General features: G+C 47.2%; 4 protein-coding genes across 17 annotated transcripts; 2 read left to right on the top strand and 2 right to left on the bottom strand.

Annotated features, from left to right (window-relative positions):
* The first annotated feature begins 3,910 nt into the window (after positions 1 to 3,910).
* Positions 3,911 to 10,908, top strand: COMMD4 (COMM domain containing 4). Of its 3 annotated transcripts, XM_026478553.4 has the most exons (8): positions 3,911 to 3,983; positions 7,382 to 7,453; positions 7,679 to 7,744; positions 7,891 to 7,930; positions 8,214 to 8,333; positions 8,458 to 8,538; positions 8,860 to 9,036; positions 9,124 to 10,908. In XM_026478553.4, exons 1-8 carry the CDS (start codon positions 3,981 to 3,983, stop codon positions 9,162 to 9,164), a joined length of 600 nt encoding a protein of 199 aa, XP_026334338.1. In that variant the 5' UTR covers positions 3,911 to 3,980; the 3' UTR covers positions 9,165 to 10,908. The 3 variants fall into 3 exon arrangements, with proteins under 3 accessions (XP_026334338.1, XP_026334340.1, XP_057159569.1); XM_026478555.4 differs by lacking the exon at positions 7,679 to 7,744; XM_057303586.1 differs by lacking the exons at positions 7,382 to 7,453; positions 7,679 to 7,744 and having other exon boundaries at positions 3,925 to 3,983.
* Positions 10,909 to 14,050: 3,142 nt separating this feature from the next.
* Positions 14,051 to 20,779, top strand: NEIL1 (nei like DNA glycosylase 1). 8 transcript variants are annotated; one of them, XM_057303585.1, is made up of 10 exons: positions 14,051 to 14,132; positions 15,335 to 15,790; positions 18,326 to 18,445; positions 18,532 to 18,595; positions 18,800 to 18,899; positions 19,255 to 19,382; positions 19,751 to 19,778; positions 19,954 to 20,015; positions 20,159 to 20,393; positions 20,487 to 20,779. In XM_057303585.1, exons 2-10 carry the CDS (start codon positions 15,357 to 15,359, stop codon positions 20,555 to 20,557), a joined length of 1,242 nt encoding a protein of 413 aa, XP_057159568.1. In that variant the 5' UTR covers positions 14,051 to 14,132; positions 15,335 to 15,356; the 3' UTR covers positions 20,558 to 20,779. The 8 variants fall into 8 exon arrangements, with proteins under 8 accessions (XP_057159568.1, XP_044247890.2, XP_044247887.2 ...); XM_044391955.3 differs by having other exon boundaries at positions 14,053 to 14,132; positions 20,159 to 20,324; XM_044391952.3 differs by having other exon boundaries at positions 14,092 to 14,348; positions 20,159 to 20,324.
* Positions 20,780 to 21,266: 487 nt separating this feature from the next.
* On the bottom strand, positions 21,267 to 32,573 carry MAN2C1 (mannosidase alpha class 2C member 1). Its single transcript, XM_026478557.4, has 26 exons — positions 32,265 to 32,573; positions 31,863 to 31,988; positions 31,296 to 31,419; positions 29,889 to 29,959; positions 28,676 to 28,853; positions 28,176 to 28,365; positions 26,782 to 26,888; positions 26,518 to 26,628; positions 26,085 to 26,177; positions 25,837 to 25,953; positions 25,656 to 25,751; positions 25,422 to 25,567; positions 24,922 to 25,045; positions 24,521 to 24,642; positions 24,338 to 24,423; positions 24,057 to 24,212; positions 23,766 to 23,863; positions 23,502 to 23,596; positions 23,146 to 23,250; positions 22,908 to 23,064; positions 22,674 to 22,817; positions 22,226 to 22,335; positions 22,022 to 22,101; positions 21,765 to 21,913; positions 21,577 to 21,686; positions 21,267 to 21,504 (listed from the first exon to the last, which is right to left on the bottom strand). Exons 1-26 carry the CDS (start codon positions 32,363 to 32,365, stop codon positions 21,378 to 21,380), a joined length of 3,123 nt encoding a protein of 1,040 aa, XP_026334342.2. The 5' UTR covers positions 32,366 to 32,573; the 3' UTR covers positions 21,267 to 21,377.
* Positions 32,574 to 34,723: 2,150 nt separating this feature from the next.
* Positions 34,724 to 104,875, bottom strand: SIN3A (SIN3 transcription regulator family member A). Of its 5 annotated transcripts, none has more exons than XM_044392019.3 (21): positions 104,840 to 104,875; positions 84,155 to 84,376; positions 80,282 to 80,458; positions 74,997 to 75,103; positions 74,005 to 74,287; positions 72,704 to 72,955; positions 71,876 to 72,028; positions 71,576 to 71,734; positions 69,712 to 69,801; positions 67,115 to 67,233; positions 66,338 to 66,548; positions 65,916 to 66,032; positions 62,681 to 62,919; positions 60,433 to 60,616; positions 58,886 to 59,459; positions 56,406 to 56,575; positions 52,042 to 52,215; positions 46,153 to 46,245; positions 45,155 to 45,249; positions 37,968 to 38,175; positions 34,724 to 35,816 (listed from the first exon to the last, which is right to left on the bottom strand). In XM_044392019.3, the coding sequence occupies exons 2-21, from the start codon at positions 84,341 to 84,343 to the stop codon at positions 35,586 to 35,588; spliced, it is 3,825 nt and encodes a 1,274-aa protein (XP_044247954.1). In that variant the 5' UTR covers positions 84,344 to 84,376; positions 104,840 to 104,875; the 3' UTR covers positions 34,724 to 35,585. The 5 variants fall into 5 exon arrangements, with proteins under 5 accessions (XP_044247954.1, XP_044247953.1, XP_044247952.1 ...); XM_044392018.3 differs by lacking the exon at positions 104,840 to 104,875 and adding an exon at positions 102,492 to 103,275; XM_044392017.3 differs by lacking the exon at positions 104,840 to 104,875 and adding an exon at positions 102,245 to 103,275.
* Positions 104,876 to 108,541: the final 3,666 nt, after the last annotated feature.

The following is a 108,541-nucleotide window of genomic DNA, read 5'->3' on the forward strand; positions in this document are numbered from 1 at the left end:
CTTATCGGATGAAGCAAAAGTGGTGCTAAGGGGGAATTTTTAGTTATAAATACTTACACTCAACAATAAGAAAGATCTCAAATCAACAACCTAATAATAAACAAATGAACTAAGCCCAAAACTAGTACAAGGGAGAAGGAATAAAGATTAGATAGCTAAGAAAAATGAAATGGAGAATAGAAAACAGAAAAATTAATGAAACCAAAAGGTGGTTCTTCATAAAAATCAAGAAAGTTGAAGGACGCCTGGGTTGCGCAGTTGGTTAAGTGTCTGACTCTTGATTTTGGCTCAGGTTGTGATCTCAGGGTTGTGAGACTGAGCCTTGCATTGGGCTCTATGCTCAGCAGGGAGTCTGCTTCTCCCCCTCTCCCTCTGCTCCTCCCCCCACTCACATGTGTGTGTACGCACGCTCTCTCTCTCTCAAATAAATAAACAGTTCTTTTTTAAAAAGTTGACAAACTTTAACTTGATACACTAAGAAAAAAGAAATAAGACTCAAGTTACTAAAATCAGAAATGTAAATGGTCAGGGAGACGCCTGGGTGGCTAAGTGGGTTAAGCATCTGCCTTTGGCTCAGGTCATGATCTCATTGTCTTGGGATCCAGCCCCATGTCAGGCTCCCTGCTCAGCAGGGAGTTTGCTTCTCCCTCTCCCCGTTCCTCCCCCAACTCGTGCTCTCTCCCCTCTCGCTCAAATAAATAAATAATCTTAAAAAAAAAAAAGAAATGTAAATGGGGGACATTACTACCAATTCTACAGAAATAAAGGGGTTTGTAAGAGTGTGGTGAACAATTGTATGCTAACGAATTGGATAACCTTGATGAAATGGAAGCATTCCTAGAAACACAAAACTTGCCAAGACTACCGAAGAAATAGAAAATCTGAACAGACCTCTAAATAGTAAGGACATTGAATCAAGAGTCAAAAATCTCACATCGAAGAAAAGTCCCAGACCTGATGGTTTCACTGGTGAATTCAACCAAAACCTTAAATAAGAACTAATATCAATCCTTCTCAAACATTTCCTAAAAATTTGAAAAGGAGAGATACTTCCTAATTCATTCTATGAGGCCAGCATAACCCTGGCACTAAAGCCAGACAAAGACACTGCAAGAAAACTACAGACCAACATCCCTTACAAACATTGATGCAAAAATCCTTAGCAAAATACTAACAAGAAGAATTCAGCAGCATGGTAAAATGATATACCCCCAAGACCAAGTGGGATTTATTCCTGGAATTTGCAAGCATGGTTCCATACGTGAAAATGGATCAATATGCCACATCGACAAAATGAAGGGGAAAAACACATGATTGTTTCAATTGATGCAGAAAAGGCATTTGAGAAAATGCAGCACATTTTCATTATAAAAAACACTCAACAAAATAGGAATTAAAGGAAATTACCTCTACATAATAAAAGCCATATATTAAAAACCCACAGCAAACATAGTACTCAATGGTGAGAGACTAACAGCTTTTCCTAAGATCAGGAACAAGACAAGTATTTCCACTTTCACCACTTCTATTCAACATAGTACTGGAAAGTCCTAGCCACAGCAATCAGACAAGAAAAAGGCATCCAAACTGAAAAGGAAGGTTGAAAAGCCCTAAAGATTCCATGAACAAAAAAGACCTGTTAGAATAAATATATTTAGCAAAATAGCAGGACACAAAATCAGCACAGAAAGTCAGCTGTATTTCTATACACAATGAACAATCTAAAAAGGAAATTACAAAAGTGATTTCATTTAAAATAATATCAAAAAGAATAAAATAATTAGGAATTGATTTAACAAAGGAGATGAAAGATTTGTACAATGAAAACTACAAAACATTGCAGAAAGAACTAAAGAAGACATAGATAAATGGCAACACGTCCCATGATCATGGGTTAAAAGACTTAATACTATAATGGGGCGCCTGGGTGGCGCAGTTGTCAAGCGTCTGCCTTCGGCTCAGGGCATGATCCCGGCGTTATGGGATCGAGCCCCACATCAGGCTCCTCCGCTAGGAGCCTGCTTCTTCCTCTCCCACTCCCCCTGCTTGTGTTCCCTCTCTCGCTGGCTGCCTCTCTGTCAAATAAATAAATAATCTTTAAAAAAAAAGTTTAATTTGCAAAAAGTAAAAAACATGACTGTCATACAAATAATGAAAGAATGTGTGTCAAATATTTAATCAATGAGGGAATCAGTAAGATGGTAAGGCAAGTTTAAATAACATTTTGAGAAGAAGCATTTCTAGTGTGTGTGGAATTAGAAAACCTGTTGATCTTACAGAGCGATAAAACTGTTATCTTTGGGGTTATCTTTTCTACTAGACAGAAATCTATCAGTTAACATATAACTTTTCAGGTACATTTTCCTACATTAGTGATTTTCACAGTATAGTCCTCAAAGCGGAAGCATCAGCATCGCCTGGGAACCTGAGGGAATTGCACATTTTCGTTTCCTGTCCCAGGCCTATTTAACTAGAAATTTTGAGGACGAGAAGCACCTCCGTCTCCCCAAACCCCTCGGGTGATTCTGATGCACTGTAAACTCTGAGAACCACTGCTCTCCATAGTCAAACAATCTCTGTTTGTGAAACAAACCTGTGAGACAATGCTCCAGCATGACATTAAAAGGACACACCACCCACCTTTTTGCCTTGTTTCCAGATTTAAATACATTGTCTGATGTTAAGTCTCATATTTGCTCTTTCATTTTTCAAATACTCTATCAGCTTAAGGCAGTTTCCACCTATTTCCAATTTTTCTTTTTTCTCCTTTTGAATCAAAAATGGTTTTCCAAGCCGATCAACTGTTTTCTTCTTTAACCTATTAATACGATGAAACAGAAGTTGAACCGGTCTTATAATTCTTAAGATGAAATTTTTCTTTGACATAGTGTCGTATTTTAATACATTGTTGACTTCAACATGCTGACGTTTATGATTTTTAAAAAGCTCTTTATAAATGAGATCGATTATAGTGCAAATTGGGAAGCTTTTCATCTTTTTCTATTTATGGAGCAGTTTAATTGCGATGGGTTCTGTCCTTTGAAAGCTTGAAAGGCTGCAACAATAAAACCATCTGGGCCTGGTTTATGGGGGGTGGCATATGTAATCAAAAAGAGATCTCAAATTGTTCAATTTCTTCTTTGGTTATTAGTGTATTCTCCAGGATATTTTTGGTGCTGTTCCTGTTTTGTTTTTTGCTTTTACCTCTTTTAGTGAATATTGGAAACTTAGTTTTCCTAGTCCACCCTTTGCTCAAATTCACCAGTAAGCAGACTAATGCAGCTTAAAACAACCTATTTTTCTCCCATTCGACTGAGAAAAACTAAGATAAACATCTAATGTTGGTGAAGCCACAGGGAGAGTTCTGAGCATGTAAATTGTTACAGCCAGTTGTAACTAAGGAAACTAAGGGGAGTTCATCAGAATGAAATAAAATACTCAGGCACTCGGAGGAGCTATGCGGGTTACTGGGTAATGTTTCCTTATTTGGGTGCTGGGGACGTGGGCTATACAGTTTATGAAAATTCATTTAAGCTTTATACTTACAATAGTACAATTTTCTCTACGTGTATCATAATTCAGTAACATTTTTAAAATTTTGGTTTTTGCCACAGCCCATAGCTATCTGGCGGGAAACAGGGAACGACCTGAACCCCCCTTCGCGAGGGAATCATTCCAAGTGCCAGAAAGGGCTCCCGGACTCCGGCACCCTTAAGCTGAACACATTCAATGGCTCCTACTCCCTCTTTTCTAGCTAAACCGTTCGGAGCGGGGGTGGCGCCGGTCACTTCCGGGAAGGGGTTCTGGGGAGACAGCAAGTTCATCTTTCTTCCCGGTAAGCTCCCAGCACCGCCATCGGCGATCGCTCCCGCCCCGCCCCGCCCCGCCCTGCCCGTGGAGGCCCCGCCCACACCACGTGACCGCCGCGTCAGCTGACCGGGCGCGCGGGGAGGAAAAAGGCCAGGCGGCTTCCTGGCGCGATGGTGAGAGCTGCGGGGTGACGGGAGGCGTGGCCCCGGGGCGGCCAGCGAGGCCCCTGATTCTCGCCTATGCCGCCGCGGGCGAGCGGGCGCCGGCGCGGGTGGTGGAGGCAGCCCCGGCCCGTCGGCAGACACCTGGGTGCGGTCGTGAGGGCCGAGCGTCTGCGGGCTTGGAGTCCCGGTGCTTCCTCGGCGGGAAGGAAGGGCCCGCACCCCTCAGGGCAGGAAGTGGAGCTTGCCCGGAGCGGGCGCGCTTCCAGGCCTTCCTCGACCCCGGACGACCTCCCGGAGGTGCCCTCTTCGGGCCCTCCTGCGCGACCTGGAGGAGAACTTGCATAGAATTAGGCTCAGTCTTCCGTCCTGTTCGGAAGTCCTTTCATCCTTCCCAGAGCCAGAAAGGAGTAGACGTGGGATTGGAGCTTCTCAAGTCCTCCATCCATTCATTGCTTCAGCTGAGGGCCTGCTCTGCACCGTGCAGTGTGCCAGGCCCTGGGGCTTAAGCTGCAGGAGGCTTGAATTGGCAGTCATAGTTAAGACTGGAGGGGAAGGGACCTAACTGTGCCTCGTGTGTAGCTTTAGGAAGGCTTCCTGACGGTGACAGCCACCGGAGGGCGTGGGGGCAGGGAAGAAAACTGGCTGGCTGCAGTGCAGTTTGTGTGCCAGGGGTTAGGAGGCTTGGGGAGGGGCGCTCTATCTTCAGACAGAGAACAGCATGTTCAGAGGCTTCAGGTGAGAGAGCATGGCTCCCTAGCAATGGATGCATTTCACTATTGACGGGTGAAGCTGGAAAGGTATCAGCTGGAGGTTAGCGAAACATGAGGCTCAACAGGTAGCAAAGGGCAAATCCTGCTGGGTCTTGAGAGCACGGAAAGGAGTTTAGACTTTAAGAAGAGGCCCTGGGTAGCTAGGAAAATCCTTTTGGCTGACTTGTGGAGCGAGCACGAGGGGAGCAGAGAAGCCACGCCGGGGCGGCAGACCTCCGGGGGATGGTGGTGACCTGAGTTAGGGTGGAGAAGGTGGAGAAAGAAGTGGGGGAATGCATGAGGAGAAAGGGAGAGCCGGGTGTTTGGGCTTGGCTCCCAGGTGAGCTTGGCTCAGTGCGGTGGGAGGCACAGGAGGAGGCGCAGGTTTCAGTGCAAACAGCAAAAGTTAACGTTGATAGGTGGCGCTGTGTGGGGTTTCTGCGAGCCAGCAGGTGCAGCTGGCTAGAAGACAGTCTAGATTTAAGGGTCTGAGGCTCAGAAGAGAAACTACAGTGCAGTTATAAATTGGGGACCCATCAGCACAAAGACGATCATTGTAAGCCTAAAAACATGTAACATCTCAGCGATGTGAGTTGGGAAGAGACGACCTACGGCAAAACCTAGAGAAATGTCAGCATTTTAAGAAATTACACAAGGAACACACTGTAAAAAATGTAAATAATACAGAGAGGGTAGAAGACTTCTGTGGGTAGAAGTCCAGGGCCCGTGAACTTAGGAAAAATCTCCATCTTAATTTTCACTAATTTCAAACTGAATTTTAGGATTTCCTTCAATTATGAATGTTGGCAACCAACCCCAGTATTAACAGCACTTCTGACTTTGTCACCGATAGAAATTAGAGATATTTTCGTATCATATTATAGCTGGTGACATTGTTCACGTATTTATGCAGATCGTTTTTAAGTTATGGGTATTAGACTTGAAACATAACATCACCAATTTGTTTGACTATTTTGATAACTTAGTGTCCTTTGCAGTCCTGTGTATTTTATGCATTTAAAAACATGGTTTTAGAAAGGCCTATAGGCTTTACCAGATGCCAGATGAAGCTATGGCAGAAAAAGGTTAAAAACTCCTGGAATAGACAGAAGTGCAAGACTGTCCTTAATACCCCATAATCTCACCGGTTGTCCCAGGCCCCTGTCCCAGAGTAATGATGCAGGCAATGTGCGGATCACCATTTGGGGGTTGGGAGAAGGAGGGTGAGCCAGCAAATGAGACCGAGGCCAGGACAGGGAGAAATCCAGGAGAGTACGGGTTCATGTGGGAGGCTGCTGAGGAGTTGGGGAAGAGGAAGCAGATTTAGTGACTGTCATTTGTGACCATGGCTTGAGGACTTCATGGGAGACCCACATAGAAGCACCAGTGCTGTGGGGTCAGGTGAAAAAGAGCAAGAGGGTTGGTGGTTGAAGGGTCGTGGAGCAGGTCTGAAGTGGCTGAGACGGTGACCGGTAGCACCGAGGGCCCAGCAGGATCAGGAGAACGTGGGTGGGAGGTGTCCTCAGTTTGCAGAGTTTTGATCCCAGCATCTGTAAGCAGCCCACATGTGAGAGGTGTGGAAAGCTGGACACGTATCTTGCTGTGACAGAGAGCGTTGCTAGGCAGACAGGGCAAAGGACAGCTGATCCAGGGAATGGAGGATATTGAGAAGATGTGGCCGACAGGGTGGGTTTGCATTCTAACAGGAGACAGACCTCGAATAAATAATAAGTGTGACGTCTGCTGTGGAGATCAAGAAAGAAGGATAGGGGCTAGAGCGTGATAGAGAGGAGCTATTTTATTTTTTAACAGCTTTACTGAGATAAAATCAGTAATAACACACATATAAACGTACAGTTCAGTAAGTTCTGAAATGTGTATGTTCCCTCGATCAAGATAATGAACATACCCTCTGAAACTTCCTTGTGCAAGGAGCTGTTTTAGAAAGTATGGTCAGGGCGCCTGGATGGCGTAGTTGGTAAGTGTCCGACTCTTGGTTTCAGCTGAGGTCGTGATCTTTAGGGTCCTGGGACCAAGCCCTGGGTCAGGCTCTGCGCTCAGTGCAGAGTCCGCTTGAGATTCTCTCTCCCTCTCCCTCTGCCCCTCCCGCTCCTGTTCTCGCGCTCTCTCTCGAATAAGTAAATCTTTAAAAAAAAAGAAGAAGAAGAAGAAGAAAGAAAGCAAGTATGGTCAGAGAAGGCCCATTTGAGCAGAGACCAGAATGAAGTGAGAGAACAAGGTGTGCGGAGGGGGTAGCAAGGACAAGGTGGGAGAGTGCCTGGTGTAACAGGAGTAGCAGGGAGGCCAGTGTGGCTGGAGCTGGGGAGGGGAAGGAGGAGGAAGTGAGAGGTCACTGACGTCATGACAAAGACATGGTTCTGTGCTGTACCCGCAGCATTTAGAGTGGGGTCCGCCACAGAGAAGTTTGCCACAATGTTTGCTGAGCCCATGAATGCCTAGGATAGGCAACAGAGCAAGGTTTGGTGGCAGGTGGGACCATGAGAGGGTTCTCGAAACAGCCTGGTAATAGGAGAGAACAAGTGGTCAGAGGGCATCCATCTTGGACAGGGAGCAGGGATCCCTGAAGAGCAATAATACGGGAGATACCTGGCTACGCCTCAGCCCCCCATCCTGACCGCCTGCCTCACTCCTGTGCAGAGGTTCCGGTTCTGTGGTGATCTGGACTGTCCTGACTGGGTCCTGGCGGAGATCAGCACGCTGGCCAAGATTGTTGAGTGCACGGGGTCTGCTAGGGTGGGAGGAGGCAGGGATTGGGGTTGGGGGCTTTGGGGATGGAGGGTGGTGAGGTCACCCTGAGGTTGGGGCCTCAGTGCCCTCAGCGTGTCCTAGCCTGCTGTGTGACTCTGATCATGTGGCCAGCCCCCTCCGAGGCAGCCCCCCAGCATGGAGGGGTGGGGTGGGCCGGTTTGGCTCATGCAAGGCCTTCCCCTCCAGTCCTCCGTGAAGCTGAGGCTGCTGTGTAGCCAGGTGCTGAAGGAACTTCTGGGACAGGGGATTGATGTGAGTGCAGGGCCTGCCACCCCACTGTCCCATGACCCTGTGAGCCCTACTGCCCTGAAGGTGCACAGGACCCAGGGGGTGGGCAATCAGGCTGCTGCTGGGGTGCCAGGGGCCCGGCACCCCCTGAGGGCCTCCTCTCCCCACAGTACGAGAAGATCCTGAAGCTCACCGCTGATGCCAGGTTTGGTGAGTACCCCACTGAGTCCGCAGACCTCGGCCCCCTGGGTACTTAGCCTGGGGCTTAGCGCCGACGCCCTCCCAGCAGCCTGTCCTGCCACACTTGCCTCAGCAGGGGAGCAGCAGGGGAAGAACGGTGTTGCCAGTCCCGCCCTCTGCCGCTTCCGCTGAGGCAGTAGCAGTGCTCATGGCTCAAGGGGGCCTGGGTTCTGTGAGCTGAAGATAGTGGGGCAAGAAGAAGGTGGCTGAGGCCACAGCGACACCCCCTTACCCCACCCACGGGTCCCCCCAGAGTCGGGCGATGTCAAGGCCACGGTGGCAGTGCTTAGTTTCATCCTCTCCAGTGCGGCCAAGCATAGCGTGGATGGCGAGTCCTTGTCCAGTGAACTGCAGCAGCTGGGGCTCCCCAAAGGTAGGGTATGCAGGCAGGCAGGTGGGTAACCTGGGCAGCAGGCCAGGGCAAGTGCCTGAGACCCGCCCTGTGAGCAGTCTGAGCCCCGACCTGCTATGTCAGGGGACCTCCATTCTGTCCGCAGAGCACGCAGCCAGCCTGTGTCGCTGTTATGAGGAGAAGCAAAGCCCCCTGCAAGAGCACCTGCGGGCCTGCAGCCTGCGTGGTGAGTGTGGGAGGGGCCGGGATGGGGTTCGGGTTCCATTCCAGAAGGTGCATGCTGCATGGGAGGTGCTTGTCCTCAGAAAGGAGTCCCATTTCAAGCAGTCATGGAACCAGGACTCCTGCCTCCAGCCCAGGTTTCTTTCCTCTGAGATCTGCTGTGGATAATCTTGCTTCTGATTATTGCGCACCTTCCCTGGGTCAGAGGGATGAGAGGTTCTCAAAGGTCACACAGCCTTGAAGGGTTGAGAGCCGTGCCAGGTGTGGGCTGAGGGCCGTGTGGCTTACCAGGCTGCGATCCTGAGAGCCCCACGCCATTTCACAGTGAATAGGCTGGCAGGTGTGGGCTGGCGGGTGGACTACACCCTGAGCTCCAGCCTGCTTCGGTCCGTGGAAGAGCCCGTGGTGCACCTGAGGCTGGAGGTGGCAGCTGCCTCGGGTGCCCCAGTCCAGCCGGTGGCCATGTCCCTCTCAGCAGACAAGTTCCAGGTCCTCCTGGCAGGTGAGACTCAGCTGTAGCTGGAGGGGGAAGGAGCCCTCCCAGATCCCACCTGACTGCCACCCGCCTGCTCACCTCTTCTCTCTGCAGAACTGAAGCAGGCCCAGACCCTGATGAGCTCCCTGGGCTGAGGAGAAGGGTGCTTGGGGCCCGTGTTGAGTCGCTGCCCTCCGAACTCCTCTTCGTGGGTGGCCCCAGCTCCAGGACCCTGGAGGCCTGGCCTTCCAGATCTCTGGCTTGCTAGGTTCCCACTTGAGAATTCAGCATAAGGATTCTGAGGACTTTTCCAGCATTGCCTTCCCCCCTGAAAGGCACTTGTCAACAGTTTTCACGAGCAGGAAGAATAAAAGAAGTGTAAAGGAGTGTGTGTACAGGTTTCCTTTTGGGTTCAGATGAAAGGTTTTTGTCAGAGAAACCAAGTGACATACATCCCTGACCCATTATTCATTTTCTTTTTTCAGCTGCTGATTGAGGCAGGTCAGGGGTGAGGCAGAAGGAGGACCGAAATGAAACAGCTTGTCTGTAGATAGGAAAATCAGGCTTCTCGCTCCCAGTCCTATGATGTCCATGGCTTTGCCTCCTGTGGTGGCCTTGTCTGCAGGCTGGCAGCAGGCATGTGGCCCCAGTGCCAGATGCTCCAAGTAGAGAAAGGAGACAGCCCTGCTCTTCCTGCCAAAGATGGGGCTTTGGAGAGTAAGTAGGTTTTGATGAGGTCATGAGAGTGGGACCTTCATGAAGGGATTAGTGCCCTTATAAGAAGAGAAAGACGGTATCCACAAACGTGTACCAAGGAAAGGCCACATGAGAACAGCAAAGCAGGAGAAGGCCCTTACTAAGAACCAGATCTGCCAGCTCCTTGATCGTGGACTTCCCGGCCTCTGGAACTATGAGAAATAAACGTCTGTTGTTTAAGCCACCCAGCCGATGGTATTTTGTGACAGCGCCCTGAGCTGACTAAGACAAGTGGCCTAGAACATCTTGGGGTGCAGGGAAGCTACCAAACAATAATGAGGGCTGTCAAGAGGAGCCAGCTTGTCCCACTGGCCAAGGATGCAATAATTGTAAGCATCAAAAAGTAAAGGACTGACTGTAGTCCTGACCTTTGCTTCTGGAAAAATGGAGCAGATGCACTTTCCCCTCTTCCTCCAAGTACAGTGGAAAACCTCGGACATTACATATGAAACAGAAGACTCTCAAAGGTGAGGAGAAGACAGACTCGCTGAGATCCTCAGGGACTGAAGAACAACAGAGCAGAGCAGTCCTTAGGGGTTCTTTTTGCTCCACGTGTCCTGGGCTGCGTGCTGGAGACTGGCACCTGAGAAACACCGGCACACAGCTCCAACAAAAGCACGCTCTCTTGAGCCAGGGGACCAGGAGAGGGGCCATCTGGCGACACAGGAGACTTACAGATGGTAACTGCTGTCCTCCAGTCACACCACAGAGAAACTGCAGCCCCTCTTCCACCCCCTTGGCACATATATAAATATAAATTTTTTTTTTCTTTCTTTTTTTTTTAGCGTGCGAGCAGGGGAGGGGGAGAGGGAGACAGAGAATCTTAAGCAGGCTCCATGCTCAGTGCAGAGTCCTGACATGGGGCTTGATCTCACGACCCTGAGATCATGACCTGGGTCGAAATGAAGACTCGGATGTTTAATTAATTGAGCCACGCAAGCGCTCTAAGAAGATTTACATAAGATCCAGAGTCTCAATACCCTAAATGTCCAGATTAAAAAACAAAACAAGAGAAACCTGAGAGCTAAGAAATTCTCAACTTGAATGAGAAAACACAACAGATGCCAACACTAAGATAACTCTGACTTGGATAGGAGGATTTTAAAGTAGCCATCATAAAAATGCCTCGACTCAACAAAGAAATAGAAGCTACAAAGAACGAGATAGAAGTTTTAGAACTGAAATCTGCGATAAAAGTGAACTAGACTGAACAGAAGAAAGAACCCATAAATTTGAAGATAATCATAGAAATTACCGAATCTGAACAACAGAAAATAGATTGGAAAATAAATACAGAAAACAATAAAACACAGCCTTGGAGCCTGCGGGACTGTAACGTCATCAGAGTCTCAGAAGGTGAGGAGAAAGAGAGTGGAACAGGAAAAGCATGCCAAGAAATGATGGCTGCGATTTCCCCCATATGGCAAAAGACCTCAGCCTACGGAGTCAAGAAGCTGAATGAATCCCATACAGGTTAAACCCAAAGAAATCCAGGCCAAGGTACATCATACAACAAATGTCTGAAAACTAAAGAAAAAAGTCTTGAAAGCAGCAAGAGCGAAATGACACCTTCCTTTATGGGGGGGAAACAAATGAGTGGATTTCTTGTCAGAAACCATGGAGGCCAAAAGGAAGCAGCACATCTTTCAGGTCTGAAAGAAAAGTGTCAACTGCAAATTCTATATTCAGCGAAAATCACCTCAAGAGTAAAGAGGGAAATCAAGATATTCTCAGATGAAGGATAACTAATATAGTTTGTCACCAGCTGACCTAACCTAAAAGTAAAGAGGCGAAAGGAGGATCTCTGAACAGAAAGGAAATGATAAGACATCTTGCAACATCAGGAAGGAAGAACAATGGAAGATGTGACGTTATGGATACAGTTAGACTCTCCTTACGCATTTTTAAGTATGTAGAGGAAATACGTAAGGTTATTATAAACAGGAACGGGTGAAGGGGGTAAGGTTTCTACACTCAGAGTGTGAACACCAGTGAGCTAAGTACGTGTGTATAATATCTAGAACGATTACTTCAGAGGCTGGGCAGCATGCTGCAGTCAAAGCCAACACTGCCAAGGCAAACTGGAGTTCCGAAAATTCAGGGAGCCCACAGGAGGGCAAGAAGAAGGCAAAAGAGAAGTGGAATAAACAAAAATAAAGTTGCAGACAAAAAGTCACAGGAAATTCTAGGTCTCCTCAAACGTTTCACGTTAGCTCGGTTTCCCAGGCTGCATCCCTCCTGCGGGGTCCCACAATCCCCCAGGCGCGCTCATGGCTGCTGGAATACGGCAGTGTAATTTTGTGTTTACTGTTTGCCTCTTTTACGCTTCTGAATTTCTTAGGAATGGAATTGTGTTCCTGTGTGTGTGTAGTCCCGGTGCCTGATGAGTACCCCTTCAGTAAATGGGGGAGAAGATAAAGACGCCAATGGATTTACTGGTGTTGAATGTTAAAAACAAACCATGAATCCGTAATAGAAAAGAGTCTATAAAGACAAAGTCCCTCCCCCTGCCAAAAAAACCCCCCAGTGAGTCCTAATTTGCACCATTGGATGTTACTGTACCAAATTCTTAGTCTGAGAATTCATCATTAAAGGGAAGGAATTCAGAATTTATCCTGTCTTTTTAACATTTCCGGACAACCAAGAATTCCAGCTAGGGTGCCAGGAATGAGAGAAAACCACCATTTTGTAATTCCCAATTAAATACTTGGTTGAGGCAAGGAACTTCGAGGATGACAGAGGCAGTAGGTGAAAAGTTTATGTGATGTGGAACGATATTTGCGTGGTGCCAACGAATCCCCTCACACAAACAGTCCCGCGTCCCTCAGCTGGTAACTGGATAAATGCGGTGGCTCGGCTGCACGGGGGACTACTACTCAGCAAAAGAAAACCGCTAATAAGCATAACAACGTGGGTGGATCTCAATGCAATATTCTTAGAAGCCAGGCTGAGAAGGCTGCGCACTGGAGATTCCATTCATGTGGTATTCTGGAGAAGGCCAAAAGGATAGGGACAGAAAGCAGATCAGCGGTTGCCAGCAGGTGGGGTGGAAGTGGTGACTACGGGGTGCGTAGGCGGATTGCGGGGTGGGGGTGGGGAGGTGATGGGAATTATTATCTTCTGATTGTGGCCATAGTTATGTGAGTATATATTTGTCAAAACTCACACTCTACAAATGGCGAATTTTACTGTATATAAATTATACCTTAATTTAAACAAAACAGAAAGAGACCAACCAACAAAGAAATCACCCCATCGATTACTTAGTGGTCACAAGGTGACACAGACAAATCCAGAATGCGATGGGGCATCTCAAAATTAACAACTGGCTTGGACTCCAGAAAGGTCAGTATTACAAAGACCAAAAAAAGGGGGGGGGATGGGTTGAGTGGGAGATGGAGAGGGTGGTTCCATCTAAATCAAAAATGGTTAAAGAGACCTATAACCCTTGATTGGACTCCACTTTGAACAGACCAGCTATAAAAGACATCTGGGGACAATTAGGGAAATCTGTGGACTAGGTATTAGATGGTATTAATTTTATTAGGTATGATAAAGGTGGCTTTGTAGGATATTGCTTTTTAGAGATGCATATCGAAGTATCAGGGATGAAATGCCATAGTTTGCCTAGTTTACTTCAGAATACTTCCGCTCAAACAAGCGAGGAGGAAGCAGAAGTACTACGAAGGGGCAGGTGCAGGCTATGGGTCAGGCACCTGTGCCCACTACACTCAAGATGGAATGCAAGCTCCTTACAGAGGCCTCATTAGACCAGGCCTGACCGTCTGAAGTGGGTTCTGCTTCTCCGCCTGTTTTTTGGTGCTTGGCTGCCCTTGCCACCCGGCAGGTGGTGATGGTGCTTCTGTTTATGTGTTCCGTCTGACTGTGCCTGGATTCTTAGGGGCCACCATCGGGTCCCCAGGGCCTGCGTTTATCACGCACCTGCGCGCCCGGCGCACAGCTGCAGGCGCCTCGGCCTCGGGACCTTGCTGCTGTTTCCTGCTGCGAGTGCCGACCCTGTCCGGGGCTAGCCGGGGGACTTCCCCTCCCAGCCACGCAGACAGCTGCAACCCGGGACCTCAGACCTAGCCCAGAGCCCGCCGGCGCCGAGCAGCGGGAAGCCAGGTTCCTCCGCCACCTCCCGGCCAGGTGACTGCCCCAAAGCCTTTCCCACACCCGGGGCCCCCTGCCTACCCCGGCCAACCTCTGCCTCCTGCCGGAGAAACTACACTTCCCGGCAGGCGCCGGAGCGGCGACCTCAGCTCCCAGCGTGCTCTTAGGCGCGGCCCGGCCCCCGCGTTAACCCCTCAGTGGCTGCAGGCTGGCGGGGAGCTGCGCGGGGAGCAGGTTATCCGGGATCGGCGGTGGTGCGGAGCTGAGGAGGGGATGGGGTTCGGGGACCTCGGGGAGGCAGGGACCTGGGGTTAGCCAAAGACGGGCAGTAGCGGGGCGGGGTGGTGAAGGGGGGGCGAGCACTGGGGTGCCCGCCCTGCGGAAGTTAGGAATCTGGACTTTCACCTTTTCCCGAAAGAGGAACCCTTTTGGGTGCCAGACCCTGGACGACGCTGAGGAGGGGGACAGGGGTAAGGGAGTCTCCCCTCCCTGGCTGAATGCCCCCCCCCCCAAAACCTAGCCTTGGTCTGGGTAGGTCCCGGGAAAAGGAGAGTGGAAACTCCCCTCCCCTGGTCAGGTGTGGTGGGTGGGGATGGAGTTTGCTTCCCACTCCGGGCGCTGGTGTGGACGAGTTTCCTATGCACCCCTGGACCTTGGCCTGGAGCTCCGGAGCCCTTCCTGTCACCCCGTCTCCCTCCCTCAGAGTCGTGGGCACCCGGTTCCAGCGCAGATGCTCCTGGAGACACCTGCCTTCCCTCGTCCTTGTCCTCGCTCTGGTCCTGGGCAGTGGGTGGTGGCAGGCTGGCCCTTGCTGGTGGCAGAGTCTCCCAGTTGTCATTCCCCAGGCGGGGTCAGGTTCAGTCCCTCAGTTGTTGCGGACCAGGTGCAGGCGGGGTCCTAAGAAGTGGAGTCATGAGCAAGCAGAGCTTGCGCTCTGGGGTGGGAGTGGAGGTAGGGGCAGACAACAAACAAGATAATTCCAGATTGGGGGGTGCCGTGAAGAAAAGAAAACTCGTGGTGTTTGGGGGGGTGGTAATGCTGCCTCGGAGAGGGTGGTCACGGAGGGCCTCTCAAGTGTCCCAGACTGAAGGGACATCAGGGGCAAAGACATGGGGATGGGGAGACTGTGCTTGGAGCCAGTGAGTGAGGGGAATTGTGGGAGGAAATGAGAGGACAGTGTGGGCCCAGGAAGGATCTGGATTTTATTCTAAAAGCAGTGGGGGCAGCCCCGTGGAAAGCGTCAAATACGGCAGAGTCTCGCTTCCCCAGCCTGAGCTCCATAGCGCTGTCGGCTTTCTCCGCACTTTCAAGGGGGATCAGGACACTTGCGAGGCCAGTTGACTTGGCTGGGAGTGGCCCCCTCTGACCCTCGGAGTTCTCCTTTATAAAATGGGGTGATAATTTCTACCTCCCCAGGTGACACTTGGCCCAACCCGCTGTCCAACCCTCCCCACAGGGCCCAGCCCCCCTCCCACAGCATGCCGGAGGGCCCCGAGCTGCATCTGGCCAGCCGCTTCGTGAACGAGGCGTGCAGGGGGCTGGTGTTCGGCGGGTGTGTGGAGAAGTCACCCATCAGCCGCAACCCTGAGGTGCCCTTTGAGAGCAGTGCGTACTGCATCTCATCCTCGGCCCGTGGCAAGGAGCTGCGCCTGACCCTGAGCCCGCTGCCCGGGGCCCAGCCCCCACGGGGGCCCCTGGCCCTGGTCTTCCGATTCGGCATGTCCGGCTCCTTCCAGCTGGCGGCCCAGGACGCGCTGCCGGCCCACGCCCACCTGCGCTTTTACACGGCTCCCCCCGGCCCCCGACTCGCCCTCTGCTTCGTGGACATCCGCCGCTTCGGCCGCTGGGACCTGGGGGGCGAGTGGCAGCCTGGCCGCGGGCCTTGCGTCTTGCTGGAGTATGAGCGGTTCAGGTAGGCCCAGCGCCAGGCATGACGACACAGTCTGGGGCTCCGGGCCGGCTCTGTGAGTGCCTCACTGGCCAGGGAGGGGCAGCTCTCCTCCCCTCTGACCCGCAGTCCCTTCGCGTGTCGACCAAGACAGTGTCCTTTCCCAGGGACAGCTCCCTGAGCTAATGGATGTGGAACCCCAAAACTCATGGGGTTGGGCAAGAGGAGGATGGGCAGGCCTGCCCTGAGGACACATGGCCGGTTCGTGTCAGAGCTGGGGATCAGCATCCCGCTCTGCTTGGCTAAGAAGAAAGGTGAAGGGGCTTTAACAACCCGGTAAGAAGGGCGGCTGAACAGGAAGGAATTGCCTCAAGGCGGTGGGCAGGGGACTGCCTCGTGACACGGTTTCTTTTTTTTTTTTTAAGATTTTATTTTTATTTTTTTGAAGAGTTAGAGACAGCCAGAGAGAGAGGGAACACAAGCAGGGGGAGTGGAAGAGGAAGAAGCAGGCTCCTAGCGGAGGAGCCTGATGTGGGGCTCGATCCCATAATGCCGGGATCACGCCCTGAGCCGAAGGCAGACGCTTAACGACTGCGCTACTCAGGCGCCCCCATGACACGGTTTCTGAACTGGGTTTGTGGTCTCCCACATTCTCCCTGCCCACTGGTCTGTGACAGTCCCATGGTTTCCTCGGCCGGAGGGGTCACCGCCCCACCTGGGAGGTGATGCATGTCACAGAGGATGGCACGGTGCCAGCCACTTCCCTTCCTCTAAAGGTGAAACGTGTATGGGTTTCGATTTTGTGCCAAGCCCTCTTCCCAGTGCAGGGGGTACCGCAGTGAGCAAGACGGGTGTGGTCCGTCTCCCACAGAGCTGAAGTTCAGATAGGGCAGGGGAGCAAGGACACAAAGTAGATGAGGTCAGATAGACACGTGCCTGAAGACAAATCCAAGAAGTAGATAATGACTCTTGGCCAGGGGCTTGGGGGGGGGGGGGCATTAGGAAAAGCCCACTCTAGGGGACATTTGAGCCAAGGCCTGCCTGATAAGAAGGAGCCAGCCTTTGCAAAGCCCCCGAGGAAAAGCACCCTTTACGAGAATCACAGACTCCAGGCCTGCAGCGGTCTTGGCCGTCCTCCCTTCCTTGGGGCTGGCCTGCTTTCCGTTGCCCCTTAGACTTCGTTGCCCGTCGGGGTGGGTCAGGGCGTCTTGAGCTCCTGGCCTTCCCAGGCACGATCCTGAGTGCACCCCAGGGACATGTCTGTCCTGGTCCTGGATTCCTCGCATCTTAGCTTTCCTGGGAAGTCACGGCACAAGGTAACCCTCTGCCAGCTGGCCCTGAAGTTTCTCACATGAGATTTCGGCTGTTCTCTTGGTCTCACAGCTGGGGAGCCTGCAGGGGTCTGCTCCCCTTAGTGCTCTGACCACCTAGGCCAACGTTCCACACTTACCTTTACCCCAAACTCTGTCTTCTGGCCCCTACTTCATATGCTTCTGCTGCCCATTACTGAGTCAGTCTCGCCAGGATCCTTTCCCACAAAGAAACAGGGTACATTTCCTCTTTGTGGGGGTGAGGAGGGATCCAGGACTCCCGGAGATGGGGTGGGGGCTGTTGGGACACTCGCTAGCCAGAACTTGTCACCACACACCTGCTACACAGAGCCAGTACCAGCTGCCTCGAAGATCTTCAGGGTCTTGAGAACAGTTGACCCCACCAGTGTCAGATCTTCGTATCTCGCCGATCAGAAGTTCCAGACGGGGAGCTCAACACTGCAGGCACACCTGAGCTCCTGGGGTCACCCTGTGCTCCAAAAAGTCTTGAAGTCTTAAATCAGGGTCTTTGGTGATATACACACAACATCTACAGACTTGTGTGTTTCCTTGAACACACTGCTTTTTTTTTTTTATGACTTTATTTATTTGAGAGAGAGTGAGTGAGCACAAGCAGTGGGAGCAGCAGAGGGAGAGGGAGAAGCAGGCTCCCCGCTGAGCAGGGAGTGTCAGAGACCACGAGGGGCTCGATCCCAGGACCCCAGGATCGTGACATGAGCTGAAAGCAGATGCTTAACCAACTAAGCCATCCAGGGGTCCCAAACACATTGCTTTTGATTGGTATTTTTCACCTTTCATAATGAATTCAAATCTCATATTGGTGTTCCCAATTAACAGGAAAATGGAGGGGCGCCTGGGTGGCTCAGATGGTTGCGCGGCTGTCTTTGGCTCAGGTCATGATCTCCCAGTCCTGGGATCGAGCCTCATGCAGGCTTCCAGCTCAGCAGGGAGTCTGCTTCTTCCTCTTCCTCTTCTTTCTCTGTCTCTCTCAAATGAATAAACAAAATCCTTAAAAAAAAAAAAAAAAGGAAAATGGTGGTTCCCGCTGCCAAAATAGCACTGAGGCTGGGAAGCAGGGAACAGGGACTCCCACGGTCCCTCCCCTTGCACCCAGGCACAGGTACCCCCGGCCCCTCTCCCCTATCCTGCAGCAAGGCCTCAGGGATAGGGCAGAGAAGGGGGTCTCCTGTGCCAGGGCCCTCCCACCCCAATGTCAGTGTTCCCCCAGGGAGAACGTGTTACGAAACCTAGCGGACAAGGTCTTTGACCAGCCCATCTGCGAGGCCCTCTTGGACCAGAGGTTCTTCAATGGCATTGGCAACTATCTCCGGGCAGAGATCCTATACCGGTCAGCAGGCGGGCATGAGGACTAGGGAGGGCTGGGTGCACCCACGTTCTCCACTGCTAAGCACGGCTCTCTCCACCCTGCCGCAGGCTGAGGATACCCCCCTTCGAGAAGGCCCGCAAGGTTCTGGAGGCGCTGCAGCAGCGCCGGCCGGTGAGGGTGCAGGGAGGGATGCGGCAGACCCATCGGAGCGGGCCAGCAGTGACGCGTCTCCAGCTTTGGGCCCGTTTCCCTTTCTCTGCAGGGTCGGGGGTGGGGGGCAGATGGATTGTCTCTTGAGTCCTGCCAAGCTCTTGGAGTTCTCCTCCCCGGGGCTCAGCTGCCTTCACAGTGGCCTTGCCTCTGCCCCTTCTCCAGAGCCCAGAGCTGACCCTGAGCCAGAAGATCAGGGCTAAGCTGCGGAACCCAGACCTGCTGGAGCTGTGTCACTCTGTGCCCAAGGAAGTGGTCCAGCTCGGTGAGGCCCCTGCTTCAGCACCCTGTGCAAACCCACGGCTGCTCCCGCCCCACCTGGGGTAATCTAGTTGTTATACATGGACCAAGCCTCCTCACTTGGGAGGTGTCTATGTCCTCTGAGCAGCTCAGGAGACAGGCAGGACAAGGATTAATCACCCTACCCCAGGATGGGAAAGCCATAGCCCAGAGTGGGGAAGCCACCAGCCTGAGGGCGCACAGCTGGAGGAGGGAGAGCCTCAGCCCCCTGACTCAGTCCATCAGCTATGTAGCTGAGGTCTGGGCCAGGTCGACCAGGCTCCCCCTCCTCTCAGCCTGAGTCCACCCTCCGACTTCCACCTCGTTCCTCTGTCCCACAGGGGGCAAAGGTTACGGGCCGGAGAGCGGGGAGGAGGACTTTGCTGCCTTTCGAGCGTGGCTGCGGTGCTATGGCATGCCGGGCATGAGCTCCCTGCGGGACCGGCGGGGCCGGACCATCTGGTTTCAGGTTTGGGCCCTAATCTCACATAGGCAAATGGAGATCCCAAGGAAGCTAGTGGGGTGGACAGACCGCCTGGGGTCACAGCAGGGCAGGAGCTGGGGCCTCCCAGGACCTGCTTGGGGGTCACACCGTTCCTGCTGGTCTAAGCCTTCCCCACGCTTTACCCCTCCTCTCCTCAGCTCCAGGGCCCCAGCCAGTAGAGCAGCCCAAGACAGGGTGGCCTTGTTGACGTGGGGGGGACGGGGTGGTCAGAGGGGCTTCTTAGGGGAGAAGCTCCATCGATATGGAAGGACAGTTGTGAACTCTGCCTCTCCAAGGAAAACTACCCCTGCCCTAGCCAGGTTGATTCCTGAATTCTCCTCATTCCATTTTAGGGGGATCCTGGCCCCCTGGCCCCCAAAGGTAAGCTACTCTTAATAAGCTCGGAGGGCAGGAAGGACTAGTTGCTTGCCAGAGCTTCATCACCCTTCTCCATCCCAGTCCCCACTCCACCCCCGGGAGTCATCCCAGAGCGGGAGTCTGCAGAAAGGGGGCTGAGGGCACAGGACCCTCCCACCCCAGTGTCAGTGTCCTGCAGGGGGCAAGTCCCACAAGAAGAAATCCAAGGGAGCACGGCAGGGGCCTGAGCACAGGATGGAGGTATGGCTCCTCCCTGCATTCTCCCCTGCCCGGGCCACACCGCCCAGGTGCCCTCCTTGACAATGGGGGGGGGGGCAACGGTGGGTCCTCACCAACCCCTGAACTCACGGAGCCCCTTGGGGACCTATATCACCTCTGCTCAGGACCCTCTGCTTCCAAGCACGGCCCCTTCCAGGACACGTGGGGCACGGAGAGGCCCTCCAGAGCAAAGTAAAGCCCAGCAGCCTGAGGGGACCAGCCTCCAACAGGACCCAGAGGTCCCCCCAGTCCCCAAGAAGGGAAAAAGGAGGCGGCGACCAGCAACCTCAGGTGGGCCTTGCTCAGCGTGCTGCTCTGGGGAGAGAAGGCTCTGCAGGAGAGGAAGGGGTGGTAGCGCGGGTAGGAGGACTGCGGACAGAGGTTGTGGGGGAGGCCGTAGGCGCAGTCCTCAGCCTGGGGTCTGAGCTGTCACCTCACCTGTCCTCCTCCCAGGCCACCGCAGACCCCGAAGGATCAAGGCTGACACCCCATCCTTGGAGAATGAGGGGATGGCAGCCTCTTAGCGGGAGGGCCTCCTTGTTCGTGTCCACCCTCTTCCTCTGCCATGCCCTGGGTCCCGGGGCCTGGGCGGCTCACTGGAAGCAGCTTGGAGCTGCTGGGGGCTGGGTACCCCTGGCTCTGTGGCTGTTCCTTGCACAGCTGTGTTTTTAATTGTACCCCACCTTCCCCATTTTTTAAGCCCGCGTGAAAAATGCTGTCATTTTTAATAAACTAATACACTTGAATTTCTTGGCACTTCTTGGGCTGGCTGCAGGTCTGGGAAGGCCAAGTGGGGAGGCATGCTGCCTGACCTTGGAGATAGGAGAGCCCCCGGGGCAAGGCCTACCGAACCCCATCCCAGTCCACCAGGCCCTGGCTCTCAGAGGACAGCCTGCCTCTGCAGGTGCAGCCTCCCAGAGGTGGTGTAGGGACCCTGATCCCAGGCAGCCTGGGCCCCACGGCCCCTTCCGTCCAGAATTCCCAGCACTGCCACCTGCCAGTGCTCCTCTCCCGGTGGGCGGCCAGCGGGAATCCACCCTCTTGGCTTCCTCCCCACGGGAGGAGCTTCTTATCCCTGGGTCTCTTAGCCAGCTTGTGGTCACTGATATCCCAAATCTCAGGGGGTCTGCAACCCAGACCCTGCACACACAGAGAAGCTCGGGTCTTGCCCCTGTCCCCAAATGCCTGAGGACAGGCCCCGAGGGGAGTGACCAGGGACTACTGCTAGCAGGGTTCCTGAGTCAAGGGTTTATTCAAGAGGTGACTGATCCTTGCTTCAGGCGGGGGAGGCAGAAGTGAGGAGCCCCCCAAGCCTTCCACACATAAAACCCCACCGTCAGCGGCTCAGTTTGGAGGGGGCTGCAGCACCAGTAACAGGGACCGCACTTGGAAGGGAGAAAAGGTGAGCTTAAGACGGGAGTCCCGAAGGGGCAGGTGGCCGGCCGGGTCTCGCTGCTCCAAGAGGTCGCAGCTGGAAAACAGGAGGGGTCATGAGGGCCCTGCGGGGGCAGGACTCCCAACCCCACCCCGCGCCCCCACTCACAGGACGGCCTCCTGAACCGGGAGCGACGTGTGCAGCCAGCAGTCGACGTGGCTGCCGTGGGCCTCGTACAGCCTGAGGACCAGCGTGCGGCCCTGGGGGCTGGTCTCCGCCTGCGGAGGAAGGTGGGTGGTGGGCGGGGCCTGGGCGGACCCAGCTGGGGCTCCGCCCCCTACCGCCCCGCCCCTTGCCTGCTTGACCGTCTCCAACACGACCGCGGGCGAGGACACCGAGAAGGCGCTCCAGGAGGCAGCGGGTGCCGGGCCCGGGGCAGGCAGTGCCAACAGGGGGAAGTTGAGGCTGTAGGCAGCGCGGATAACGCCAGCGTCCTGGAAAGAGCCTGGAAATGGGGGTGGGGGCGTGGGCGTGCTGGCATTTTCCCCAGGGGGGCTGGGAAACACCGAGGCTCAGGGAAGGGCAGAGAGGCGTCCCGGGCCGCGGCACTCACCCTGGTGCGGCATCAGCGCGTAGGTGAACTCGTGGCGGCCCATGTCAGCAGTGGCGTCGGGGGCCTTCGGCGCCCGCAAGCTGTGGTGGGGAGGGTGGGGATGGGCCGGGCTGGAACTGCGGAGGCTCCGCCCCCGGAGGACCCGCGCACCCATGCCAGCCCCGCCCCCCGCCCCGCCCCGGGCCGGGCGGGCCCTCCACTCACAGCGAGAGGCTGAGGACGTTGCCTCGGACTGACCCGCCGTACTTGCAGTCGTTGAGCAGAGCCAGCCCAAAGCCGTGCTCTGATAGGTCCATCCAGCGGTGGGCCCACACCTGGAGGGCAGATCCCAGATGGGTGGCGCCGCCCCCTCCCCGGGCTCCCGAGCATGTCACTACTGTCACTACCGTGAGGGCCAGCTCTCACCACAGGAGGCCCCGCGCACACCAGCCAACCCGTCTAGGCCTTAGTTCCTCATCTGTGAAATGGGGATCACAGAAGTCACCCCACCAAATGGGCCTGAGTGTCAAACTCAACACAGCATTTAGCACAAGGCCTAGCACATAGGAGCCCGCAGGTACGGATCGGCGTCCTCCTCCTGACCCCACACCCTACGAGTCTCTTCCCAGCCGGGCAGGATCCAAACCCCACCCCGCCCCACCCCATGGCAGACCTCAAATCGAGCCCAGTCCCAAGAGGTGTTGTGGTGCGTGGGCCGCTGCAGATGCCCGAACTGGACCTCATAGGTGGCCTGGGCACTGCGCACGCGGGCGGGGAACTCCACCTTCAGGAACTTGTGGGCCTCGTGCCAGTGCACCTGAGGTGGAAGGGCAGACACGCAGGCCTGGCGGCTCCCTCCTCCCCAGCCACGCCCGGGGAAGACGCCCACCACCCTGCTCTCTGCTACCTCGGTGTGGAAGCGGACGTAGGGGCAGCCGGCGTCCAGCACGACCTCCTGGCTGAGCCGACTGTTGGGGCTGATCTGCAGCAGGAACCAGGCGCTGCCCCGCATGCCGCCCTCAGTGCCCACTGCTAACGTCCCTGCCTGGCCCGGCACTGGCTTCCTGCGGGATGGGGTGGTGGAGCTGAGCCCGGGCACGCTAATGGAGGGGGCCCGCCGCCACCCCGTCCTGCCCACACCGGACCGTGTCTCCAAGTGGTAGTCCATGACGTCCCATGCGTCCCAGTACAGAGGGACATCATCGAACAGCACAAACTGGTTCCCCACGGCGCCCTCAGCAATGGCCTCCCTGGAAGGATGCAGAGATTGGTGCTTTAGAACTTTATGACCTTGGTCTCTCCAGCTGCCTGAGGTGGGGTGGGGGCAGGGAGAGTAGGCCTGGGGGACAAGGGGATTCCTTCCTAGCCCAGTCTGCCCTGCCCTGCGTGGGTCCAGAGCCCCTGATGGGCTGCCATGGGCACTGCTGGGGCCAGGGACAGAGGGAATGGGGCCTGGGATCCACCTGCTAGGTACTGGAAGAGGGCAGTGAGGAGTTGGCACCTGCCAGAGGCCACCAGCACCAGCGACGTCAGGCAGCCAGTTGGGTCCAGCCTCACCCGGATGATGCCGTTGTCCAGAGTCACAGAACCGTCGGTCTTGGTGGGAGGGGTCCTTGAAGCTGAGTGTGCAGGGACTGCACACCACCACCAGCACCCCCGGCCCAGCCCCACCTCACTACCTGCTCCAGCCGGGGAGCTCAGAATCCCCAAGTTGTTAGGGATGGCCCAGGAGGGGCTCCGCACACCAGGACGTGCCTAAACTCACCTCTTGCACCACAAACACAGGTTGCTGGGTCTGCGGGGGCTGCAGGGAGGTGGGGGCCGGGGCAGAAGCATAGCCCATGCTGGGCACTGTCACCAGGGCTGGGGAGGAAGCCTGGGCATCAGCGCGGCCTCCCAGAGCCCTGCCTGAGGGATGGGCTGGGCGGGTGGCTCCTCCGCCTACCGCGCTGTGGCTCGGGGCACCTCAGGGCGGCCACCCCGGGGCAGTGTCCCCACCACAGCGCATGGCCTTGGTCCCCCCTACCGCAGCAGCAGCCTTTCTCCCAGCTCCTACCTAGGCTGTGAGCCCCCCCAGGCCGGGGCAGGGCCAGCACTTCAGTGCGCGTCCAAGGCAGTGTGTTGACGATGAGGAGGCCCTCAGGCCCCGGCTCCCCGGCGCACAGGGCTGCGGCTGCGGCGCTGAGCAGCGTGCTGCCGTGGGAACGGATATCTGAGGAGAGACGGGCTGCTCACGGGTGGGCAGGGGGTTTGGGATGACCCCGAGGACCCCACAGGACACGCTCTGGGCTCCGCCCCGGACGTCGGGGACAGCAGCAGGCAGGGCATCCACCTCACCTTCGTAGTGGCACATGGCCTCCTCTGCCACCAGCTGGATGCAGCTTCCGGTCACCACGTCATGGAACTGGTTCAGGAGCAGGAGCCTGCAGGAGCCCAGGGTGAGGGGAAGGCTGGAGGGGCACCCGCAGAGCTGGCCGGGGTGAGGCCAGGGCGGTGGCGGGGGGCAGAGGCCGGGCTGACCTCCAGAGGTCCTGCAGCTGGGCGGCCGGGTACAGGAACTGGGCGCTGCGGGCCACGGCCAGGCTGCTGAGCAGCTCCACGTCGTGCAGGATCCGCTCGCACTCCCGGTTCCCCTTCTTGATCTGAGCAGGGTTGGGGGGATCTGTCCCAGGCTGCCTTCCAAAGCCCTCCCGTGCTCCCCAGGGCCTCAGATAAAGCCTCTGGCGGCTGACCTGTCCCACCCCGGTCTGCGGTCCGCCTTCTTCAGGGACACTCAGCCCTGCCTCCTCCAGGCCCCTGGCCCACCCGGCTCTCCGTGCCTCCCTGGGACACAAGCCTCTCCCCCCAGGCCTGGAGGGGACTCTGTCCCCTGCAGACCCAGGCCACACGCTCCCTGCTGGGCTCAGGGACCAGCTCCTGACCTGGGCATGGGTGGTGTAGGTGCCATTGTGCAGCTCCAGGAAGAGCTCCCCAACCCACGCGCACAGCTGCCCTGAGTCGCTCTCCAGCGCGGAGAAGAGTCGCCCCGGAGAAGACAGCTGCACCCTGAGGGAGACCACAGCCTGGGTCACCCAGGCTTGCGGGTACCATGTGGCTCACCCTTCCTCCATGCCAGAGCGGACTCTCGAGAGATCCAGCCCCGACAGAAAGGAGCCCCCCCCCCCCAGAATGCTCCCTGTCCACGCAAAACCTATTCAAGACACACGGGGAGACCCCCGTCTCTGGCAGATTTAAGCCTCTTCCCACGGGCAGCTCTGCACCTCCCCCCCCCCCCCCCCACTGGAAGCTGGGAAGAGCCAACAGCCCGGGACTGGAGTAGGACAAGGTCCAGTTGAGGAGCTGGACTGAATGTCTGAGCGGAAAGTGGGGCTGCAGGCCAGGGCCAAGTGAGCTCCGAGGGCTGCTGGAGGGCCAGGGGGACCTGGGCAGCCCGTCTGTATTGTGCAGCCGCTTCAGGCGGTCCACCATGGTCTGGGTGGGGCCCCCGCCCCCGTCCCCAAAGCCGAAGAGGAAGGCGCTGTGGTTGGTCCGCCCCTTGTCCCGGTTTTTGACCACGGTCTTCAGCACCTGGACAGGCAGGGCAGGGCAACCGGGTCAGCCTAGGACCAGACGCCCAGCCCTCTCCCACCACCTCAGCCACCGGGTGCCCCCTCACCTCCTCCACACTGCCCTGCATCCCGTATGAGTCGCCAGGTGGGAAGTGGGCCAGCACACGGGAGCCATCCAGCCCCTCCCAAAAAAAAGTATGGTGCTGCAGGTAAGGAGAGGGAGAGCGGCCAGAGTGAGGGCTGAGACCAGGTCCCGGGGGGGACCCGGGCCCCCCGAGGTCTGCTCACCGGGAAGGAGTTCACCAAGTTCCAGCTCAGTTTTTGGGTCAGGAAGTGCCGGATGCCGCAGCTGCGCATGATCTGGGGGAGCTGTGCTGAGTAGCCGAATGTGTCTGGGAGCCAGAACTGTGGGGAAAGGGCCTCTGGGACACGGCAAGTGGGGCTCCGGGTGAAGCAGCCCCCGCCTCTCAGCCTCTCCTGGCTCAAGGTCAAGCTCCAGTCCCATCTGCCCGCAGGCGCAGCAGCTTCCAGCCTACCTCCGAGCACATTTTCCCGAACTCCTGCCGGAAGAAGTTCTGGCCCTGCAGGAACTGCCTCACCATGGCCTCTCCGCTGGGAAGGTTCCCGTCCTGGCAGTGAGTGAAGATGGAGGCAGCCGCCATCAGCATGGAGGGGAGCCAGGCAGGAGCTCGGGCCACCCCCCCACCCCACCCCGCAGGAGAGGTGTCCATCTCTTCGCTTCGGGCCCAGCTGTCTACCTGCTGGAGGGGAGGGTTCCCGGGGCGGGGTTGGGCACACAGCCTGCCCCCCTGCTTGAGACCCTCCTCCCCCTGGGGTCCCGGGCCTTGGAATTCCAGCCCCCCACAGAAGGGGGACGAAGGGCCTGCGGAGAATCACCCACTGGCAAAGCCAAGGAGGGGAGGCCGTAACAGCGTGGCCGGAGGCTGAGCGGGTGCAGACAGCACTTACCATCTCCACCCAGGTGCCCCCCACAGGCACGAACTGCCCTCGACAGGCGAACTCCTGGAGCCTAGCGTGCAGGCCAGGGTAGTGGCTCTTCACCCACTCGAGCTGCTGCGCCTGCGGGAAAGAGGGGCCCGGGCTGGGGCAGGAGCGACAAGGACCCCACCCGGGCCTGAGCAGCTGCAGCCAGTGGACGGCTGAGGGTGGGGAAGAGCCCTCCTCCTCAGGCGTGAGAAGCCCTCAGGTGCCCCACACAGCTGTCCCTCTGACCTGGGAGCAGACAAAGATGAAGTCCGGGTTCTGCTCCATGAGCTGCACGGCTGTCGCCCAGCTCCGGGCACATTTTCGCACAGTCTCCTTGAAGGGCCAAAGCCAGGCTGGATGGGAGGGGTTGGAGGTGGAGGGAAAGCAGCAAGGTCCCCGGCTCCCCACAGATCTCCAGTCTCACCCCTGCCCCCCAGCACCCTGCCTGCCCAGCCTGGGCCTCCAGAAGGCTGTCCTCCCCCCATCCCAGGCCCCTTTCCCTGCAACACCCTTTGGCATCCCTCCTGAGCTTTCACTTCAAGACACTCTCTCAAGGTGGGAGAGGGGTGGGGAAAGGAAGCTGTCAGTTTTACAGGTCAGGAGATGGAGGCCCCACGCCCTGGAAGAGTCTCACTCTGAGGCTGAGACTGCCCCTCGCCCCCGCCCCTGCAAGGATCCTGTAAAAGGTGGCAGGGGTTCACACATTGCTGGATACCGCAGAAGAGGGGGCACGGCACCCCGAGAAGGATCTGCCTGGGCCAGCCATCCTGTATGAGGCACTACAGCCTCCCCTGACCTCAAGGCCCCGGCTCCCTCTTCACCAGCCCAGGACCCCCACACTCCACTGCAAGCCGTGGCACAACAGGCGCAACACGGAACGCCTTGCTCCGTGCTTCCTAAGTGCTGGCTGCGTCAGAGTCAGTACCTGGGGAGCTGGTAAAACATGCGGATTTTCCGGGGCATCTGGGTGCTTCGGTCAGTTAAATGTCTGCCTTTAACTTGGGTCATGATCCCAGGGTCCCAGGATCCAGCCCATGTGGGGCTCCCTGCTCAGCAGGGGCTCTGCTTCTACCTCTCCCTCTGCCCCTCCTCCCGCTTGTGCTCTCTCTCTCTCAAATAATAATCTTTTTTAAAAAACACAGATTTCCCATAAGCCTCACAGATGCTGCAAACTCATCAAGTTCCAAGCTGAACTCATGATCCCCCCCCGGAAACCAGGCCCTGTGCGGGAGCCCCTATCTCTGTTACTTCTCCATCACTCCTCTCTGAGGAGTGGGACACCCTTGTCAAACTCTTACTCATTCTCACTTGGTTCAAAGGTCACCTCCTCCATGAAGCCTCCGAGTCCTCCTGACCGACCAGGGTTAAGTGCCTCCATCGTGGCCCCAACTCTGTCTGCCTATTTCAGCTATCAGACTCTATAAGCCTACCTCCCAGTATCTAGCAAGGGCCACATGGGGCCTCAGATTTTGTTGAGAGAATAAATGAAGCCACACCTAGCGAAGCCCATTTTACAAATGGGGAAACTGACAATCCAGAGGGGCAAGAGCTTGCTGGGGACGACAGTGCTTCCAGGGCACAGCCAGGGCTTCAAGGGCACTCCTGCCTTGCCCAGCCAACCCGGCCAGCTGCTGCCCTACCTGTATCAATGTGGCAGTGCCCCATGGCATGGATGGTATGTTGACTTTCTCCTCCACGTTGGCCAAAAAACCTGGAGGCCAGGGCCTGGGCCACCGGGAAGGTCTCGGGCTGGGCAGGGTCACACACGTTCACCATCTGGTTGGCTGTGTACAGGGCCTGGAAGCTGCGCTGGTTGTCTTCCCCAAGGCCCTGCAGCAGGATTCTGCCCCTTAATCCCCGTCTGCAGCAAGGGGAGTCTCCAGAACTTGGCCCCAGCTGACCTCTCAATGGTTCTCAGCAGAGGTCCTCCCTACCTCCTCCTGGTTCCCCTGCTTAGTACTGTCTCCCTCCTCCCCTTTACAGAGGGAAATCCTTTCAATACTCAAGCAGGCAGAAACACTCTCCCTCTTCTGGATTCCCAGACTCCCAACTCTCCGACCCGAAACACAACCCCTGGCAGGGTGTGGGGGGTGCTGAGAAGGGCTCTAGAGCAAGCAGGTGGGGTAGGGGTGTCGATTACCTTGGCTATGCCCAGCAGCAGCTCCAGATCCACCAGGAGTCTGTGAACATCCCGGCAGAACACAGCCAGCTCAGCCCGGCTCACCCGGAACATCTTCTCTGGGTCAGGCGCTGCAATCATGGTTCCCTTCCCGGCCCCCAGGAGCCCGTTGCAGGCTACTTCCACATAGATGGTCAGGCTACAAATGTGGGGAGGCAGCCTCAGGCCAGTGGACTGGCAGAAGACCCTGGGGAGGCTTAGGGAGGGAGGACCAAGGAGGCACCCACTGACCCATCCCTGTTTGCCTCCAGGGTCCACCCCCCAGAAGATCCCACGGTATGTCAGGGGTCCGTGAGAGAGGGTCCTGTTGTGTCGATGAGCATTCTGCCTTGGGCACGGACAGTAAGCAGCCAAGCTGGGAACTGTGTGAGTTATGCTGCTGCTCAGCCTTTGACTTCCATTTCCACAACTGTCTTTACAAAGCACCGCCTTGGTCTCAGAACCCTTTTGCATATTAAAAACGTGTTTGGATCCCCCAGGTCCAATCTTTCAGAGCAAAGATCCAGCAGCGAGCATGGGCGGGCCATTCTCTGGAGCAGCATGGTAGCCTGTGGTGCTGTCCTACTCAGTCTTCGGAGAGCAAACGTGACTTCCTTGGAGAAGCCTTCCCTGACCCTCCGGCCACCCCTCTCCTAAGTCTAGGACAGCCTTCCATACTGAGCTCCTGGTGTTTGCTTTCAGAGCCCCCATGGGTTTTACAATTATATAAGCAGCTGTGAGTCCCCCTTGCTGTCCAGGGCCACATTACTCACTATCACAGTGCTAGTATCTGGAAGCATCAGTACAATGCTCAATAAATATTAGAAAATATAATAATACTATGTCTGAGTTCTGAATGGTGTCGTAAGATGCCCATGTTATAACACGGGACGAAAAGAACTATGCCTGAATGAATTCCTGAGGTGAGTGCTGAAATGTTAATAATGGTCATCTCTAGGTGATGGGTAATGGGAGGCATTTACATCTTTGTGCTTTCCTGTATTTACCACAAGAAGACAGACAGCATCTTTCTAGTCAGGGAAAAAACCCTATTCTTAAAAAACAAACTGTGAGATTTGAGGATGCCTGTGTTGAAGGTGGGGGTTTCGGGTCACTGTGGACCTCAGCTCCTCCTCACCCACTGCCCCCCCCTCCCCTCCCAGCACAGTCAACCAGGGCATGGGGACTGCCTCACCTCCGGGGGTCTCCTTCCTCCAGCCTGTCAGTCAGGACATAGCTGGTCTTCTCCCCCTCTATGGTCAAACCCTGGTGGGGAGCAGAATGAAAGAGATAGGGCCTGAGCATTTTAGACAGTTCAGGTGAAATACAAGCTGAGGGAGGCCAGGCCTCTCCGCCTAGTCCCCAGCTGTGGCTCCTCTCTCCTTCACAAGGCCAAGATCGGCAAATCAGGGACCCCTGGTAGCCGGTGCCCAATCCCCATGGCAGCCCGAGTGCCATGATCACCCAACAGCACCTGCTTGCCAGCTTTCAAAAAACCCCCTGGTCTTTTGGGAAGGGTCCTGGCAAGTATCAGGAAGCCTGGGTATGGCTTCTGGTGGCCTCTGTACCACTGAACTCTATGAAGTCAGATGCAGGGCTTCCTCATTCCTTGCTATATCCCCAGTGCTTAGCATAGGGCCTGGCCCAGAGAGGGCACTCAGGAGACATCTGCTGAGCCAATGCAAGGAGACAGAGAGGGAGAGGTTTGCCAGCTTTCCATACAAAAGGAACAACAGTCTTAACCTGAGACGGGAAGTTAGTCTAACTGGAACGGAAGCTGAGCAAGTGAACTAACCTCTGTACATTTTAGTTTCTTCATCTGTAAACAGGCAGAAAGACCCACTGCATATGATTATAAAGTTTAAACCTGATATGGTGGCTCCATGAACAAGACATTTCACTGTTGTTGTGTCTGGGGAACTGGGGATGCTGTGACAGGGACAGATCCATTACTGCAGGAAGAGGACTTGAATTTTTACTTTATACCATCCAAAACTGTTTGAAAGTTTTCCCCCATAAGTATATGCTACATATAATAAAAACTGGTTTATTAAAGACTAAAAATAGGGGTGCCTGGGTGGTTCAGTCACTTAAGCATCCCACTCTTGATTTCAGCTCAGGTCATGATCTCAGGGTTGAGATCAAGCCCCACGTTGGACTCCATGCTCAGTGTGGATTCTGCTTGAGATTCTTTCTCTTCTTCTCCCTCTACCCCTCCCCCCTCTAAAAAACAAAACAAAACAAAACAACAACAACAAAAACCAACTAAAAATATAAAGTGATATGGTCTGCAAAGCCACTAGTCTGGCACCTAGTAGAGGGTTAATAAATGGATCTGCTGTATCTATTATTATTGTACTCAATTAGCAACTATTTTCAGGTCAGAATGAGGAAGTGGCCAGTCAGTGGCAGGGTTGGTTTAGCACTAATTATATTAGGACCCAAAAGCCATCCATTCAACTTCCCAATATTAAAGTTCCCAAGTGGCAACTTCCCCTGTCCTGAACTTCCGATACCCTGCAGGCAGAGCCACTAAGCTGTGACTTCTTCAGAGACCAGGCTGAAATGGGGCCAAACCTATCCCTAGGGCAGGGCTACTCACCTGGACAGGTTCTCCATCTCGCCACACCAGGCCTTCTCCATCACTTTCCCAGCGAAGGTGAACTTCCTGACCCACCCATGCCTCCGGGATGACCAGCTCTACCCGAAACCAGCAGGTCCACCACCTGCGAGAGAGCCAATGGGATGGGCCTAGGGATCGAAGCCCTGTCCTTTGCCAGACTTCCTTGGCTTAAGGGTCAGGCAGGGACTTGAGACTTTCTCCAAGCATCGTCAGCATCACAAGGTATTCAGCTTGGACGCACAATAAAGGAGCAACAAGGTGTGCAGCAAGGTGAAAGGGAAAGGCAGACAAATCAGGGGTCTGTGATCTGTCCTAGGGCGTCCTCCTGAGGGGAGTCTAGATACTGGGAGAAAGCAGGGGAGGGGAAGGAGTATGAAACGCTCCCATGAAAACTGCGGGACGAGGGAGCTGCTTCCAGCAGAGGGCGCTCCTCCGCCCCGAGTGGCTGTGTAGAACCAGGAGGTGGTGAGGTGTGGCCCTTCGGGCCCGTGCGCGACGAAGGGGGCTGCCAGCGGGCCGCGTCCTACCCGCCCCGGCCATACGCACGTGGGTCCGAAGCTGTCGCCGATCTGCGCGGGGAGGAACTCCTGCTGCACCGCCTCCAGGTAGGGAAGCCTCTTGGGTGTCTGGAAGCTGGAGAGCGCGGCCACCGGGCAGCTGTCCCCGAAGAGCCTGGGTGGGAGGAGTCGGTGGGCGCGCGCTCGAGGCCGCCCCCGTTCCGCCCGCGGGCCAGTCGTTGGATGGGGACGCGCGTTCCCTGGATCCACCGCCGAGAAGGCTGCCCCACAGCACAGCCTCTCCCGACCCCTCCTCCCGGGCCCCTGCCCTGTCCGCGGCGGGCACTTAGTCCCTCGGCCCGGAGGGCCGCGGCTTGGGTTTCCCCCCGGAAGGGAAGGCTGGGGCGCGTGGCCGCGGCCGGCCGGCGCCCTGGGCGGGGGGGCCCCCCACCTGCCGCGGAGGTTACAGTCGGTAAAGTAGAGCGGCGACACGAATTTCTCCACCCGCTCCAGCGTAGTGCGCCAGTGCTTCAGGGCCGGCGCCGCCGCCATCGCCGCGCGCCCGCTCCTCTCCCCGGAAGGCCCCTGCCGCTGCCGGCGCGGCCCACGGCCGGGAACCAAAGGTTCCGGCGTCCGAAGGGCGCCTTCCAGCCCCGGGCAGCTTTTCTCGGAACACTGGCGGCTCTCGGAAGCCGCGCCGCGCTGAACTTTGAGCGGGCCGCTGAGAGTCCAGAGCGCGGCTCCCGAGGCTCTCCTCTAGCTCTTCCGAACTGGCTGGCCACTGGGCAAACCCCTAAATAGAACGGCAAGTGCGACGCTTTGATTCTCCGAAAGTCCCGACACAGAGACCGGGGATTTTAGGCACGACGGGCGGAGCCCCGGCTGCTGCACACGCAGGTCACCGGGCTCAGAAGCCACAAGCGGGAACCGGCTAGCCCTCCAAGGCCCCCCAGACCTCCGGTGCTATCTAGAAAACCTGCTGAACGCGGGAAGAGCCAGACGCCAGGGCCTGTGCTTTGAAGCTGATCGGCAGACATGTGTTAAATAGGGAGGGGTTTGCACCCCAATAACCGGAGCTTCCTCCTACATATTTTGTATTTATAGCTGTCATTTATCGCCAGAAACCCTGGGAATATTTTGATGTGATGGCAGATCACAGTCACAGCATTCAAGATCCCACTTGAATAATGTATTTCACCACACAGGACTGGAGAGTTCAGAAAAGCCACAATGCCAGAAACACCTCCAATTTCATCCTTACCCTAGTAGTCCATTGGCAGTTTTTTTCCCCCTTCTAGGATTGCCAGGCTTGTCTATAAATCGTTACTAAGAAAAATATATACACATTAGCCCTGATATTTTAATGGAAATACTGACCAAGTACACATTTCAAGTGCAAATCACAGGGAAGGGTGACTAAGTACAGAATACCAAACGTGATTTAAACTAAAGATAAGTAACTCGCTGCTATAACACAGGCTGGGTTTAGAGCTTGGAGTTCAGTTTTCAGAAGGCAGTTGGGATAAAGGTGGTGCTTGTGAAAACCCTGGCTGTAGATGAAGCTCCCTCTTCTTTTGGTTGCCCTGATGCGTTGCATTTTCTCCTGAACTCGGCCCTGAAACCAGATCCTGACCTGCAGGCAGGTAGGTCTGGAGGTAACAGTGTGAGGGCAGCCAGCAGCTGGGGCTGCCCCTGATCAGACCCCATCAATTTCTCCCATAATTCCAAGTAAACATGACCTTTCTTGAATGAGCAGAGGGGGATAGGTGAACTATTGCTGGAAAAACTTGAAGATCTTTCCCCTCAATCAATAATGTATCACTCCAAGTCAGGCACTGTCCAGCTTCAACCCTATAGTCTCCTCCCACAAGGCTCTTTTACCACCCCCTACACTTTGGGGCTCAGAGTCTCCTGTTCCCCCTGCAACAAAAAAGTCCAAAACTGGAGAAGGCTGTACCATGTGTTTTTAAAGTTCAGAAGCCCCCAAATTTGTAGTCTTTGGTGGTAGTGTTGGGGTTTTTTAAGCAAACAAAACCACACAAAACACTGTTTGTTGCTTTACAACTGACACTAGGGTAATGGCTGATGGAGAATGAATCTACCAGAGTACTCGGAGCAGTTCAGTTGGTCTTTGTTCAGAAACTCCAGGCTGAAGACACAGAAAAATCCTAATCACTCAGTTTAAATGTCTGGTCTGCCAGTCTAAGTTTATGTAATAAAAAAATATATATTCCATTTGCAGTTGCTAAGAAGGTAGCAAATCTTCTCTCTCCCAACCCATTTATACCACACGCCTTGTACACATTTCTTTCAAATACTGGTTTGGTATTTAAGTTGTTCACCCCCATTTCCAATTAAGGATAAGAAAAACAACACAGAGAAATGCAAACTAAATAGCCGGACAACTACCCAAATAGAAAATATTTCCAAACAGTTGAAATAAGGGGAAAAACATGTACTAAAAGAATCAAGTATTCTATTTTAAAAATTTGGAATATTTTGATTTGGGACAAGTGCAATGAACTATTTAAAGCAAATTCTTGTTTGTGCCGAGGATAAGGAATTGAAGCCCAAATCCCTGCTCCACAATAGTTCTCTGGTGAGGACAAGGGACTTGGGTTGAGAAGTCATTCCTTAAGTAAGAACCAAGCTTTATTTATTTACAAAAAAAAAAAAAAAAAAAGAAAAGAAAAGAAAAGAAAAAAAAGGGAAAAAAAGGAAAGAAAGAAAAGAAAGGAAAATAAGAAAAAAAAAAAACAGTTGGGGCAAGGGGGAAGACAAGTTTTACACAAAAGTACTACAACAGTAACTCCCTTTGGTAAAAAGTGTAATAAATGTCTTGTACATCTGTTCATAGGTACTAAATCTGAGCCACAGAGAACTATGGTACACAAGAAGCTAGAGCAGTTATGCTAGCACATCAAAGCATATTTCTTTTAATAAAAAATCGACAGTATGTACATTATTTACAAAAAAAAAAAAGAAAAAGAAAAACGAAGTTAAAATTGTGTGTGTGTGTGTGTGTGTGTGTGTGTCAGAGAGTAAAGCTGGTGGATGGCACTAGGGTAGACTAGTAAAGAAGCAGGTACAAAACAGTTCCACGGGAGCTAAAAAGGACGACGGATTTGAACTTGCTGAGGTTGAGAACCAGAGGAGAGTGTAAAGGGTGGGCAGCGAGGGATTCGTCAGGAAAAACCCACAAGATGATCAACCCCAAAGCCAAACTGCAGGTCCCAGATAAAACCTAATGGGTGATCTAGATGTGCTCGAGTGACCGGGAAAAAAAAAAAAAATCAAATCCAGTTTTTTTTCCTTTTGGGGGGAGAGGAGAGGAGCAGTGACCATCAGAGTTACAATCCATCCGAGCGGTGAGTCCTTCCCCAGTCTGTCAGTGCACGCCCATCCAGTCAAGGTGTGAACAGCATCTGGCTCCTTCATCGAAGGTCAGGCCCCAGGAGACTCCAGTCTTAGCTCTGCTGGTGTGTGTAAGCAAGCTGCATGTCTCTGTGCTTGCACGGATCTCCTTCCCTCCAGGGCAGGCTAATCCCCACACCCCTTGGGAAAAGTTCCAGCTCCAGCTTTGTAAGGTGTCCACGTTCCTTTTATGTAGCCCACTTGGTGCCAGGTTGCACCAGCCACACACTGATCAGGTGGCCATGTCCCAGAGAGGCCCAGTGAGGCTTGAAAGGCATCTTCCTTGTTTCTTCAGTGTGCGTGAGTGCACGCGCTCCCCACACACACCCCCCTCAAGTTATCTGCTCTGGCTCTGCAGTTACGGGGCTTTGAACACTGTGCCGTATTTGACACGGTACTTGTTAATGCTCACAAAGTGCAGGGTCTCCGTGTCACAGGTGGTGGTACAGGGCACCAGGCCCTCCAGCCCCTCCCCCATGAGCCACTTGCTGGTCTCTGCTGCCATTTCACGGGGCACATGCTCCTTGGTCCATTTATCTACCCAGGCCTGGAACCGCTGATGTAGCCGCTTGCTTACACGCTCGTGGGACTGCAAAACAGAACACGAAAAAAACCCCATGAACTAAGACAAAACAAACCAAAAAACACCTCTTCAAATACAAAGCCTAATTTTCTCCTAAAGTAGCAGAGGAAAAGAGGTGGGGTGGAGCCTTTGATACTACTGATTAGTAAGGAGTCTCTGTTTAAAGAAGGAAATTGAAAAGAGACGAAGAACATAGAGCATGTAAAGAGTTGGCACTCATAAAGCCCCTAAAGAAATACCAACACGGGGTCTTGAGCAGAATGAGCTCAATAGTTCTCATTTTTAGCATTCATTAGTATCAACTAGGGAACCTGATAAAAATACAGATTTCCTCATTTTCATCAATCTGCATTTTTAAACTAGCAGCCCAGCTGCTTCTAATGTACCCGAATGAGACACAATGAGTTGCAGCTATTAGGTCATTCTGTCAGCATGGCAATCCACTCCTAAGTAAGACAGTGCAAGGCAAAGGGCTTAACACCCACCTTCCCTTCACTGCATTACTCCGCCCTGCCCAGCAGATCTTCAGAGGAAGTTTACGCTCCTACCTACCCAACTGGTAAATATTTATTGGTGCCTATGTGCGAGGCAGAGTAGGGGGTACAAAGATGAATTAGGTGTTACCTAGTTCCCCTAATAATTTGCATCAGACATACAACGCACAGCATCATGAGAAGTCTATCAAACCACCCATCCCACATCTCCCACTTGAATGACCTCTAGTCCTCTCAAACTTCACCAGTTCAAAACACAGTGCTTGATGTGTCCCCAACCCCCTTCCATCAACAGAGTAACCCCTAAACTGCCCATGTACTCAAGCAGAAACAGACAAAACCAAAAACCCAAAACGACCAGGCATCTTCCTTGATGTTCTTTCTCTTACCTACTCGTAGCCGATCATTACCGCATCCTGATAACCCTATCTCCAGACGGTACCTCTGATCTAATTCTTACAATTCCACTGCCACCCTCGTAGCCTGGGTCACCGTCACATCGCACTTGGACAGAGCAGTCTTTTAAGCGTTCTCTGCCTTTCCAACTTCACACCCCAAATCATCCCCACTTGGACAGCAGTCCAAGCCACCCTGTCGACAATGTCCCCATGTACTGCAAACAAAATCCAAATGTCTCTGTAATGTAATCTAGTATTGCTGTCTCTGCCCGCCCTTTAACTCCAAGCAGGCCTCTCTCCCTCTGGCTCAAGCCTCACTGATGCTTCTAGTTTCTCAAACATGCCGAGTCCTTTCCTCCCTTCCGACACTGCATTTGCTGGTTTCCTTCATCCACAAAGCGCCAACCCTCACCTCCTCACCTGGCTGGATCCTTGGTCACTGTTCCAACCTCAAGAGTCACCTCCTAGGGGAGGTCTCCCCCGCCACACAAATGGACTGCACGCCAGCTACCCACGAGCACTTCATCTGGTTTCTCTCCTTGATAGTGCATATCACACTATTTTATACGATCTACTTCATGGTTGTGCCCCAGGGTCTGGCACAATCCTGCTACAAAACTGCACCAGGAAGCTTTCACAGTTGAGACAGCACGTGAGAACAGACAGAATTCATAAGCAATACCACTTGTAACGCAAAAGCTGGGAGTAGCTTTGCTGAGATGTCTGAAGTACTCCCCCCAGTACCGCAGAACGTGACCTAACTCAGAAATAAAGTTGTTGCAGATGTAATCAGTTAAGATGCTGTCGGACTACAGCTGGGTGGACCTCGAGTCCGGTATGGCCAGCCCCCTTTAAAAGGGGGACACTGGACACAGGCACGCAGGGAAAACGCTACGTGAAGAAGATGAAGGCGGAGACCGGCACACCAAGGAAGGCCGAAGACTGCCAGCAAAACACCAGGGCGAGGAGAGGTATGGAAAAGATTCTCCCTCACAGCCCTGGTTCAAACCAACTCTGCCACACTTCAATTTTTGACTTTTAGTCTCCAGAATTGTAGGACAATAAATTTCTATTGTTTAAGGCACGCAGTCTGTGGACCTTTATTCTGACATCTTCAATAGACTAATATACCTGCCTACTCAACAATTCTCAAATCCAAGAGGTGGGTCTCATAAAGGGAGAGAAACAATCAGAAACCTCTGCAGTAGGCCTGGGCCTGGCTGGGGCGGGAGAGGTATGGAGAAATGCCAGTGACTGGGTCTTACCTGGTGAGCCCGGAGCAAGGCAGTCCTCCGGTACATGTAGTCCTCTGACTTGATCACGTACACCATCTTGTAGGAATTCAACTTGAATCTACACTCCAGTTTATCCAGGCTATCCACATTCTCCATGGTCTTCTTGCTGTTTCCTTCCTTCCCTTCCTTTTCCTGCTGTTCTCGACCACGCTGACATTTCCGGATCCGCCTCAGATTCCTACAAAGCAAGAAGCCGTGCAGGATCAGAGTTCATCCAGATGCAGATTCCTATGAGTCCCCTCAAAGGGGTTCTCCTTATTGTATGCCTCCATGGCAGTTATCACAATTTTAGTTATATATATTGCCAATGGTTTCGTTGTTTAAAAAAAAAAAAGCTTCAAATGCAAAGATACATAAAATAAAACGTAGAAATTTTTAACCACCTCCTACCCCGGATTCTCCGAGTCCCACATGCCTTGGCAGAGACAGCACTGAGAGCAGTTTTGATTTTAAACCTTCTAGGCCTCTCGGAATTCACATACGTAATCGCTCACTATAGTTCTGCTTTGGGATGTTTTTAAAGACAAAATAGGATCATACTATAAGTATTTTATTATTCTCCACTTTTCACTTAATGTGAAGATTTCTTTCATTTCACCAAAGACTTCACATTCTTTTGAATTGCTGGAGACTAACATGCCTTGATTGAACCATTCCTTAACGGGAATCAGTCAGGGCTCCTCACCTGAACCACAGAGCAAAGATGATTATCTGAACGCCTATTTTTTCAATTCCCCCCAAAGATGGTACTAATTCCTGTTTTCTACACACACAGTTAAAAAGACAATTCCCATCAATGGATGCCCTGGCAGGTATTTAGAGCTGAATTCTCTCCAAAAGCAAGCAGAAGAAAGCTTGTCAGCCAATTATATTGTTTCTAATACTTTGCTATGAAAAAACATTGCTTCAGTGAATATCTCTGTATATATGTATTCCTGTAGGACAGCAGTTCTTTGGTTCAAGGACCCTTGGGGGCCCCGAAGACCCTTTTTAGGAGATCTATGAGATCAAAACTATTTTCACAATAATACTAAAACATAATAATACTGAAACATATATAGAAAACTTTTTTTCCTTGGTTAACATTTACACGGCCAGTGCAAAAGTAATGGTGAATAAAAATGCTGGTGGCACCAAACTGTCCTTAGAAACCTTTATATTCTTCTCTGGCCACGCTCTGGCAATTAAAAGAGGAAAGCTGGGGTCCTGGGTGGCTCAGTCAGTTAAGCGTCTGCCTTTGGCTCAGGTCATGATTCCGGGGTCCTGAGACAGAGGCCCAAGTCAGGCTCCTGGCTCACTGGGGAGTCTGCTTCTCTCTCTGCCCCTCCCCCTGCTCATGCTCTCTCTCTCTCAAATAAATAAGTAAAATCTTTAAGAAGAAAATAAGGAAAGCTGGTTTCACTTAGAATGTCCATGATGGGGATGCCTGGGTGGCGCAGTTAAGTGTCCAACTCTTGGTTTCAGCTCAGCCATGATCTCAGGCTTGTGAGACTGAGCCCTGTGATGGGCTCTGTGATCAGTGCAGAGTCTGTTTAAGTTTTCTCTCTCCTTCAGCCCCTTCCCCTGCTCTCTTTCTCAAATAAAAAAATAAATCTTTATTATTTTTTTTAAGATTTTATTTATTTTTTTGCCAGAGAGAGAGCGCAAGTGAGTGCACACAAGCAGGGGGAGCAGCAGGCAGAGGGAGAGGCAGGGCCCGTGCTGAGCAGGGAGCTTGATATGGGACTCGGTCCCAGGACCCTGGGATTGTGACCTGTGCCAAAGGCAGCCGCCTAAGGACTGAGCCACCAGGCATCCCTAAAAAAAAAAAATAAATCTTAAAAAAAAAAAAAAAGTCCCTGATGAAGCAGTAACATATTTTGTCAAATCCCAGCCCCTTAGTTCACATCCTTTTAATACGCTGTGCGGTAAAATGGAAACTACACATCCAGCACCCTAGTGAGCCAAAGCACAACGGGGTTCTCAGACAGGAGCACGCGGGCAGTGCCTGAGTGGCAAATGGATCACTACTTTTACCTGAAAGAACAACATCCTAGAGTATGTGTTGGCAGCTATTTTCTCAAAAAATGAACAATGAAGGGGCGCCTGGGTGACTCAACTGGTTGAGTGTTGGACTCTTGGTTTTGGCTCAGGTCATGATCTCAGGGTCACGGGATCAAGCCCTGGGGCAGGGATGGGGCTCCTTGCTCAGCAAGGAGTCTGCTCGAGATTCTCTTCCCCTCCCTCTGCCCCTCCCCCACTCATGCACTCCCTCTCTCTCTAAATAAATAAATCTTAAAAAAAATGTTACCTGATATAATCCACATAAACAAAAGCTTTTTGGAATATTCAGTCTCTAAGAACGTAAGGGATCTCAAGGCCAAAAAGACTGAGAACCTCAGCTGTCACGCAAGTTATTAGAAACCAAAGTTGCCGGGTAAAGTTCCCATACATTTTAATTGCCCTGGCCCTAGAATGATTGTACCAATTTCTATTTTCCCCATAAAATATGAAAGTGCTTTCCTAACCCACACCCGCTACAACACAGGTTATAAATCTTTTAAAAACTTGGCCAACCTGGTGAGAAATACGTGATATGTTTATTGTACTATTTCATAAACCTGGAGACTAAGTCTGTTTTGTTGGAGAGGTCTGGCACAGAACAGCTGCTCAAAGTCTGCTGAATGAATCAAGCAATGAGGCCGGCAGGACCCTTCTGCTCACACCCCCTTTCCATGTTCTGATTAGAACTCAGTCTAATAATAATAATAGCACAGATCTTCCTTGACTTAGGGGTTACATCCTGATAAGAAGCTGAAAACACTGTAAGTCAAAAGTGCATTTTATAAACCTAACCTACAGAATGAACATCACGGCTTAGCCTAACGCACTTTATTTGACAGAGAGAGACAGCCAGCGAGAGAGGGAACACAAGCAGGGGGAGTGGGAGAGGAAGAGGCAGGCTCCCAGCGGAGGAGCCAGATGTGGGATTCGATCCCAGAATGCCGGGATCACGCCCTGAGCCGAAGGCAGCCGCCTAACGACTGCGCTACACAGGCGCCCCGTCAGTTCTTGACCCTTGTGCTCATGAAGCTGACTGGGAGCTGTGACCCCTGCCCAGCTTCACGAGAGGATCACATCACAGATCACTAGGCTGGGAAAAGACCCAATTCCAAATTCAAAATTGTTTCTAATGAGTGTGTATCACTTTCACATCATTGTAAAGTCCAAAAATCATTTAAGTCAAACTATCCTAAGTGGGGGACCGTCTGTATTGGGATAATACCTTTCTGGAAATGTAAGACATGGGATTTCAGTTCTGAGCTTCTGGGAAGGAAGAATGCCACTCTACTGCACCAACCCTCTTGTCTACTTCCGGAACTCCATGTTCACCCTCAGACAGAGGACCGACAACACACTGCCCATAAACAGGGAGGAATTTTAAAAATTCTGTGAAGTGAATATAGCAGACCTAGGACTGCTATCTTTTGTGGGTTTTTCCTCTTATCTTCAAAAGACAGCTCTATTTTATTATTACTATTATTATCATATAATGTATTATTTGTTTCGGGGTACAGGTCTTTAACTCATCAGCCTTACCCTCCCCAATGTCCATCACCCAGCCACCCCATCCCTCCCACTCCCCTCCACTCCAGCAACCCTCAGTTTGTTTCCTGAGATTAAGAGTCTCTTATGTTTGTCTCCCTCTCTGGTTTTGTCTTTTCATTTTTTCCTCTCTTTCCCACTCTCTGCCTTGTTTCTTAAATTCCATATATCAGTGAGATCATATAATTCTTTCTCCAACTGATTTATTTCACCTAGCATAATACCCTCTAGTTCCATCTACATCATTGCAAATGGCAAGATTTCATTTTTTGATGGCTGCATAATATTCCATTGTATCTATGTATACGTGTGTATGTATGTATGTGTGTGTGTGTATACGTGTGTGTGTATATATATACATACACATACCACATCTTCTTTATCCATTCATCTGTTGATGGAGATATGAGCCTTTTCTATAGTTTGGCTATTGTGGACATCGCTGCTATAACCACGGGTGCAGGCACCCCTTCAGATGATTTCATTTGTATCTTTGGGGTAAATACCCAGTAGTGCAGTTAATGGGTCGTAGGGTAGCTCTATTTTCAACTTTTTGAGGAACCTCCATACTGTTTTCCAGAGGGGCTGCACCAGCTTGCATCCCCACCAACAGTGTAAGGGTTCCCCTTTCTCTGCATCCTCACCAACATCTGTCATTTCCTGACTTGTTAATTGTAGCCATTCTCACTGGTGGGAGGAGGTATCGCACTGGGGTTTTGATCTGTATTTCCCTGATGCCGGGTGACGTGGAACAATTTCTCACGTGTCTGTTGGCCACTTGGATGTCTTCTTTGCAGAAACGTCTGTTCATGTCTTCTGCCCTTCTTGACTGGATTCTTTGTTCCTTGGGTTCTACTTTATTATTTTTTTAAAATGTAATTCTAGTATAGTTAACACACAGTGTTGTATTAGTTGCAGATGTACAATATAGCGATTCAACACTTCCACACATCACCCAGTGCTCATCACGACAAGTGCCCTCCTCAATCCCCATCACCTATGTCACCGACCTCCCCTCTGGAGACTATCAGTTTGTTTTCTATAGTTAAATAAGTCTGTTTCTTGGTTTGTCTCTCTCTTCTTTTCCCCCCCGTGGCTGGTTTGTTTCTTAAATTCCACATATGAGTGGAATCATACGGTATTTGTCTTTCTCTGACTTATTTCACTTAGCATAATACTCTATAATACTCTCTAGCTCCATCCATGTTGTTGCAAATGGCAAGACTTCATTCCTTCTATGGCTGAATAATATTCCATTGTGTATATATATACATATCCCACATCTTCTTTATGCATTCATCGATTGATGGACACTTAGGCTGCTTCCATATCTTGGCTATTGTAGATAATGTTGCTCTAAACACAGAGGTGCATGTATCCTCTTGACCTAGCGTTTTTGTATTCTTTAGGTACCCAGTAGTGCGATTCCTGGATCACAGGGTAGTTCTATTTTTAACTTTTTGAGGAACCTCCATACTGTTTCCCATAGTGGCTGCACCAGTTTGCATTCCCACCTTTTTTCCCCACATCCCTGACAGCATGATGTGTCTTGCGTTTTTCATGTTAGCCATTCTGACAGGTGTAAGGCAATGTCTCACTGTAGTTTTGATGTGCATTTCCCTGATGATTAGTGATGTTGAGCATCATTTCATATTAGCTGTCAGCAACCTGTAGGTCTTCTTTGGAGCAATGTCTGTTCATGTCTTCTACTTTTTTTTTCTCTAAGATTTGAGAGAGAGAGAGGAAGAGCGAGCGAGCGCACCCATGCACATGGTGGGGGCGGGGGGGCAGAAGTAGAGAGAAAAATTTCAAGCAGACTCCCTGCTGAGCATGGAACCAGACGCAGGGCTCGATCTCATGACCCTAAGACTATGACCTGAGCCGAAATCAAGAGCTGGACACTTTACCGACTGAGCTACCCCGGCGCCCCCTGCCCATTTTTAATTGGATTATTTGTTTTTTGGGGTGTTGAGTTGTGTAAGTACTTTTATCTCCTCCCATTCTGTAGGCTGCCTTTTAGTTTTGTAGATTATTTCCTTTGCCCTGCAGAGTTTTTTATTTCGATGTAGTCCCAAGAGTTTTTGTTTCCCTTGCCTCAGGAGACTTATCTAGAAAAAGTTGCTACAGCGGACATTAAAGAAATTACTGCCCGTGTTCTCTTCTAGGATTTCTATGGTTTCAGGTCTCACATGTAGGTCTTTAAAATCCACTTTGAATTTATTTTTGTATATGGTGTAAAAGCAGTCCAGTTTCATTCTTCTGCACGTAGCTGAGCAGTTTTCCCAGCACCATTTGTTGAAGAGACTGTCTTTTCCCCATTGAATATTCTTTCCTGCTTTGTCAAAGATTAATGGACCACATAATCATGGGTTTATTGCTAGGTTTTCTATTCTGTTCTATTGATCTACGTGTCTTATTTTTGTGCCAGTACCATACTGTATTGATTACTACAGCTTTCTAATATAACTTCAAGTCTGGAGTTGTGATACCTCCAGCTTTGCTTTTTTTCCCCCCAAGATTGTTTGGCTATTCAGGGTCTTCTGTGGTTCCATACAAATTTTAGGATTATTTGTTCTAGCTCTGTGAAAAATCCTGGTGGTATTTTCATAGGAATTGCATTAAATGTGTAGATTGCATTGGGTAGTACAGACATTATAATATTTCTTCTTCCAAACCAGGAGCATGGAAAAGTGTTTCCACTTCTTTGTCTTCAATTTCCATCATCAATGTTTTATAGTTTTCAGAGTACAGGTCTTTCACCTCTTTGGTTACATGTATTCCTAGGTATCTTATTGTTTTTGTAAGTCTGCTATCTTTTGAAAGGTCTGTTTTCAAGGTTGTCACTTGGCTGGCTTCTGGAATCTTGGATGTTGGGAGAGTTTCCACCATTCCCTAAGCAATAAAAGTGTCTCCCTGTACCTAAACTGTTCACACACAAATACGTGGTTTCATCTAAAAACCTGCTTTCTTTCTGGGAGTCTGGTATTTTGTTACATGCTAGGCAGACAGTGCCTACATGACTATCACCCAATAAAAAACCCTGGCACTGAGTCCCCTAACGAGCTTCCCTGGTAGACAGTTTCAAACGTACTGTCATCATTTGTTTCTTAGAAGAATTAAGAGCATCCCATGTGGCTGCAATGGAAGAGGACTCTTGGAAGCTTGCACCTGGTTTCCTCTGACTTTGTCACAGACGCCTCTCCCCATGCTGATTTAGCTGTATATTCTTTCAGTGTAATAAATCATCGCTGTGAGTATGACTACATGCTGAGTCCTGTGAGTCTTCCTCATGAATCACCAAGTCTGGAGACTCCGACACACACTCCTATCTGACACAGGAAGTTACTGCTGGTTCTCTAAAGCTCTCACTTCTCTGATGCTTTGGCACATGCCCCAGGTAAGCTCATGGCAGAACAGCCACAGAAACCTTGAATTAGTGTCCTCAGTGTCCTTGGTGTTCAGCAGAGAGAACAACGAACTGAGTAAGCGAAAGCCAAGGATCTGAAAATTGAACTTTCTGTTCCTCAACCTATGCAAGTATAAACTGCTAACATGTGACTCAGTTCACTCACCTTGGGAGAAATACTGGTTTCCGTGCCAGGTGCTCACGAAGTTCAGGAGAGGTAGTATCAGAATTCATGTATCGCTCCACATAGTCTGACCAACGCTAGGATTAAAAACACAAAATGGGGGTGGAGAGAGAGTACAAAAACTGGACTCCATCCTCCTCAGGTAGTCTAGCAAATTCGAGGACTAAACTGTCAGAAACTCTTAAGTTTTAATATCAAAAATATCTTTCCATATGACATGCTGTTACTTGGTATCGACACACAGCTTTAAATTCCTGTTAGATAATAAAACCCAAAGTTTGTCCGAGATACTTTAAAAGTTACCAGAAGTCATAAATGAGTAGAGAATGGCTCACAGACAAGTTTTATTTCCCCACAGAGGGTTTTGTTCAAGAATAAAACATACAGTGGCAAATGTCTGAAAATCAGTATCTTTCACATTAAAATCTGGATTTCTGGCATCTCAAAAAATTTTTTTTCAAAGATTTGGCAACCAGGAGCTAATATTCCCACAGAACAATAATCTCCCTCCCATAGCCCCTCAACATCGTAACATGGCTTGTGTCTCTCATTAACATTATCTGCTAGGCCTAGCTATGATAACCAACTCACTCTATCCACTCCGTGGGGTTGACAACTGGCGTCATCTCTCCCAATAAAAAGTAAACATGACACATCAAGATGATACCGGGCACATGGTACCTCATTTGTTGTGTCTTATAATTTAGAAGAAAAACAGGAAAGCTGCCAACCATGAGATGTCCTGAGAGATGGCTTTACTGACGGCTAAATGAGAAGTCCATCAACCCTAAATATCTACCACTAGGCAGCCCTTCCCTTCCACTGAACACATGGCTGGGATGGCCCATTCTTTAAGCAACAGGTTCTGACCCTTATCAGGCCCGAGGCTGTCTTGGCCTTCTAGAAGACCATCACTAGGCAGAGTCTCAGGACAGGATGGCTCTCTAACCACCCAGTTTCTGCAATATACTTGTCCATACCTCTGCTTCTACAGGGTCATCCGAGTTCTCCTCTTCTGTGTCCAGGAGCTCAATGGTCAGCTGAACCTGGCCCTGGCTCTGAATAAACATAAGCTGCAAATAAGAAACCAGGGTGTAAACAAAAGACCATCTCCTCCAAAGCTATAACCTAGCTGCTCAAGGGTTGGGAGGTAGGGAGGCAATAAAGTTATAAAACTTCACTCTAATTGAAGAGATGAAGCGGGTACTCCAAAGTTTAGGAGGCAGGTGATAAAAAAGGCAGAAGTCCAATCTTACTATCAGCACAATGAAAGGTTAGAGCAAAAAGTACCACCTCATGTTTCATACCTCTTGTATTAGCTGAAGCAATAATCAGTGTAAAAGTGTTTTAAACTTATTTTGTTTATTGGAAAGAAATATGGCATAAAGCCAGAACCATGAAATGTCAATGCCATTTTACCCCATAACCCCATTTCTCGAACTTAATACAAAAACGTTAAGCCAAAAGCATGAAAGAAAAAAAGAAAAGAGAATGAAAGGAAAGAAAGAAAAGGAAACTTCTTATACCAAAGTGAAGCAGAAAACATCAAACCCAACAGTTAGCAGCAATCAATTCTATCACCATAAAGATTACCACCCAAGGGGGCACCTGGCTGGCTCAGTTGTAGAGCATGTGACAGTCGATCTCTGGATTGCAAGTTCGAGCCCCATGTGAGATGTAGAGATTACTTGAAAATAAAATCTTGAAACAAAATAAAATAAAAAGACTACCCAAGCCATCACTCTCTCTCTCTCTCTCTCTCTCTCACACACACACACACACACACACACACACACACACACACACACTATGGTGTAAGGAAGACAAAGCATCAACATACTAAAGTGATCTGCTGTAATGGTATCAATCATATTTGAAGTTCTTAAAATTCTGAGCTCTAACATTTGTATGATTTTTTTAAAAAAATCGTATTTAAAAGACATACACTGATTAGAGGCAAAAACAAGCCATGCTTTGCATGAAAGAACTATCAAATGGTGGTGGCACATGGGACCTTCCCCATCAGAATTCCAAGGTTTTCAATGCCCTTACCCTAAAGGCTTACTGCAGACAAGATCACTGTCTGAATCACATGGAGAAGATCAGAGTTTACTAGGAAGCTTGAGAATCATTTATTTCAACCTTGTTCATTTTACACAGGGAAAAACCTAAAATTCAGAGTTCTCACTTCTGAAGGCCACACAGTCATTAAGTAAACAGGACCAGAAGCCACTTCTGGTTCCCAGTGTCTTCCAGAGAAGCTTTAAAAATTTCTACCTGCTAGTAAAATTTAAAACATTGATAAGAACATAATACATGCAACATAATAGATTCGAAAAAAAAACTGTCCCTAGGAGTTTGTTCCTCCCCACCCAATCTAGGATGACCTAGAGGGTCAAGATTTATGCTACTGCTTAACGAAATCAGTCTTTAAAGTGACACTGAGAAGACTCTCTCCTCTCCACTGAAAACTGAACTTAATTTCACCCCCCAACAGGTTCCTCCACCTGTCACCTGTCTTGTTAGGCCTTTAACCATGTGTTTACCCTGGCTCTCGCAACTGTGCAACCATTCCCCAAGTTTTGACTAGTCTCATTATTTGACTGCCCACATCCATCACTCAAATGGTAACTGCCTCCAGTTGTAAAAACACCTCTGGTTCCTTCACTCCTCCTTACTCAGGGCTACCAAACTTATCTTCCTGAAAGCTCAAATCCAGTGGGATATTTAGTGCTTAAAAATGCTTCACCGCTCCCCAACCACAGGAAAATTCAAATCTTTTACTTAGTATGGCTGAGGACCCTTTTTCTACACACCTCCTTCACCAATATCCTGTACTTCATTCATTCAACACATGGTCACTGAATGTCTATTATTTATCAGGTGCCTTTAGAAGACAACACAGTTTCCAGCTTGGAGGAGCCCAATTTAGTAAAGGAAACAGGAATATGAACAGTTATATTTACATTACAACTTAAGTAACTACCAAGGTACATTCTAGAGACATGGGCAGAACACTATGGGAATAAATAATTGCTCCTCGGTGAGTTGAGAATGACTTCATGTCACTGAAGTGACACTCAGGTGGTCACTGAAGGATACAGAGGAAGTCCAATCAATTTCAGAGAAACTACACCAGAGAAAACCCTACTTTTAAAAGTACATAAAAAGAACTACACACCCCCCTCCCTAACACAGGGTGAAGGATATGAATAAGCAATACACAGAAAAAGAAACAGAAATGGGCAATGGTAGGGAACGGGGAAATATGAATCAGAATTTTCTAGCCACCCAAATGGCCAAAATAGTAAGTTTGATAATACCTAGTGTTGACTAAGGATAGGGAAATAAATGCTTTTATGGAAGTGCATCCTAGAGGAGGCTGGGTGGCTCGGTCAGGTGAGCGTCAGACTCTGGATTTCGCTCAGGTCATGATCTCAGGGTTGTGAGATGGAGCCCTGCACTGGGCTCGGGCTGGGCATGGAGCCTGCTTAAGAATCTCTCTCCCTCTGCCCTTGACCCCGTCACATGCTCTCTCTCAAAAAATACATAAGTATATAAAATCAAGGAAAGGAAAGGGGAGGGGAGGAAAGAGGAAAGGAAAGGAAAGGAGTACCCTAGTATATACAGCCTATGGCTGTAGAGAGTGAACTGGCATTCTCCTTTAAAATGTAACATTCGGGGGCACCTGGGTGGCTCAGTCATTAGCTGTCTGCCTTCGGCTCAGGTCATGGTCCCAGGATCAAGCCCTGCGTCGGGCTCCCTGCTCAGCAGGAAGCCTGCTTCTCCCTCGCCCACTCCCCCTGCTTGTGTTCCCTCTCTCGCTGTCTCTGTCAAATACATAAAATCTTAAAAAAAAAAAAAAAGGTAACATTCAGGGTCACGTGGATGGCTCAGCTGGTGGAGCACGTGACTTGTGGTCTCAGGGTCCCTAGTTCACCATGCTGGGTGTGGAGCCTACTTAAAACAAAAATTGAAAGAACATGTGTGTACACACACACACACACATTCATTCATTCATTCATTCATTTATTTAAAATGTAAAATACGCATATCCAGTGATTTCATTTCTTGGTCTCCACCTCAAATTCTAACATATGTTCACCAAGATACAAGCACTAGGATGCAGCACTATTTGAGAAAGTAAAAAAATTGTTTAAATGTTCACCCTGAAGGGAATGATTGTTTAAGATTTTATTTATTTGAGAGAGAGAGAGAGAGACAGAGAAAAAGGGTGAGCCGGGGGAGGGGCAGAGGGAGAAAGAGAATCTCAAGCAGACTCCACACGGAATGCGAGCTGGACGTGGGACTCAATCTCATGACCCCAAGATCATGACCTGAGCTGAAGTCAAGAGTCGGATGCTTAATCGACTGAGCCACCTGGGTGTCCCAGGAATGATTTTTTTAAAACTATGGTACGTTTTTAAACCACGGTACATTTTTACTCTTAAGTATGACAAAGCAGTTGAAAAAATGTGCTGGTTCTATATAAACCAAAACAGAGAAATTCTAAGCCATACTAAATGAAAAAAAGCACAATGTAGAATATGCAGCCTAATGTCATTTATTTCCATAGATACACAATATGTACGTAAGGCACAGAAGAGGGTCTGAATGGATACACAGAGAGCTAAACGCGGCTGCGTTTTTAAAAAGCAGTACAATGTACACAGAAACAAAACGGAAAGGAGGCTGGGGCTCAGGGGTGGGCATGGGATCTGAAGGGCTGCTTATGCTTAATGTTAATAGTATCAAATTTTGTTCTCCACATGAACATTTTAAAGGATCACTGACATCACATAATTTTTTTGGTTACTAAGCCTTTGTTTCTGCTATTCCCTCTGCCACTCTGAAAACTATTCTTATCCATAGGGTGAGTCTACCCATTCCTTCATAGGCCTTCACCACACAATGTAATCCATTGCTAATCATTGTGGGTGGGGATGGTAATTCTGCTCACCATGAAACAACACACAGTAAACTTCTAATAAACACTTATGGGTTTAAAACCCTGAAGGAAAAAAACAACCCTGAAAAGCGTAGGAAAGGTCTTCTGTCCTGCAAACAGTACAGGAAATGGATTAGAAACTAAAGAAATAGCTGAACGTCGAAGCAGACAGAAGTGGACGATTTGGGGTCAGATCATTAAAGCACATGGAACATATCCAATAAGGATATGTTAGCTCTCTCTGCTTAGCCAACTGCAAACCTTATTCCGGGCCACGGGAACCTGCCCTTCTTATGTAAACACATACAAGTTTTGTTCAACCGTATGTATTCATTACATAGCTGCAATGAGAGTACACATAGTTTTCTATCCTTTTATTTGCTTCAGTATTTTTATAATTTATGATTAACTATTACAGGCTACCAAAGTATGCCACCTGGCATTCACACAATAGGCTGCTATTAACCATTCCTACCCTACAGTGGGTCAGACATCTAGGTTGTTCCCAACTACCTGCTTTATTAACTAGCAACAACACTGCAGTAATGGTAGAAAAATGGAAACAACCTAAATGCCCAAGAAGACAGTCAAAATCCTCTATACAATATCAAATAATCATAAAAAGATGAAGACAGAGGTGTTGCTAATTGAGCAAAATAAGTTACAATTTTGCCCAGTATACCCTCTTTCAAATCCTATAAAAGCACGGAAGTCTAGAAATGTCATCAGTAATTATTTCAGGGAAGCACTACAGGTGACAGTTTTTCCTTTTCTCTGCATTTCCTATCTTTCCTACAACGATCATGGAATTATGTGTATTAGCATATTTATTTAAGGTTTTTTTTTTTTTTTTTTTAAGTGATCTCTACTACCAATGTGATGCTTGAACTCATGACCCTGAGATCAAGAGTTATACGCTAGGGGCGCCTGGGTGGCACAGCGGTTAGGCATCTGCCTTCGGCTCAGGGCGTGATCCCGGCGTTATGGGATCGAGCCCCACGTCAGGCTCCTCCGCTATGAGCCTGCTTCTTCCTCTCCCACTCCCCCTGCTTGTGTTCCCTCTCTCGCTGGCTGTCTCTGTCTCTGTCAAATAAATAAATAAAATCTTTAAAAAAAAAAAAAAAAAAAAAGAGTTATACGCTCTTCCAAATGTGCCAGCCAGGTGCCCCTCTGTATTAACATTTTCATCTTTTTTTTTTTTTTTAAAGATTTTATTTATTTATTCGACAGAGACAGAGACAGCCAGCGAGAGAGGGAACACAAGCAGGGGGAGTGGGAGAGGAAGAAGCAGGCTCATAGTGGAGGAGCCTGATGTGGGGCTCGATCCCAGAACGCTGGGATCACGCCCTGAGCCGAAGGCAGACGCTTAACCGCTGTGCCACCCAGGCGCCCCTCATCTTTTTTTTTTAAAGATTTTATTTATTTATTCGAGAGAGAAAGAGGGAGAGAGCACAAACAGGGGGAGCAGCAGAGGGAGAAGCAGACTCCCCGCTGAGCAAGGAGCCCGGAGAGGGACTCGATCCCAGCACCCTGGGATCATGACCTGAGAAGGCAGTCGCTTAACCGACTGAGCCACCCAGGCGCCCCTGTATCAATATTTTTAAACAAAGCATTATAATATTTACAAAGCATTATACAATGAAAAAATATTCAGAGAAAAAAGGCAGAATAGAAAATTGTAAAAATCATATGTAACAACTTTTTTAAAAGGCAAGAAAGTAACAGACCATCCATGGGAGACTTTACTTCTACTTTTCCATGTTTTTTATTCTCTCCAGTGAGCTCAAAGAAACTCTAAGAATTTCCAGGAGTGGACTCACTGGATCAAAGTATTCTGGTATGGCTTCGATTTCGGATAGAGATAGTTCCAACAACTTACACTGTCACCAGCATGGTCCTTGACTACATGAGTAACTCTCACCTTAAAGCAATTCTCATCTGACATGAGTTGCTCAGCCTTCCGCTGATATGTTGACTCCAGGAGACTCCTGGAAGTCTGCGTGTTCAGCTGGCCTCCCGTGGCCCCGTTATTGTTTTCTGCCAGGTAGAGGTCAGTCACCTGCACACAGATCTCGTCACTCACGATGTGCTGCAGCTGGAATCAAGCAAAGGCAAGTCACCAGTGAACCAAGAAAATACGCCTGTCATACAGTCAACCTTCCTTTGATAGTTCCAGTCACTCAGCTCAGAAAGTTTTTTTTGGTTGGTTACTTTAGAAAATTAATCACATATAACCAGTATTTCATATTCTTAGAGAATAAGCCTAAATCTTCAACAGTATTACTGATCCATGAGTAAAGCTTTCTTATCCATTTAAAAGCAAAACTGGGGCGCCAGGGTGGCTCAGTTGGTTAAGCGTCTGTCTTAGGTTCAGGTGATGATCCCAGGGTCCTAGGATCAAGGCCCAGGTGGGGCTCTCTGCTCAGTAGGGAGCCTGCTTTTCCATCTCCCTCTGCAGCTCCCCCTGCTTGTGCTCTGTCAAATAAATAAATACAATCTAAAAAAACAAAACAAAAACATAGGCAGCTCATTTAATGTGCTGCTTATTTAAAGTTCTAAGGAATTGTAAAAAAAATTTTACATGAAAGAAAATCCTCATGGCTTCCTGTTTTTATGGTGCTTCTCTACCATGTACAACTTGCTTTCACACTCATTTCATCTACACAACTACCCCGGGAAGGAGGCTGAAGGGGGGAGGTGCCCTGTTACACAGGAGACAAATTTCACTGTGTGCCAAGGTGAGGACAGAGGCTGTGGAGAAACATGAAAGCTAGATCCCTGTCTATATTCCCAGTCTGAGCACAAAGTCTGAAACTCACTAGCTATTCAAGAATTGGTTGCTGAATCACTTACCCAGGGGTTCTCAGCTGAAGGAACAGAGTTAGGACTAACGTTCGAGCTTCCTGACCCATAGGCCGATATTCAGTCTAATATATTACTTATTTTTCTATACCAGATAAAAAATATAGTACTTAAATTGTAAATGTTAATTGACTCAATTTCAACACAGGTCAATCACGACGGACTGTTGGTAATGATTGAGACTATGTTTTGTGTGTGTGTTTTTTTTAAGATTTTATTTATTTGTCAGAGAGAGAGTGAGCGAGCACAAACGGGGGAGTGGCAGGCAGAGTGAGAGGCAGGCTCCCTGCTGAGCAAGGAGCCTGATGTGGGGCTCAATCCCAGGACCCCGGATCCTGACCTGAGCCAAAGGCAGACTCTCAACCGACTGAGCCACCCAGGCATCCCACAGCTCTGTTCTCAAACTATCTGATGACTAGAAAGTTGAACCTTTTAGAGTTTCCATTCTCATAGGTCATGACTGTATTTCCACTGTGGAATAAAAATTCCCTCAAATGAAACTTTACTCAAAAAAAAAATGCCAGAGAATGTGAAAAACATATACAAGAAGAGAGCAAAATGTTAACTGCAGTATCAATTTGTCTATTTTACTTTAAAATTCTCAAAAACCACTAAGCCATTCTATTTTTAGGAAGATACATCCTTTTTGAAGTGCTAGTAGCTATGACAACTACTTATTTTTAACATTTAAAAAAGTCTTAAATGACAAGTATGTGTATTTGTAGATAAATGGACACAGTGCAAGGTCAGAAGGGTGACTGATCTGACAGTGACAGAAAGGCCAGCAACTGGAGATGGTTAAATTGTAATTAGTCCAGACAATGGGTTCTAATATGGCCATTAAGACAATGCCTATGATAACCTGGTAATATAGGGAGAAGCTTAAGATACAGTGTTCAAGAGAGGGGGAGAAGAAAAAAAAAAGCAGTGTAAAAAAAAGTGTATCTAAAAGCATGGTCCCTACCACACAGACACTTCTACTTAAGACCTTCTTGCTGAAACAGACCATGTCACTGACTCCCCATCTGTACCCTCTTCTTGGATATCTGGCCCCTCCTAGAGTCTTTGGAAAGGACAGCCCTATAAAATCAGGGACAACTGGATAGCTCACACTCCCAAGCTAAGCTGCTCAGATTCTCTCTCCTGCTAATTTGAAGTGACACAGTGAATGTGTCACTTTTTTTTTTTTCTTCAGATGAACATCTAGACATTCGTCAAGCAATGGTGAGGCCAGAGGTACTGCAATGGCAAGGCAAAGCCCCACGGGGCTGGAGAAGCCTTGAGTACATGGCCAAATGTCCATCTGCAGAGAGAAGCATGAGAATGAAGCAGATTTCCAGAAAGAAGGCATGCAGGAGAGGGAAAAAAACAAACTTCCCAGTCCAATCCCTACATTGGCCATTTTCTGAGTTCTGTACTAGGTTATCTGCGAGACCGCCTATTGTGTTAAGACAAATCCCTATTAAACTACAGCTGATCCTTGAACAACATGACGGGTAGGGGCACTAAACCCTCCACACAGCCGAAAATCTGCATATAACTTTTGAGTCCCCCAAAAGCTAACCAGTCATAGCCTACTACTGACCAATAGCCTTACTGATAACACTCAACAAATATTTTGTATGTTATATGTATTATATATCACATTTTTACAATAAAGCTAGAAAGTATTATTAAGAAAATCATAAGGAAGAGAAAACGCATTTACAGTGCTATGCTGTATTTATTGAAAGGAATCCACGTGTAAGTGAACCAGCACAGTTCAAAGGCCTGTTGTTCAAGCCATCAACTGTACTCTGAAAAAGGTGAATGTATGGCTTGACCTTGAAATACACGTTCTACCTCCAGTCAGCAATGAACCCTGGGAGAACAACAGGATGAAGAGAATGAGAGAAGATATGCCTCCAATTGAGGAGTACGATAAGAAGCATGAACATATGTCACAAAAACACTGGATTTGGGGGGGGCCTAGGTGGCCCGGTCGGTTAAGCATCTGACTCTTGATTTTGGCTCAGGCTGTGATCACACGGTTGTGGGACTGAGCCCGAGTCAGGCTCCGTGCTCCGTGCTCAGTGTGATGTCTGCTTGAGATTCTCTCCCTCTGCCCCTTCCCTGTGTGTGTGTGTCTCAAATGAAATCTTAAAAACAAAACAAAACACTGTATTTGGGTTTCTGGACAAAACCTGTTTCTTAAAAAGATGAGACATTAGGTATTACTGACTCAAAATCATAACCAGGTGCTTCTAATAAATGGATAATTATATCTATTGTTTCAAAAACCAACCTCAGGTTTGTAAAAGTTAAGTCTACTGGATTTTTAATGTTGCTGTGCTGGCGCTGTGGAAGACTTGACTTCTCGCTGTAGCAGCAGCACACTTGTAAGCAGAAGCACATGAGAACTGGAGTCTTCATTTTACATATATTTAGATTTTATGTATATTTGTATTTATGTTTGCACCCATATAATGATTTCAGTCAGGAAGGCCTCTTCTTCAACTTCCAGGGAGAAAACTGAATACCTGACAACCTTCCTGAAGATGCCCAGATTCAGTCATGTGAAGTGTTCTTCCTTGACTCTGAGCAGATCCTGTGAAAGGGCGCAGAGCCATGCGTCCTTCGGAAATCAAGGCAAAAGCCTGGGTACTTTGCAAAAAATTCCATATTTTACTCCAAGAAAACACTGAGTAACAAGCTTTTTTTCCCCACAGTGGCAGTGAGGACTCGAATTTTCTTTGTCAAGTTTTCACTTTAAAGAAAGTGATGCACCAACACCACATTCTGATCCCTCCAGAAATTCAGAACTCAAGGCAAAAGTGGAAACCTGATTTGCTATAAAATTATCATTGCTGTAAAGAACATATTTATAAACTCCTAGGGTGCCACAGGAACAAACCACAAAACCAACCACAAATCTAAGTCAAGCGGAACCTCAGATAGGGAGGCAGGCATAGCATTATAGAAGATGTTGTATGAAATCATTCCCGCAAAAGGAACTTCAAATATTAAATGAGGAAAGTACACAGAATCACCAACACATACAGAAGTGGAAGCATTACCCGCCGAGAGGCCGCCACTGGGCGATAAGGTAAGAGCTGGGCCGGTACCAATGCTCTCTCTGTAGGTAGGCAGCAAGAAAGGGGCAACACATTGGGTTGGCGGTAGGCTCATTCAACTGTGAGGGCATACTGAGCAGAGCAAAGGAGTCCATTTAGCGGCTGAAGTACTCCCCCTCTGTTAACACAAGAGATCTGACATCATGTTAACCTCCCCCTTTCCTCTAGACAGCCATACGTCCATAAACATCGTTTCATGAGCAAACTGCCCTTTTTTCTCCCACAGAAATCTTGCCTTTTCTCTTTGCCTCATCCGTCTTTGGGTAAGGACTTCCTCCCTCACCGAACCTAGCCTCCACCATGCCCTCACCTGTCTGACAATGCTCTGGATTAGTTTGTCCATGGTGAAGGCAATGTAGGCGTGAATGGTGAACATCTCTCTCAGCGAATCTTCGTACTGCGACGAGTCTATGTTGCCATCTAGCAGGCTCCGCACCATGTCCAGGAAAGCTGGGTAATAATCTTCTACATCAACATCCACTGTGGGAGAGATGGGAGAGGTGAGGCCTTACCCTGCTACGAAAAGGTCAGGAGAGAGGGTAGGGTGAAACCCACAGCTGGCCTAAAGAGCCTCTGATGAAAGAACCCTAGGTATTCAAACATATGCACTCAATCAGCCGTAGGCAGAGGTGACACCTGACAGGTGGCTACAATGGCCAGTGCTGTCCATCAGAGGACGGTGACCCTGCAACTTTAACGGGGGCTCTAACACTCTGTCTATGCCAGAAAGACATTTCATTACAGTACAGCTGGGCTCTGCCTGACAGGAGAGCAGAATATCCCAGGGAAGAAGTTTCTTCAAAAAGTTGTTGGCTCTCCTGCTGAGAGAGGAACCTGCGCTCCCAGCCCGTAGAGAGCATTCCTCACATGGGTCACTTGCTCACAAAGCTACTTCAATGAAGCATAAAGTGCAGATGAGAAAAGGCAGACAGCACCACGCTCGAGCCCCAGGAAACCTCTTGGGAACAGAAAAATAGCGCAAATTAAATCCCCTATGAATAATGAAGTAATCTGCATTTGTCAAAGTCCTTCTGTTTAAAAAATGGATTCCAAACGTTGTACTTCACAAATTGCATTAAATGATCTGTACTTGCTGCACATGAATCACTTCAACCAGCAGCTAGAATCTTATCAGTTGTTACAGAGACATTCACTCGGCAACTAGCAGAGTGTAAAAGGAAGCATAAAAGGACTCGGCCTTCAGCTTATATAAGACCTATTTACTGATCTCTGGTGCTGGCCATCAAGACGGTGCATGAGGGGTCACTGGGGTACTGGTTACATTGTTTCTTGATCCAAGTGCTGATTACACAGGTGTTCACTTTGTAAAAATTCACTGAGCTACACAATTTGGATTTGTATATTTTTTTGTACATATGCTGCACCTTGATAAAAAGTTCACTAAACTGAAAAAAAATTACAAGAACTCTTTGTCCCTGACATCTGGTTACCCATTTGTAAAGTCTATACCCAGAAAATAGGCCGAGAGCAAAAGCTAAGCCCATCTCCATTAATCTGAAGTGTGATGGGCTCAAAGACATGCAAAACAGAGAATACAGTTTAAAAGCCACTGGCTTAACTTTCACCATAGAATATCACCTTGTTCAGATCCACAGCACAAGCATGGGCTGTGCTACTGCTAGGCAGATGCTTTTACGCCAGAAGAACGCTAGGAGAACAACCCAGACTTGTGCCCACGAGCTATGATTGGTGTGAGGCTTGGCGTTTCCGCTCAAGACCCAACAACGTAAGCCTCAAACCAAGTTAAATCAGTGGTCAAGCCAGGATTAGGCCATTTGCTCTCTCATTTCTACCCAAGCAGATGGAATCACCATTCGGAAATACAAAAGTTGTCTGTCTCAAGCTAGGATTATCGAGATAAAGGCTTTTAACATTAATATCCGGTGTCATTAGCTCTTCAACAGAGAGAAAGTTAGGGCCACACATGGGCTTCTTACATCTGCAACAGTTCAGAATTTTTTTTTTAAAAAGAATTCACTCCATGGATTGGCTATTTCTTCAAGGGCACAGAAGAAAGGCTCCACAAAAAAGTTTTTGGCTCACAGCTCAAAAACCGAATTTATGAGCGGAATAGTTCTCTAGAAGCCGGCAACAGAGAATTCCTTAGAGCACATGGTGGCTTCCTCAGCCCGCATTCATTTTCATGTTCCTGTGTTCTCTATCTTCATTCCTGTTCTGTCTGGTCTGCTGTCTCACACTATCTCTTGACTTCCAATCTCCTTTCCATAAACTACTTCTCTTTATTAAGGAATGAGCCATGAACCTCACTGGCTAAGGAGAAATCCTGCCCAAACATATCTGAGAAAATTCACATCTGTCTTAGGCATGAACAACTAGGAATTTGTGGGGGCAGAATGGAGTGCGACATTTTAGTCCCACTCTGTCCTTTAACACACTCTGCAATACCCCAGATATCTGCCGTTTGGGAAACTGATGGCAACTGACACCCCCTCCCCAGGTGTCCACAGTAACAGCCATTGAATGTCCATGATCCTAGCACCGCACAGGGTGCTTTGCTTACTTTCCCCAATCCTCCCAACAGCCCTACAAGGTTAAGGAGCACCTCCATTTCACAGGTACACAGGTTTGGGGAGCTGAAGTAAGGTCACACAGCTAGTCAATTACAGAGCTAGGATCTGAACCCTGGTCAGGCTCTAAGGCCGGCCTGCCTATGCTCTATGTATAAAGGAAAGCAGTCTTGAGTCTAACTAGGCTCTGAGGCCCCCCAACCCCTCACATCAACCAGAAATCAACAGTCTAAGCACTCACTAGGTTCTTTGAGACGCAGCTGGATGGCAGGGCTGTCGCTCTTGTCTCGTTTTATGCCCAGCACTTCCCGTTCCCATTCTCTCTCTCGGTTTTCTTCTTCAATTTGCCGTTCAGCTTGGGAACAAATCCTCAGCAGCCGCAAGCAGAGAATCTGGTGCAGTCGCATAAAGATATACCAGTTGTTATTAACGTAGAAGAGGTTGTATACTTCATCCATCCCTCTTAACTTCTGAGCTGCTGTGTTACTAAACAGTAGCTTGGACTTAGGGGGACTGCCCCCAACACCATTGTGCTTCTTAGCTGCCCCTGTGGCTTCATCTACATCCATCTCTTCTTCTTCCTCTTCCTCCACATCCGAGAGATCACCTCTCTGAGCAAAGAGCAGATCTGGAATGAAATGATGCATGATTTGCTTGATTTTATACTTGTCCTCCTTCTGAATGCCTGTCTGCCTCTTCACGTGGTGGATAATCAAAGCAGCGGCATCTTCCAGGATCTGTTTGTCTTCGTAGGCAAGGGAGAGGTGTGGGCCAACAGGTACACCAGCATTGTCTTCTGTAGCCTGCTCTTGCCTCTAACAGGAGAGAGACACAAAGTATTATGTGACATGTGTCCAGCAACAACAAACAGACCTACGAGACCGCGCCAGCAGTACATGCCACTATTACCCACGGTGGCGAATGTCTTCCAACCCACAACTTGCAGAAACAGAAATAGATAATGCGGGAGGTGTGGTCGGACATCAAGATACTGCTATCTTCTAGACTGTGAAGACTTACTGGGACAAGTGGAACAAAACTGGGACCACCTTTGAAAATTCTATATTAGTATTTATGGATATGGAGGATACCACATGAGGTCTAGGACTTGAGGTCTCCAATCTGGGGTGGGGGTATGGAAGGGAACAGATGTAACAAAACTGGCAAAATAAGGATTCTTATTTAAGTTTCTGTAAGAGTTCATTTTACCACTGTCTCCCCTTCCGTCTATGTCTGGCATTTTCATAATTAAAAATTCAGGATCACGTGAACTTTTAGGAATTCTCAATCATACTATATTTATGTCTCTAATCACCCCCCATGACCGTGAGCCCCAAGAGAGCAGGATTAATTTCTTAATCATCACTGTACCCTGCCTCCCAGTACTATATACACTCCTGGTTAGTATCCTGAATAAACAAGGATTAGAAAGTGTCTGGGGATTAATGATAAGTGTTTCAGTTGTGGGAAGCTGAGAGGCGCCATGTGAATGAGACGAGGTGCTGTTTTGAGGGAAACAGACGGGAAGACAAGTGGAAGAGGTAGGCAGCAGGCACTGACGAAGCCAGGATGGTGAACTGGGAAACCAGTAAAGCGGCTTAGGAAGAAAGGTGAGGCTTAGATTTAAAATGGCAGAATCAGGAATAGAAGTCTGTGACGGTTTTGAAGCAAGAATCAACATGTCTCAGAGGGTCTTCTTTCATATACCAAAGATCATTTCCAGGAATCAAAGCCATGCTGAACATAAAGACTGGGGTCCTCTCACAGATACAGAAACCTCCAGCTCACCTCATCATAGATACTCTCAATCTCGTTGAGCAAGCTCTTTGACCTCAGGACCTTGGTGTCGTTCTGTTTAAAGTTGATGCCCTGGTGGTCCAGAGACTTCAGGTAGTATTTCTCATTTTGCTCTCTCCACACCTTGTTAAAGCCTCTCTGAGCTTCTCGCCATTCTTCCTCTTTCATCTTCAACCTGGTGGTGGGTGATGGGTGGCAGAGGTTAGAAACAACAAGACATGGGAATTCAGATGTCGGAATTTTAAGGGAGGAAGGGAGTTAAACTCCTTGGATTTGAATCCTGGCTCTGCCATACTAGACTGTTTCCTTATCGGGAAAATAGGGATAACAGCACCTACTCTCTATGGGTTTATTTTTATTTATTTTTTAAAGATTTTATTTATTTATTTGAGAGAGAGTGAGCGAGAAACAAAGAGCGCCAGCAGGGAGACGGGGAGGGGCAGAAGGAGAGGGAGAAGCAGACTCCCTGCTGAGCAGGGAGCCCGAGTGGGGCTTGAACCCAGGACCCCGGGACCATGACCTGAGCCAAACGCAGATGCTTAACCAACTGAGCCACCCGGGTGCCCCTCTCTAAGGCTTTAGAAGTGAGAAATGTGTCAGACTTACTTTATTTCAAAAGTCAAAAAGATAAAATAAGTCAAAATTATTGCAACTTGGGATACTGTTATTCAAACTGTTATATTGTTATTCAATCCAGGCCTGAACTCTTGTTACATGAGGAAATTAATCATCCAAGACTTATTCTGGGGAAGTAATTTGTCCCAAAGTCAGAAGTCTTACCTAGAATAGTTATTTCTCAAAAGCATTCCACAGAATACCCTTGAAAAGGGGGTTCACTTCCTTGGCCAGCTAAAACAAGCACATCTCTTGCTGCAGGACTTCTAAGAACGTTCACTATGCTAATGTAAATGCAGAAGTCCAAGAGCAGAGAAGTCGCACAGTAATGCTCCTTTGCACACAGAGTTTGGGAATTTCTGATGGCAACAACCGATCCTAACATTCCAGAAGTGGAGGAGAGAGTAAAATCAAAACCGGCACTAGAACTGAAGAGTATCCCACATCTCAAAGCCAAAACTTAAATGCTGCTGGCATGGTGAGAAGAGGAAGAGCCTGCGCCAGCTCCTGAGCGGAAGACTAGGAAGGAACAATGAAATCCAGGCATCTGTGAGCTGTGTAGCAGACTAGAATTGCTTCACACCCGTTTCAGGTGATATTGAGAGAGGACCCAGCTATCAGCTGGGATTCACAGTCCAAAGCGTCATAAACTTGAAGGAGGTTGGGGCTCAGCCCTAGCTCTGGCCTTCTTGATGCTTGGTCTGAGGTCGGTACAACAGTCCCTCTACACCTCAGGCTGAAGGCTTGTCAGGAGGAAAAAGTAAGAAGTTCTTGGTAAAAATGGAAAGCCAGCCTTTTTAAATAAAACATCAACTTTACAAAGACAAAAGAGTGATTTTCCTTATTAAAAAACAAAGATGTTGGGGCGCCCAGGTGGCGCAGTCGTTAAGTGTCTGCCTTCGGCTCAGGGCGTGATCCCGGTGTTCTGGGATTGAGCCCCTCATCAGGCTCCCTGCTCCGCTATGAGCCTGCTTCTTCCTCTCCCACTCCCCCTGCTTGTGTTCCCTCTCTCGATGGCTGTCTCTATCTCTGTCAAATAAATAAATAAAATCTTAAAAAAATAAAAATTTAAAAAAATTTAAAAAATAAAAAACAAAGATATTAACAATGGTTAGTATTGAGTGGCAGGAATGCGGGTGGTTGTGTTCTACTTTGTTCTTTTCTATATTTTAAAATATTCCCTTAAACACACAGAGCATTCCACCATGGACTTTCAAGGTCTGTTCTCTACTGCTGCTGACACAGAACCCCATCAAGAAGCTCCATTATCCCATGCTGCACCTAATTTGCAACAACCAGTGTTGGGGCGAAATGGAGGTCTCATGGGATAATAACCAGGTTGAAAATGAGGGCCTTATTTAATGGGACACTGAATCTGTCATGAAGCACACTAAAGCATGAAGGGCGGGGTGCTTGGGTGGCTCTGGTTGGTTAAGCATCTGCCTTTGGCTCAGGTCATGATCCCAGGGTGCTGGGATCGAGCCCTGCGTCGGGCTCCCGGGTCAGAGGTCAGCCTGCTTCTCCCTCTCCCTTTGCTTGCCACTCTGCCTACTTGTGCTCTCTATCTCTCTGTCAAATGAATAATAAATAAAATAAAGCACGAAGGGCACATTTAGTCAGTTACCTTTTAAGGACAATTGGGACGGCAATGGAAGGGTTCTTCCTCAGACCATCAATGATGTCAGCTGCTTTATCAGCATATATCCTCTGGAGTGCTTTTCGATGAATAACTTCCGACGTGCCCCCAAGGGTGTTGTCCAAGCGAAATTTGGCTTGTTCCTCAGCAGACAAGCGAGAAAGCTTCTTCTGTATTGCTTCCAGAACCCGGATCGTTGCCAGATTGGTCTCTAAAACTACATCAAGCTGCAGCAAAAGACAAAGTGTGCTCAGGACCCAAACCAGAATAGAATAGCAGTCAAGAGTATGAAGTAGGGAGCTAAATTCCTTGGACTTAAATCCTAGCTCTGCCATAGTAGCCACACAAAATTCGATTTCCTTATCAATAAAATAGGGATAACATCACATATTCTCATAGACTGTTTTCTACCTTAAACAATATAATCCAAATAAAGGGTTTAGTGCAAGACCTGGCACATAACATCCAATAAATGATAGATAAGTGGTAGTTGTTACTTCTACCACCACCAGAGTGCTCGGCTTAGAGGACTACTCACCCCAGACCACAGGGACCTCAAAGGAGGCATCCTTACTCACACCTTCCCCCGAACTTTACTGGATTGCTAAAATCTGTTACAAAAACAGCCACTCTGGAAAACAGTGTGGAGGTCCCTTAAAAAGTTAAAAATTGAGCTACCCTATGATCCAGCCATTGCACTACTGGGTGTTTACCCCAAAGATACAGATGTAGTGAAGAGAAGGGCCATATGCACCCCAATGTTCATAGCAGCAATGTCCACAATAGCTAAATCGTGGAAGGAGCCGAGATGCCCTTCAACAGATGACTGGATTAAGAAGTTGTGTATTACTCAGCTATCAGAAAAAACGAATTCTCAACATTTGCTGCAACATGGACGGCACTGGAGGAGATAATGCTAAGTGAAATAAGTCAAGCAGAGAAAGACAACTATCATATGATTTCTCTCATCTATGGAACATAAGAACTAGGATGATCGGTAGGGGAAGAAAGGGATAAAGAAAGGGGGGGTAATCAGAAGGGGGAATGAAACATGAGAGACTATGGACTATGAGAAACAAACTGAGGGCCTCAGAGGGGAGGGGGGTGGGGGAATGGGATAGGCTGGTGATGGGTAGTAAGGAGGGCACGTATTGCATGGTGCACTGGGTGTTATACGCAACTAATGAATCATCGAGCTTTACATCGGAAACCGGGGATGTACTGTATGGTGACTAACATAATATAATAAAAAATCATTAATTAAAAAAAAATCTGTTACGAAATACACAACAATCCCCAGAAGACCGTTCAAGATGATAAATCAGTCTTATGTGTAAGGTTTTACAGGGTAACTTGAGATATTTAAATATTTAGTAGCCTTGTTCTACATCCAGTAATAAAAGCACAGTGACTATCGCTCCTTAAGGACTTCAATGTTGTATCTGTGGGTAATCATTTAAATTCTAACAGAACTCCTGGCACTTACTTTCTGGCAAGCGCCTGGCTAGACCTGGTTAAGGATATGACTGGCAACCTCTGAGTAACTCTTTTCCTAGGCTTCTCACAAGATTCTCTACGTGAGAAACAGAAAATGAAGTAAATGAGAAGTCTCAGGGCCCTGTGACCAAATGTCTATGGGAAGTGTTCCCAGGGCGGCAGAGTCGATTGAGCATCCCACTCTTGGTTTTGGCTCAGGTCAGGATCTCAGAGTCCTGAGACTGAGCCCCTTGTGGGGCTCAGTGCTTGGTGTGGAGTCTGCTTCAGGTTCTTTCTCTCTCTCTCTCTCTCTCTCCCCCCCATCCCGTTTTGCCTCTCCCCTGCTAGGGCATGTGTGTGTGTATACGCACTCTCTCAAGCAAATAATCTTAAAAAAAAAAAAAAGAAAAAGAAAAAAAAAAAAGGAAGTGTCCCAAAGTAATTCTGATGGGCAGGATCCCCTACTAAACATCAATCACCTGTAGCACGATCAAGAAATAAATCTGTTTTTAAAGCCACTAAAATGTGGGAGTTGGCCACACTGCAGGATCACTAACCTACCCTGATGTATAAAGGAATGCTCCTTCAAACTAGCCCATCCCACCTAATCCTAAGCATATGCACACACACGTTCATCATCACGCCTGTAATCACAGATGGGAAATGCGGATGTTGCCTTTTATAGGCATACCAGTTGAGAATAGGAACATCCTGTCAGAAGAAGATGCCAATCTCTGCTTTCTAACTCCTCACCTAAATTTACTAAACATAGGTAACAAGGAAATGCTTTCTTCAGCCTGATAAAACTTTCCATGGAAGTTAGTATCTGTCATGATTTCATTCTGTCCAAATGGTTGAAACTCCTCGTGAACACTGGGGCCAGTCACCTGCCAGTGGCCAAGCAACATGTGGCTCTTCATTCAAGACTTGCCAGAAACAGCTGACTCAAGTGTGAAGGGGGATGGCTGGCAGAACTAAACCAGCATGGATTTAAGAAAGAGCAAGATCTTGCCCATCTATGTGAATAATCAGGGCCGGTCACTTTTATATAATAAACACATTAAATAGGATACACATCATTTTACCTCTTCAGACACAATGAACATTCCCTTGTTGTTGATGAGATCAGTGAGCTAGTCGTTTTAACACACCGGGGATTCTGAGCCCACTCTCAGTACTCCTAGTCCTGGAACAGGGGCTCTACCAGCTCACTTATTCACTCCAGCTCTTCCCTTCCCAACTACTTTAAAATAAAGCCCTAATTTCGCTTTCTTTCACAAGGAACCAAATAAATAACAGATAAAGGAGAGAAGAATTCCAGTTCTCACAGGAGAGCTGGTTTGCCAACCACGTCAAGATACCTGCTAAGAATAACAATACAAACTTTAAATAATTAAACCTCTTTAACAAAGTCCAGTCAGCCTTAAGATACTGTTTTGTATACCCTGTAAAACACAATAACCTCTAAACGCTGTTTAAAATTCAAGGTATTATTATTCAGCCATCAGTGGATAACTTCAAAAGGGTTAAAGTGGCCTAGATGGGTCACACTTACCCTAAAATATAACAAATACATTTGATAAACTCATAAAGCATTGCAAGTAGGACAATAAGCATTTACTAGTGAAGAACATGAGCCTTTGGTTCTTCAGTCTAAAAAGCCAAGCCTCATAGACAGATATTTAAGATATCTCAGCATTTAATACCTCCCATTTCCACAACCTCCAAATGATAAGGGCGCTTGTACCTCAAAGCGTTCATCTTCACAACGATAGATGTGTTCTTCATACTGGGTTTTCTTGGAACTAACAAAGGTGGAGTCCTCAGACCAGGAAGGGAAGGAAACCCAAGTATCATTTAAAACCTTTGGGTAAAAGAAGAGAAACTGAAGCCAAAGTGTAACAAAGCTTTCTGGTAATTAAGCATTCTCAGTAAAAAGGCAGACACAACTCTAGGGGGTGGGAGAAACCACTAACATTATAGCTTTCATCTTTAGCAAGTTTGCAAAGATGGGAAAGGTTCTGGATAGAAGTATAAAACATTTTCTTCTGAGAAAAGACAGAGAAGGGTCTTGATTTCCCCATTCACATAAATTTTCGATCCCTGGTGTCACTCCCTTCTGGAAGGAGAAGAAGATTCAGGGCTGATCCTTTTCAGGAAAGGCCTTACCTCTTTACAGAGAGGAGTCCGTCCTGTACACTTGGGCTGCTGGTAACTCTTTGGTAGGGCTCGATAGCTGGAGCCCAACCGTTTACAAGAGGCATAATCTATCTCCATGGCAATGCCCTCTGTGGCTCGTTCCTTTGGAAAGGTTTCCAGATGTACAGATTCCTTATAGCCCAGAAAGTTTTTAAACCAATTAAACAATTCAGGGAATTTCCTGAAGAATCAAACCAAAAACTGGTGAGCAATTAGAAGCATGATGCACTTATCCTGAGGTATGGCTACTACGATTTGGTGTTGGGTCAGAACTCTGCTACCAGGGACAAATTCCACTGACAATTATTTCCTGCCTAAGAAGTCCTGCTTCTGAGCATCTGGCTTCCCCTTTTCTTGTAGAGCGCTCCACAACCAGTTAGGGTACTGATGGAAGATTTGCAACAAAACTAAGCAATAACCAGCTGTTCTTCTAATCAAGAAGACCGCTTTAATGTTCACATCATTCTTAGGTTGTCAAATACAGTCAAGATTCTAGAACCCCAGAAGAGATTGGTCTCTATAAACATCCAATATTGGTCAGCACATCGGGAAACCACTAGTCTTGGCTAATGCCCTCTCTGCCTGTTTTTCCATCTGTAGAGTTAAACCAGAAGAATTCCCGGAGGACTCCTGTGACACTGGCATTTTGAGTCAACTAACTGACCCACCACGATCAAATTATGTTTGCCCATCACATACCCTCACCTTCATAGCACCCATCAGGGCTGAGCCCTTCACTCCACTTACCCCAGGAAAGGAGAGACCAGCTGCACAAGCTCAGCCCGAGAGATCACCTCCTGGTTAAAGATAACAAGACAGCGCAGGAAATTCTCATAGGCCTCTGCACTCCGCAGAGCCTTTCGGACCTTATGGAGACAATCAGAAGAGAAACCGTTTGATGGGGAATCAAGAGCTCCCGGACTGCTTTTAAAAGACTGGGAAAATTTAAACAGTTATTTGATGATACTAAAGGAGCTGATTTTTTTTTTATTTTATTTATTTATTTTTTATTTTTTTTTTAAAGATGTTATTTATTTATTTGACAGAGATAGAGACAGCCAGCGAGAGAGGGAACACAAGCAGGGGGAGTGGGAGAGGAAGAAGCAGGCTCACAGCAGAGGAGCCTGATGTGGGGCTCGATCCTATAACGCCAGGATCACGCCCTGAGCCGAAGGCAGACACCTAACCGCTGTGCCACCCAGGCGCCCCTGATTTTTTTTTTTAGATGTGATAATGATTATGTTTGAGAAAAGTGTCACTTTAAAAGGAAACTTAGTAAATACTTATGGATGAAATAATATCTGGGATTTGTCTCCAAATAAGCCGGGGTGGGTGAGAGTACATATGAAACAAGTACATTGGCTAGTAGGAGGGAACTGCAGAGGCTGGATGATGGGTACATGAGGAGTCATTCCACTCGGCTCCTTCATTTTACATGTTTAAAATGTTCCACAATACAAAAAATTTAAATGAGATCCTAGAGTAAATATTACATTTACCTTCCATATGCTTGACTTTCCAACCATATCAGAGTTACCCTAGTTTTTGTTGCTTCTCCTAACAAATGTTTACAGCAAGAATCTTTGTCAACACTGCTTTTAAACTCTGGTAATCTTCAATAATTTTTTAAAATATTACTTCTGTCCTCTGACCTGACCCTTTTCCTTCCTCCACTTATAATACTGAATACTTTAACATCCAAAACCCTAAAAATGTTCAGTGGCATACAAAAGGTAAAACTAGCCCGGCTAGATGAGCAATCTGGAGTTTCAATTTCAAAAGTAAATATTTAGCATTGTGGTCCTTTAGTGAGGACTGCAGACAGGCCTCACCAAACCAAGCAGTTCAGCAATGACCCCTTCTCCAGGCTCCTGTACACTTTTATAACTATCAGTCAGTAGACATACATGGAATAAAGATGAACGAGAACTGTAGAGAACTGTACTTTTTGTACTATACATAATATTGACTGGCTTTTAATTTTTTATTAGCCTTTAAACATGCACAAAAGTGGACCGAATAGTCTAATGAACCCCATGTACTTGCCCAGCCTCAATGATCAATATATAGTAAATTCTATTTCCTCTGTAACCATTTCCTCCACCACTGAATTCTAAAGCAAATTTCAGACATTTCATCTATATAGCTGACCTCTGAAAAACATACATCACTGTAAATGTATTTTCTCTTCCTTATGATTCTAGTAACATTTTTTCTCTAGCTTATTTATTATACAGTATACCATACACATAACACACAAAACATGTGCTCTTTGACTGTTAAATATTATTGGTAAAGCTTCTGGTCAACAGTAAGTTTTTGGGGAGCCACAAGTTATACTCAGATTTTCAACCCGCATTGTTCAAGGGCCAACTATATATCAGTATGTGTCTCTGAGAAGTAAGTACTCCAAAAACAAACAAACAAACAAAAATACCATTACTCTAAAAAATTAACTTATTCACACCTCAACCCTCCAGTCTTTCATTGGGTCATTTGCTGGTTGTGAGCTGGGCTTCCACATGTCCCTTAAAAGCACCAAATGCTCAGATAGCCCTCAGGAATGGTTCAAATCAGAGCCAGAGACTCAACTGTTAGGCAGGACAGCTCACACAGGCACGGCAGGCTTGAGAGAGATCGGGAGGCACCAATCATGGAGATGCTAAAACACCTGCCCTTTTGCAAAAAACCCAAAGGTGCAAAACAGGGTAAATCTGCACCAGATCATTCCAGGTTGGTTCCTGCCAGTGAGAAAGTCTGACAGTTACCAATTAGCCTGATGAAAGCAGCCTGCTAATCATCAAGCTGACTCCAAGGAGGAAGTCAGACACAGGAGGAAAGTTAAACCAATACACCACACAACGCTGGTGTATTCCACCAGTAATTGCAACGCTGGCTACTTATCAGAATCACCTAGGGAACTTTGAAAACATACAATTAAATCAGAACTCTCACAAACCCTATATGCGAGACCACATATAAGTACCACAAGCAATTAGAAGATTACAAGTCATCTGAAGTTCTCAACAACTGGTACAGACCTGCGTTATCTACAATGGGGAGCTCCAAACATCTTTCAAAAGTAACATCGTGCATTTTTTTAAAAGCAGTCTTCCACCATGGGAAATGCTATAAACTACTTCACAAAACCAAAACAGATAATGCTACTATTTCCCTAGCTGTGCTAATGGTTCAGGTAGCCTGAAAGGACCTACAACTTGGAAACCCTGTTAATAGGCAAAAAGTCCTGATCAGCTTGAAGTCTCTAAAACAAAATTTTCTTGGGGATAGGGTGATTTTCTTTTGGCATTAATAGCCTATATTAAATCTAATTCAATCATTACCTTATCAAAAAATAATGATTCAGTTCCTACACCATGCTTGCTGGCATCTGCCATGGAAGAATCCTTTAGGCTGAGCAGTTTAGGTTTCTTCTGCAAAAAAGGAAAAATACAAACATGTAAGATCCAAGGAATAGAGTTCTTGAAGTTTTATTTTCATCTGTGTTCTGTGGGTCCATCACTGACCACTGCTGTCAATAATTTGCAACAAATGAGAGATTAAAAAATCACTCACTCACTTTACACCCTAAAAGATCTCCACCCATCTTCTCCATCTCGCAGTCTGCTCCCCACCCCAAGGTTCACAGATCATTCTATTTCCCAAATATTCTATCTACAAATGGTCACAGCATTACTGTGATAACAGAATATCCTTACTTTTTTCCATTAGCCAAAAGGAACTATTTGGAACCTAGTGCCACCACCTCATCTTAGAGGTGGAGGCAAAGAGTTGGAGCACACTGCCAGAAGCGGATAGAAATCAATCTTTAACCTTTAATTATAATTCAATTTAAAAATTCATGAAAAAAAGCACAGTTTATTTTCCTAAGAGAAGGAATGACTCTCTTGTCGGCAGTATCTACTCAGACCAGTATTACTTTCTCAAAGGGAATGAATAGGCCGTGACATAACTGTCAGGCAAGAATTCTCTTTTAAAAAGCCGTCTCTCAACTACCTGTGAAGAAATGCACCAACTTTGGGAGAAGCGGCACATTTACCTTGACCACCTCAGAGCGCACTCTCTCAAGAGCCAGAGCCTCTGCTGCTTACGCTGCCAAGGAGAAAAGCAGGTAGGGAATTCTAATCCCCCCTTCTAGGGTCTCCACCTGAGGGTAATCGAGTGTGGGAGGGGACCAACGCAAGAGTGGAGCTTACCTGCCAACCTGATTCTTGCTACCCATATAACTAACGCTCTTTACTGAAGTGAAGAAATATAAACTATTTCTATGTTCAATTTGGTTTCAAAAGGAAAAGCCATTACCAACACTAAAAAATAGTCTTTCAAAAGTGCGAGCAACACCTGTCAGTCTTTGTAGTCATCTGCTTGTTCACCAGCCACCTCCTACTATTAAAAATTCCACTAACTTTTATTATTAATTAGATTCTGCAGACACGCCCATCTCTTCCACATTGCATACTGCTTTAGAATTCACTGAAGCAACATTCAGTACACACCTAGCTCGCCTCCTAGCACAGCGGCACTACATCAGAGAGGAAGAGCACAGGCTTAGCTTTCTGCAGGCAGACCATCAGTGTTTACTAGAATGAGAAGCACTGTGTGATACGTCACTAACGGAAATTTAAGATCCCCTTCTGCTACACCCAAAGGTCCTGCCTTGGAGATTACAATGATACAGATAAGATCTGGCAATCCAACAAAGAAACCTGGGCATGACAGGCCTCTAGACCAAAGAGATCTCACAAAGTATATACACTTTACTCACAGGAGGACTTTAAAGACCACTGACTTATTTCTGAAACAATTAGCCTAGTAATCTTCCTTCTTACTATCACAAGGCAGGTTGAAGGCATCAAGTCAGAGGAAGGGAAAAATTAGTTAAGTGTCAGAAAACTTCGGCATCAAACAAAAAAAGACATGACGGCTAATAGCAAAGAAGAGAGAAATATAGAGAAAACAACAAAAACTCAAAAAATACAGTAATTTGTGTGATCATTGATATTCTAACATTTTTTTTGCAAAGCCAGATAAGAAGCTTTGTATTGATTTTCTGTGACACCAACTCACTCTGCGTATCCATGATCCAACTTCCAACACGCCTAGGATAAGAACACCTGAACAACCCCAGTACTTGTCCCCGAGGATTGTTCCTGAAAATCAAAATGCGCAGCTGCCACCCATTCTCACCTTTACAGGAGGGGTAGTTCCTGTTCCAGAGTGCCGACGGATCTGGCAGCCGTTCTGGTTGGGCCTCTGTGGCTTGTTGTTCAGCTGGGGCTTCTTCACAGTGCCTCCATGGTCATTTCTCACGGAATCAACCTTCTCAGCGGTTGTTTTGCTTAAAAGCTAAGTAAGACACATGAAAGAGATTAATTCTCTTACCAACGCAGGGTTATCATTTAGAAAAAGTCTGCTTCTGTTTCCAGCTTCCTAGCTTATTTAAGATAATAATTCGAAATAGTGTAGTTCTTTCTAAATAAAACTTACCACAGAGCTGTTGGCATCTGGTAGGAACTGTCCAAACTCTGACAACAGATCTTCCTGATTTTTAAAAAGACGAGCCACCTGGGCATATACCTCCTGCTCAGTCAAGGCTGGAGTGTAGTTTCCTCCAGCTTCCTTGGCATTTCGTTGCTCCTTCTGACAGGAAATTGCAAACGGGAAGGTATAATATTAGAGGTCCACTGTTTTGAATGTCTCCCTTTTGCACACTTTCTGGGATGTTATCTACTTGGGCTGTACCTAAGAAGAAAAGTCTATGTTCTTAGCCCTTGTTTCAACTGCAAGCTTTTAAGGTGAGAAATGAGTGGAAGATGGTGGCTGACAATTTTTTTAAAACTAGGACAGAGGCACCTGGCTGATTCGGTTGGAAGAGCATGAGACCCTTGATCATGAGTTCAAGCCCCACGTTGGATACAGAGGTTAAATAAATAACCTTTAAAAAATAAAATAATAAAAGTAGGACAATATATGTGAATGATCAAGGGACCACTACCAACCAATAAAACGCAGAACATTAGAGAAATGTCTCCTCCTTCTACTGTAGATGAACTACACTATACAAACCACCCTCTAACTGCCCAGATAATAAGCATCTGCTTCACAGGGCAGTGACTTAAAAATCCTGTCTCGTTGTTATAAGGCAATTAAAGTCCGGCCAATCAAAATAGCTTTATAAACACACATCACAGTTTTTAACCTGTTGACTTCCAGTAACAATTAGAGAACATAATAATGGTTATTCAAGCTCTTCTTTGACCAGATGCCCTCAGCGTGTGACTTGGTTAAAAAAGGCTGAGAGGGCAACTCTCTTACCTGATACGTGTGCAAAATCTCCAGGAACGCCTTGTAGATGTCTGGTTGGCCCTGGAACCTGTTTTTGATTTTATTAACATAGTTGATGGCATGATTAAACTCCACAGGCTGATTGTTCTGCAAGGATGGGGCCGTTCCCAACGAGATTGTCACTGGTGTATGAGGCTGGACAGGTGGAGAACGCGGGGATGCATATGGTGGGAGAGGGGGAGTCTGCTGACTGGCTGGAGTATGTGCTTGTAGTTGAGAAGGCTAAAAAGAAAAAAGTCATTATTCTCCTCAGGAACACAGATGGTCTGACATAGGAAAGAGAGGTCAAACTAAAGAGAAACAAGATGTCTGATCAACAACGTCCTTAATTCACTCTGGCCAGGCCATTTTAGCCCAACTCAAATCATACTGGGCAGGGGTAGGGAGTACAAAGGCTCACACATTCTAAAACTGATATTTTAGTCTCAAATTTTCTAAATACAACCTGAAAAGTGGCTACATCTCCAATTACAGGGAAGAATTTTTCTAATGCAATTTTTAAGCTCACTCAACAGGTGCAAACAGGAGAGAGAAAGAAAAAAAAAAACAAACCCTCACTCTCCATAGATCTTTAATGTCAAAAGACACTTGTTGCAGAAATCCACATAAAAATCTTCTAAACTATCTCTGTCCAATAGAACTGAGGTGATGGCAATATTCTTTTACATTGCACTGTCCTATAGAATAAAGCCACTCAGCCACCCGGGGCTACTAAGCACTTGAAATGAAGCCATTACAAATGAGAAAGTGAATTTAATTAGTTTAAATTTAAACACAGCCATATGTGGCTAGTGGCTACTGTATCAGACAGTGCAGCCCTAGAACAAGAACATTCCACCACCATCATCACCACCATCAACAGGGTCTTCTGCTTGGCTTGATATGACCTAATCTGGTAAATGGAGCAACTTTTATAAAATGATGACCCTGTGGGCAGTAGCATAATCTGATCATCAGATGACCATTTCTGCCTGTGCTGTCAAAGTACTACTACACAAGTAAAGTTGCCATTTGATGGGATGCTCATGGGTTCACTAGGCAGGAGGTGGGGACAAAACAAGTCCTTATAGGTTACTGATGTGTTGATTTAAATGGATATCGAAATATGTAGAAGCCAAACGTAAACCATTTTATAGGGATGTGACTATTGCATCTTCTCTGATGAAATCGCTACAACTGATGTCTCTAAATCTTACATAAAGGGGAAATGTCAAAGGAGGGTGCTTTCTAGGGATGCATTTTACATGATGTAAAGTATTCCAAGTGCTCACCTTGCTGACTTTGGCAGGTGGGGGCTGAGGAGCTGGCTGGGCAGGAGCTGGGGCTGACTGGGCTGAAGGCTGGGAAGGATGTTGGGGTGGTGGTTGAGGCTGGGGCTGGATGCCATGGGTGGGGATCTGATGAACCTGGCCAGGAGTTGTCACGTTCACCATGTCATTGGTTTGCACCTCAATCTTGTAGCCAGGGGGCAAGAAGGTATTGAAGCCCATAATCAGGTCGGGGTGGCCTTTGAACAGCTGGGACACACGACTAATCACTCCTGGAGTGTCAATGCTGATTAAAACAAAAAACAAAACACACACACACACACACACACACACACACACACACACACACAACAAACCACAAAAATTAAAGTGGCAAGCTTGACCAACACCCTAGTAAGAAAAAAATACACATTCCACTAGGTTCTCTGAACAGGAAAACAGGTAAAAATCAACCTGCATATTACAAAATCAACAAAACATAGAGAACTCTGAAATTCCAAAGCACTTTTAGCCTCATATTCAAAGAGGTTTGTCACAATTTTGAACAGAAGCTACATTCATGATAACAGTCCTAACAAGCAGATACTCAACAGTAAATCTAAAGCAGCAATTCCCATGCAAGAACCACCCTCTGACACACCAGTAGAAATCACTATGTGTCTACATTTTTCACGAACTACTCTAATAGTGAACCATACCAGAAAATTAGTGTATCCAAAATCAACTCGAAGAGCAGGTAGCCTAATCATTACCTGCTTGAGGTGAAGTACTAACAAAAATTTTAAGAAAAATTAACCAATAAGGAGAAAACAAAGGTCTAGGGCCCGTAATTTTCATCAATAAAGCAATACATAAAATAAAAGCATGACCCTAAAAATTAAACCCCCCAAAAGGAGGCATCCTTTATCTTTTAGCATACGAGAATAAGCCATATCCTCCCTCCAAAATCAACATTTCAAGCACAAAGCTTGAATACAACCACATAGATCTTTTACCTCTGAGATTTAAATTCCTTCATGATGTCAAGGAAATCATTGTAGACCTGAGGCTGACTACCAAATTGCAGCTTCACCTGGTCAAGATAGGACAGCGCATCCTCCACCTGAGGCAGGGATAAATCTCAAGGTTATAAAAAGAAAGCAAGCCAAGAATTATTAAAAAACAAATGATTTATGCCTAAATAAAATTAATGTAGTAAGTGAAATAAAAACATATAGTAAATATACATGAAAGTATTAAAAAATTAGTATGGAGGCCAATAATAAAACTCAAACTTAAAATAAAAATCAATTCATAAAATTTGTAGCCTTGCCTTGGATAATTTTGGGGAGAATGATCAGTGAAAAATCATCACATTAATATATTATTCACTTATTTGTTCATTTATTCATTTTACAAGTATCTACTAAGCTACAACATACCACGCCAGGCCTAACATGAGGTACTAAAGAGTCAATGACAAACAAGCCACAGTCCCTACTCTACAGAAGTTCATTCACATCTAGCTGGGAATTCTAATACAGTGGGGTAAATGGCAGATCACTGAATGCCCAGAAAGCACATGGGAAGGACACTTCTGCACTAAGAAAAACCCATGGGCACATAAGGGAGGGCTTCCCCAAGAAGTGATGTCTAAACTGAGTCCTAAGGATGAGTACAAGTTAGCAAAAGTGAATACAGACATACAAAGAAAGTCAGAGGAAGCAGCATGAGCAAAATCCCAGACAGGACACCATCTGGTACACTGGGAAAAGTGAAAACAGTTTGGCTGAAGGATCTGTGGTGAAAAGGAGGAACAGTGGCAGGAAGAGTGACAAGAGAGGAGACAGGAGAGGAAGCAGGACGTAGATCCCAAAAGGCCTTGTAAATCTTATTAAAAAGCAGTTTAGGGGTGGGATTCATGGGTGGTTCAATTGGTTAAGTGTCTGACTCCAGCTCAGGTCATTATCTCAGGGTCCTGGGATCCAGCCTCTAGTCTGGCTCAACACTCACGGGTGGGGGTGGGGGGGGGGAGTCTGCTTGTCCCACTGCCCCTCCCCTCACTTGTGCTCCCTCCCCCACCAATAAATAAATAAAATCTTTAAAAACAAAACAAAGGGGCGCCTGGGTGGCTCAGTTGTTAAGCGTCTGCCTTTGGCTCAGGGCATGATCCTGGAGTCCTGGGGTCGAGCCCCACATCAGGCTCCTCCGCTGTGAGCCTGCTTCTTCCTCTCCCACTTCCCCTGCTTGTGTTCCCTCTCTCGCTGGCTGTCTCTATCTCTATCAAATAAATAAATAAAATCTTTAAAAAAAAATAAAAAATAAAAATAAAAACAAACAAACAAAAAAGCAGTTTAGGGGTGCCTAGGTGGCTCAGTAGGTTAAGCATCCAACTCTTGATCTTGGCTCATCATGATCTCAGGGTGGTGAGATCAAGTTCTGCATCGGGCCCTGGACTGGGAGAGAAGCCTACTTAAGATTCTCTCTCTCCGGCTCCCTTTGCCCACCCCCTTCCCAAGCTTGTACACATATGCAAGTGCACACGCACTTTCTCTCTCTCTCTCTCTCAAAAAAAAAAGGCAGTTTAGATTTTTAGTATCTGCATTTTAGTGTACTCAATTTAGCTACAGTGTTGGGAACAAATTGGTGCAAAGGAAGGACAGACTGAAAGGAGGCAGGAAACCAATTATGCTATAAGGCTAAACTCAATGTGTGAACAATAGTGGCTTGAACTGTAGTACCAACCAAAGGATTAGAGAGAACAGTACAGACTCAAAAGCTTTTTAGGAGGTAGAAGTGACAGGGAGAGGAGACATTCACTAAATTATATAAAGTATGTGGCCATTCACAAAGAGGAATAAGACGGAAGGTCTAGAGAGTTATGAGTTTGATTTAAGACAACTTAATTTTTAATTACTCAGGAAACTTCCAAGGGAATTACCTACTAGGTGTTTCTATATACTCTGGGATTATTTTAAATCATACAAAATACCAAGTTTAGGGAAGTTTCAGAAATAAACATATGATTTGATAAGCCCTACTCTTGTGATACATTGTGAAATAGAACATTAATGTTTAAATAAACCATGAAATGGTATTTCAAGAGTTGCCCAAACTTCCCTTACAGGAAGCTCCATTATGGGAATCATTATGCCATGGTTAATCAGAATATTTTAGTGTTGCTAGAGCAGTCTGTATACTTTGTCAATACCCACTCATTTCATGGCTGGTTTTTCTGTACTTTAGAAATAACAGGACAATTTCGTTGAAATTCAGTGGACTATTTAATTTATATTCAGAACTTTCCATACTGAAATGTTTCATTAATGACCAAGCTGATGGAACATAAAACTCACTAAGCCTGCAGAAGAAACATAGACTTCACAAGATATTTAAGAATAGCATTCACAACCACATGACAAAGGACAAATTGTCAAAAATAAACACAAAATTTTGAATAAAAAAGTAAGCATGCTATGGTATAATAATAATTACTACAGAGAGAAAAAGTGCAGATGCCTGAATCAAAGAAATTATGTGATGTGTTTATGTCTGGAGAAAAAAAGATACTGGTCACAGTGAACTGCTATTTATAAATTAGTCATAAAATAACAATATGCTTAAAAAACACCTAGCATGACAACCACATTATAAATGAACTATCTGGGGGCCTGGGTGGTTCAGTCCAACTCTTGATTTCAGCTCAGGTCATGATCTCAGGATTGTGAGATTGAGCCCTATGTCGGACTCCGTGCTGGGCATGGAATCTGCTTAAGATTCTCTCTCTCCCTCTGCCCCTCCACCCCAATAAACAAACATACTAATCTGTATACAAACATAGTGAGGAAATTCTCTCATTACCTATAGTTCAACTCTTTGTAAAAGTGTGTATGTGGCTCTAGGAACCACAACTTACTGGAGCTGGTCCTTACGAAGCTACAGGTCTAGGGAAGCCCCTGGGGAAGCCCCAAGTCTGCTGATGTATTTTCTTGGTTCATTTCAACAGGCATTTATTATTGAGGTCCCTAATCTCTTGAAGTCCACAATCTTTTTTTTTGTTTCTTTAAGATTTTATTTATTTATTTGACAGAGAGAGAGACAGCCAGCGAGAGAGGGAACACAAGCAGGGGGAGCGGAAGAGGAAGAAGCAGGCTCCCAGCAGAGGAGCCTGATGCGGGGCTCCATCCCAGGACTCCAGGATCACACCCTTAGCAGAAGGCAGACACTTAACGACTGAGCCACCCAGGTGCCCCTAAAGTTCACAATCTTGTTGGGGAGACAAACACGAAGAACTGTAAAGAGAACTTGCTAAAGATGTGTCAAATATCTATGCTGCTAGCATTCAACAAGTAGCTAAAATCACACTAAACATGCCTGAAATTATTCAAATCTTCCTTGTCATCAATCTGCCAAAGATAAAAAAGAAAGTATAGACAATGCTGATGCTTGAAATAACCAAGTATTTTCACTGAACACTTCCTCATTATAGAATATAAATGGTTTATTGAAGTTGATTCAAATGCTTGTAAAGTGTTTTAAGACTGATCCAAAAATGGCAGGCAGTGTGGGAATACTGAATGAAGCTACAATGGAGGCACAAGAAAGTATTTTATCCCTCCTCATCAGAATGGGAATTCAACACATTACTGCATCCAGGAATCATATATAAGAGTGAGAAGAGAAGGAACAGAGCAAGAAGTCCTAACCCCACCCATGACTCACTCTACAGCCCCAACTCCAGAACCCTCTCTTGCTTCCTTGACAGTTTCTGTAAAACAGACAAAGCACATCTGTATACTTATACCCAAGTGAGGGAGAGGAATAAACAGGTGCTGTGCTTTGCTAGGACTGGCTGAAAAAGCCTACAGAAATATACATTTTTGTTAGTTTAACAGCAAGTTTAGAAGCTCTCTGGCATCATTAAGATATTAACTAACTGCTGAACAAAGTATTAATACGGAATGAAATCATACCAAACCAACTTAAAAAAAAATATTTTCAGGACTTTGTGAAGTGCTAAGTTCATGGCAATAATACAATCTGGTGTGCAGCCATCACTCTATGAGCAGACAGGCAAAATGTTTTAAGAAAAACATCAATATAGCTTAAACAAATTTTCCCAAAGACAGAGCCCAGAGTGGTTTCAGGCCCAAATAATTTGTATTCTCTTTAAAGACTATGCTTAAGTATAGCCAACTCTTTTTGTTTTTAAAAGTACAGTCAACTCTTAAGTACTTATTATAGACAAAATAAATTTTACAAAATCCCTCTATATAGCTTAGCTTTGGTATTCTTTATATTTAGGTAGCATTTAACTTACTTAGGCCAAAATTAAACAAGTTCCTGAGAACCCAAACCAACGCAGACAGGGATCGGGGAGAACCAGATTACGTATCAAGGAAAACAGAAGGCTGAACTGTTTGCTACACATGCATGTGTCCTTCAAGGGTATACTGTTCACTCCTATCTGGAAACTATTTAATTAGGCTGATAGGACCAAATGAAGACCCAACATCCCATTTCTTTATAGTACTTTAATCTGTATTTCTTGCACTTGATTTTAGATTTCGTATAAATGTAAAATTAGAAAAACTGAAATCTGGAACACTTACTGTAACAATCACTTATTCTGAAAAGTAACACTCAAGTAAGCAGAGAGGGTTAGCTGGGAACACAAGCTCCACTTCTCCACAGATGCCTCATGAATTTCAAAAGCACTGCAAACCTACAGCACATACTCAGCAGAACAGATGAAAACACTGACACTTCATTCACAATTATAGTCTTCCCCAATCTTTATAAAGGTTCCCAAAAAGGGAGCATGTGTTTTACTAAGGATGGACTTGAAGATGCCAGCCCATTCAGCTATTTATAAGCACGGATAAAAAGATTAAATCATAAGGTAATACTGGACCCAGTTACTGTACAGGACCGTAGCCAACCATGTGTACACTCAATAAAACCTTCTGCCATGTTAAGAACTAAGAGTTCAAAAGGAGGTATCCAAAAAAATGGACTTTGTTTATTTTGTACGAAAACTGTCCCTCTATCCTGACACATTTGAGTACCATGCGTTCATACATTCCAAAAACATTTCTTGAATGTAATTCTCTGGATCAGGCACTGATGGTAAGATGGGGAATCTAAGTAGGTTTCAAAACAAAAACAAAGTAAAACTCTTTGTGATTCAATCCCTAGTGTAGCATGTTAAAAGTTATAATGCCACTACTAATAGGCTAAAGCCGATGCTTCCTGCTGAGAGAGAAAACTTTTTAAAGGAAGAAGAGGAGCTGAATATCACCTTAAGCCTCTGAAACTGCTGCTGTCCCTGCACTGGTGCAACTGGTGGGGCGGGATGAGCATGACTCTGGACCACCTGGCCTCCATGGGGTTGCACAGCTGCTGGGTGATGATGACTGCTATGAACCGCTGCGATGGTGGGCCCGTGACTGCCAGAGCTCTGCGGCACTGCTGAAACCTGGGGTGGACAAAATGCAGACAAGAAACTTCAAGGTTTCTGCAATCTTCCCTAGATGCATCTAAAAGACACGCATGCATATCTTTGCACACACAAAGAGAATTACAGATCTTCCTTGACTTACGATGGGGTTACGTCCCGATAAACCCATTTTAGGCTGAAAACATCCTGAGTCGAAAATGCATTTAATACAGCTCCCTATCGAACATCATAACTCACCCTAGCCTACCTTAAATGTGCTCAGAACACTTAACAGTAGCCACAGTTGGGCAAAATCATCTCACACAAAGCCTATTTTATAAGAAAGTGTTGAATATCTCTTGTAATATGTTGACTACTATACTAAAAGAGAAAAACAGAATGGAACGGCATAAGGGTATCAGTTGTTTACCCTGGTGATCGCGTGGCTGACCAGGAGCTGAGGCTGCCACTCCCAGCATCAGAGGAGAGTACAGTACTTCCTATCGCTAGCCTGAGAAAAGGCCCAGATTCAAAATTCCAAGTATGGTTTCTACTGTATATCACTTTTGCATTATCATAAAGTTGAAAAACTGGAAGTCCAACTATCCAAAGTCGGGGGCCATCGGTTATTAGAAACCCAAATTTCCCACAAAAGGGAACTGGTGAAATAAATTATAGCTCACCCATACTACAACAGAATTGTCTGCCACTATTAAAAATTATATGGCTCAATACTTCTCAAACTATCTATGGCAAAGGACCCTTTTTTCCCTTAAATTCCAATCCATCGTGGGCCACTACTTTTATAAAATATGATAAAAATGAATAACTAGAGAAGCGAAACAAAAAATACATTAAGCCCATAATTTCCATTCCAACACTTTACGGATATATTACATTACTACGTCCAAATCGCTCCAAGTTTCTTTCTAAACACTCTCAGTTTCTATACACATGTCATTATAGACTAATAAGAAAGTACACACATCAGCCATCTGTGGACCACACTTTGAATAGCACTGATAGAGATGTATATATTTTAACATTATAAAATGTTCATAATCTGTAAGCTGAATGTATTCATGTGTTGCATACGGATTTAAACTTTTAAATATTTTTTTAGAAAGCACATTACAAAGCAGTATCTATAAATCAATAAAAAGATTTTAAACCTTAGATGACATATATATAGGAAAATGTTAGCATTTTATCTTGTGGTGGTGGGATTAGAAAAGATTTTTATTTTGCTTTGTTTATTTTGCTTATCCTTATTTTCTACTTCTATCTCTATCTGTTTATTTTGCTTATCCTTATTTGCTAAACAAAACTTTCTTCCAAATTGTTAGTGGTTTGCCTTCAAACATAATTATTTTCTATTCTTTCTCTCATCCTCTTATAAGCTTAGAGTGAAATAAGCACAAGCTCCTTTCCTTCCATTTCTATAGCAAAAAATGCTACATAAAGTTTCCAAAGCTTTATTTTCCTATTTCAGAACTGTTAATCACCACAGACAACTAAGGACAATATCCTTGATTTGCATGTCTCTAAAATAAGGAGACTAAACAACACGAGACTTAATCTAAACAATGGAAGTTGTATACTACAACGTAAGAGAGGATTAATTTTTTTTTCAAGTCCCCACAAATTTATAAAGATTCCCCTGGACAGAGGGGAGGGTGGGAAATAGACAACTACTTACAAATCCACACAAACAATAGTTACACATTAGGAGTAAAAAGAAACTATTTAGACAATTCTGAAAGCGCTAATATATCTCTAGCAAGAAGGGTTATTATTCTGAGCTGCTATATTTCAACATGCATGTTTTGAACAGTTTTTTAAAAGGCTTAATTGGAGCTTATAAATACTTGAGATGACTGGTTTTATGTGAGCACATTATAGTTTCTAATATATGAGCAGATGCAACTATCCCAAGTATAGGAAACAGTCATCAATCTGTTCAGATAAAAGTAATCACCCAAGGAAAACAAGCAGCCTTTCTTTCTTCCAAGATCTAACTTAAAGATTCGATTTGCAACAGTCCTCTGACTGTGGCCCTCAGACCCATAGGAGGGCATGGTACTATTTCAAGGGGGACTCCTGAGAAAGAATGACACCCAAGGAATCACCATCTCCTACTTCACCTGGATTTCCCTCCTTTGTCTTCTTATAATAAATTCTGAGAAATTTATGGAGTTATGGAATTGCTAGGTCAAAAAGTAATTAAAGAATCTGCCACAACTGTCAAACTGCTCTCAAGAAAGTTCACACCAATTTATTTTCCCAGTACCAGCTGTAACTTTTCAAAAGTCATTAACAAGTTGGGTTGAAGAAGGCCTCTCCAGACCTGTTAAATAAATTATGATTCAGACTGACCCAGAGTGGAATATTATAAATGCAGTGATTTCTTAAAAATTACTTAGATCTATACATATGTATTCAAGTGGAAAGTTGTCCACTATATATTAAGTGAAAAGAGCAAATAGCAAAACAGTATATACTGTATCATTCAAATTACATAAAAAGAGAAGTGTATCTAAATAGGTAGGCAGGTGAATATAGATAGCCAGGAAATCACGAGTAGCTCTAAGTCTGAAGGGTCAGAGAAAGAAGTCATCTTGGATCATTTTTCAAAGAAAACCATGGTGATATTTACTTTCATAATTAAAAAGGCCAAAAAACAAATGTCTTCCATTTCCACAAAACAGAGTAAAGAGACAAGAGATGAAAGGTCAGCAATGGTCAGGACATGGAACGACAGGAGTATACAATGCTGGCGGAAATATAAATTGGTACAACTCTGAAAGACAATCTGACACTACTGCTAAAGCTGAAGTCACGCTCACCCTACGACCCAGTAAGCCCTCTCCTAGATACCCGAAAAACTCTTCCTCGTGTGCCCTCAAACCTGCCAAGTGGGCTGCAAGAAGATAAGGAGTTTGCACCAGAATGTAAACCAACTACTTCACTAATAAGCACACTATTTAATTCAGCTGCCTTTGTTTCCCCATGGCAAGACTTTTTTTGATTCAAAAAAAAGTAGCACATTGATTTAAATTCTGGTGCATTTATCTTGTCACGGATTGCCACTGTGAGCACCACTGCACCAGGAGAAACAGTCACACAGCACCTTTATAACAGTAAAAATCTGGTAACAGCCTAAGAGTACAGCAAAAGAAAAATGGATAAGTAAATGGGATATATTAATATAACTCATAAAAAGAGTGTAAATGACTCAATTATTTACACACAAAAATATGGGTAAAAGTCTTGGAAACCACTGATAAAAAACAGTGAGTTAAAAAAATATAAGGGTTCCTGGTTGGCTCAGTGGGTAGAGCATGTGACTCTTGATCTCAGGGTTGTAAGTTTGAGCCCCAAGTTGGATATGGAGATTACTTAAAAATAAAATCTTTAAGGGGCACCTGGCCGGCTCAGTCAGTGGAGCGCGCAATTCTTGATCTCGGGGTTGTGAGTCTGAGCCCCACACTGCGTGTAGAGATTACTTAAAAACATTTAAAAAAATAGAAATAATTAAAAAATAATAAAAAATTAAAAACCTGGGTGGTGAGTACACAAGTATACATTGTTTTTATTATTTGTTATATCTTACTTACAGATTGCCCATAAATATAATTTTGTATCTAATTGGATGATTAATATAATTTTTTTTAATTGGACAAAATCATCGCTGCTCCTCCCTTACACCGAGTCCCTTGCTGGGCTCCAGCTTACCTGATAGCTGGGTGTCACGGAGTACTGAATTCCCGTAGCTGACTGCATGGTCTCGGACACTGCTTCATACACAGGAGGGGCAGGGGCAAGCACCCGGTGCTGGTGAGGAAAAGCCTCTGTGCTACCAGGGATCCGACGCTGCTGGGCCGCATACACCGGTGACTCCTGGTCATCCAAACGTCGCTTCATTCTGCGCTCATGCTCAGGGATGCACCACAAAACCTGCAGAGACCAAAAGCATCGAATGCAAACCAGGTAACACTCCAATGTTATGTATACAACTTAGGACCAGTCACCCAAATTTACTATATGCTCAGCTCCCAAAACAACTATTTACTTCATCCTAGAGACGACTGCTGGCTAGTTTAAGCGCATGCTTGCACACACAACCCCCAGAGTGGACAGCGTAACATAACTCAAAGACAGATGTTTAAGTAATAACACAGTCTGAATTAACTTGGGACTACAGAGTTGAAAAATAAGAATTTAAAATTCCAATTTAAAAACACAAAAATACACCTTTCTTTTCTTTATTCTCTAGTTCTCCTCAAAAGCCATCATTCCCAACATCAGTGACATATGCACATGCTACAAAAACACTGAAGTGCTGCTTTCTAATTCCTCTCAAAACCTAGTACTATAATTGTGGTCTAATTTTTAAAATATCAATTGTTTCAACAATTAAATGGTATCTTAAAGAGCAATAGGCCAGGAGTAAGAGGACAATGGCTCTAGACTTGCCAATTTAAGGAGCTATGTACATTTCAACAACTTTCTCATTCATTCCCTGTGAGTTTGTTTCTCCAACTATAAAATGAGATGGTTGGAAAAGATCATTTTTAGATTACTTCTGACTCTAACATTCCTTAACAGTAAGGAGATTCCAGAATCGCTTATTAATAATATTCCTCTGTGGAGGGACAGACACTTTATTTCCTGCAGGATGCAAAAAGTCTAGTAATATTCCGGCTAGGAATCCAGTCTGGTCTTTTCAGGGCTTTTCCAACATCCAAAGCTTTTTCAAGGTAGGGTTCTTTACAACTTTATCTTCATTCCCCACAGTCCTACCACATCACACACTCAAATAATGACCATGCAGAAGGGAAAGAGTAAGAGTAATAGTTAGTATAATAATAGCATATAATGAACCCCAAGCACCATTCTACACGATTTACAAATATTATTATAATCCCCACAACAACCCTGTAAGCAAGGTGCTGTTATTCTCTATTTTATAAACGAGGGAACTGAAATATAAGGATTAAGTAAACTGTCCAAGGCTGCATAGCTAATAGGCAAAGCTGGAATATCAATCCACCAAGTCTACCTCCAGAGCCCGAATTCCCAACCACCGCAGTACCCCCCTACCTCTCACAGAAGAAGAAACGAAGGAAGAAGAGTCCCTTTACTTATCTAAGGCACACACGCACTGAGCAACTTCGGCTTTCTTTGACCTCTGCCACGCTTGGCTCCTTCATCCTTTCAGCCTCAACCCAACAAAGCGGGATGGCTTTGGCAGCATTCACTCTTTCAATTAGCAAAAATTCAGGGAGCAGTTATGAAGGTGGTAGGTGTCCTATAAAAGTTTAAAAACTACTTGGGAAGACCATATACAGACTCACTAGTAATCAAAGAAATACAGAGGAAAATGATACTTACCCCCAAAGCAATAGGCAAAAATTAAATAAGAAGGATGATATTGAGTGTGGGTGAGGGTATAGGAAAATACTACTGGCAGAAATTTTAATTGCCATAGGCTATGTGGTTGGCGACCTGTGGTATCCATTAAATTTTTAAATTTAAAATGGGCATACCCTTTCACCTAGCAATTCTACTTCTAGGTGTCTATCCTGAACATCGGCCAAATATATTTACTGCAGCAAAGTATGAAAAATCTAAATGTCTATCAATAACTGAATGAACTTGATACATCTATACTGGGAAAACTATGTAGCAATTAGAAAGACTGGGGTTCCTCTACAAAGAAAGCCCTTCAAAACATACTATTAAGTGAAAAGAACAAGCTACGGAATATATACAGTGTGATTTCAACACCCACACGTAATGTACTCTTAAGATTTGTGCATCTCATTGTAAATTTTGCATCAGAAGGAAAAAGCTATAAACAAATACTGACTCTAGATAAGGATTCGCGTGCTGAAGTACTTAGGTGAAAGGGTACTAATGTTTCTATTTACTTTGAAATACATCGAGAAATTAAGTCTGGATTAATAGATGGAGGAATAGATACATGACAAAACAAGTACTATAAAAATGGTAATGTAAAATCTAGTGTGTATATGGGTGTTCACTATAAAATTTTATCAACTTTGCTGTGTATTTGAAATTGTTCTTAATAAAATGTTGGGAGGAAAGGCTAACGATACAAACCAACTCATGAGTGATACAACTAAGTACTAAAAATCCGGTAAGGAGTAGAAATGTGTATACTGGGAAAAACTCTACAGAGAAGGTAAATGTTTGGTTATATCTTGAAAATTAGGAATGAATTAGAGCATGGGGATACACAGGATGAGATTAAAATATTACAGTAACTTTGGACTTACGGGTGATAACAAGCCATTTACAGTCTTTGCCAATTCATTTACTCCACAAATAATTCCCAAGAATCTACACATGCCAGATGTGCTTTATGCAGGGGACCAGTACTGAATAGGACAGATTTCCTGCCCCACAACAAAGTCTTCCAAACACGACTGCTGTAAGTCAATGCGCTCCTCCCAAGAGTCCTGTCAGATGGGCACACCCAGAATGCTATTTAGAGGGAAAGTGATACTCCACAGAAATTAAGTGACTCGTTCAAGGTCACATGGCAAGGAGCTAGACTCTTGCTCCTTGGAATGCATGACCAATCTGGAGTAGAAATACTGGACAGACAATAGTATCCTCCTTGCAGAGAAGTACAATGAAATTCCAGACTATAAAGTATTCGAATGCCAAATAACGGAGCCACAAGAGTCAGACGCAAAGCTACTTTCAAGTCCTGCTTCAGCTGATATGATTTTCATTTGCCACTATGGTTTCCAACTGTTTCAGATTTGGAGCTTACACTGTTATCAGAACTCTAGTCTATGAAGACAGAATTTAAACAAGGAAAAAAAAGCACTCTGAGGGATAGAAACTACTGAAGAAGGACTAATGTGAACAAACAATGGCAGCAGAACACTAAAAAGTCATCTGTCCAAGTGTTATAATAAAAAGAGGGAATATCTCCAAATGATCATGCAAAGAAATCAAAATTCCCAAATAAAGCAAGCAGAGCAGGATAATTCTGATATCGCAGGGCAGTCTTCTGGAATAGCGTGGAACAACTGACAAGCCACTGTGTCACATTTCAGACAAATTTTAGAAGAGCAGAAGTAAAAGCTAACCCTTTCAGAACGATAAATATAAAAACCAATTTTCTAGTTCTACAACCTAAAATGTCTTTCATTACAGTAAAAAGTTGGCCTTGTAGAAATCCAGGCAGTTCTCCATTCTTATTAAAATCCAAATGGAAAATCCAACCTTAAAGAATCTTATCTTTTCACTTGGATTAAATATTACACGTTAGGGGCACCTGGGTGGCTTAGTCGGTTAAGCATCCAACTCTTGATTTCAGCTCAGGTCCTGATCTCAGGGATGTGAGATCAACCCCTGCTTTATTTATTTATAAAAATAAATAATAAATAACAAATTTCATAAATTGGCTAAATAGAGACAACAGAATTAATTTAGTCAAGATAAGCTCAAAGTAAGAGAGTATATGGAACAAACTAAACTGTCCTATCCTGGAGGCTTTTAAGTATTCAATTTTCTTTTTGAAATGCATTTATTTTATGGTTGACCCTTCATAGTGCCTCTTTTTTTTTTTTTTAAGGATTTTATTTATTTATTTGACAGAGATAGAGACAGCCAGCGAGAGGGAACACAAGCAGGGGGAGTGAGAGAGGAAGAAACAGGCTCATAGCAGAGGAGCCTGATGTGGGGCTCAATCCCATAACGCCGGGATCACGCCCTGAGCCGAAGGCAGACACTTTAACCGCTGTGCCACCCAGGCGCCCCCATAGTGCCTCTTAATCTTGTACTGTTATCCTGAATTAGAGACATTTTTAAGTTCCCTTATTTATGTAATAAAAAAAATCCTCCGAAATTATTCTCTTATTGGTGGTCAGCATCACGTAAAATCATATTAAAATGTGTCCTGGTCAGTTTACATCAATAAATACTGTGGAAAATGGAAAGATCCTCTTCAAAAGCAAATAAATTTTTATCAAAGCATATAGTGAAATTTAATTATGTACTTCAATACAGTGCAATTGCCCACCATAGTCAACCTCAAAACCTGTCCAAAAATCCACTTTTGGAGGGGCACCTGGGTGGTGAAGTCAATTAAGCATCCAATTCTTGGTTTCGGCTCAGGTCCTGATCTCAGGGTTGTGAGATCAAGCCCAGTATCAGGCTCTGTGCTCAGCCCAGAGTCTGCTTAAGAATCTCTCTCCTTCTCCCTCTGCCCCTCCCCCTATGTGCTCTCTCTCTCTCTCACACACACACACACACACACTCTCTCTCTCTCTCAGATAAATAAAAATAAATCTTAAAAAAAAAAATCCACTTCTGGATTTAAATCTGCTAGAAAAGGAGGGGCGCCTGGGTGGCACAGCGGTTAAGCGTCTGCCTTCGGCTCAGGGCGTGATCCCGGCGTTACGGGATCGAGCCCCACATCAGGCTCTTCCGCTATGAGCCTGCTTCTTCCTCTCCCACTCCCCCTGCTTGTGTTCCCTCTCTCACTGGCTGTCTCTATCTGTCGAATAAATAAATAAAATCTTAAAAAAAAAAATAAATCTGCTAGAAAAGGAATCCCAGAAAAAATGAAAAGGGCAATCTATTTAGATTTTTCATTTTACACAGAATAATAGGTCAACAAAGTTAACAACCCATTCTTCTTAAAACACAAGATCTAGTACCCAAGCTTCCCTGAATCAGTTTTACATTCTTCTAATGAGGTGGGCCTCAACCAGGAGAGTTTCCCCGCACACCCCCTCCCCCCACCCCCCCCCCCGCAGCACATATGTCAATGTCAGAAGCCATTTTTTGGTTGTCACAGTTAGGGGACAGTAGTGAGACTGGCATCTCATGAATTCCCAAACATCCTAAAATGCACAGGATAACCCTCCACAACAAAGAATTACTTGGCCAAAATATAACAGTGCCAGGTTGAGAAACCTGGACCTAATTCAATGCTACCCCCATTTGGTACATACCTTTTGTGAGCTTTGGTGGGATTATATCATACTGTAGTATGATAACAATTTTTACCAAGGTAGCTCAGAACAGTCATCTTGGTTGTTCAAAATATATCACTGCTTTCTTTATGACACGTGATTTACCTTGAACCCTTGGTGTATCAGAAAAACCTACCATTTACCATTTGGGTGAAAAACTTGATTAGAAACTTTAGTAAGAAGAATTTAAATAGCAGGGGCACCTAGGGGCACCCAGGTGGCTCAGTTGACTGGGCGTTGGACTCCGGATTTCCCCTCAGGTCATGATCACCGGGTCGTGGGATCAAGCCTCCCATTGGGCTCCAAGCCCCGTGGAATCAGCTTGGGTATCTCCGGCCCCTGCCCCCCCCCCCCCAACGCAAGTGCCTGCGCACACACTCTCTCTCTCTCTAAATTAAATAAATAAATAAATCTTAAAAAAAAGAAAAAGGGCTCCTGGGTAGCTCATTTGGTTAAGTGGCTAACTCTTGATTTCAGCTGGCATCATGATCTCAGGGTTGTGGGACTGAGACCCAGGTTGGGCTCCACACTCAGCAGGGAGCCTGCATGAGATTCTCCTTCTCCCTCTCTGTTGGCCCCTCCCCCTCTCTAAAATAAAAATAAATTTCCAAAAAAGAATTTAAATAGCAAATCCTTATTTTTATTTCATATTTTCCTGGTTTTGAAGATATAAATACCCAAAATAGGCAATATCCTTTAAAATGCAACTGAATAGTCACCAACTATCACACGTGGAGTTGGAACATAGCCATTCTGTAAATTTCGATTTCAGATACATCTCTAGTAAAGTTCTAGCTTATCACCACTTTGGGAGTTTTTTTCTTTTTTGAATCACCACACACAGTACCTTGAAAATTTAATACTTAATTTTATTGGCAAGGAGAAGCATCTTCTTCCCTCCATAACTACTGGCATTCTCAGTTTTAGGGTAATAAACACCAATTAAAATGATCGATCCAACGTTTTTTTTTTTTTCATTTCTATACCCTGTTTCCTTCCAATCCCCTCTGTACACTGCCTTTAGCATGTGTCCACTCACAAGTCAGTTTTGGTGCATAAATATCGTAGAAGATGAAAGAATACAATCGTATACCCTTTTAGCAAATTGAAATGGTTTTGATTCATGTTGAAACACTTCATTCTGAAGTCCGTCCTGCTAACAACTACCTGGATGAGGATATCACTATTTCTTACCCGCCCCTCAAAAACACATGGTGCATGCATTAAGTTCTTCATTCCGAGAAAATTCATCATATTGTCATCCAAAGACTACACGATCTGTGAACTGGCTCATGGTCAGTTCTACCATCATCACCCCAGTCTAGCCTGCTGCTGTCTGCTGGACCTCTTTTGTCCACTAGCTCCTCTGGTAGCTGTGAGGGGTCTTCCTCTGTTAGTTTTCTTCTCTTTGCCATTACAGGAGACAAAAAAATTAAGAATTACCAACTATGTTTCCTGAAAGCTTAAAAAAGTTGTAAAAATAGTATAAAAATGGTCATACACCTTTCACCCAGACTCCCCAAATGCTAATGTCTTACAGATTTTTAAGATGGTATCCCCCAACTTCTTGTACGCTGTCTAGGAAGATGCTGTAATGCTTCAGGCAAAGCAGTAAGAAAACTAAAGTGTAATAGTGATGATTTATTTTACCACTGCATTATCCTTCTAGGCAATGCCATCATTCTTCCCTTTTCTTATTATTTTAGTCTTTTGTAGCATAATAGGGAATAACTGATGAGCAATGATGAAATAATTCCTAGGATGATGAAACACCAAAATGTTTCAAGCTATAGGAAAACTAACATCATTAAGATCCCAAAATGTAGTTCAGATGTATAAATGGTAATAGTTAAAATGCGTTTATCCCATTAAAAAGAAAATAAGTAAATTCTCTTTGTTCCTTTTCTTTTTGAGAGAAAGAGAGTGCGGGGGTGGGGGGAGGCAGAGAGGGAGGATGAGAGAATCTTAAGCAGGCTCCGTGCTGAGCCACCCAGATGCCCCTCTCTTTGTTCTTTTAAAGACCTACAACAAAGAATAAGTCATGAAATATAAATCTTTACAGGTAGTTAGTACTGCTCAAAAAGAAACTCAAAAACTAAAATTGGGTCCTAACAATACTGATTCTGTAGGCAGAAAATGAACAGGAAACTTTAGTTCAATTTAAAAGTATTAAAAATTTTATCAATGTTAACTTTTTGATCTAGATCACTGTACTAGACACATTTGGGAAATCTGGGTGAAGGTTATATGACAATTCTTTGTATTATTTTTGCAACTTCTTTTGAAGTCTAAAATTACTTCAAAATGAAAAGTTAAAAAAATTAAGTATTAATAGTATAAGAATATGAAAGAAGGAAATCATCCTATAGTCTTGTTCTATAGAATATGAACATTTAGTTTATGTGACAAGGTTTCTTTCTTTCTTTCTTTCTTTCTTTCTTTCTTTCTTTCTTAAGATTTTATTTACTTATTTGAGAGAGAGAGAGAGAGAGAGAGAGAGAAAGAAAGAGGACAAGCAGGCAGGAGTGGGAGAGGCAGAGGGAGAAGCAGACTCCCCGCTGAGCAGGGAGCCTGACGCAGGGTCTGGGGATCATGACCTGAGCTGAAGGCAGACACCCAACCAACTGAGCCACCCAGGCGCCCCATGACAAGGTTTCTATAAATGAACTGAGAATGGTATAAAACAACAGACTGAACATAAATAACAGAAGAAAAGCTAGCTATAGCTATCAAGAAAGCATTATAAATAGGACTCAGTCAGTTAAGCATCCAACTCTTAATTTTGGCTCAGGTCACGGATCGCAGGGTCGTGAGATCAAGTTCCCCTTTGGGCTCGTGCTGAGTGTGGAGCCTGCTTACAATTCTCTCTCTTGCCCTCTCCCTATGCCCCTCCCAGCCTCGCACTATCTTGCTCTCTCTCAAAAAAGAATAGGACTTGAGACAGTTAATGGGCTAGGTAAATGTGTCACTTAACCTCATCCTATCTTTCTCCTATTAGCTGTATGTCTGGATCTTTCTCCTATTAGCTATATGTCTGGCCCCACAAAGGCCTGGGCAGTTACACCCTTAACCCACTTTGTATCCTCACTGTGCATAAGCATACAATCTTGTGTATGGTAGAATTCAAATCATTCACTCATTCATGCATGCAACCTCTAATGTTTATTGAGTACATACTATGTGCCAGGCATTCTTCTAGGAGCTGGGGATATAGCAGTAAACCAAACAAAAATCTCCTCCTCCATGAAGTTTACATTTTAGCAGGAGAAAAAGACAGTACACGAAGTGTTCAGAACACTAGACAGTGACAAGCGCTAAGAAGAAAAAGAAGAGAAGGGTTTTTGAAATTTGGTCAGATACGACTGACCAAAGAATACCTCATCGATAAGGTAACTTTTGAGTAAAAGAAGTAGAGAGCTAACCATGTGGAAATCAGTGAAGAAGCATTATAGGCAGAGGGAACAGGAAATGCGAAGACCCTGATGCATGTATGTGCTTAATATTTTCCAAGAACAGCAAAAAGGCTGTAAAACTGGAACAGAATGGAGGAAAGACAGACCGGTAGAAAATGAAGTAAGAGAGGTAATGGGGTTGGGGGTAGTAGGTAAGAAGTATATCGTGTTTGTTCTCAGAGGTCCTCATAAGGACTCAAGCTTAATAATCAGACTGAAATGGGAAGCCACTGGTGGGTTTTAAGGAGAAAAGTGACATGGTCTGAGTTAGGTTCTAAAAGACACACTTGGACTGCTGTGCCAACAACAGCCTAAAGAGGGGCTGAATAACGAAGCAGAGGGAACAGTTAAGGTAACTGAAATAACCCAAGCTAGAGGTGTACTTGCATTCACTGCTATAGTTGGGAGTAAGGGTGGGGGTGGTGGTAGTTTTAAGTGATCAAATTCTGGGTAATATTTTGAATATAGAGCAAATAGGATTTGTTGAAGATCAAATATAAAAAAGACAGAAAAAAAGTCAAAATGCCTATTAAATATCCAAGAGGAAATATGAAGTGGGACACCGGTTATGTTTGTCTATAGTACAGCGGAGAGGCCCCCAGTTAGAGAAATTTGGGAGTTATCAGCATTGTTTGGATTTTAGAAAGGTGAGAGAGTACACAAGGTAACGCTCCTTAATTAAGCACATTCACATTTCTGCACCAAGTGAGACGGTCTAGACCAGGCTGGTGGCCCTTAATTAGTTGTGGAACCAAATTTACCAAAAAACAAACAAATAAAAATTCTTGTGCTTCAGAGCTACAGATTAGGGATTATAGACCTGTATATCCTTCAACAGTCCACAAAACAGCAAGGATATCTTAACAGCAGGACCGAGGAAGTGCTCCCAGCTCTAAGTACAAATAACACGCAGACACACAAGGCAGAAGGATGGCCAAAAGCAAAAGAACGGAAGGGCAAAAAAGAGAGGTATGCCTCCGAAACTGCTGTTAATCAATGCCTAACTTCGAAGCCAATTGCAACTAAACATATAGCCTCTAGTCAGCAAACTTCAAAATGCAATTTGAGTTCAGTTTATACACTTTCTATCACCTATTACGTGCAAATTTATCCTAGGCACTGAGGCTACAACGAAAGTCAAGTCTCAGTCTGGATGGACTAAGTCATTGGTGCAGCTCTTGCTGAGGAAAACCAGTTGCCCCACAAATGTATAGGGACAAAAACCTCTATATATTTGCTTATATATGACAACAAATCTTACTAGGCATGTCTTTTGAAGAAAGTAACCCAAAAGGAAAGTTACATAATTACAGAAGTGAAGGTTTTTCAGTATTTTTAATATGTTGTTAAAAGGCAATTAAGACATTATTGCCTAAAGACAATTCGAATTTATATTTGGGGACGCCTGAATGGCTCAGTTGGTTACACATCTGACTCTTCATTTTGGCTCAGGTCATGATCTCAGGGTCATGGGATCAAGCCCCACTTTGGCTCTGCACTGAGCAGTCTGCTTGTCCCTCTCCCTCTGCCAACCCCACCCCCCAAAATAAATAAAATCTTTTTTTGGGGGGGTTATTTATTTATTTAACACAGAAGAGAAACAGAGAGAGTACAAGCAGGGGGAGCAGCAGGCAGACGGAGGGGGAGAAGCAGGCTCCCTAAGCAGGGAGCCTGATCTGGGGCTTGATCCCAAGACCCCGTGATCCCAGGGCCACGAACTGAGCCGAAGGCAGATGCTTAACCGACTGAGCCACCCAGGCGCCCCTCAAATAAATAAAACCTTAACAACAACAACAACAACAACAACAACAAAAGTTGCAGGGGGCACCTGGGTGGCTCAGTCGGTTAACCATCTGACTCTTGATCCAGCTCAGTCTTGATCTCCAGGTCGTGAGTTCAGGCCCCACGTTGGAGGGAGCCTACTTTAAAAAAAAGAAAAAGTGGCACACATGCACACACACACAAAGTGGCACAAAACCAAAATTCTCTGAAATATCTGTAAAAAATATAATGCAGTAATGGTGGTATACAGACTAGCCTGCTGGGTATGCTGCTGGATAACCTTAACCTAAACAAAAAAGTATCCAGAATTATTTACTTAAGCTGTAACCAGAAAAAGATAAAAATCCCAAGATATTACTTCTACTACTCACTTACTGAAGTAGAAATAGGAAGACATGTGAAGGAAAGGAAGTATTAGGAAACAATAGTTGGCCATATTAATGTATCCTGAGCTTGACAAGGTAGCAGTAACATATGTGCCAAGTCCATAATTTCTTCACTGATTCTTAAACACCTTCCAAAGCAAAGCAGTAGAAGCAATCAGGTCTGCACACTGAAGAGCACAGGATTCACAAACTCTGGAAGAGACTACAATTCATGGGCAAATTTCAATATAATGCCACTTCTTCTAACACCCCAAAGCACTCTCTGGGGCTACTTTGAGATGTCTAAGGTCATTCATTTAACAACTTGCTTCAAGTGGATCTATGATTTCAGGCTTCACCCTCCTGCTGCTCATTCAGTGTCTTCTCTTCCTCCACCCCTAAGGTACGCTCTCCCTCCTCTGAATTCCTTTCAGCCCTCTGTAGTTGACTCTTATGGCACTCAATCTACACTGATGTGTAGTAAAATCATCATGTATATATTTGCCTTTCTTTCTAAGAATGTAAGCTTTTCTGAGACAAAAACTCTTCCTGTATCAACCCAGGGCTATTTAAGAAGGTGGTCAAGAAATGGGTATTGACTCAATTCCCCTTTAGAATCTGAGTCCCAATCTTTTCCCTCAAAGCTGCTTTCAAAAGCACGCTGCTGGATCCTCAAAAAATTAAACACAGAATTACCATTTGCTCCAGCAATTCCGCCTCTGGGTATATACCCAAAGAATTCAAAGCAGGTCTTTGAAGAGATATTTATATATCCAAGGGCTTCCGGCATTATTCACAATAGCCAAGAGATGGCAACAACCCAAATGGCCACTGATATATGAATCAACAAAAGGTGATATATACACATAATGGAATATTATTCACCATTAAAAAGGAAGGTAATTCTGACAAGTGCTACAACATGGCTGAACCCTGAGGACAGCATGCTAAGTGAAATAAGCCAGACACAAAAGGACAAATACTGTATGATTCCGCTTACGTAAGATACCTACAGAAGTCAAACTCACAACGACATTAAGTAGAATGGTTGTTGCTGGGGCTGGGGAGAGATTTAAAGGGGCTGCTGTCGGGGCACCTGCGTGGTTTAGTCGATTAAGCGACCAACTCCTGATTTCAGCTCAGGTCATGATCTCAGGGTCACTCAGCGGGGAGTCCGCTTCTCTCTATTCCTTTCCCTAGCTCTCCCTCTGCCCGCCCCCCCCCCCCCCCGCTGCTCCTCCACCTCGTGCACACACTTGTGCTCTAAAATAAAAAATTCTTTAAAAATAAATAGATAGATAAAGGAGCTGTTGTTTAACGGGCACAGAGTTTCAGTCTGGGAAGATGAAAAATTTCTGGAGATGGATAGTTGTAATGGTTGCACAACAGAGTTTACTTAGTGCCACTGAATTCTACACTTACAAATAGTTAAATAGGTAAATTTTGTTGTATATGTTTTACCTCAATTTATTTTAAAAGCACACTGCTCCTTCTCTGTTAACTATCCTTAGACCAGACACAAATGAAGTATAGAGTTAAGAGCAGGGGCTCTGGAACCAGAACATGGCCACCTGCCACAGTTCTAACCTGTCACTGTCCCCTTATCTTTAAAACAGGGACTTCATAATACCCACTAGACCGGGTTAATAAATGTACAGTGCCTAACTCAGTGCCTGGGACATAATAAGGGCTCAATAAATGAAAGTTCTTATTGGGGTGTATGGGTTAAGCCTCCCCACTCGGTTTCGGCTCAGGTCATCATTTCAACCTGAGCTGCCACGGAGTCTGCTTGAGATTCTCTCTCCCTCTGCCCCTCCAGCTTGTCTGTGCACACACTCTCTCTCTCTTTCTAGGATAAATAAATAAATTTTTATTAAAAAAAATTTTTTTAAATAAATCTTTAGGAAAAAAATGAAAGTTCTTATTTTTCAAGCGGACAGAGGGTATAGTTTTAAAATGCATGTTAATGGGGCACCTGGGTGGCTCAGTTTGTTAAGCAGCTGGCTCTTGATTTCAGCTCAGGTCATGATCTCAAGGTCCCGCGATGGAGTCCCCGTATTGGTATGGGGGGGGGGTCTGTACTCAGCAGGGAGTCTGCTTGCGGATTCTTTCTTTCTCTCCCAGTGCGCCTCCCCCCCCCACCTTGCATGCACATGCTCTCTCAAATAAATATTTTTTAAATAAAAAGCATGTTAATTATCATTTTTAGGAGAATCTACAGAAAATAAAACTTAACAACTCTTACAAGCATTACTCAGAAGAAGGAGAATGCCTTTTTTTTTTCTTAAGATTTTATTTTTTTATTTGTCAGAGCGAGCAAGAGCAAGAGAGAGCAAGCAGCAGGCGGAGAGGAAGAACCAGGCTCCCTGTCGAGCAAGGAGCCCAATGCGGGACAGGACCGGAGTGGAACCAACTGAGCCACACAGGCATCCCAAGAAAGCCTTTTAAAGCACTTCACTAGATTACTGAATGACATGGACATAATCTTTTTTTTTTAAGATTTTATTTATTTATTTTACAGAGAGACAGCCAGAGAGAGAGGGAACACAAGCAGGGGGAGTGGGAGAGGAAGGAGCAGGCTCACAGTGGAGGAGCCTGATGTGGGGTTCGATCCCATAACGCCGGGATCACGCCCAAGGCAGACGCTTAATGACTGAGCCACCCAGGCGCCCCTGGACATAATCTTTTAATTCCGACTAAAATTCAAACCCATCAACATCTGTCTTGAAAAGATCTCTAGTTATCTTGTCTGTACTTAAGATGTAAACAGGACTATGCTTTGCCAAGAATCTTATCAAATTACTACATACCTCTTTCCTTAGAATATGAAAAAAACAATCGCACTCTTAGGGTAAAACCTTAAGTACAAAATGCCAATCTACCTAGGGTCTTAACTCTGACAAAACTATAAGGAAATATCATACTGATATTTGGAGAGGTAAGAAGCATTTATGAAAACTTTCCGAATATAGTATATCCAGGTTTTTACCTGAATCCTTAAAGCATACGTGGGACTTCTGACCCTGGTGCCCCAAGCGACAACATATTAAGGGCATGATTTACATCTTCTGTGTTTCCCAGCAGACAGCACTGCCAATGGTAGGAACAACTATGTGTTGACCAAACCTTCCTCAGTGGTAGACTCTCCACTATCTTCACTATCTTTGGCAGTTTTTAACATCAGAAAAGATATCCAGGCTTTCTGCCTCCACACCAATTCTAATACAGTCACCATCACTCAAACGAAAAAACTACCTCTGCCACTGCTACTTCCTTAACCAAGGTGGGACTTACTCTCTTCATGTGAATATAGGGCAGGGCATCAAGCTCTCAGTCCCAACTGAACAAAGCACAAATCTAGAATTTAAGCTCAGTTCAGGTATCAGCCAGAGGGCTTGCTCAGGTATTAGTCTACAAATATATTCCTTCCATGTTTATTTTCTCATGAAAAATACCAAAACCACGTAATTTCTCTTAAGAAAAGAGAATGTATCAAGTCAGAGCAAAAACTTCATTTAAAATAGTTGGGGTGCCTGGCTGGCTCAGCCAGAAGACCATGCGATTCTTGACATCGTTGAGTTCGAGCCCCATGCTCAGTGTAGGGATCACTTAAAATTAAAAAAAAAAAAAAAAAAAAAACCTTAGGGGGCGCCTGGGTGGCACAGCGGTTAAGCGTCTGCCTTCGCCTCAGGGCGTGATCCCGGCGATCCGGGATCGAGCCCCCACATCAGGCTCTTCCGCTATGAGCCTGCTTCTTCCTCTCCCACTCCCCCTGCTTGTGTTCCCTCTCTCGCTGGCTGTCTCTATCTCTGTCGAATAAATAAATAAAATCTTAAAAAAAAAAAAACTTAAAAAAATAAAATCGTTCATTAAACATGAAATGTCCTAAGGCAACTCCCCAATACACGTCGGAGGGCAATGCTACGAAAGTCACATACACAAAACTACATTAGTCCTCGACTTCACCCTCTCTGTAACAAAACAGGCCAAGAACACTATGTTTTACAGAATATAAATAGAAATGGTCTAGATGTTCTAACAGAATTACATAAAACCAGAAGAGAAGATTTTTCAAGAACACCTATAGTTACCTAAATTGCAACTTATTTCTTTGTGAAATTAAGCTTACATAGCAGAACCACCTGTATGTACAATGAAAGCATTCGAAAATGCAAGAGCCGAAGAAATCAGAGTATTTTATTCAGTCTGAGGTTTTTTTTAAATCACCATCTTTTATAAACATTTCGTTTTAAATAGTAAAATGTAAATCCAACCCTTCCTTTTCTAAATCTCAGCCTAGTTAAAGACTTTTTCTGGCTAACAGGGTTTGAAGTCCTAAAGCACCTAACAGTGGCCAAGCCTAACTACCCACCACCCTATTGGCTCAAAGGAAACCCCGCCCCGTACAGCCACAGTAACCGAACAGCAAGGGAACTCCAAGAAAGGTTGTCCCCGGCCACATTTCTAGTCTCTGATGACTCTCCGCCCCTCCCCCCACAATCACCGCTGCGGAAGCATGGTCACAGCACGAGCAGCCACTCCACCGCAGACTCCAACCAAAGGACCTTGAGCACCTCTCCCAATAATTACATTTCGGGGGGGGGGGAGTGGCGGTGTTCATGCTCCCACTCTCCAAAGCTGAACGGTGCCATCTACGCGGCGTGGAGCTAAGCAGAGACAGCAGCTCTGGCACCCAGCCCTCCTGCCCCAGGCAAAAGGCATGGCCGAGCCACAAGAGTAAGTCCTGACACCTCCGCAGCTCAGAGTCGGCGGGAGCCCCTCCCACCCCACGGAGACGTAGGGCGGGGCAGATCTGGGCGCCGCGACTCCAAGCCAGACCGGACAGCGGGCTTTCCCGAACCCCGCCTCACTTGCCAAGGAGGCGGAAACCGGGGGGAGGGGGAGGGCGGCCTGGGGGAGTGGCATCGCCGCTCCGTACGGCCCCTCCGGCCAACCGGATCCCGAGAAGGCGGAGGAAAGCAGACTTCACGCCCCCTCCCTGCCGCGCCCCGAAGCCACACGCGGGAGACCCCTTCCTCGTCCCCCAACCCCAGCATGCCAGTGCGCGGCTGCCCAGCCGATGCCCCGCCCACCTCGGGAGGACTGGAGAGGTGGTCGACCGCAAACAGCACTTAGCCAGGGCCGGCCCCGCCCCTTTCTCCACAATCGCACGCGCGCGCCGGCCCCGCCCCTGAGCGGCGGCGCGAGAGCCCGCCCCCTCCGCGCGCACCGGGACTACGCTCTCCTCCCCCTCCCGCACGAAGAGCTACCCCGCTCCGCCCCCCACCCCCCTCACACATCCACACACCTCCCGCCCGCCTGCTCTACGGGAAGCCAAGGAGGTCAGCCCCCCCCTAAAAATACACACCCTCGAGTCCAGCGTAACCCGCCAGCAGGCTCCCCGCCCCGACCCTGGCCCGGCGTGCTCTCACCGCAAAGCTGCTTCGGCCGCTCCTCACTGCGTGTCCCTCTCGGCGTGAGCCTCGGGCTCAGCAGGGAGGCCCCGAGAACGGCGCAGGCACAGGCCCGCCGAAGCGGACTGGCAGCCTCCTCTCCGCTAACGAAACGGTCACAGGCCCCGGTGCCCAGACTGGGAAGGAGGGAGGGAGGGAGGGAGGGAAACTCCGAGGGGGGAAGGGGAGGGGGGGAAAGATGGAGAAACCGTCTCCGCCGCCTCTACCGCCGCGGCCGCTTCTCTGTTACCCGGGAAATCCCGCCCACTCCCCCGGCCCGCCCCGCAGAGGGAAGACTCAACTTCGCTCCACCACAGGCCGCATTATCCGCCCGTCAAAGGTTTAACCAATCGCTGCGCCCTGCCTGCCGGCTGCCCGCCCCTTCCCCCTCGACTGGGAGGGGAGGGGGAGCCGCTCACCTTCTCCACGCCCCTATTGGCGGGGAGCTTCCCTAACTCAACCCCGCCTATTGGAGACGAATTGCTGAATCCCACCCCCACGCCTCAACACTATTGGAGGAAGCAGGGGAGCTCTTCATGTCTCATTGGAGGACTCCACATATCCCGCCCCGTGCGGTCTCAGCCACAGGCCCAACAAGTCGGCTCCCGCCCTCGCCGGTCGTCGCATTGGAAGGCTATCCCCTGGCTCTCTCGCTGCCCCAGGAAGGTAAGTAACCGATGTGGGGTAAAATGTCCGTGTGAGACAGGCCCCGCCCCCAACCACCCGATTGGATATCTCGGCGCCGGTAGCAGCCTCCATTGGCCAGGACGCCCGTCCAGAAAGGAGCTGACTCCGCCCCGCGCGAGGAGGCCGAACCTTAGCAGTCCTTTTGTGGAATGTTTACACTAGAGACTGAAGTGCAGAGAGTTCCAGGGCCCGAAACAGGAGGGGGCGCAGAGCTCAGCAGCTGAGATCCGAAGCCCAGGGATTTGAAAGGGAGAGGCAGCAGCACTACCACCGCGGAGGACTCCTTACAAGAAAAAGAAAGAAAGAAAGAGAACCTCATCCTATCCAGTTCTCTCTACAATTTATATTTCCGCACGCTGCCTCCTTGTAAACACAAATATCCGGAGCAATCGGATCCGTACAGCTTCTTTCAGTACGTACAGAATTAAGAGCTGGAGACCAAAGCCGAAAAATAACCCCAGTAGTTGCCAGCCGGCAGCTAGGGGTGGCTGCACACTTCTAACACCGACAATCCCTAAACTTGAGTGTGCAGTCCTAAGAGGGCGGAGATAACCAAAATGAAGGCAGGGCCCTAACAGCCACCGCCCTGGCAAGCCTCCGGAAGGCGGAGCGTGAGGTCTGAGGCGTTTGCGATCTCCAGGGTAGATCTGGAGGCATACTCGAACTCGAACTGAGTAAGGAGACCAAACAGGCCACAGTATAAATGAACCTTCACCCCACACCTCATACAAAGAATAAAAATTCCACAGTTGGTGACAAAAGATAAGAATGGCTGTTCACCTACTCCTGTGGCCAACAAGTTTTAATGGCGTCCCTAGGCCTTCTCATTACAGAGCTTCAAACACACAGAGACAAAGTGCTTGCAATGCCTAGGTTGCTTTTATTTATTCACCAAATGGGGCGGAGAACGGACGCTGGCCCTGCTTTGGGGGGCGCTCAAGGAGCGCCAGGAAAGGAGGGGGCGGGACTAGAGTTTTCCCGCTCTCCAGCAAAAAGGCTACTCCCCCAAGAGAGCCGTGTCAGTCCCCAAGTGGCAGGCCCCAGGGAACCCGCTCCCAGATCCTACCTTGTCCTCCTCCGCAATCCAGCGGAGACGACAAGGAAACCAGCGTTGGCAACAGGTGGGCCTGACTCCAAGGATGACTTCGAGCCGCAAGGACGAGGCAGTGAACTGTGAACTCCATGAGTAGCTAACAGATAGAGCCAAGCCCTGCCCCAGGACGGAGCTCTAAAATTAAGTCACACCAACGAAAGCGACCCTCGAGTCAAACCTCTCCGAGGTTAGAAAGAAGCGGCACCTCTGCAGAACTTACTGAGGGTACGTTCCACTCTGGGCCGTCCCCTGCTCCCTGGATTGGGTGCCACACGACGCTCCACCTGGATCTCAAGAACCACTTCGAATCCAAGCAGGATTGGGCCGCCCCCGACTTCTCTGTCAATAGGGGGTGAGCCACCCTGGACCTTGCCTAAGGCACCCAGGCCAATCGTAGGTTGCTCAGAGTTTTAGATAAAACCAGCTTAGAACAAGCTGCCAGCGTCCGCAGCGTTCTCAAGCTTAAATTCAGGGCGATCTCCGTAAAGTCAAGAGGCGCGGGAATAGCCAGGCCGCAGGGTCACAACTTTAGTACTGGGCGGGGAAGGCCAGATCCCACCCCTTCTCCCAACCCCTGCAGAACCCCTGAAGCCGAGGCCCCCGAAATCCACTCATGCCATTAACCTCTAACTTCATCGCAAAGCTACCAGATCTCGAGCCTTAGAGGAATCATTGTGTGCCTTCTCAGCTCTCTTCGCCCTCTTCCCCGCCCCCTCCACCAAGGACTCCAAACCCGGGACTTCCGGGCGGGAGGACAGTTCGAAGGAGCAAGGCGGGACTCACACATGTGCGGAGCGCGCACACAGGCTAGGGGAGGGGGCGGAGAACGGGGGTGGACTTCCCCCTCCTAGCTCACTCGGGCGGAGGGGGCGGAGACTATCCATCTCACCAATCAGGAGTGGGGGCGGGACCTTGCGCCTCACGTCAGCCGCAGGAATCCTCCCTCCGCCCTTCACGGAAAAAAATCCTAGCAACTTAAACTCCAGCCCGGCCTCCGATAGGCGGAGCTCGAGAGAATGTCACCCAGTCGAGAACCGAGAAGGAAAAAAGGGAGTCTCGCCCAGCCAGTGGAAGACAAGAGAAGGCGGGCCCTCCAGAGGAGCCCGAGGTGGGTGGAAGAGAGAGGGAAAGGCCCCGCCCCTCAGCTCCCCTCCGGGCGGGTTGCACAAGCAGCGGCTGGAGTAGATAGTAAACAGGCTAGGCCAAGGAGTGGAGGCCGGGGTAGCCCTGCGCTCCGTGCGCCCAGGCCCCGGCGCCTCCTCTCCCGGCACGCCCCACTCGACCCCGGCAGTTAGCGCCGGCGCCCCGCCTTCCAGCCAGCGGCCGCCATCCCGGCTGACAGGCGCGCCCCCCGCGCCCCTCCCCGCCCGCTGATGCATTTCCTTTTCCCGATTCCGAGCGTGGAGACTGTTTTCCCAGTTTCCGACCTTCACTGCCCCTTTCAGGCCACCCCCTCGTGGGCGCGCTCACACGCCCGCGCCCCCGCCCCCGCCCCATCAGCGAGCGAGCCTCACGACCGGGGGAGGGGAAGGGAGCCGCCGCCGCCACCGCCGCCGCCGCGGCCGCGGCCGCCTTGGGGTGGGCGGGGAAGGAGGCAGCTCCATGTTTGCAAGAGGATCAGCTGGGGCCGCGGGTCGAAGCCGCCACCGAGTTCCTGGAGGTTTTCCACACCCCCGGGCCGAGTTCCGCGCGGGCTCGCGGCCTGGCGGGTTCCGGCGCCGAATGCTGGCTTTACTGCCACGGCCCGGGAGTTCGGAGAACACAGACCGGCGCGCGGAGCTAGTGCCCAGGCGCTGGGGGCTCTTTCCGGTGGCCTCCTTCGCCCCTCCCGCAAGTCCGGCGTTGCCCCCGCCCCCAGAGTCCATAACAACCGCGGCCCACGGCACCCGCGCCTCTCCGGATCGTGCCCACCGCCCCCTCCGACAAGTTTGCGGACCGAAACAAAACCCTCCGGGAGGCTGCCGCCCTCGCCCAGCATGGTTAGCGGGGAAAGCCGCGGGCTCCGGCTCGCTTGCTAACTCCAGCTCTCCACCAACTCCGGGCGCCGCGGGCTCAGTGGGCCTGGCCCGCCGGGCTCAGGCCGCCGCCCCCTGCCGAGCCCGCGCGCCGCAGCCCGGGCTCGGTTCCAGTCGGCGTACGGAATATCCCCTATTTTCTTCTTTACAATAATTTTTTTAAAAGGCATTCCAGGAGCGAAGGGGGAGGGAATCTCCCCCTGCCCTCCCCTTACCCAGTCTGCCGCCGAAACCTACCGAAACCGACTGCTCGGTGAAATAAACTAGGCAGCACGGCCGGCGCACTGGCGACCCCGGGCCGGGCCAACCCCCTCCCCACGAATCCAGCCCGGCTTGGAAACACACACACTGGCGAGCGGGCGGCGCCAAGAGCTCTCCTTCCTGGCCTGCCCCGCGCCTCCCTCGGCCGCCGGACTCCAAGCCTCCCCTAGCTCCGTCCCGGGGCCCGCGGCGCCCGCACCGTGGCGGACCGGCCTGAGCGACTGGCCAGCGAGCTAGCCCCCCAAACGCCAGAGATTGGGGAGACCAAATTAAAAGCAGCTGTTTAACATACCTTCCGAGCCAGGCGAGGAGTCCTGAATGGGGGGGAACGCCCCCCACGGGCCATTGGCTCCCCGGCGCTAGCGTCAGTCAGCCTGGGCCCGCCTCCTCCCCTCGCTCCGCCTCTTCCCCTTCATTGAACGCTCCCTCCCTCCAAAAAACATTAAATAAATAAATTAAACTAGCCGCGAGTGGGAAGCGCATCCGTGGCAGAGGCCCCAGTCTCTCCGGTACCGCTTCCTCGAGTTTCTTGAGACCCTTGGACTGCAAGGAGACCTAAGACTCAGAGATCCGTAGGGTGGACTCGGAGGAGGACTCAGCGGGGCTACCCGGCCCCACTTCCATCGCACTCACACCCGATTTGGAGCTGGGTAGGGGAGGCTGGTAGGGACACCCTAGCGACTGGCTGGAATGTCCCGACTCCCCAGGCTGTGTAACCTAATCGTGTCCGGCCCATTGTGTTAGCGGCTACCTAAACATGAGTGGTGTAAGCTGCAAGTCCTGCGTTCAGGCAACAGGCGCTTGTCTGAGCACCTACCGTGGGTGAGGCAGACACATTCATACTGCACCTGCTTCTGAGTGCTATTACAGAGGCCGGATGAGATGCTCTCTCTGTACCCTTCAAGGGCTCCAGACCTACCCGAGTTGATGCTACAGCAAGAGCTAAGTAAGGCAAGGCAGAAATGTATATATAAATAGACATAGGAGCTCAGAGCAGGGAGATTCTTCCTAGCTGAGGAAAACTGGAAAAGTCTTCATGCAGGAGATGGCTGTCACTCAAGTAGGGTCTTGATGCTTTCATCGGGCAGAAATGAAGGGGGCAAGCCATTTTTAGCAAAGGGCACAAAGGGATAAATGGAAAACATTGGTAAGGACCTTCAAATGTGGCTGAAGTAATGAAAATCAGTGTTGGAAAGATGGAACCAAACAGCAGAAGACTTTAATACCTGGTTAAAATTCTTAGACTTGCACAACATAATGTGCTAGTAGCATAGCCACAGGACTACAGGCTCAGAACTATGGTTTAAGATGCTCAACATCCCAGTAGCTGGATTAGTTCTGAGAGTGGTTGAGTGAGGGGTGCCTATAGGCATCAAGGTGAGGCACAAAGGCTATTGTAATACTGGGTTTGGAGACAACAGAGATACATCTTCTGGTGGGAGGGATACATGGTAGAGCCAAGGGAAAATTTATTTTCTCTCTCCCAGCCACCCAATCCAGAAAGCCTTGCCTACTTTCAGTAGCCCTCAAGTCAAAAACTCTGACTCAGATCCTTCCCTGAATCATTTGCTGTGTTTGTTCTAACTTCCAACCAGAAGTTGAAAGAGGCTACCCTACATCTCTGTGCTCAACAGAGCTGAGCCTGGGGCCAGAGCATACAGAATGAGCAAGAAAGACCTGTTGATTGAGGCATCCAGGAAAGGAAGTTCATGTGGCCAATGTGGGGTGTGCAGAATGTGAAGGGCCTTAGAGTCCTGTGGACAGAGTGGGGCCTGATGCTAGTTAGGCTGTCCCCACAATTCAGGTGAGATGTAATGAGGACTTGACCAGAGCAGTGGCAATGGGAAGCGAAAAGAATTTAAAAAGGGAGATGTGTTTGAGAAAGACTCAAGGGGCCTGGGTGACTAATTCGGTTTGGGTGTTGGAGGGAAAGAAGGAGTCTGTGGCTGGTATGTGAAGAGATCGTAGAGTTCGAGGTTAGTGGTTGGGTAATCTGGGTTCTAGACTTGGCCTGGCCAGTGACTGGTGATATATTTTTAGGCAAGTACTGGTTCCCCTGGGCCTATCCCCCTCCTGTGAGACAAGGGTGGAAATTGGAGTAGAAAGACAGGCTCTAGGACCCTTCCTTCACTCAGGGTCCATAGGGAAGGGGGTTTTCTAATGGGGAGGGAAGCTTGCCATTAAGGAGGGAGGGCAGGTGGGAAGAAATACCGATTTAGGAAGGGCAGTGGGTCATCCCATGTGAAGTGGGGACTAGAATTTGGGAGGTAGCTTGGTTGATGGAATCATTGAAGGAGAGGGTGTGGAGCGGGGAAGGCCAGGAGATGAGGACTGTGTATTCAGTGGGAGGCCCAGCACCTAGCAGGGCCGTGGAGGTTGAGATTCATTCTCAGACTGGGGGCTTCCTAGGGTGAGAACTGAGTTTTTTTCTAATTCAGAACAGAGATCCCCTGATGTCTGGAGCTCCATCTCAGATTTCTACTCTTTTTCCCAAGAGGTTCTGCCCTAGATGAAGGCATAACAGATACTGTGAGAATATGAGTAGTAGTAGACCAGAAGAACATTAGTCTGCAAGTTGAATCCCATGTTCTCACTTAGTCTCTTCTGATTATCCAGATGTCTCCCGTCCTGTACAAGAGTAACAGCAATCCTTGCCCTGTTATGAAGATCAAATTTGATGACTAAATGTGCTTTAATACACCTAGTAAAGTTCTAAGCTTTTGTGGAGGCCAAAGGCCCAAGGATTTGACTGTAAGCCTAAACAACAAGTGGTATACTGTGGATGAAATTATAGAACATTTGCAACCAGAGTTATTACTCCCATTCAGAGAACCAGATTTTGCTGACACTTCTTACCCTCCGAAGTGCACCAGCCTGCTGGCAATCCCTTCCTGAAAAGAGTTCCCTAGACAGAGCTCCTTGAGGATAGCCACTCTACCTAATTCACCTCTGAGCACACAGTGCCCATAGCAATCAGGCACAGGAGGCCCCTTGGAAGGGGTCCAGGGATTATCTTCTGACTCAGTACGTTGATGCCTACATGAGAGAACCAGTCCCAGAGTGGGACTGGGAAAGTATTTGTTTTGGTGACATTGACCCTCCAGCTGCACTGGTTACATTCACCCTACCCCAACCCTACTCTGTCAGGACAAAACAGTGAATGGATACTGATGAGCGCCTTCCTTTGAGAAGTCACATTGGGAAGCCAGGTTCTGATTCCCAGGAGGCCTCTTTTGTGTGAGTTAGGGACTATTATCCTAATTATAGTGAGCAGTAGAGTGACTTGCCCAAGTCAAGTCTGTCTGGACCTAAAGGCTGAGCTTTGTCCACCCCCCACGTGCTGTCTATACAGACTAGGGCCCATGATTTGGTTGGGACTTGAGAAACACAGTCTCCCTCCTGCCCCCCCCACCTTAAGTCCAAGAGCAGTTTGTCCCCAGATAGTTCTAAATGATTTCTGGCCCTTTCCAAAAAAATTATCTTCAAAGAGGCAAGATATTTCTCGCAACCACATACATACATGCATCCTTACCTCACGAAACCACTCAAGACTGTCACACCTACTGACACCCTGTCTCACAGGCATCATGCATGTGCGTGCGCGTACACACACCCTCATTCACAAAAAGGACTCATTTGTTCTTTAGAGTGCTTATGGTAGGTGGTGATTGAGACATTTAGGGCCTGCACTCAGTGACTCTGCCAGAAAGTTGTCAGTGCCAGTACCCTGCTGACAGAACCTCTACCAGCTATAGCAGCCCATTGCCAGCTTGGGAATATCCAGGTGAGGGGCATCTGAGGCTTGCTCTCCACTCCCAGTGCAACCCGCCCTATAGGTTCAAGGGGAAAAGCTCAAACTATCGGTCAGAATCCCAGTTTAGTCACCTCCTAGCTGGATGTCTTTTGCAAGTTATTTATCTTCTCAATTCCCTTTATTTATAAACTAAGAATTAGAATACTTACTTCAGTGGGCTGTTGTGAGATTAAAAATAAA

The sequence above is a fragment of the Ursus arctos genome, unplaced genomic scaffold (genome assembly GCF_023065955.2).
Source record: "Ursus arctos isolate Adak ecotype North America unplaced genomic scaffold, UrsArc2.0 scaffold_28, whole genome shotgun sequence".
Classification (NCBI taxonomy): Eukaryota; Metazoa; Chordata; class Mammalia; order Carnivora; family Ursidae; genus Ursus; species Ursus arctos.

Excerpts from the sequence above, each read along its gene's own strand:
- SIN3A (XM_044392019.3), bottom strand. The coding sequence starts at position 84,343 with ATGAAGCGACGTTTGGATGACCAGGAGTCACCGGTGTATGCGGCCCAG. Across the intron at positions 59,460-60,432 it reads TTGAGAGTATCTATGATGAG|AGGCAAGAGCAGGCTACAGA; the intron begins GTGAGCTGGAGG and ends CTCTCCTGTTAG. Across the intron at positions 45,250-46,152 it reads ATGACCCTGTAGAAGCAGAG|CGTTGGTCAGACTATGTGGA; the intron begins GTATGGACAAGT and ends TTTTAATCCTAG.
- COMMD4 (XM_026478553.4), top strand. Across the intron at positions 7,745-7,890 it reads TTCTGGGACAGGGGATTGAT|TACGAGAAGATCCTGAAGCT; the intron begins GTGAGTGCAGGG and ends CTCTCCCCACAG. Across the intron at positions 8,334-8,457 it reads GCAGCTGGGGCTCCCCAAAG|AGCACGCAGCCAGCCTGTGT; the intron begins GTAGGGTATGCA and ends TTCTGTCCGCAG.
- MAN2C1 (XM_026478557.4), bottom strand. The coding sequence starts at position 32,365 with ATGGCGGCGGCGCCGGCCCTGAAGCACTGGCGCACTACGCTGGAGCGG. Across the intron at positions 29,960-31,295 it reads GAGATGGAGAACCTGTCCAG|GGTTTGACCATAGAGGGGGA; the intron begins GTGAGTAGCCCT and ends GCTCCCCACCAG. Across the intron at positions 22,102-22,225 it reads AACGTCCTCAGCCTCTCGCT|CTTGCGGGCGCCGAAGGCCC; the intron begins GTGAGTGGAGGG and ends TCCCCACCACAG.
- NEIL1 (XM_057303585.1), top strand. The coding sequence starts at position 15,357 with ATGCCGGAGGGCCCCGAGCTGCATCTGGCCAGCCGCTTCGTGAACGAG. Across the intron at positions 19,383-19,750 it reads GCCGGACCATCTGGTTTCAG|GGGGATCCTGGCCCCCTGGC; the intron begins GTTTGGGCCCTA and ends ATTCCATTTTAG. Across the intron at positions 19,779-19,953 it reads TGGCCCCCTGGCCCCCAAAG|GGGGCAAGTCCCACAAGAAG; the intron begins GTAAGCTACTCT and ends AGTGTCCTGCAG.